General features: G+C 38.4%; 2 protein-coding genes across 3 annotated transcripts; both read left to right on the forward strand.

Moving 5' to 3' along the window:
* The first annotated feature begins 4,707 nt into the window (after positions 1 to 4,707).
* Suco (SUN domain containing ossification factor) lies at positions 4,708 to 68,035 on the forward strand. Of its 2 annotated transcripts, XM_057769667.1 has the most exons (24): positions 4,708 to 5,062; positions 16,869 to 16,980; positions 18,531 to 18,641; positions 20,737 to 20,891; positions 22,221 to 22,358; positions 22,651 to 22,801; positions 25,801 to 25,924; positions 26,689 to 26,813; positions 27,286 to 27,353; positions 33,382 to 33,489; positions 34,875 to 34,980; positions 36,586 to 36,606; positions 36,809 to 36,864; positions 37,290 to 37,381; positions 38,040 to 38,105; positions 43,257 to 43,325; positions 44,325 to 44,415; positions 47,277 to 48,434; positions 49,707 to 49,794; positions 52,309 to 52,413; positions 53,285 to 53,439; positions 53,886 to 53,977; positions 60,242 to 60,297; positions 62,108 to 68,035. In XM_057769667.1, exons 1-24 carry the CDS (start codon positions 5,001 to 5,003, stop codon positions 62,549 to 62,551), a joined length of 3,753 nt encoding a protein of 1,250 aa, XP_057625650.1. In that variant the 5' UTR covers positions 4,708 to 5,000; the 3' UTR covers positions 62,552 to 68,035. The 2 variants fall into 2 exon arrangements, with proteins under 2 accessions (XP_057625650.1, XP_057625651.1); XM_057769668.1 differs by lacking the exons at positions 60,242 to 60,297; positions 62,108 to 68,035 and adding an exon at positions 54,254 to 54,345 and having other exon boundaries at positions 4,872 to 5,062.
* Positions 68,036 to 96,119: 28,084 nt separating this feature from the next.
* On the forward strand, positions 96,120 to 102,494 carry Faslg (Fas ligand). The gene is made up of 4 exons (XM_057770775.1): positions 96,120 to 96,467; positions 97,233 to 97,278; positions 101,871 to 101,927; positions 102,100 to 102,494. The coding sequence occupies exons 1-4, from the start codon at positions 96,120 to 96,122 to the stop codon at positions 102,492 to 102,494; spliced, it is 846 nt and encodes a 281-aa protein (XP_057626758.1).
* Positions 102,495 to 144,179: the final 41,685 nt, after the last annotated feature.

Consider the following 144,179-nt stretch of genomic DNA (forward strand, 5'->3'; position numbering starts at 1 on the left):
CTCCAGCACGTACCTTAGCATCACTTTCCACTTTCATCCACTTCCTCCTAATCTTATTCTGCAAAGTTGTTGCCAGATATTTCCACAGAGCCTTAAATTTAGTACTGTGTTTGAAAACCAAAGGAATTCTCCTTACAAACAAAGTTTATATGTTGGAAACTTAATCTCTAGTGCAACAGTGTATGTGTGTAGGATTTAAAAAACAAACAAAAATCAACAAAAAACAAGAAGGAACATCAGGAAGATTGCCCTCGTGAAGGGTTTCATGCCATTACTGCAAAATCAGATTCCTGATAAAGAGCTCTCTCTCTCTCCCTCCCTCTTCTCTACTCCATTACCTTTCTGATCCCTCTCCTGCCTCTCTCCACTTTTTACTCTCTCCCTCCCTTTGTCTCTGCCAAGCTATGACACAGAGAGAAAGTCATCCTTGAGTCCTCCCTAGAGCCATCAATTGATTTTGGACTTCTCAGCTTCTAGATCTATAAAACACAAACAAAACAAACAAAAGAAAAACCCCAAATATCTTCAATTAAAAAAAACAGTTAAGCCTAAAGTATTCTATTAGAGAGGCACAAAGTTAACACAGATAACCTGGAACTCCTGATTTTTACATCAGTGCTCCACCTGGAAGCTGTATGTTGCTTTCTCCCTCTTTATCACCCACATTTCCCCCGGTTACTTCCTCTTTGAGCTTATTAAACCTTGCCATCTAAAAAGCACTCATATGTTAAACTTGGGATCTAAACTTGTGAAGTCTGAATTTGGCATTGTAAAACAAAAGTATAAGTTTGAGGCAGGGCATTGCTATGCAGTTCAGGCTGGTGGCGTGCTCACAATCCTCTGGCCTCACTTTCCTGGGTTCTTAGGATTTACAAACTAGCACCACAATTGTATGCTAAATTTTTATAATGCACAAGTGATTTTGTTCTTTGAAAGATAAAATGGACTCTACAGAATTAAAATAGAAATAGAATTTCTAACCTAGAAATAGAATTTTTTATTTTATTCCCTTCTAAATTTCACTTTTCCTCCCCAAATAGTCAAATTATACATGATACTAAGATAGATTGACAAGGTAATGTAAGGTTTTTTTTTAATTTAAAAAAGTAGCTAAATAAAAAAGGTACATAAGGAAGGAAATTAGGTGGGGACAAATAACAAATTCAGTTGTACTTATTCATACATGAAGTTTTAAGTGCTGATATCCACATTCAGCCTTTCTACTAATGGTTTGTTCTTTACACTCTGGCAGTTTTCACCTATTTCCAAGCAATTTCTGGCCTAATTGGCTTCTCACCATGGAAGCATCAAATCACACTAGGTAACAACTTTACAGAGCTTTCTTAGACACAGACCTCTCAGCATTTTGTTGGCAATAAAAGAAGCAGATAGAGTTTCAAGTCAATCCAAATACGTCAAAGCTTGCTGATCAAAAAACACCTCCTTAAATGGGACAAAACAGCTCTTTTCTTGAGCTTCTTAGGTATGACTGATATGTGAGATAAAGAACAAAGTGGCTGGCCAGAAGGTGCTGGCTTTCTTTCTGAGGTCTGCCTGTTCTTTCTTACCACCAGGGAAGACTTTCTGATCTTTATCAGGGCTGGGACCTGAACTCTACATAGTTTCTGTGTAGCTAACCTTTTAGGAATGGCTGAGCTTTTGTTCATCGTACAGCACAGCCCTTTGTAAGTTCCAGAATAATCAAGGATTGACAGGGAACATCAGTTAACATGTGTAGGTGTGTTGTTAGGGGTTCTAGACTTTATCGAATTGAGAGATTTTGTTATATCTGATTCTCTTATGAAAATAAAAAACAAAACAATAAAACAAATAATCCAGTTAAAAAATAAGTGAAGACCTAATAGGCATTTCTGAAAAGAAGGTATACAATAACTACATGAAAAAAATTCTTTCACTATTTCTTAGGGAAATGCAGATTAAAAATAATATTATAGAAACTTACTCTAGTAAGAATGACTACTATAAAAAGGACAAAAACATCTAGCTAGGGAACAGAGAATGTGAATTCTTACAAACTCTTGAAGGACATCTAAATGTATAGAGTCCATGCTGTCTTAGTAAGTCAGTAAAGTGAGACAGACTGTGGCATGATGGGAAGTTGGAATGTCTTATATTGTGATGTGGTCTTAAAATGAGATCTTAAATAAACAAGAAAAGTTATAGTTGAATAGGAATGTGTTTGCGTGTCAAATTGACAAGGAGTTAATTGTTCTCGTTGTTTTCTATTTGTTGTTCCTGTTTTGTTTTATTGTCAGCTTGGCACAAGCTAGAATTATCTGTCAAGAGGAAGCTCAGTTGAGAAAATACCACCATCAGATTGCATGTAGGCAAGTCTATAGGGCATTTTCTTAATTAACTATTGATATGGGAATTCAGGAATTCCTAGTTTACTGTAGGGGATATCCACTCTGGGAAGGTAGTTCTGAGCTGTATAAGAAAGCAGGCTGATGGACTGGAGGACTGGCTCAGTGGTTAAAAGCATCTGTTATTCTTGCAAAGAACCTGGGTTCAATTCCCAACACCCAGATAACTACTCAACACCTCTATAGGCACCAGGCACACATGTTGGTACACAGATATACACACAGGGAAAGCACTCACACATACAAAATAATAAGTACTTTTAAAACAGAAATCAGACTGAGAAAGCTGTAGAATATCAATAAGCAGTGTTCTTCCACAGTATTTGATTTAATTTCTGCCTCTGGCCAGGTTCTTGTACTGACGTTCCTGCTCTGATTTCCTTTTGTAGTGGACTGACTGTAAACCAAATAAACCCTTCCTCACCAAATTGATGTTGAATATGGTAATTTATTATAGAACTAGAAATCCTAACTAAGATACATGAAAACAAAAAACAAAAACAAAAAACAAAAAACAAAACAAGTAGGAGGCTAAGGAAGGGAGAAAGTGGAGTTCAAGACCAGTCCGCTCTACATGGCAACACCATGTCTCCAATATGTAAAAAACACTTGCATACTAATAATTTGGTTTTGTTTTTGAGGTAAATGCTGGTCTGCTGTGGGGAATAGACAAAAGGTTTTTATTGTCATATAACTAGAAATGGCATCAACTGTTAACTATTTAATTGACAGATAAAGGTAATTTAAGGAGAACTCTTCTGAGGACAATATTAGCATCTTTCATAGATTTCCTAACATATGGTTGTATTATTTCCAAGAATTACTCTGTGGGTTATTTGTCCTCTGGAATATAACAACTCATTCAACTTAGATTCTTAAGGTAAACACCATGTCTCAAAATTGGTGTTCATTAGGCATTTTCCTTGCGTTTTTCCTATGAAGGCATGAATAAGTCTCGTCACTTTAAAGCCGTCCACCCTACCTCCAATAACAGAAACAACTACATTATGTCCTGAGACAGACAATTGACAGTAACCCTGTGTCCCCTTCCTCCACTTTGTTGAACAGCTTTCTTCGGAAAGTACTTTTGTCTTGCAGTAGGAAAAGCAATAAGAGCATTAAAATTGAGTTGCACTTTTATATTTTGTATCCAATAAAAGAAATATCTATCAGTAACGACTAATTTCTATTAGTGTCAGAGTAATTATTAGTAAGCATTAGTAAGAAGTGTGCCAGCACAGACGAGGCCAAATGTCTCTTCCAACAGCTGCGTTTCAGGATCAGAAAGCTCCATAAAGCATTTTGAAGTTGCACGCCAGCGTTCCCTAAATTATGATCCCGGGTTCTCAGCTCCGTACACATTTGGGGTCTCCACACTGGGGACATCAAACACTGAATTTTCTTTTTGCCCAGTCCACGGCAAGTGTGTGAAGAAGGTGGCTTTCCCTGCTTTTGAGGTACCCCAGGATGCAGAGCGTCTGCAGTGCCTGTCTCGTTGCAGCGAACCCAAAGCCCGAAATAAAAACAACAAAAACGAATTCTACACCTCAGGAATCTGGCGGGCAGGGAGGAATTCTCACTTAGGTGCAAGAAAAAACAACAACAACAAAAAACAAACAAACAAACAAACAAACAAACAAAAAAAACCCTCAGTCTTTCAGCCCCAGCCAATCCTATGAGAGGAAACCTCGACACGCCTCTTTCTATCTTCCAATCAGCATTTACTTCAATAAGCCAGACCCAATGCCTTGGATAAACCGATTTTTAAGTTACGTTAGTAAGGCTTTCTTCTGACCGTCCCCAGTAATTCTAGACCATTCCATGACTGTGCTCAAAGGAAGAAAACCGGACGTAACAATGACGAAACTAGTAAGTCTGGAGCTGAGAAGTGATAACCCTAAAATTCTAGAATCAAACCCGCCGGTTCTAAGGATCAAGAAAAGGGGTTCGGGTAGGAGGACTACAACCCCCAGGTGGCCGTGCGAGGAGGCGGCGCGCGCAGCAAGAGGGGCGGCCCATTCAAAGGCGGAAGGCCGAGGGTCACAGGACTTCCTGTTCGAACGCCAGCAAGTGGGCGGGACCCGCGTAGGCAGGGCGGCGGTTGAGTCGCTCGGCAGCTTTGTCAGCGGCGGGGGCGTGGCCCGCGCGGAGCCTGGTGTAGCGAGCGGAGGGGGACGTGGGTGACGCGTCTCCTTCCAGCTCAGCGGCGTGCGAGGTGTCGGGGCCCGGGCGGCCATTGGCTGTTGAGAGGCGAGTACGCGGCGGCCGTTGGTCGCTGGCAGCACGGAGCGAGGGCTCGAGCGGGCGGGGCGGGGATGGGGAGGCAGTGGCGGCGACGGCCGGAGGAGGCGGGCGCGGGCGAGCGGGCGAACCCAGCGGCGGCGGCGGCAGTCCCCGGAGCGTCCCTGTGAAGCGTCCCTGTCCGCGCTGCCGTGGGTCTTTTGGGGAGGCCGGCCGGGAGGCAAGTCACTGCGGAGCCGCTCCCCTAGCGCTACAGCCCTTCGGACTCTCGGTCCCAGCCTCGCGCTCCTGCTCCGGCTCCTCCATCTTGGCCTCGGCAGTGACTGCTGCGGAGAGGATGTGCCGCCTCCTGGCAGGGGGAAGAAGGAGGAGAAGATGAAGAAGTACCGGCGGGCCTTGGCCCTGGTCTCCTGCCTTTCTCTCTGCTCGCTAGTCTGGTGAGTAGGGGCGACCTCGCGCGACTTTCCGTGGGCACCATAGGGGAGAGGGAGCAGGTCGGGTCACACCCCCAAGTCATCTTGGCTCTTGGGGGTTGCGGGTGCTCCTGCTCCCCAAGCAGGGGATACAGCGGCCACTCCGCTCCTCCTCTTGAGATGATCTAGTTGTGTTTTGGAATTTACAGAGTCCGACGTGGGGTGGGGGGAGAAGGGAACAGAGAGGGATCACTTGGTTTGGTGCCTTTGTACTCAGGTGCTCCCGCGCTGCAGATGGGGCAGTTTGGGTAGTGTTCAGAGAGCTGGCGAGCGAGTAACTCGGTTTTACTGGCAGTCATTTGCTTTCCTTATGAGGTCAGGGCATGGGCGAGTCAGGTGTGATGCGTTCCGGACCTGTGATTTTGAAAACGTGAGTTGGCATGAGGGTAAGAGTACCGTATAAACAGTTGTTCTTCTGGTCAGTTCTTGCGCAGTCTTGACCAGTGGTCCCTTTGGGGCTGCTGTTCTTGAAGCACAGGTCTTATGAAGCCCTTTTCTGGTTACCTTGATGGAGAAGGTATCACGGAGTGTCTACCGTAGTTTTCGGTCATGGCCTTTGGTACTGGGAGAGTAAACTAATGAATCTGCTACCTGTTCTGTTCTTTGTCTCTGAAACTTTAAGTTTGTTTTAAGCATATCTCTAGTTTCTGAGGAGCAGAAATAGCTTGTGAGCCAAAGGATTGCTAAAGGTGTACTTGGGAAAGCCATTCTTTCTGAAGGAATTCCTGGGAGAATTCCTTCAGCGTCGTGACGTTTGATGACCGAAAGGATGGCCTTTCTGTTGAAGTGATTTAGTTTCTTACATTAAAATCTAGATAGACTTTCTTATTTAGCTTCTTCAAAGCACTAACAATAATTCCGTTTTTATGGGTGTGTAATGGAATCCAGGAACTCTGAAGTTGTAGAGTTGTTGCTCCTATTAATAAGAGTGAAAAGAAATCTCCTGTCTGAGAAAATCTGACTGGAAGGGTCTATATTTTGGAGAACAAAATGTTTGGTCTCCTGTTTGTCATTCTGAGCCCCTTAAATACTCCTTAACAGAAACAGGTATCTGAAACGGGTGTGGGGTTGGTTAGACAGCAATTTCTTAGAGTTGATGAGCTTCTCCTTGTGGCCATTTTTTCTCCTCTCGTCCAGAAGTTGTCTCCAAGTTGTGTTACCCACTTCTGTTTTGTAGATGGAGTGTTGAATATTCATATTATAATCAGTTTCTGGAGTTTACCTCTTTACCTTCTAGTATTACTCATTTTAGTTTGATCTTACACTGTCATCATTTGATAGATTGTGATAAACCTTTCTGTTTTTGTCTTTCCTGCTTAGAGTATTTTAGATTTACCTTAACAGAAAAACAAACCCAGCCTGTCCATCTCATTCATAATGGTTGCATTTTTTCTTTTGCACACTGTTAATCATAATTCATGGATAAGTAGGACAATGTATTCTAGTTGTGATTGTAGCATAGCTACAGAACAGCGGTGGTAGCCAGTATTTGTCAGCCGTGCCAGGCATGTGGCATGTGTACATTTTAGCATCTTTGTCAGCACAGCCCACTCATGTAGGTATTGGTAACTTCATTTTGTATTTTACAGATGAGTAAGTAGAGAGGCTGAGTTAAGCTTGTAACTGAGTAACATGGTTAAGGTTAAGCAGCTGCTACATTCTGGAGCTTAGATTTGAACCTCTTTTGACTATAGGTTAAATAAAGCCTGTGTTATAGACAGATATGGTACCATCACTTACTAGATACAACCACTCCAACATGTTATATAACTTATTTGAACTTTAGTCATTGGATCTCAGTATGATAAAATTGATCCATTCGTATCCAAGTTACTAGAAGTAAATGAGGTAACACATAGGCAACTCTTTATAACAAACAGTAAGGACATGGTATTTATGTACTTTATTACAAAAGCATTCAAAGGTGTTTTCTTATGTTACTGTATAGCAAACATTGTGACTCTTAAGAGTGAACAGTCCATCTTGTTTTCAGTACTGAAGCTATAGTGACTAAGAAGCCTCCTGCTGCTGTAACAAATTACCAGGAATTCAGTGGCTTACACGTAGTTATTTTATAGTTCTAGGGTGTGTGTGCAGGAGTCCAAAATCAGTCTCGCTAAGCCAAAGTAGTTAAGGAAGAATAGCTGGTTCATCCTGGGGGGATAGGGAATTCCCATTTCTTTACTTTAACTTCTAGGGGTTGCTTGTATTCTTTCTCCTGTCTCACATCACTTCAACTTCTTTCTTCAGCCTTCAACATCTGCTTATGACTCATCTTCTTGCCTCCTCTTTCTCCTCTAAGGACTTACTATATTGGGTGTACTCTTGGTCAAATCTAAGAGACTCTTCATGTCTCAGAACTCTTAATTTGCTGAGGTCTTCAAAGTCTCTTACAATATAAAGAACAATGTTCAGATGCTGGAGATGCAGAACTGACAGTCATTGGCATGGGAAGTTGATCATCTCACTGAAGTGGAAGATGTGATCCATGCCTTTGAATAAATGTTCTAAGTAGTAAAACTGTGCATGTGCCTTTAAAATGTGTCTAATTTTTTGTAAGTTATATACGTGTGCTAATATGACATAGTATATTAGTATATATAATTACACAAGTTAGGTATTTAGGAAAGTTAAACATCGTTTTAATATTACTGTTTGTTTCCATTAAAGTTGTAATTTTCAATGAGAGCTGTATGATTGACTAGATTATTTTATATCAAATGTAGATGAGGAATGGTTTATATTGGTTAGTCTTCTTATCCTTTCTATTTTCTTAGTGGCTTATGATTGTAATACTATATTTGTTGACTGTTTTTTGAAAAAAAAATGTTGTAAGGGTTTATTTAGTTAAAACAAGATAAGATAATCCTTCAATCTTCTTAGCTGGACACTTGTGTAAGCCACAGTGAGTGAATCATGGTATGCTGGAGGTGAACCCCACTGCTTTTGAACTTCCATTCTTCCTTTGGATTTCTGGCTATAGGTCCTGTATAAATCCGTACATCAATCTTAGTAAAGGCTTGTTTTTAAATAGTAACAGATCTCTCCTGTCTGGGCCTCAAAGGATGATCTTGGAAGAGCTAATATTTAGACCAATGAGAAGAGCTTGACATTTAACCAACTCTTATATATTTGACAAAAATATAAAGGTACATAGAAAGGACATTAGAAGCATCAAATGAAGAATTTGTATTTTAGGGTATCCTTCCTGTTATTCTATCATAAATTATGCTTTTGGGTCAGTTATTTCTATGAACCTCAGTTCTTGCCTGTTTATATTTTCCAAGGTGAATAATTCAAAGAGGGAGACTTGTATTACAAGCAAAGGGAACATTTTTGTGAGGTTATCTAGAGTGTTTAGTAGGGATGTAGAAAAGTCTAAAAGGAATGTTAGAAGTAGGTTTTTGAAGAGATTTGATTACAGTGCAGGTGAACTCTGATTTTAACCAGATAATGAGCAAGTGAAGTAGGTTAAATGAGAACAAAAGAGGCAGGCCATGTTGATATTTTAATTAGATTACTAGCAAATATAAAATTGATTGGCTGACAGACTTTGGAGGTAGTAGGTCATTAATGGAGATGCAGTAGGAGAGCATTGGGAGCTGCGTAAATTAAGATGTGACCTTAGACATATGTCAGTCTAGTTTTCATGGATGGAAGAGGTATTTTTGTTTTTTAATTTTCCCCCCTTGGGTTATGATTCTATTTCTGTATTCTTAATATTTTCCTCTCATAATTTTTTCAACGTCTTATTTTTGTTAATATGTGGACAGAAAAACAAGAAACATGAGCTATGTGTTAGCTTTTCTCTTTTTTATTTGTATAAACATTGAAAATTTCTGTTCTGTCTTTTACCTGGAAATTTTTATGAGAGATTGGGGAAAAATTGGGGTTTGTTCATGTATAGTCGGAGAATAGCATGTGGTGCGTGGAAGCGGTGGTACATCTTTATGAAAATCTGTAGCATCTGTGTCCAGACACAAAAAGGCAAATGACTCTTTCTAATGTTCTTTGAATTATTTTTAGGAGCTGGAGATGTGGCTCATGTTGCCCTTTAAGGTTAGACATTTGAAGATGTTTTAGAATGTAAGTAGAAATAAGCTTGGCAGGTAATAAAAAAAGAATCAAAGATATTAACACTTTATCTTTGAGTATTATCATTTCATATTTGTTTGTGACTAGTAAATTATTTCACGTCTCAAGCTGAGCAGAGAAATGAACCCAATACATATAGTTAATGTTCTTGCACTTCTAATGAAAAGGGAGATGCTTAGAAAAGTACTAAATTGCTTTTTCCCCCTCTCAAGTCATCTTCAGATATGAATATTATACATATAAATACAATATATACACACTTATTTTGTAGCTTATTTATATATGGAAATAAATAAAACACTCTGCTTGAAACAGTGATTTACACATTTCAGATTGTTCTTTAGTGCCAGCTGCCTAATACATAGAGCAGAAAACACAGTTTTTACCTGCATTATCTATTTTGTTTTCAAGACCATATTATGAAGGGTTTTCACAAAGTATAATTCTACATGTCACAAGGGAATGGAAAATGGCTTTTGAGTATTTTCAGTATAAAAATACAATCCCTTGGGTTATACTTGTTTCATAAATGGAGTGCTTTTTTGTTGTTGTTTTGTTTGCTTTTGAAGGACCTGTCCTTTTTTGTGTGTTGGGTATAAAGCCTTGGGGTTTCCTAAGTGCTAGACAAGTACTCTACCTTGTTCTGCACCCCAACCCCATAACTTAATTTTTGTGATGAATTACTAGCTAAGGTGATTTTTGTATTTTACATACAAGTAAAAGTGACACCTAGCTTTATTTATCAATGTTTTATAATGTTGACAGGGTTCTTAGGTACTTAAACTGATTTTATATCTTGTAATAAGTACTATTATTATGTATGTTCAGATTCATTCCCTCCGGGTACTTTGGTAGCATATTAAATAAAATAGGAAAATAGGAAAGGCTATAGATTAGTTTTGTTGTTGTTGTTTTTTTGAGACAGGGTTTCTCTCTGTAACAGCACTAGCTGCCCTGGAATTAGCTCTTGTAGAAGAGACTGACCTCGAACTCACAGATATCATCCTACTTCTGCCTCCCGAGTACTGGGATTAAAGGCCTCCCCTACCTGGCTAAGGCTATATATTAGGATTTAGAATATTCCACATTTTTTCACAAATTTATTTAAAGTCATTCTTTGTTAGCTGCAATATATTTGGTACAGAGAGGGAAACAGTAAGCGTGGGACTTGAGCCTTGTGTACAAGTTGCTTGTCATAATACAGGTGGATACCTGTATTAGAGTAGTGGAAAGGGTCTGGTATTCATTTTATGATCATTGCAACTCGTGAAATATACTGCCTTTTAGTATGGACATTTTCATTTAAAGATGGAGAAGGAAGACACATGGACATTAAGCAACTTGGCCAAGTTTTCTCACAGCTAATTTGGGGTGGATCCAGAATCCAGGTAGCTATGAGTTGTGAGCCTGTGTTCTCTTAACCGTCATTTTCTGCCTCTGTGCCAGTAGAAACTTGGACTAGTTTCTTTACCTCCTTTTTTGCAGACAGATTTCTTATTGAAAAGGTGCCTGGATGAGCCAAGAGAGGATTTAAGAGCAGGAGTTAACGATCTGAAACTTTTGAAAAGCACACTTTCCAGCTGGGTGGTGGTGGTGCATGCCTTTAATCCCAGCACTCAGGACGCAGAGGCAGGAGGATCTCTGTGAGTTAGAGACTAGCCTGGCTAGAGCAAGTTTCAAAACAGCCAGAGCTGTTACACAGAGAAACCCCGTCTTAAGAAAAAGAAAGAAAAAAAGAAAAGTACATTTTCCTAGGATTCCTACCTTATGGGTACTTTTGTTTTTGTATTCAATTTAATGTTACTGGATTAAATAAACTCAGCTATTTTTATACAGCCAACATTCTAGAAATATGATTAGAATGCTAATGACTCGTTCAAAAAGCTGAGTTTCATAGTAGTTATTAAACGTAAAAAATAGGACTGGAGTTGCTAGGAAGGCTTGAATGTATGTGCTGGTTATAAACTCTCCTGTGTGAACAGGTGCTTCATGAGCTGAAATAAGATGCTCTGATGATGCTAATATGAATGATGGCTTAATCTGTATGTATGTGTTTCACTGCCTGCAGTGAGCAGGTGGTATTTAATTGTCAAGGGGAAAGAGAATGGGTAAATTGATAATGAATGGATAGAAGTGGTAATGCAGTTAAGCCTAAGGAAAAATGGCAGATATATTTGTGAAATTATGATAAATTTTATAAGTAAAGCCAAAGAGCTAGATGATCAATATCCAACAAGGGAATTTATTTTGAGAAGGTTTTTTTTTGTTTGTTTGTTTATTTTTTAACATTGTTGTGCTAGATGTGTTTCAGAAGAGAGACTTAACGAGAACAGGTACTTTGAAGCAGAGTAATTGAGTTTGCCACAGCAAGATTGAAGAAAGTAAGTGCATTAAGCACACATTTTATGGAAGTAAATGATCTGGTTATGTGGTTGTGAATTTGACCCGTAGTGCAACTGTAGAGTGAAAGTCACAGCATTAAGCTAGTATTCAAAAGAACTGTCGTAGTTTGTGTCTAGCCTGCTCTTATTGAGCACTCCTTTCTGTTACTCATCTCATCGTCAGCAGATCTACCAAGGCTCCTCTGCATTCTTTGTAGGAGTCTGCCAGACAAGAAAAGGTAGTTTATTGAAACATGTAGATGAGAACATAAACCCTTATATCTTAAATTATGAATTAATGAAATAGGTTCAAAGAGAGAGAGAAAAATGTGGTTTTTGTTGGTGGTGTAAAAAAAGAAATGGAAGAGTTAATAAAAGATTGAAAGAGGAATGATCCGTTAGTTGGAGGGGAATGGACTAAGCCCAGAATTGTGTAAGACTTAAAAATGCAGGCCTGAGAGATTGAAGACTGGAGTTGTCTTCATAAAGGAAATTATTTTTAAAGCAGAATGTTTGACTTTTGAAACAGAGAACTGAGTTTCTTAGATAATAAGAGTCAAAAAATGACAAAGAAAGCGCTTTGAAGACCTGGTATGCTGCTGCCTTCCTGTAATCCCAGCACTTGGCGGGAGGGAGGATAAGCAATTCAAGGCCAGTCTCTGTCACACTAGACAGTCAAAGGATAGAAAGGAGGAAACTGGAAACAAAGATGGAAAGACCTTTAAGATCACTTTGTCAGCAGTTAGTGTCTGATAAGGTTGAAAAGTTTGAAAACAGAAACACCTTGTTTTTTAAGAGGGAAGTGTTGATAAACTTTTGGGAATTGAAAAAGATGATGTTTGGGAAGTGGCAGACATGCATTCATACATATTTGTTTGGTAATCTGAAGGAAAAAGAATTCTTAGACTATTTATAATAAAAAAAGTTAATGGCTACAGTAGCCTTATACTTTTTAAATTTTTTTATGGTTTATTTAATTTTTTTTTTAATTTTATGTACATTGGTGAGAAGTGTCAGATCCCCTGGAACTGGATCTTCAGACAGTTGTGAGCTGCCATGTGGGTGCTGGGAATTGAACCTGGGTCCTCTGGAAGAGCAGTCAGTGCTCTTAACCACTGAGCCATCTCTCCAGCCCCAGCCTTAGACTTTTTATTTTAATTTTTAAAAAGGATTAATTAAATTTTGTATATATGTGCATGTCTCTGTGTGGGTATGTGCAGTGTGAATGCAGTTGTATATGGAGGTCAGAAGAAGACATGGGATTCCCTGGATTTAGAGACTGTTGTAGCTTTGCGACTTGAGTTTTGGGAACTGAACTCTGGTACTCATCAAGAGTAGTATGCACTCTTAACCACTGAGCCATCTCTCCAGCCCCATACTTCTGATATTTATCAGTCCCTTAATGAATTTCTTTTAAATGTTTGCCTAAGGATGAAAATTTGAAGACTTAGTCTCAAACCTACTTTTGAGGCTTAACTTTTTATTCTACGTGTAGATTTCTTTTTTGTCCAGACTATACTGTTACCCTGGCACTAATTTATTTGGGAACTTTATTTGTATTTTGAGCTGAAATTACTATAGAAAAAGCACCGTGTTTTGAATTTTATAGGATAATTAACATCTTGCACAATTTATTAAAAAATGCCATTTTAACTATGATTAGTGTCTTGATTATTTTCAGTAGCTTAAAGAAAAATTTTATTGGCAAAATTAGTAATGGTAGGTTAAGATATAAGACATTGCATACCTTGCTCAGTGCTTCTTCATGATGGATTACTGAAATTATAGATCAATCTTTAGTCATCAATCATTGAATAGATTTGATATATGGAGTATAGTGACTTGAGAAAATCCAAGATCAGTTCTTGAGTGATGGCTAGTAATTATCTGAACTTCTAGATTGAGAAGTTTGATTATCAGTAAGCAAAAGAACAGAGTTTTCTCAGCTAGACTGAAAGGAGAAGGCACACATTGTGCTCTTACCTATGAAGAGACTGAGACCAAGCAGAGCAAAGCAGTTTTTAAAGAACCCCATATACATATATACATACATATCTATATGTGTATGTATTTTAAAATTTTAAAACCAAGCATTTGAAAGAAAAAAGTTTGTGCCTATTAAGCAAAGACTCTGGAAGCCAAATGACAGTTTGGAACTATTTCATCACCAGTGTTTAACCAGAATGACTTCCGTGTCATTTACTCATTTCTCGTAAGTCTTGTATTACTTCATAGGACTTTGTAGTTTAAAAAAAAATTTAAGTAGTAATGTTAAAGAATAAAACCTGTATTTTTCACTGTTAACTTGAACCGTACTGCTCTAAATGAATGGCCAGCACTGTATTCCTGTATGAAGAATGAGGTGTGAATTTGGTATTGGAAGCATTCTTTAGCATGAGTGTTAACTACTGTTCTACATAGTGTAGATGATTAGATTCCTTTACATGCTTCAAATAGTTTAGGTATTTAGTCCTTGTATGGTTATGGCTATGTAAATGCTGTTCACAGCCAATTCATGTTGTATAATCTGATAGTTTCCTTTTTCCTATCATCTTCCCAGAAGTACTGACATGCTTTTACTAAATTTGCTTTTTTTTCTTTAAGTACAAAATCTTTCCAGTTACAGTGTATACTTGAGACTTTCAAAGACTGATCATTAGGTATGAATTTTACCTTCTGTCAGGCTCATGACCTTCTGATAACCTTCCATCTAGACTGGTTCCCCTGCGTTCCTTGTTTTTAGCTGTTGTCCTGAAGCTACTCTTTCTAGACAGTAGAGTCCCTTTGATCCTTCTATCTCAGAACCATATTGCTATAATTGTAGCTTCATAGGTTAATCAGTCTTTGTATGCATTAGAGCTGTCTTTACTAGCACTAGCCTACTTTTATTTTTTCAAAAGGTATCCATCCTTGTAGTTTCTGGATGTGGTTTTAAAATCTACCTTATATGTCAATATGTTGAATTGTGTTAAAATGACATTTTTTTCAAGTAAAGCAGTTGTCTTGATATTGGCAATCTCAAATAGTTTGATTTAATAGTTTTCATGTTAAGTTTCTATCTTTTATTTATTGTAAGTAAGGACTTATATAACATTTTATAACTAGGAATGTAATTTTTATATCTAATTTGTAATAGTTAATTCCTTTATATTTTACACTTGTGTGAACTCATCTGTATATGATAAACTTATTTTTGTAACTCATAATAATTTTATTGTTACTTTTCCACTTTGGTACTTTTTTAAAATTGAAAATAGATTTTTCCCCCCATACAGTATTTCTGATTATGGCTTTCTCTTCCCTTTTCTCTTTCCCAACTCCGAACCCACTCAATTCCACCCCTTTTCTTTCTCTTTCTCATTAGAATACAAACGGACTTCTAAATAATAATAATAATATAAAGTGAAAATAAGCAGACCAGAATAGGATGAAACATAAAATGGACTGGGTAGTGATGGCGCACACCTTTAATCCCAGGACTCAGGAGACAGACAGGCTCAAAAAAAAAAAAGATAATAGTTAAAACAAAAGGAAAAAGAACCAAAGAGAAAGCACAAGAAGCATATGCAGACACATACAGACAGAGAGAAATTCCAGCAAAATTAATACATACACAGAAGACTGTAAGAGGAAAAAAACCCCAGTAATGCCCAGACAAAGCTGCCTAAGACAAAATGCCATTGAGTTCATTTTGTGTTGGCTGTCTGCTGATGGGCTTGGAGTCTGTCTTTATTTTTTTATTTATTTTTTTTTTTTTTGGTTTTTCGAGACAGGGTTTCTCTGTGGTTTTTTGGAGCCTGTCCTGGAACTAGCTCTGTAGACCAGGCTGGTCTCGAACTCACAGAGATCCGCCTGCCTCTGCCTCCCGAGTGCTGGGATTAAAGGCGTGCGCCACCACCGCCCGGCCAAGAGTTGTTTTTATACCCAGTGAGACTCCATTGGAGAAAAGTCAGTTTTCCTTTGGAAGCGATTATCAGTTGGAGATAGCTTCTGGGTTAGTGATGGGAGCTTGTGTTGGCTTGTGTTCACTTCCCCTCTCAGTGCTGGTACCCCATCTGGCTTAGACCTGTGCAGGCCCTGTGCTTGCTGCTACAGTCTCTGAGTTCATATGAGCATCAGTCCTTCTGGTGTGTAGAAAGCCTTGTATCCTTGATGTCCTTCATCCTTTTTGGCTCTTACAATCCTTCTACCTCCTCTTCTGAAGGATTCCCTGAGCTCTGAAGGAAGAGATTTGATGGAGGTCTCTCATTTAGAGCTGAGTATTCCAAGATCTCTGACTCATTCACTGTACATTGTCCTGTTGTGGGATATTTCTCTCTTTCTTTTTTTTAAAATCCTTATAGCATGTGATACTAGTGACAGTAGATAGTGATGCTGGTCTTGTTTCATGGATTATTTTTGTTTGTTTTTTTAATACTAACTTTCTATTATATGGCATATATGTTCCTATACTGTATATGTGTGCTTTTCATTTGAAGAGTCTTTATAGCTGTGTAAGTTTATCCATTTGTTTTTTAGTGGGAATGGTGATGGTCCTAGGTATGCATTACAAATAAAATAGATTTGTATCTTAACCAGTTTTGACAGTCTGCTTTCTAATTTGTCTTAATTTAGAATGAAAGTAACTTAAATACTAGGCTAAAAATTTGGTAGAGATTTTTCTGTTTCATTGTTATGAGGAACTCCTGAGATAATTTTGACATTAAGATAGCTCAGAGATGTTTGTGTAGTTATTTTTGTTATTGTTTTGAACTAAATAATCATAAGGTATTCTATTCTTCCTTGCTAAATTGGTAGAGAATCTTTTGCTTTAGAAGAGCTGTATTTTATTTCATAATATTATCAACCTGTAGTATTTGTACTTATACAGTTTCTGTTACTTCTAGCTGTCAGAATTCTTTATGTAAAAATAATTACAAGTTTTACTTCTATGCTTTGGAATAATTGATGCAGGTTTTAGAGTTATCTTTAAATATTTGTAAATGTCTTTGACATCTGGACACTTTCTCAGGAGGCTAACTCTGATAACTTTCTGTACCTGCTGTGAGAATTATCAGATGCTGCTTTTGTGAGGTTGTTTTCATTGCACTCTCTAGAAATTTATGTATTACTTGGCAGTGATAGCAATAGAATTATTAGCTTTTTCCCTTTTAAGATATTCATACTCTAAAGTTGTGTTCTTGAGATTAGAACAAGAACTTTTTTTTTTTATTGCCTCAGGTTGTAGTCTATAACAAGTGTATGTTAATTTCCTTTCTCTGTTGTTGATTGTTGCTGGTGGTTGGTGTCTGCAGGCTTCCTAGTTGGCATGTGTGCTGTAAAGAGAGTTCTTCAGCTTCAGCATCGTATTATCCTCAAGACGACAATTGTGCATTAGAAAGTGAAGATGCACAGTCCCAGAAAAAGGTACCTTAAATGGAATTGACAGTCTTGCTTTCTAAGACTGTCTTAATTTAGAATGAAAGTAACTTGAGAAATACTAGCTACAAATTTGTTGGGGATTTTTGTTTAATTGTTATGAGGAGCTACCAAGGTAATTTTGACATTATGATAGCTCAGAGATATTTGTGTGTTAATTTTTGTTGCTGTATTTTAGATTTTGGTAACATACCATGTTCTACAGTAGGGAATAAGAATGATGTATATTCAATAAGATTGCTCTTTTATTGCTAAAGAGAAATATACTTTTATAAATTAAAAGCTACCAGCAGTAAGTGCTTGGAGAAGTTGCAGTTGGAGGCTTTGTAGTTCCTTAGAAATAATTAGGTACAGTAAATAGATTTAAAATACCTGATAGTTTTGAAATCATTTATTACCTTACTATTTTAAATGATAAAGGTGAATATTGACTTGTATTTGTCTTTTGCATCCAGTTTTGTGTATTTTGAATTATAGAAATAACTAAGGCTAACTATAAAACAATCCTCTTTGTATTCCCAAAGGAAACTTAGTTTACTGCTTGTTGTGAATGTTCAGGTGTTTTCCTGTGGGTATAGATATACATTTAAATAGGAACACAAATTAATATTTCCATTTCCATTGAGATAACAAAAATGTTCCACAGAGTGATTTCCTTCCTTTTCCAAGGTATATCCTCATGCTCTTTAATCGTTTACTGTTTCTTCAGAATGGCTACATTTTCGTTTATTATTTAAAGACATGAGAATATATTTTTTTTCATGGATTTTTGTGTTTTTCCTCAGCTTGCCTGCATGTATACCTATATAGGCATGTTAAGCATATGTATTATGACATATTTTTGTTTACATATTTGGAACTTTGAGATCTGATCATTTGGATTAGATTATTTAATTTTTTGAGTTGTATAAAATTTATTCCTGGGATGGATGATGTAAACTTTTTGAAAATTTGTCTAAATCTTTAAAAACAAAACATAAAATTTTATGCTTTTATTCACAGTCAATAAAACTTGTCTCTAACTTCTTCTTTGATAATATATTTAAATACAAAATGTTATAAAATGAATTAAGTAAACATTAAGTGGGGAAAATTATTTCAGGAAACATTTTGATATTTTGTATGTGTTAAATAAGCTCAGCTTTAAAAAGGTGAATATAACTTTCCTTTTATGAAATGTGTATCCTAGAAAACATATTTAAAGGCATAGGTGTAGAAAATTTTAATGAGCATATCAAAAGAGAGATGAAATAAAAACATGTATATTCCATGTAATTATGGAAGTTTTACTTTGTGTCTGATACATACTACTTCGTGATGTATATTAAACAACCAAATGAGGTTCTTAAATTCACATTTTATATTTTAAGTGTGATGGCAAGGATAGGGATAGAAGGAGATAGAAAATAAACATGTAAATATAGTTGAGAATCAAATGCATAGAAGACTGGTTCTGTAGCAAAGAAGGAGATAGATTTGATGGCTGATTTTTTTTTAATAAAATAATTTTCTTAAGTCATTTCTTTGTCACGATGTAGGATGAAAGAAAGGAACCTAGTAATGCTGAATTATCAGGAAAATTGAATTCATATTTACCTATCCTTCCAGAAGAAAATAAATTAAAAGATGACTACACTGTGGATGTACAAGTAAGCTTTATATTGCTTTTGCTTTTTAGAATATACCTTTGTGGTCTTTTTGTATAGGATTGGATGCCTTTGTTTGGTCTTTCTTTACTCTAAATTACCGTATAGCAGAATGTAAAGTTAGCAATAGTAACGGTAGTACTTGTAATAGTAGTACTGATTTTGAGAAGATGTAAAATTACAGATTTAATAATAAATATGATTGTTTTCTTAGAAGTAAAATTTGAGTGCAAGTATTTATTTCTTCCTTTGTTCTATTATTTGGCTCATAAATATTTTCTTATTTTTAGGTACCGTAGTTTTTTTTTTTCTGACCTGCTTTATTTTACAACAGTAGTTGTATGTAGAAGAACACAGAGCATTTTTGATGTTAGTATTTAAATTTATATAGGATGTAAAGTTAAAAGAGTAGATTAAGATAAAATGTTTTTCCCTTTTTCTTCAGATGATTGTTTTCTATTTTATGTACCAGAATTAATGGAAGATATTAAAAACCCAAATAAATATACTGTAAACCTAGTAGAATGCTGATACATCTGGAAACCATTTAATTCAACAGTAGTTGAAAGAACTAGGGATATTGGATTTGTAGACAGAAAGATTAAGAAAAAAAGCAAAACTACATATTAAAAAACATGTTCATCACAGTATGAGGGAGTTTTGTTTTATTAGCTTTTGGAAAATATTTGCCAAATATTTATTCACAGACTAAAAAACTTCCATTTGTTGCCCTTCAATTGCATGAATATTTTGAAGCATATAGAAGAGCAGTTCTCATCCTGTGGTTTGCGATCTTCACAGGGGTCACAAATCAGATATTTATATTACAATTCATAACAGTAGCAAAATTACAGTTAAAAAGTATCAACAAAATAGTTTTATGGTTTGGAATCACCACAACATGAGGAACTGTATTAAAGGATTACAGCTTTAGAAAGGTTGAGAACCATGCTCTAGAAGCTTTTATCTTTAATCCTTTGAAATTTTACTGTTAAGTACAAAATACATGTTGAATTTTAAGGACTTGGATTAAAAAATATAAAATCATTTTAGAAAATTTTGAGTATATGCTGAAATAATGTAGTATTTGATAATGTTCTTTCCTAAAGACTTCCTGCCTTAAAGAATAAACCAGTATTATTTGTGATAATTTCTATGCTACTCATTCTCCAAATGATCAGACACATTGTAACCTGTTACACTGTCTAATGTCTTTTTTTTGTTTCCATACTGGCTCACCTATTTGACAAGGCTTACATCATCTAGTCTGAAATAGTTGATAGTTTTCCTCTTTCCTTGAACTTGATATGAATTCTTCTCACTTGTTATTCTTTGTTAAACCTTTAAATGCATTGTGTGCTAGATGCTGGGGAAATTAAAGTCAAAAGAACGTTTTCCTTTTTTAATGCACTTATAATTGAAAACAGGAAGGAGACAAATAATAGCATTTGAGCTATTATAGATGTAATAAGTCTGAGTAGGGAATAATGGAAATAGAAAGGATGGGAACTAGCTAGTTCTATTGTAGCAGACTTTGTGGGGGATGATAAAGGTTTTTCAGATATGAGAAGTGTTTGATCGATTTCTGTTTGGGAGGGGTGAATGACCTAGAACATTCTAGACTGAAAGAAAAATTTATTCCATTGTAATACTTGTGCATATGCTATATTGTTATTTAACTGATAAGCATTTTTTCATAAATTTTTAGAGATATAATTACTGTATCATACCATTTTATATTTACATAGGATTCTTTAGTTACTGCTAGAATTCATTAATTTAATAGAAGTGGGATTACTTGTAGGACCTGATATAAAATAGGAAGAAAGGAGAATGGGCAAGCTGTGCCTGCCCTATGAAAAATGCACATATTCTGTATTAGAGTAACAAATTTATTAATTTATTAATAAATAATAATTTGGTAATTTTCTTTTTTTAGTTCTGGAGAATTAGACCTAGGGTTAATTAAGCACTTACCATTGGACTAAATACCCTTAGATTGTGAACATTATATAGTCATTTTTCAGCTTTCTATGAATTTTTGTCCATCAAAAAAAGTGATTAATCTTAACAGTTAATAAAACCTTTAATAAAACAGAACGTGGAAACAACAAAGTCAAGTCTACCTGTGGTTGACTCACTCCCTACGGTTGATTTACATGAAGATTCTTCCAGTGTAGTTGTGGACAGTGAAGACATTGAAAATAGCTCCAGCTCATCTACCTCAGAAACGACTCCAGTCTCAAAGCTTGAGTAAGTCTTTATGAAGAGAAGGTTGGGTTGGGAGAGAAGCCAAAACAACAAATTAGAAATATTCCATAATAGGACACCTTAATATACTCAGGGTTGATATTTGTGCTAAATAACAGATAAGATTTTATAGTATCTGTATCTAATTCGTGTGTACTGAATGTAATCTTAATAGTGAGCTTATTTACTTAGCTGAGTAAATGAATAAAATCGATTATGGCCCAGCCATGAGTCTCTACAAAGCACAAGTTCTACTCAGGAGTATGTATGAGTTTGTTTGTTTGTGTTTTTTTTTGTAATCTGTGTAGTTATTCAAAAATTAAATGTCAGTTTATTATTACTAGTTTTCAGTAGTAGTTGTGATTAGTTATCTTTTTCTCACTTAATAATACTTGGAATATTTAAGCTTAAAAGTTATCTTTAGTAAATCAATTTTGTGCTTTTGAGTTCCTTCAGCTGTAGTGCAGAGAGCAAAGCCAAACACCATCTCTTAATATTACGTTATGTATTTACTCTATCCTAAGATAGACAATAGTAGGTAAAAGAATACGCAAGAGCAAATGTTATTTATTGCCACTTTAAAAATTTTTATACTGCTGCAAGTCGGTTGTTAGTGGGCTGGTGAAGTTGTGCACAAAGATAGTGCCAGTTTGGAATAAATGTTGCTTAGTTAAGGAAAAGGGTACAGAAAGCATGTTGAGAAAAAACTAGATGCTATTTCAGAAACAGTTTAAGACCAGGATACTGTTTATGTAAACAGTAGGTTCTTAATTCTCCCATATTGTTAAAAAGGATTGTGAATTACAAGTAAGGCAGGGGAAAATACTGAAATATTATCACAGTTCTTTCAAAAGTAAAATTGTAAAAGTGCAATAAAACTTAAGCAGAATGGCCTGAGATAATTGGTAGTTTTGCTGTGTGTAACACTATTAATAGATTCAGTATGAACAGAAATTGAATGTTGGAGAAGATACACTTAGAAAAATAACTTAAGGTCTTTTATTAGACCAAATACTAATTTAATGTTGTGTTTTAAAATTCAGTAGTGTTTTAGAACTAGGTACACTCACAGATGGTTGGTTGTACATGATTTAAAATAAAAAGCCTAGGCTGGCCTTGGCCTCTCAGTCCTGTTTTAGCCTCCTAGGTACTAGGATTAAAAGCATGTGCCATTGTGTCCAATTTAAAAATAATTTTTGAAAACATTCCATAGATCCACAAAACATTCTTCTTTTGGAGGCTTAGGTTATGTTTCAGTGCCACTATTAGAATTTTAAACTTGCATTAAGTCAATTAAATTATTGGATTATCATTTTTTCTTTCCTCTTTTAGTGAAATAGAAAAATCTGGTACTTTATCTCTAGCCAAGCCTGGTGAAACGGAGCAGTCTGAAGTTGACTGTGATGCTGGTGAGGCTCCTGATGCAGATGCTTCAGTTGAACAGCCTGCTTTTGTCAGTCCGCCTGAAAGGTGAGTGTAAGCATTTTAGTACAGTTCTTTGTTGTTTTCATTTTGTTTTTTTAGCCTGACTGCATCTTGTTGTGTAGACCATTAGAACTTAATGTAACCCAGGTGGGCCTCATATACAGGATACTCCTGGCTCAGCCTTCCAGATGCTGGGACTCCAGACCTGCACCGCCACATCTGATTGTGATAGGATTCTATAATAACTACCATTACAACTGGAATTTTGATAATCATAATTGTATAAAACTTTTTATCCAGCTAAAATATGTTTAATATATCTTTTGCTTTTAAATAGCCTCGTTGGCCAGCATATAGAAAATGTGTCATCTTCACATGGCAAGGAAAAAATAACAAAATCAGAATTCGAATCAAAAGTTTCAGTGAGTGTACAAGATGGCGATGATCCAAAGTCTGTGTTGAATGCTTCAGTTACTGTAAAAAATGAGGTGAGTTATAATCTTGACTGTCTCCATCCATTATGTAATGTACTTTAGTGGAATCTTGAAAAAAATTGCTAACTATATTTGTTATAAGATTAGAGATATTATGCATAAAGCTGATATGAACTCTGCTTCTATATATAACATACAGTTACTTTATAATCTGACTAGTTTTTACATATATAAGTGTTCTGGTATAGATTCTCTTTGGTTTTATATATAATTATACATCTTTCTGCCCACCATCTCAGCTATTTGGGGCCATATAAGTAAAGTCCTCACTTAAGCAATGTTTTAGAGCTATAATAGATGCCACGACCATTAAATTGAAAATATCTTTTAACTCAATAAGTGCAAATACATGCTTCTCAGCTAGAATATTTTAAGGGCACATTTTTGTTACTTATGTGCAAGTTGCAACTAGATTTTAAACTTTAGTCTTGAAACATTATTCTTACAGTAAAGAGGGACTTTATATAACGGTGAAGCAGAGATGAGATCTTTTCCTCATCTTGAAAGCAAACTAAATTGAATGAAAGAGAAATTTAAAGTACCAGCCACTCATTTTCATTTATTCCTTTTAGTTTGAGATGTTCTATTCATTTTAGTGAATTTTCATTTAAACTTCCTAACCTATATTTCAGAGCTTTATACTATCGATAGAACCAGATGTGTCTGTCTGTGGTGCTTCCTGGAAACACAAGAACTCAGTTTTCTGTAGTCCGGGTTCTTAAAAGAACTCACTTTAATTTTTTCAGTGGAACCAGATCATCTGTTAAGATTCTTTTGTCAAATATCACGCCCCCAAAATGGGCAAACATTAAAAATGTCTCCTTTGGAGCTCTTTAGTATCAAATACGAATTGAAGCTTGGCAGCCAGCTCTGTCCTAAATTTACTTGTTTTCAACTAGTAGCCAACCCACAGTATCTAAGGCCTTAGACTGTGAGCTTGTGCTAATAAGCAAAAGAATGAAATCTTAATTAAATGTATAATTACCTCCTGAACAAATTAGTATCCCAGAAAGACTGTTAGAAATAACACGAGTATCCAATTCAGAATAATTTGCCCAGTTAAGTTCATGTGAGCCACTTGGGTTTCCAATGAAAGCAGCTCTTTGCAGCAACTGTTAATTAAGATTTGCAGGATATTGACACCATTAGACACATAGTGTTTTAGAAAGTGGTTCCATTTGTAGACAGTGCATTAGAAATTGATTTTATGGTTTTGTTAGATCTGTTATTTGGTGAGAGGAACTTTGTTACCTAGAACTCAAAGAATGTACATGCTTTTTTGTTTTTGTTTTGGGGGCTTTACTATCTCAGCCAAGTGACTTTTTATAATTAATTATTTACCAGAGCTAGTTTTCTAAATAGACTTTGTTAATAGGCACATTAAGGTTTTTGTTTTGTTTTGTTTTTGTAATACCCAAATGGTTAAAACATGACATGACTAGGGAAGTAAATTACTCTGCTTTAGGAAAAGAAAAAAAAAAAGATCGTGTGCCCTTTCTTGATTATAGCTCCTCTTCAGACCGTGCTATCATACATTTGGGGATTTTGTAATTTTTTATTTGAGGACTTTTAAACAGAGTGTTTTGATGTTCTTGCCTTTATATGGACTTTTACTCAGTTTTGACATAGGAATTTGTCTCTTGTGCTTCTTGATTATTCTGTTACAAATATTCAGGAATATTTAAGTTCTTTTTCCTTATATTAGAAGTAGTGTTGCAGTGTGCAATTACACACATTTAAAAAAATAACATTCAAGCATTTTTACTGACAGTGCACAGAAGTGTGAATTAGTGGGTATATATATTTTGCAAATACTGTTTTTAAGATTCCTTCAGCAGTCTGATAGATTCCCCATGATGCATTAGATATGTCACACTTTGCCAAGACTGTCACACTGTAACTTCCATCAGATTGGTATGATTTGTGTATCTGATTTTATTAGCTTTTTGTGGTTATTTTTATGATTGTATTTTCCTTTTGCTGAATTTGTTGCTTCTATTTCTTCTGCTTATTGATTTTCAGTCATTCTTTACATGCATTTATTTGTTGGTTGAAAATAGTATAAATCGTTCTTGAGGCTTGCTTCATGCAACTTATTGGCATAATTTTATTTTTAATTTTTATATAACCAGTGCATGGAGTTTTTAAAAGTGCATTTCATGCATCCATTTTTTTTTGTTAAACCCTTTTGCTAGCATGAGATATGATCACTTTTTTTGTGTGTGTTCTTTTAAAGTAAAATAATCTTGGGGCTTTTAAAATAACATTTTAAGCCGGGCGGTGGTGGCGCACGCCTTTAATCCCAGCACTCAGGAGGCAGAGGCAGGCGGATCTCTGTGAGTTCGAGACCAGCCTGGTCTACAAGAGCTAGTTCCAGGACAGGCTCCAAAACCACAGAGAAACCCTGTCTCGAAAAACAAACAAACAAACAAAAAAAAACAAAAAAACATTTTAAAATTACTTTAAAATTTTTGTGCCTATAATACTTGTTACTTTTTATAAAAACAATGTTACATCTAAAATTACTCCTTTAATAAGTAGGTGTGTACATCTTAGATTTATTTGAAGGTGGTTGTATTGCAAGTAAATATATATATATGTGTATATATTGAAAAAGAAATATTACTCATTCAAAATACATTTTTTCTTTTTGAATAGAAATATTTTTTGAAAAATTTTGAAAAATATATATATTTCTTTTGAATGAGTAATGAATTTGCTTAGGATATAGAATTCTGTTTATTTTTTAAGATAAGTTATGTTTATGTCACTAACATGTAAAGGAATGTATTTTTTAATGCTTGAAGTTTCATTTCTTTTATATGAACTTGAATTTTTAAGTAAATTAATATTTCATGTTAAAATAGTTTTCATTACAAAAATTAAACTTTAATTTACTGTTAGAGAAACATTTGTGCTTACACTCATTGTTTATTAATCTTTTTAAAAGATTAAAGTTTGTTGTTTTTGTTTTGTTTTGGCATTTCTTTCAGAGCTCTGATTATACAAAGTCGGGAGAAACTGACCCTGCACCTGTCACAAGTCCCAAAGATCCAGAAGATATACCAACATTTGATGAGTGGAAGAAGAAAGTTATGGAAGTAGAAAAAGAAAAAAGTAAGGAAGCACTGGGATTTGATTAACTTTTTTTCTAATTTTTTAATTATTTGAGGGAGCTCTTTAAACATACTCTTTTTTCTAAAAACTTCATCAGAGAGATCCACCACATTGCTGCTGATTACCTGCCATTTACTGGTAGTGTACAGTTTTAATCTTAATTAAATTCCATTCTTAGAGATTATCCACTGCTAGTAAAATAAGAAGGAATAATGATACCACTTCCGATTTATGGGAAAATAGCTTGAATGAGGAAAGTTTGGTCAGAAAGCTTTAAACATTTTGTATAAGAATTCAGAGTTAAGAATTGTTGATGTTGGAGTTAGAAGTAGAAAAGGTAAAGCATGAAAAGTCAGGCTTTATTCTCGTGGATGATCTTCATTTTATGCTCTCAGACATAGCTCAGGTAATGTGGATTTTTGTAGTTCATTACAAATATGTTAAAGCACTTTGAATTACTAGTTTGTTAGTTTTGAGATAAGCCCCTGTGTGACCTTGGTCAGCCTTGAGCTAACGGTGAAGTACAAGCTGGCTTCACACTCAGGCAATCCTCTTTGCATGGCATTCCAAATGCTGGGATTGCACGCATATGCCACTATACCTGGCTTGAGTTTTCTCATTTACTTTAAAACTGTATTTCTAAGAGTTAAAACCTGTTCATTTCTGGAAAGCAGCTTGTTTGCTACTTTTGAGATCATTGTGTTGCTTGGGGGATATTTTGAATCATAATCACTATGTATGTTTACATTGAGGTCTCTCTGCAGGTCAGTCGTTGCACCCATCTTCTAATGGAGGTCCACATGCTACCAAAAAGGTCCAGAAAAATAGAAATAATTATGCCTCAGTAGAATGTGGTGCCAAAATTTTGGCAGCTAATCCGGAAGCCAAGGTATTTAAAATGTATAAGTTTTTTAAAAAGAAAATACAAGAAACTAGCAACCTTATTAAAAACAGACATTTATGATAACTGTCTTTTAATGTTAGTTATTTTACAACTTTACTGATTAGTACATTATGCTTTTAAATACTTTGTAGTGTTGATTTTTGGTTATATTGGTTGATAACATTGCACCTTTAAAAGTATCATTTAATAACCTTATGTAACTTAAAATAGCTCATAAAAAGTTATTTTTCCTTTATAATAACAGACATTGTAAGTTTCAAAATGATAATTGATATAAGGCTAATTTAATGCTGTAGCCTTAATGGAAAATTTTAACCATTTAGTTAATTTTTTTTCTCCTTATGTATTCCATTATGTGCTTATTTTAAAAGCCTAAAATACAGGAATCTCGCAAAATTTTAGAATTAAAATATTTTAAATTCTTTTTCTTTAATATATATTCTTTGCCTTGAAACAGAGCACATCTGCTATTCTTATAGAAAATATGGACCTTTATATGTTGAATCCTTGCAGCACTAAAATTTGGTAAGTAATGTAAAATTTTACAAAGTGTATTTTATATGTGTGCATTTTTTATTGGGGTAAGATTGCTATATTTATGTAATTTAATGAGCATTTATGATTTATTAGTATTGATATCACTTCCAAATTGAGAACAAACTGCTTTTCCTTTTTAAGGAGGTAACAGAAGTGCTAACACTGACAGGCCTGATCAAAAGTACTGTTGGAGTTTTCTAGAAAGAGATAGAAAACTGAAGGAGAAATTCTTAAAAGAGTGTAGTTCCTTTTCTGAATCTTGAAGGACACATAGGCAATGGTAGATGACTGGATGACTATATAGAAGCAATTTAGTAGTGGCAAAAATAAGAGTAAAATTATGTATGACAAAAGATATAGGTATTATTATGATGAGGTCAGAGCATTAGTCTAGCTACAATCAGACCTTTTCGTGCTGTATGTATGTACTCAGTTTGACAATGTGCATGCCTCCCCCCCCTCGTGTGTGTGTGTGTGTGTGTGTGTGTGTTTCACTGAGAGTCTGTGTGGGCATACATGCTTGCTCTGGATGGAGGCCTGGTGTGTTTTCTTTATTCATTCTCTACTTTATATATTGAGGCAGGGTCTCTCAGTTGAACCCAGAGTTTGCTGATTCCATTAGTCTAGATAGCTAGCTTGCTCCTCGGATTTTCTGGGATTATTGGCAGTTCTTATACATACTCAGCTTTTACCTGAGTGCTGGGGATCTAAACATTGGTCCTCAAACTTGCCTAACACTTCCTCACTAAGCATTCTCCTCCAGTTTAACAGTTTGTAAGACCTGTGTAGGCTAACATCTATTTTAAAGAAGTGACATTATCTCATTAGCATTTCAAAAAAGAATAGCCTACAGGAAAATGCAGTGGAAGTAGAGAAATGAGATGGAAGACTGTTCTCATAACCTTGGTCTGAAATCATGACCTTGAGCTATATATATAATTGGCAATTTGAGTACAGAAGAGAGCACTCCATCTAAAAGACATTTGAATAGGTAAAACTGACAGCTCTTAGTAATTGGGTATGTAGAAGAAAAGACCATCTAAGAAATGCTCTATTATTTTGGCTTTACAGCTTTATAATTCTTTGATTAATGAATACTATAGACATGGGAACAGATTTATGGGGAAACAATACACTTTTATTACAATTTTATTTATTACTTATTTATTTATTTTTGGTTTCTTGATACAGGGTTTCACTGCATAGCCCTAGCTATCCTGGAACTTGCTTTGTAGATCAAACTCACAGAGATCTGCCTGCTTCTGCCTCCCTAGTGCTGGGATTAAAGGCGTGTACCACTACTACTTCACATATTGCATTATTTTATTATTTCTAAAAGCCAATTGAAGGGACAGGAGATCTGACTCACAGGTTAAGAGTGCTTACTGTTGTTTTAGAAGACTCAGATTTGGTTTCCAGCACCTACATGACAGCTCACAATCATCTGTGACTCCAGTCCCAATGTCTCTAACATCCCCTTCTGGCTTCTGGGCAGCAGGCAGTGTAGTGCACATAGACATACATATGTTACATATTGTTACAAGCACTTTGCCAACTAAGCCATCTGCCCAACCTCTTTATAGTGTCTTTTGATGAAACTTTTCACTTCTTTTTGATCTCTCTGGAATTATTTCTTACATTGTGTTTAGAAAGAATTATTTCCCTACTTCCTCATTTTCTTCTTGAGATAATTTTTTATTCAGTAATTTATTCTGTTTCTTAGCTTCAAAACCATTATCACAAAGTTTCCTTACATGCATTTTTGTTAAAATGCTTCTGTTCTTTGGTCAGTTCATCATTATTTGCATCAACACCCTGTTAAAGCCTTACAGATCTTAATATCTAATAGGGTAAATTATTGTACATTAGGACTTTTTATGTTCTTTTGCCTCTTATTGATGACTGTTGTTTTTAACTTTTCTTGTTGAACTCCTGATTTCCATATGGAGATTTTACTTGAAATTGTATTAAAACTTTAAATGATGGCTACTGAGTTTTTCTACCAGTAAATAAGCGTCCTTATTGTTTAACATATTTAACCCTTTTCCATAACTTTTCTGAATTTTGTACCTCAGCAGTTTTTTTGTTACTATTTTAAGAACCTCTGTTGATGGAAGTTTCTTTCCTTCCTGGTCCCACAGCCATTCAGTATCAACAAAATACACAGAGGCTTATATTAATTATAATCTGGTTAGCCTATTAACTCAGGCTTTTTATTAATTAGCTCTTACGACTTAACCCATAATTTTTATCTGTGTTTAGTCACATGGCTTGGTACCTTACTCAGTGAGAGATTCCCATCTTGCTTCCCCTGTGTCTGACTGATGACAGCAGACTGAGTCTTCCCTCTTCCCAGAATTCTCCCAGTCTGGTTGCCCATCTATATTTCCTGCCTGGCTACTGGCCAATCAGCATTTATTAAAACAATACAAATGACAACTCTTTACAGGGTACAAGAACATTATCCCACAGCAAACCTCTAAAAACTGTTATATGTAGAGATACAATTAATCTATTATACATAATTTATTATGTATAGAATATATTATATACTATAATGTACAATATTATATATTATTAATGTTATATATTATATTAATGCACTATACACAATCTATTATGTATAGAATATATTATATACTATAATGCACAATATTTTATACACTATATACTACATGTATATGATATATATGTGTGTATATGTATGTATGTATATGGAGAGAGAGAGCTGCCTTTTTTTCTGTTGCTTACAGAAAGTAGTCAAGGAGCTTCTATGTAGGGAATTCTATATAGTGTTACTATAAAGTAATCTTTTAAAATGTTCCAATTCTCCTTATCACGTTGACCTTTTCATCAACATGATGATTCCACCTTGAAAATTGTTGAATAGAAAGTGACAACACACATTCTCAACTCATTCTGTATTTTAAAGGCAGTGCTGCTAACTTTACACCTTTATTATTGTTTTTAAGATGTCTTAGGAGTGTTTTGCCTGCATGTATGTGTACCACATGTGTGCCAGGTATCCTCAGTAAGGCCAGGAGAGGGCATTAGAGCCCCTTGAAGTGAAGTTACAGATGTTTGTGGGTTACCCTACGCTAGCTCTGAATGTATTTTGTAGCCAAGACTGATTTCATACTAAAAAATTTTGCCTTTTCTTTTTATGCACTGGGATCATAGACATGTACTATTCTGTCTAGCTTATATTGTAAATATTTATTTTTTTGTGACTAGATTTTCTGTTCTTCTTGAGTTACCTTTTATGGTAGTTAGTTTCTCTTCTGTAATATAAAATGCCTTAAAAAAAAATCGAAGGAGGAAGAATTTAATTTCACTTCAGTTCCAGTCTAAGGATCTATTATTTTGAGCCCGTTCATGATGAGCAGGAAGCAGAGACAGGTGAAAGGTCTGTGGGAAAAGATAAATCCTCCTAAAACTCAGCCCCTACTTTCTTCAAGTAGGCCCTATGTCCTGCTAGTCCATTCAGATCTAAATTCATGATCGGATAAATTCATCCATGAAGTTAGAGTCTTTATAGCCAATCATCTTTGAAAAATGTAGTAACTGACAGCTAAGCCTTTATGTAGTAAGACATTACACTGTGGAAATTGTAGATTTAAACCTCAACAGTTTTTGATAAATTACATATTGTAGAAATAAATTCATATTTTCAGTTTTATAATAAAAATGTCAAAGTATTGTCTTTCTTGCATTAGAGATCTATGCTTTTTGAAGTAGTATCTAATGTTTATGCTTCCACCTTTATCTTCATAAAGATCTTGTCATCATTTATTTCTTCTGCCATCTCTTTTTCACTCACAGTTTTGCCTAAGTCATGAATTTTATGTATTTAGATTTGTAAGATTCCTGTACTATAGATGCTTAATAGAATATATTGAAATTGGATTTGTTAGTATAGTTTTATACAACATTCGTTCAAATTTACACATTGTTCTTTCTGAGAAAACGAAAGATATAGTGTCGTGGACCAGCCCCAACAAAAATACCTCTTGCCAGGGTATGGGTGTGGGGTTTTTGAAATATATGTAAAGAATATGAAGATGCATGAAAAATATAAGAACATAAACCACAGAAAGTACCGGGAGGGCATTCCAGTGAATTCTAAAAATTGTCCTCGTTTATTTTTCCATACGTTTTTATACTCATTACAAACGAGGGGTGGGGAGAGAGGAACAAAAGACTTTATTAACATGATACAAAGGACAACTCAAGCAATTAATCTTTAATGAAACATTGAATCATTAACACTTTGTTGTTTAGGCAGAGAAGCTGCTTTAGACCAAGTTTCCTGAAGGCAACCACTCACCAGGTGACCTCATAGTTACAAAAGAAGGAGCAAAAGTACATTTTCATATCCTGACCACCTGTCAGGATGGCATGGACCTACTCATATGGACTATCTTAATGTCAAAAGTATTAAGTAATCACTTCTTGAGTTGGGACATGCAACTACAGGAACAAGACAAGGCTGTCCACTCTCTCCATATCTCTTCAACATAGTTCTTGAAGTTTTCTCAATAGTCACAAGACAACATAAGGAGATCAAGGGGATTCAAATTGGAAAGGAAGAAGTCAAACTTTCATTATTTGCAGATGATATGATAGTGTACATAAGTGACCCCAAAAACTCTACCAGAGATCTCCTACAGCTGATAAATACCTTAAGTGATGTGGCAGGATACAAGATCAACTCAAATCAGTAGCCCTCCTATACACAAAGGATAAAGAAGCTGAGAGGGAAATCAGAGAAATATCACCCTATACACTTGCCACAAATAACATAAAATATCTTGGGATAACACTAATGAAGGGAGTGAAAGACCTGTTTGACAAGAACTTTAAGGCTTTGAAGAAAGAAATTGAAGAAGACACCAGAAAATGGAAAGATCTCCCATGCTCTTGGATAGGAAGGATCAACATAGTAAAAATGGCAATCCTACCAAAAACTGTCTATAGATTCAATGCAGTCCCCATCAAAATCTCAACACAATTCTTCACAGACCTTCAAAGAACAATAATCAACTTCATATGGAAAAACAAAAAAACCCAGGATAGCCAAAATCCTATTCAATAAAGAAACTTCCAGAAGCATTACCATCCCTGACATCAAACTCTTATTACAGAGCCACAGTAATCAAAACAACTTGGTATTGGCATAAAAACAGAGACTTTGACCAGTGGAATTGAATTGAAGACCCGGGTATTAATCCACATACCTATGAGCACTTGATTTTTGACAAAGAAGCTAAAATTATACAATGGAAAAAAGAAAGCATCTTCAACAAATGGTGCTGACCTAACTGAATGTCAACCTGTAGAAGAATGAAAATCGATCTATATCTATCACCATGCACAAAACTCAAGTGCAAATGGATTAAAGACCTCAATATAAATCCGACCACACTGAACCTGATAGAAGTGGAAACATACTTTTACGACCTTTTTTTTCCCTAAGTAGTCATAATATGACATTTTACTATATTATTAGGCCTCTCACATCCCCTCCTTTTTGGTGGGGGGAGGTGTCTAAGTGAACCATTGATCTTAATCTTAATGGACATTTGCTGCTTCATTGTCCAGGAAGACCATAAATTTTTAACCTTTTTGGCTTAATATTTATTAGGATAGACATTTTTGCTTCTTTTCAATAACCTTTGCAAAATGTTAATATAAGGGTGACATTTATGGCAGTGTTGCCTTCAGATAATTTTAAAGAATATATTGCTGAATCAAAGATTTTCATACTCTGTATATATCAGATTATTCTTGCAAGTTTATAATGTCACAGAATTTTCTTGTAAAATCATTTTATTAAAAGAAAGGTAATTTTAAGATGCTTGTCCTGATCAAGACATTTTTACTATTTGTAAGTTAGGTTACTAATGCTACTCTTTTGTTACATTTTAGTAACTTGTAGATGTCTAGTTTATACAGATGTTTAATATGAACCAGTTTGATTGGTTTATTTAAGTAATTGTCTTATTTTCTTTTAAAGGTTTGTTATTGAACTTTGTGAACCAATTCAAGTCAAACAGTTTGATATTGCAAATTATGAATTATTTTCTTCTACTCCCAAAGACTTTCTGGTTTCTATCAGTGACAGGTAAATAAATTCTTAAGCTTTTCTTAAAGAGTCCATGATAGAATTTCAGAATAAAAATTAAATGCACATGCCAGTCTGTTGTCTTATATCATTTTAGTTTTTATTTTAATATCAGTTTATAGTAATATTTTATTGTGGGCTCATGTTAATGATTTATCTTAGCTCTTGTAATATACAACTGTTTTGTTACTCCCTTATAAGCTGAAGACACAGATGGGGGTTAGTTTGCTTAAGTCACATGATTGGTTATTTGGGATAAGCAAGATTCCAATCTAGAACTCTGTAACTTTTAATCATTGTTTATTGCTTTCAGACAGTTCTTTAAAACTTACTAAAAACATGCTTCATTTTATATCACAATGTTTCAAAAACTTGTTTTACTTGCATGATTATGGAAGAAATGAAAATCTTAAAAAATTAGAGAACTATATTCTGTTCCTGGTAATGAAAATTTACTATTCTTAGCATTTTAATATATTCTTTTCAGCTTTTTATGTATACTTTTTATCCACTAAAATGTGCATCTTCATATTTCTTACATCCTGAGACTTTTGTCTTTTTTTTTTTTTTTTTTTTTTTTTTTTTTGATTTTTCGAGACAGGATTTCTCCGTAGCTCTTTTGGTTCCTGCCCTGGAACTAGCTCTTCTAGACCAGGCTGGCCTCGAACTCACAGAGATCTGCCTGCCTCTGCCTCCCGAGTGCTGGGATTAAAGGCGTGCGCCACCACCGTCCGACTGAGACTTTTGTCTTTTAAGCATAGCAGTTTTAATTAGAATTTAATTTTATCTGACAGTCAGGGTGTTTATTTGATCCACAAGTACATTAGTGTGCTAGTGATTTGCCATAAGGGTTGTTGTGACATCACTATGTGCTGCCATTGATTATCAAAGAGTTGCAGTGGTCTTTCTTTTCTTCACAGTCATTATTGTGTCTGTACAGTTTTTGAAAGCTTTCTCAATATTTCTTCAGAATTTCATTTACTGTTTTGTTATTAACCTTTTTTCAGATCACTCCCCCAATATTGTATGTGTTAGATGATCATACCTAGCTCTGAAAATTGAAGTATGCATATTTTTTAAAGATGAGAAGAGAGAACTCGCTATTTTGAGCTCTTTAAACATTACAAACAATAACAGGTGTAGAGTTTGAATGCTAGATTCCCTTTTAAAGAAATCAGCAGTGGAGGATATCAGTTTAAATACAGTAAGATGTTATTGTCCCTTGTCTTCTGTTTGTTAATATGATTGTTCAAGTAGTCCTTTTCAGTGAAGTGGAACTTGTCAGTTAAAAAAAAATTAACTTAAAGGCCTGTTCTGTTTAAATTCAGTGTGCTTAACATGAGAAGAAAAACTGTACATGATACATTTATTTTTACGTTTTCTAGATATCCCACAAATAAATGGATCAAGCTGGGCACTTTCCATGGTAGAGATGAGAGGAATGTCCAGAGTTTCCCTCTGGATGAACAGATGTATGCAAAATATGTGAAGGTAATCTTTATGCATATAGAACCATGTCTTTCCTATAATGAAAGTTACAATTATAGTTATTCCCCCTGCTCATTTAGAAATCAGAGAAACTAAGAGGAAATTTATAGCATAATACTATTTAATTAAATACTTCTTACTAGTCTGCATTTTTTTATGAGACAGATGCTATTCTGACATTTTTATATTCTTGGTAACCTAGACCAAAAAAATTTATTTCTGGCTCTAATAAAATGCCAAAATATAAGTTTTGTTTTGGAGTTTTGTTTTTGTTTTGAGGCTGAGTCTCTTGTAGCTCACCTGGCCTAACTGACCAGGTACTGTGTGAAGAACAGTAGTGCAGCACCATGCCAGCATGCTTTAGCATCTATAAGTTGTCATCAACCTGGTATTGTATTCTATTTTGAGACTTAAAACATTGCTACTATTGGAATCTTTTAAGTAGGTCTGATCTGTTTTTAATTTTTAAAATCTGATTCAATTTTATTTTCAATTTATTTATGACTCCACTTTTTATATTCAGGTGAAGCATTTTATGCCCATTTAGCAGTTTCAGATAAAAATTTAGACACATAACTATTCCCATTGCTTCCTTCACCAACTGTCTTGAGTTGAATTTAAATAATTTTTGGAAGTTTCTGTGCCTCTCTTTCTTACCCCCCTTTTTCTGTAATAGAAAGTAAGAGAGGTTTCTTAAAGTACCATAATTTTAATAATAAGGCCTTTCAGAATTGCATAACTTCTAATTTCTGTTCATTCTATTCTTCTTTAAATTGTAAGAACTTATAGCTACTTGATTTTGTCTTCTGGGATTTTACTCTCTGTTTAAAGCATGACTCAAATTGATTTCTACAAATGGGTAAACTTGTAGTATTCCTAATTTCAGTATGAAAGTGTAAGATTCAATATTGAAAATACGGTTGATAATTTCAGTATAAAAATTGCCATTTAAAACTCCCAATTTTATGGAGAAAAACTGTATAGAATGTTTTTGAATTGTTTAAGACAAGTCTAAAAACCATTTGCTTGTGATCTGTACAGTGATCAGTGCTGTCTATGCACACAAATTCTTACCTGGGTTTCTGCTCCACTAAAGGAACTAAATACAAATACACAAATTACTTTTTAAAATTTGCATTTTGTAAGTAAAGCATCTTTCACTTGTGTTAGTTATATATGAAAAACTTATGCTTTCCCTGAAACACATTGTATATAATATTTTGAAACCACCAGAAACACTTCATAGTAAACTAATTTGTCTATACGTTTATTCATAGATACATACATTTTAGATGGCATTTAACATTGGTTTTAGAATCCTTTTTTAATCTAACAGAAAGCAATAGCAATGGATATAGAAATAATTTCACTATTAACTTAAAGCTAATCTATTACATATATTTAGATTATGTTTTTCAGTCATTATAGTATTAAATGGAAATTATGACTTTCGCTTCTGCAAAGAATTAAGAGTACTACAATGTTACCTGTCACAGTGCATTGCCTTCTACACTTAATACAATATGGGTGCGGATACTTAAGTTACTTATGGCATGTTATCCAGACTTTGGAACTGATTCCTTTTTCTTTTCCTTTCTCTTGCTTCAGATGTTCATCAAGTACATAAAGGTTAGCAACCTTCTCTTTTGCAATATTGAATAACAGAGCATGGCATATTAATGCATTACAAAAGAAATTTTCCAAAGCTTTACAAGTATTGATTGGGGGAAATGACTTTACTTTTAGAAATGCTATAATGAGAAGACTGAGTATACTGCTCACCTCACAGATGCACTGCTGGTTTTCAAGTTCATGAACTTCTATTTTTCAGGTGGAGTTAGTATCACATTTTGGATCAGAGCACTTTTGTCCTTTAAGCCTAATAAGGTAATACAAAGCAAAATATTTCCTATTTTTACAAGTGATATAAAAAAAGCTAATGTTTTTAAAGTGAAGAGATATTTTTTCTTATGTGAAGTTAATACTATAGAGATATCGGGTATTGAGCCTCCATTTAAATTTATCTTAGAAAAATACCAAGATAGTCTGAAAAAATTATTTTTTACTGTTTTTCTGTTAGTTTACTTTCTGTTTTATTGCTTTGATAATACATAGAAGCACAGATTGGTCCTTATATTTCTAAATGCTTTGTTACATTTATATTTTAATGAAGTAGTGGATGAATAATTGTAAGAAATACATTATTTTGATTGCAAAAGCTAGTGTTTGTGACCTTTTTACTCATGAGTTGTGAAGTGATGAGCCTTAGTAACTTCTATTTTAATGCAAACCTTCAATGAAATTGTTATTAGGGTTTTCGGTACTAGCATGGTAGAAGAATATGAAGAAATTGCTGACTCCCAGTATCAGTCAGAACGTCAAGAACTATTTGATGAGGACTATGGTAAGTGATTTTAAGTAGGTGATTAGCGGGAATTTTCTCTTTTTCTTTTTTGTAATTCAATAGTAATGGATTACATAAATCAACATTGTGGTCACTTTATTTTATTGTTTTTAGCCCTAGTAACCAAATCTTTCTTAAATGATGTTCTACTGTGAATGCTTTTTACCTTACATTCCAAATTCATCAGTGAGTTCTTTGCAATTGGGACTCTTTTGTAACACCAGCAATATAAATTTTGAGTATTCCCAATTCTGGGCTTAAGAATCTGTTAAACTTGTGATACTGAAACAGCAGAAATCAGTATTGAGTTCTTTGCTATGCCCTGTGCTGTGGAGCAAGTACATTAAGACCACAGTCTTTTAGAAGCTCCTTTGAGTCTGGGTTTAATCCCCTGGCTACTTTGTTTACTGAAAATGGTATAAACTGTAATTTGAACAATTTAAAGTTTCTTTTGACATTTTCCTACAAAAAATACAAAGACATTTGCTAAAGGTTGGAAAAATGTTAAAAATATGTTTAATACTTTTAGTCAGCATTACATGTATTTTCCTTGATTTACAGCGGGTAAAGGCTTCTGAACTTCTTTATGTGGACATACTTTTAAATGCTTTTAGTAGAACTAGTTCTCATTAAAATTATTTTTGTCTTCTCTTAACAGATTATCCACTGGATTATAATACTGTGGAGGATAAATCTTCAAAAAATCTTCTTGGTTCTGCTACAAGTGAGTATTTGGGGTTTTCTATTTATATTATTAAAGTCTGTTTCTCTTGCTCTTCTTCTGACAGGCTGTTTGTTGCAATGTAGTTTAGAATGCTTATACTCCCACTCTTGAAGTATATTAGCTTTTGGATGGACTTTCCATGGAAATGAAATATAGTAGATGAAAAGGAGGAAAATGTAAGCATCAGATATGAAATTTGATGAGCTTAATCTCTTTGTACTGAAGAAAGGACTATAAATTTCTTGGGAGAAAATTAAGAAAGCAGCACACCAGTAAATTTTTTGTGAGTGAAGGCTTAGTAATCTATACTTATGCCTACTTTTCTGTTCAATTGCAAAAATATAAAAGCTGTTTCCAGTGTTCACCAATAATAGTAATAATATGATATGGTGTTTTCAACTATAAAGAAATGACTACTTAGTGGTTTAGTTTGTTGTTCTTCCAAACTAGTGTGAACCTAGGGCTAGGCTCGCTAAAGATACTTTTAGGTAAATCCTACCCTCTGGAAAATTATTTTTGTGGTTAATACAAAACTTAACTAAGAATTTTCTATTTATTTAGAGATTAATAACTGAATAACTAAAGTCATACCAGTGTGTGTGCAAACTTTAATAAACAGCTTATATGCCATTTATATGGAGTTGAGTCACTAATTCTTTTCATCTTCCCTTTTCTCCTATCTCTTTTCTTCTCCATGGAGGATTGAAAAATTTAGCAGTCTCCTAGGGATGAGAATAAAAATACTAAAAATACCTTGGGGAGTAGATCCCATTTATGTAATGTTCATTACATATTAGTTCATTATATTTCATTTATATTTGTTTATTTTGTTTTCTTTCATAGGTGAGGGTAAGCTCTATAGCAATGAGCTTAAACCCTAGCCTCTGTTGATAATTTTTGGCTTTTTAGGTTTGAACAACTGTTTTCACTTAGGATCCATTGTTATTTTATTGCTGATATAAAAATAGTGCTGTGATACAACATTATTCTAGGGGTGAAAAAAGATGGTATGTTATATATGAATTTTACTATGATTTTAAGTATATATTTGTGTTACATAATAGTCATTATTCTTAATGATGATAAGCTAGTTTTGAGGAAGCATCTTTTTCTTTTCTTTTTATACATGGTTAGAACTAGTCTAAATGATCTTTAGCTTTTAATGGTTACCAGAAAGGAGATGGCACAAGGGAGGTAGTTTCTTACCATAGTTTTAGGTAAGAGAAGAAAACCCTGTTAATATTCTGTGTTTTATTTTTTTTCTTCTTATGGTGTTTGCTCACAGCTACCATTAAAACATAGTTATATGCCAGTGTAGGACATTTTCCTGCATGTAGTCTGTCATATACTGTTTTAATTAATTATATATAGACTATTATTTTGGTCCAATTTTTTTGCCTTTATCTTTGATAAATGTGTTACTTGTTAACACTTTATTTTTTTTTTCCTTCATGGGTTTTGAAAGGCAATCTGTTTACCTTTGTGTGTTCTGAGTATTGAAAGAATTTACATAGTGAAATGATAGAGACAGGGAGATGTTACCTGATCTATAGTATGGAAATTAACTTTTTGAAATGACATATACCTCTTAAAGTTTCAAAACGAGTGGCCACAAGAATAGTCTTACATTGCTGTCATGAAGTTTACTGTCCTGGTCTGTATAGTCTTCTCTAAAGAAACAGGGTTGCCTTTGAACCTGACTAGTTACATCCTCTATGATAGGATAGCTAACAGTGTAAGAAGTGCACAGTGTGTAGAATTAGTCTAAAGAACCCGTGTTTAACAATAGAATATCCAAGTTTTGCAGTTCTAAATAAGCTTGAAATCGGGCTTATGTGGAGCCCAGCATTTTGGTGCTAGAAAGTGGACCTATGACTTTGCACATGTTAGGCCAGCACTCTATTATTGTATTAAGTTATCTTCCCACTCTTTAGATTTTTGAAACAAAATCAGTGTAGCCCAGGTTGCTTCAAACTTGCCATCCACCTGCCTCTACTTGTTAAATATTGAGATTAGAGATGTGGACCAACATACACAAACTTTTCCTTTTTAAAAATTGTACAGAATTTGTAACTTTGCTCTTAATAGAAAATCCTTTTTCCTTTATCTATTGGGTACATATTTAGTATCCTTTAATTGAGATACTTCAAACCAGAAGTATTTCACGGTTTAGATTTCATAATATTTGCGTTTGCATAATGAGAAATCTTGAGGCTGGGATATAAACATGAATTTCTGTTGTAGCTTATGCACATAGCTTAAGGTAATTTTATACAGTATGTGTAGTGTGTCTGACTTTTGACTATGATCCATCATATGAGGTCATATTTAAAATTTTATACTTTTGGATGTAAGAACTGTTAGTGCTCAAAAGTGTATTTTGGAGCATTTTGGCTTTCAGGCTTTAGAGTTTTGGAATAGGGATGATTACCCTATAGTTACTGTTCACAAGAAATATACATCAGCAGACATGCTTGATACTGTAGAATTTTACTATCACAGAGGAAGAAACGGCTATCATAGAGCAGCATGTGTGCATGCCCGTTTCGACAGCTCTTGTGACTCTTGTTTATCGTTCAGATCAGTAAGAATTCTCCCTAATGCTTCTGCTTCACTGGTGCTTTGTCTTGTAGATTTACTAGATGGCCATCTACTTTGAGACTCTTATAAGCTTATCTTTTCTCTTAGATACATGTTTTATTTACATTTTATTGAAATCTCTATATCTCCTAAACACATATATACAGGTTAAGGACAAAATGCAGATTTTAAGTCAATATATTTAAATTTTTATGTGGTAAAATACAATAGTTTGAACAACTTTGTTACTGAGTAAGTGGATTTTGTGTTGCGATTTTTTTGTGTTCCTATAAAGAGAAAGTAAAGTAATTATCAGGAGGGAACAGAGTACACATAGAAGGGGGTTGTATTTTGGTTAGTTTATTTTGGAATATTGAAGCATAGACAAAAACTCCCCATTTCTGCATTGTAGACTAGAAAAGAGTTTGTATTCTGTAGCCAAAATGCCATTGAAGTATTGGAGACTCAGCAATAATGTAAAAAAAGGTGGTTGGTCACTAGGAATGTTTCATTCTTAAAGGAATAATGTGGGATGTATAACTTGCCCAACTCAGAGAAATGAGGGAAATTAATCCAGTCTGGGATTGTGCTTGATGCTACTACTTCAGTAATTCTAAAGAGATCTTAGTGGCTTATGATGACAAAAGCTGCCCATATTTGGGAATGATCAGAATAGACTATTTACAAAGTTGTTTTGTCTCCAAAGACAGAGAGAGAGAGAGAGAGAGAGAGAGAGAGAGAGAGAGAGAGAGAGAGAGAGAGAGAGAGAAATGTTCTATGAACATAATAAAATTGTTTCTTTTAGTTAGATGAGCTGAGAAAATAGAAATCTCCCAGATTTTGCTTTTTTTTTTTTTTTTACTAACCAATCTCCTAAAATGATGACAGTTAGGTCTTTAAGATGGAAATACTGTGTGTCTTATTGTTAAGCTATTAATAAAATTAAGTTCAAAATAACAAAAAAAAATAAGTTCTTTATACAGATTAATGTAGGTGTTTGTTGAATTTTTTAATGATCTAAATTGGAAATCTGAGATACAAGTTTACTTTGAATACAAGAGAATATAAAATTGAAAAATTTGATTTTTGTAAATCAGACAGATGTGACTGAACTTTGGATGGCAGTGTAAAGCAGAGGATCATGTCCAAAGGGTGGTATTATTGGCATTCAGAGTAGGTTCATAAAGAAGCAGGAGTTTCCATTCCTGATGAGGTTTGTGAGGCGATGGGCATTCCTATCATACCTCAGCTTAAGTGTCGTCTTAGCGTGAGTGACAGCACAGGGCTAGGGCTGTACTTCTCTGTTCACCAGCTTGTCACATCCAAGGGCAAGACATTTAAAAGTGACAGCCTTTGTGTTATTCTGATAAATATAAATAAGTACATTTTTTGTTTCATATTCAGATGTATAGCAAAATTACTCTACTTGGGAGTCCCCTTTAAAACAGAAGTCTTTTTCCCACCCTGCACACACATATATGACTCTGACCACGCTGAGGGGGCTTGCAGGCTTCTTGATGTGCCTTCTCTTAGTACTTTTCACATCTTTGATTTTTGTTAAAAGTGTCCTGCAGACTCTATGGATCACTTTTATGATGAGTCTAAGATGGATAACCTTGGGAGGCTTAGTACAGCTTCTGCCTACTCAGTGCTTTAATAGAAATGCATGATAGCAAAGAATTGACTTCAAATGGCAGTTCTTGGTAGATTGGGGAAATTCCTCTGAAATATTGTTACATTATTAGAAGACTTCACACACTGTCACCAGATTCTTGTGGAATTCTGCCATTTTTTGCTTCTCATGTATTATATATGTCTTAATATAGAAATGGAGGTTTATACTGTCTTTGTTAGCTAAATATTCCCCACTGGGGGGTGGGGGGCAAAAAATCAGAACGACCAACTTCACAAATTGTTCTACCTATTAACTTTAGTTTTGACTTTAAAAAATTTGAACTTTCCACAGAATCAAAGATATTGGGGGCTTTATACAACTCCCAAAACATTGTTTTGCCTAATTAGTTTTAAAAGTCATCAAAGAAATTTAATTGTGTATTACAGATTTATGTAATCAATAGATAATTATATGATAATATAAAATTAATAATAGTAAATTTCTGCCTTTCTTTGGATAATTTCCCATTTTATTTTTACCTATGTAATCACTCTTTAGAAATTGCTTTGTTTATATAAGTTGTTTTTTTAACTGTAGAACCTTTATAAAAACTGAAGTATGAATTTTGAGCATCTCATTTTTTTCATGTTCCAGTCCAGGTTATATGTTGAACTGTAATTGAATTTTGTAATCTACTAAACACAGTATTTCATAAAAGATAGGAGGAAATTTTATTTTAAAAACTGCATTCAAAATTCCTTCTGAACATTAAAATTTCAACTTACTCTGGTTAAAAATCTGTGTCCTTTTTTGGACTTTGATAGGAAATACAAAGGTAACTAACCCAAAGAAAAAGGCTTAAAGACCTTTATGGACCTTTTTAAAAACTATTTTAAGATTTTAATGAGACTGTTTAGGTATATTGGTATTGTTTTTCTGATTGAATTCTGTTTTAGATGCCATTCTAAATATGGTGAATATTGCTGCTAATATTCTGGGAGCCAAAACTGAAGACTTGACCGAAGGTACCTAATCATTTTGTGCATCTTTAAAATAGCTGGTACTTCATGGATCCTTTAAGTTAGAACAAGGAAGTAATAAACCAACAAAATAGAATTTTCATTTAGAAATGGAGAAACCATTGAAAAGAACTTAGCAGTCCTCTATTAATCATCATTAATTGAACTTCACAGATTCTTTTGTTAATGAAAGATCTACAGCTGCATAAAATTCATGAATTGATCCTTGCCCCCTCTACACTCCTCTCTCACCCTGGTAGAATTGATTCAACCCAGGTCATCATATCTGCTATACAAGTACTCTTCTACTGAGCATTATACCTAGGCTTTAATTTTTTTTTAGTTTTGAGACAGGTCTTATTAAGTTGCCAGAATGGCTTTGAACTTAACAATCCTCCTACCTCAGTCTCTCTAGTGTCTGGGTGGTGGCTGGTGCTACCACCCTGCCCAAATGAACTGATACTTGATTTTTCTTAGCTATGACAGTAATAATTCCATGCCCTCATCTCTTTCCTGAGAATTTGAAGTCCTAGTGATACTTCATATTGGGCTTTCCTTTGTGTAGCAGAAATAATAATGTAGTAAGCCTTTTTTTTTTTTAGAGAATGGCAAATAATATAATTACCAAAGAATAACAAATGGTGCCTTTTATTTTTTTAAAAAACACTAAGCCAAGTGTAAGCTTAAAAATTACCCATTTTGCTTCCTCATTTTCTAATAACTTTATGGTCTAGAAGCATATTAATAATGTAAGGCTATGCAAAATTTATAATATCAAATAAGTTAAGGAATAACATTCATTCTTTATAGTTGTAATCGTGTACAGTCATGTCTTTCTAAGAGAACTTAGATTTAAAAGAAAAAAATCCTAAGTAGCAAATGTGTTTGACCTTTTTCTTCCCCTTCCCCAAGAGGCTAAAGCTCTTTTTAATTTGTTATAATAAAATATTTTATGGTACAACTTTTAAACATTGAACTCAAATGTGGGCATCTTTCTTAAAATAGGAAATAAAAGTATATCTGAGAATGCCACTGCCACAACTGCACCTAAAATGCCTGAGTCAACTCGTGTTTCAACTCCTGTTCCATCACCTGAGTAAGTTATATTGTGACATTAGTTCTATTAAAACAGAACTGAGTGTATTAATACAGCAAAGAGCTTGTAATATATATGCAGTCATCTATGAGAGTCTGAATCATAAGACAATATCCCTACAGCTACTTAGAACTTCAGTTACTTCTTTTCATTCCTGTATATGTGTATTAAAAAATAGCACTGCATTCCACACCACACATTGGTTGTTTTGGTATTATGTATTATTTTTACACATTGAATCTTTTTTTAAGAAAAATATTTCTTTACTGAAGGTGATTGTTCTAGGCTTGAGGATAGATTTCAAAGACTTGTGTTTTTAATTAAGTTTGAAAACATTGTATATATGATATCCCTAGGGTAGCCAAAATATCTAGAGCAGTAGTGGTTCTTGAATTGCATTTGTCACCCAGCAAATTAAGTTGTTCCCTTTCTCAAACTGATTTGTATGTTGGTTTTTTTTTTTTCCAGTGGAACACTTTGGGCAGTGTTGTGTATATAGTAACATAAAGTATCTTCATTTGAGGGGCTTTCTTATCAAAGACAGTATAGGTACATATTATTTGTAGGTACATATTATCTATAGTAGACAATAAATTTAGTTATTTGGCTGTTGGGTTGTGGTTATTGTGTAAAATCTGAAAATCTTTTTTTCTCAAGAACTCTAGTAGAGGGGCGTATATAAATTTGAACTATTTCACAATAGTAGAAAATCAGAATTGTAATGTGTATGCTTTGAACTGTAATACCCAAACAGCATGATAATTAAAAAATGATTTTGTGGGGCTGACAAGATGGCTCAGTGGTTAAAAGCACTGGCTGCTCTTCCAGAGGACCTGGGTTCAAACATTCCCAGCACCTACATGGCAGTTCACAACTGTCTGTAACTCAGTTCCAGGGAATCTGACACCATCACACCAATGTGCATAAAATTAAATTATTTAAAAAATGATTTTGTGCTTTGAAGAGCAGAGTGAGATATTTATATTCTGAAAGTGGCTGAAAACATTTATTAGGTGATTGGAGTGAAAAATATAGCGTATGTGTTAGTGATTCTTAAAAAGTCCTAAAATATGTATTAGTGATAGAGACATTCATAGTATTTCTTATTATCTGGGGGTATAATTGCAGTTTTTGATTTTATAAGTAGGCTTCGTCAGTTAACTTTTTGGTTTTTCAGGACAGGGTTTCTCTGTTGCTTTGGAGCCTGTCCTGGAAACTAGCTCTTGTAGACCAGACTGGTGTCGAACTCACAGAGATCTGCTTGCCTCTGTCTCCCGGGTACTGGGATTAAAGATGCGTGCCACCACCGCCCGAATTAGCTTATTGTTTTTAACAAATTAAGCAAAATATTTATATACATATATATGTGCACACATGCAATCATGAATATTTGAAAGGGGATATTGTTGAGACAAACATCATCTCCCTATGTAATTCAGCCTGGCCCCAAACTTGTGATCCTCTTTGCTCTTTCTCCCAAGTACTGGATTTATAGGTACAAGCTACCACGTTGACTTTTATTATATATCATTGCATAGTAAAATTTCTTCATTTGTTTACTCTAATTTTTAAAAATGATTTTAGAGTAGTCACTTGGTGAGATAACAAAAAAGGCAGGACTCCATACACAGTATTACTAAAAGTTATGGAAAGCTGTTATTTTCTTTTCCTATCCTTAAGTTGTTTTTTTTTAACTGTAACAGACTAGAGTATGTACAACAATATATAGCTAAACATTTTCTTCTCCCTCTCTCCAGACTGCTCCTTTTTACTGTCATAGTTTGTTCAGTAACTAATAGATGATGTACCCTTTAATATGTAAGAAATACAATTTGGTATTAAATGGATCTATATGGCTATAGATAGCTCTTTCTGTTTAGAGAAGCATAACCTAATTGTTTTATCTTAACTGGTTAGTATTTTGCTCTCAGCAAAAATGAAAGTCTCCTTAAATGCTCTTTGTCTTTGCTTTTGTAATTGTGGTGACAGAAGTCTGTACTTGGAACCATTTCCTGGTAGTAATTTTTTAAGTAGGAGATTTAGCATGTAAATATAATTTAATTTTGGTATTCATATTACCTGAGTTCTCCAGGTTTTTCATTTGTTCTCTAAGATTGTACTCAGAAATCATCTTTATCTCAGACAGAACCATGGACACTGTAACTTTCTACTATTACTCTACCCTACTAGGCCCAACCACACAGGCCTACTCTAGAGCCAATGGTGAGGCAGGCTTAATGACATTGTTGGTTTTTTATGAGCCAAGACTTTTTATTAAAGTGGTCATATATTTGTCTTTTAGTAAGAAAACTAGCTCAGATGATAAGATTGTATTTCCTTAAAAGCAGACAGTCTTCTGTGTATATGTGGGTGTGGGGGGTCAGGGGCATCCTCAAAGCCTACAGAAATGTCATTGAGAATTTGAGCTACCTTCTACAGATGATATTAAAATCCTGGATTCTAGTTCTAGCTCTTGAGCATCTTAATTTCTAGTCTATAAAGAGTGGTGATAAGGCTTGTAAAGAGTAAGTATGTTATGGAAAGGCACACTGTATATGCAGGCAAGAGAAGTATTCACTTATTTAGAGTCAAACATTAAAAGGAAGCAAATTTGATGTGGTAAAATACAGTGGTTTGAGCTACCTGGTTACATGGTAAGTGGATTTTGTGTTGCCATATCTGACTTATATATATTTTTTAAAATATAATGAAAAAATATTTTATAGGGAAAGCTCAGTACAACTTTGTACTCACCATTACTTCTGTAATCCCAGTCTTTATGTTGTGCTAAGACATTTTCTTTAAGCTTATTTTAACATTAGATTTCTAAGTGATATGTAATTATATCTGTGTGTTTCTAGATATGTAACCAATGAAGTCCATACACAGGACACAGAACCATCAACCTCAGATACTCCAAAAGAAAGTCCTATTGTACAGCTGGTTCAGGAGGAAGAAGAGGAAACAAGTCCATCCACGGTGACCCTTTTGGGCAGCGGTGAACAAGAGGATGAGTCATCATCCTGGTTTGAATCTGAGACACAAATACTTTGTAGTGAACTGACCTCAATTTGTTGCATTTCTAGTTTTTCGGAGTACATTTATAAATGGTGCTCATTTAGAATTGCTCTTTATCGACAACGGAGCAGAACTGTGATGAGTAAAGGGAAAGATTTTGTGCCAGTTCAGCCATCGTTACTACTCCCAGTTGAATCAGTAGAGGTTTCAGCATTGCAGCCTTCCAGTGGAGATGTAGACAATGAGAACATGGAAAGAGAAGCTGAAACTGTTGTTCTTGATGACTTAAGTAGTGTGCACCAAAGTGATTTGATAAATCACACAGTGGATGCAATTGAAATTGAACCAAGCCATCCTCAAACTCTTTCTCAGTCTCTTCCCTTAGATATTACTCCAGAAATCAATTCACTGTCTAAAGTAGAAGGATCTGAGCCTGTTAAATATGAGGGAGGACATACACCGTTACAAGTAATGCCCCAAGAGAGTTCTGTTGAGTCTGATGATGAAACGGAAAAAAAGCCTGAGAGCCTTAGTTCTGTAGAGAAGCCTTCTGTTATTTATGAAACAAGTAAAGTTAATGAGGTAGTGGACAATACTGTGAAAGAAGACATATCCTCCACAGAAGTTGTCATCAGGGTCTCTGAAACAATACCGCTACCTATAAGCACAGCCACTGTGCCAGACACTGAAGACGGGGAAGCCAAAATGAGTATAGCTGATACACCAAAGCAAATAGTGACTCCGGTTATGGACCCTTCATTGCCTGAAGGAAAAGAGGACGATCAGTCTCCAGAAGATGCCCTTTTAAGAGGGTTGCAAAGGACAGCTACAGATTTCTATGCTGAATTACAAAATTCTACAGATCTGGGATATGGTAATGGGAATCTTGTACATGGATCAAATCAGAAGGAGTCAGTATTTATGAGACTTAATAATCGTATTAAAGCCTTAGAAGTTAACATGTCTCTCAGTGGTCGCTATCTGGAGGAACTTAGTCAAAGGTAAGCTTTCTTATACATGAGCACAAGCCATTTCACATGGTAAGTTTGGTAGCTGAATAAGATCTACAAAGACATTTTTATGGTAATGTAATAAGGATGATTTTAACTGAAAAAAGAGGACAAGCCACTTGGATGGTGTTCAAAGCTTTTCCAGAATTGTTATCTGTTTTGTTTTTATAAGTTCTTAGTGACATGCTGCTATTATTAGGCTAAAGCATTTTCTATATCACACTTTATCCGTTATAATTTTTGTGTTCTTACTGTGTCGCTGAGATTAGTCTTGAGCTCTTAGACTTATGTGATCTTATCAACCTTTTGATTAACTGCGACTGTAGGTGTGTGCTAGCATATTCAGCATCACTTTCTCCTTCTGCTGCTTGACTTTAGCAGTTTACCAGAGAGAACATGGGAAAAGTACCTTAAAGGGCTTATAGTACGTCTGGATCAGATATTTAAGAATTTAGATGTATAAAGATAAGGAAAAATCAAACAAGATTTCAACATTCATATATGCAGACAAAATATGCAGCATTTACAATCAATACATCTTTTATGCAGATCACAAAATCAGTTCCTTTGTCATAATTTTTTTAAAGATTTATTTATTTATTATGTATACAACATTCTGCCTGATGTATGCCCGCACGCCAGAGGAGGGCCCCAGATCTCAGTACAGATGGTTGTGAGCCACCATGTGGTTGCTGGGAATTGAACTCAGGACCTCTGGAAGAGCAGCCAGTGCTCTTAACCACTGAGCCATCTCTACAGCCCCCTTTGTCATAATTTATATCCTTTATTCCTTAGTGTCAGTGCACTTACACAGTGATTAAGACTCCAGGTACAGTCTTCTTGTCTTTATACATGTGTTCTTTTTCATACTCCGTAAATGTTCAATATCTGTCCTAGAATTTCTTTCCCTTACATTTGCCATCACTTGGGCACCAAATATCTAGAGTTCTTGACATACCACTTTTTCTTATCCCTCTTAATTTGAAATGCTACTAATGAGATGTCAGTAAAATATGAGAAAAGATATTTGTTCCTGGTCTTTCCTCACTGTACTTCATCCCAAAGGAATCATACTAATTTTTTATAGCAATGAGAATAGACTTGATGTTCAGGATCTATTGGTTAATACCTTTTGTATGTGTTACTGTGTTTCACAGTCCTGAATAAGTCATTTTAAGAAAAGTGAATTGTCCAATCTCAAAATCAGAATTATTTTTCCAGTACTTAATGATAAGTAAATTTAAAGGAATTTTTACTCTATAGGTACCGAAAACAAATGGAAGAAATGCAGAAAGCTTTCAATAAAACAATAGTAAAGCTTCAGAATACTTCAAGAATAGCAGAAGAACAGGTTGGTTTCTTCGTTATTGTATATTTATTTTTTAGAATGTAATCTGATATGCATACATCTTTGAGGAGTGTATCGTAATTATTTTGCATGTACAATGTGTAATAGAAAATCAGGGTAATAGGTCACTTCAACCATTGTCATTATTCTCTAGTTTCAAATGTATCATAAATTATTTTAACCAGTAGTTTTCCACTGTGCTATAGAAGAAATTCTCCTACTCTATTGTGCCCTTTATTGAACATCTTTTCATCTTTTCACCTTCCTGCCTATGTAGATTTACTTAATAGTTTGTACAGATGAGTAAGAATATATGGCACATGTCTTTCTGTGTGTGGTTTATTTCACTTGAAGTAATAGCCTCCATATTGATCCTCATTTCTACAAGCAATGATATTTTATAGCTGAATAGTATTCCATTGTGTAAATATACCACTGTTTTTTTGTTTTTGTCTTTTTATTCACAGAAAGTCAACTTGAGTTAATGACATATTTTATCTGTTATAAATACTGCCATAAATGCTGGAAATTGTTTTATCTCCTTTGGCTACATACCCAGCAGTGCATTACTAGGTGATAGGGAAAGTCTGTTTTAACATTTTGAGTAATTTCATACTATTCTCCATAATGGTTCTTCTGATTTACATGTTGCTTTTGAGTAGGATGTAAGTAGCAAAAGTAACTTATTCACATTTTCCTCGTAGCTGGATATGATGTCATGCTTTTGGAAAGTATCTAGCTATTCATCTAGGAAAACATTTTTTTGAACATTGAATTCATTTTGTGTATACAACCTTTCTGCAACTTTCTAAAAACTGCAGAAATGTTTTTGTGGTTGTTCTCTGTAGTGCTCTTGTTCATTACAGAAAAGAACAGCTTTATGTATTTTTTTGACTCTTCCATCTTTTTTATGTATTTATCTCTTGGCCCAATGTAGATAGTGATAACAGTATGACTGGTGATAACTTTGCACCTCTGTCTTAGGGAGAAAAATTTCAGTATTATGTGTATATCACAACCAACAAATATTATATTGAGTTTTAATCTGATAACGCCTTTATTTTCTCTTTCTTTATAAATAGTAGCTGTATCATATGTCTCAAAGACCTGTATAAGTACTTCTAGCAAGTATGTTGATTAGAAGTGTTAACCAGTTTAGACTTGTCTTTAGGCATTTGTAACTATCTCAGGCTAATCTGTGTATGTTGAGTTTCAAAAGAAGTGCTTTAATAAATCACTAATAGTATTTTAAGAAGGTAAATTATACTGGAAAGAGTCAAAGGTTTGCAGAAACGAATCCTTTTGATAGTTTTATATACCCCTCTTTCCTCACACACAGTAACACTTAAAAACTTTTTTAATCAAATTGAAAATCATAGGTCTAGAATAAAAAATGGTTTTGTAGTTTCTATGAGGTCTTATGTTTGAGTTTTCAATTTCCCGGACTGACTGACTGACTGACTGACTGACTGACTGACTGACTGACTGACTTCCTTCCTTCCTTCCTTCCTTCCTTCCTTCCTTCCTTCCTTCCTTCCTTCCTTCCTTCCTTCCTTCCTTCCTTCCTTCCTTCCTTCATAGGTTTGAAATTCTAGTACCATTTGTCTAGTATACAGTATGCATGAGAATGATAATTTAAATAAAGACATACTGATTGTAAAAGCTTCTGAAATGAATACAGAGAGGACCTTATTTTCATCTGTAGGAGTATAGCATCAATTAAATGACCACTCATAGGTAAGACATCCTTGGTTGATTGTATTTTGCTGCAAAAGGAACAATTTTTTTTTTTTAAAAAAAGTTAGTTTGAGCATTTTTTTTTTCCTGACTGTTTTACTTTTAAAAACACTTAGTAAGAGTAGCAGGTGTGAGACTGGTGATCCATTAGTTTATACCTATGGAAACAACATTAGTTTGGACAGTAGTTAATTAGCTTCTGTTAGATGGTATTTTACATCCTGAGAGCAACAAAGTAATTCTTTTTGAAGGGAAGCTAGAACACAACCTAAGATTCTTTTTTTGTTTTGGTTTGTTTTGTTTTGGTTTTTCTTTTAATTGATTTTTATTGAGCTCTATATTTTTCTTTGCTCCCCTCCTTGCCTCTGCCCTCCCCCCTTCAATCCTCCCCCAAGGTCCCCATACTCTCAATTTACTCAGGAGATCTTGTCTTTTCCTACTTCCCATGTAGATTAGATCTATGTAAGTCTCTTAGTGTCCTCATTGTTGTCTAAGTTCTCTGGGATTGTGATTTGTAGGCTGGTTTTCTTTGCTTTATGTTTAAAAACCACCTATAAGTGAGTACATATGATAATTGTCTTTCTGAGTCTGGGTTACCTAAGATTCTTAAGGGTTTTATATTTTTTTTAAACTTTTCATCAAAGTTTGTGTTTACCCATTAAGATCTTTGTAAAACTACATTTTAAAAGAACTTAGTGGTTTTTCCAAATTATACATTTTACTATAATGTGGTTAATGTACAGATGAAATATAAAGAAAAATGATAATCTTTTGTTACAGGATCAGCGACAAACTGAAGCCATCCAATTGCTACAGGCACAACTGACCAACATGACACAGCTTGTTTCAAACTTATCAGCAACTGTAGCAGAATTAAAACGGGAGGTAATTAATTGTTCAACTGCCTCTCTTGTAAGACACTGTGCTCCTAGGAAGGTTGTCAGAAGCTTATAAACATGAACATGATAGTTCAAAGCTTGAACCAAACAAAACTGTCACTTACATAGAACTTTTTCAAAATTTTACTGTCTGGGAACTATATTATGATAGTCTTTTGTAAAACATGACTTTCATTATTTGGTTTTAATTATAAGGCAGGTATGTTAATTCTGTTAGGTCTATTGAAAAAAAACAATTTAGTTAATTTTTATTCTGGGCATTGGAAATCATTGCAAATCAATTATTAAGTAAAGAAATTATCTATGTCTTCTCAGTAATGCTTAACGTGTTGAAAAATTCTCATTTGGTGCCCTGTTGAAAATGGTCTGTTTACGGACAAGAACAGAAACAGGAAAGGAGCTTATTAGAAGGCAATTGCAGTAACTTAGGTGAAGTTAACTTGGACCAGGATTTTAGAAGTACAAAGTAGTATAAGGTTAGTTGAATTAAGTATATATTTAAAAGATAGAAAAGTGAGCCTTAATGAAGTATTAAGTATGTAAAGTTAAGGAATTGAGGTTGAGTCTGAGGGGTTTAATAACTGAGTTATAGTGGGAAAGGCTACGTGTTAGCATGCTTATCCCTGATGAAGGGAATACAAATGGAAAGACAAACTACATGTTAGCAAAGTGTTGTGTTCATTAGATGGGAAGAAACAGCAAGAACGTTTGACCAATGGTTTGTTCTTAGGCAGCATGCTCTGTATTATGGCTTAGGAGCAAATTGACTATTTAAAATTACTCATTCTCTGAATTTTAGATTCCATTGTATATCCTTTAAAGTACTTTATTATAATTGTTGTTGTTTATCTTTTTAGGTTTCAGATCGACAGAGTTACCTTGTTATGTCTTTGATTTTATGTGTTGTCTTGGGACTGATGCTCTGTATGCAACGTTGTCGAAACACTTCTCATTTTGATGGAGATTACATTTCAAAACTCCCAAAAAGTAATCAGTATCCAAGCCCTAAAAGGTAAGGTTAGCATCATAGATCACAGTTTTCTTCTTTCATCCCTTTTTCCTTTTCCCCAAAGAAATGCTGAGAAGATAAAAGGACATGAAGTAATTCCTTCTTGAAATCAGAATATTAAAAACATCCTGGTAGCAAGAGGATCACTATAATTATACTTGGAGATAACTTCATCGAATAATCGAGAGAAACTAATAATAAGTGCATGAAACCTTTGAGTCATTTTGGTTGAGAAGGGTATTCGGATGTGGGCTTCAGAGATGGAAGAGAATCCACATTGTAAGATACGACCTTATAGATATGTTCTACTCATATTAGCAGTGTCTGGTGTGTTGATTTAGGCTTGTTCCATGTGTTATGCAGTTCTCAGAATCCTCCATTTAAATGAGCTATACAGTAAGTTAGAGATCATATACTCATTGTATGCAATGTTTTCTTTAATGTATTAGGTGTTTCTCTTCCTATGATGACATGAATTTGAAAAGAAGAACTTCGTTTCCCCTCATCAGATCGAAATCTCTGCAGTTTACTAGCAAAGAAGGTAGATTTCTGTGACTATGATATATGTGTTTATTATGTGTATATCTATGTAGTATGAAACTGGCTTCTGGCATGTATATAATATACATGCTGTGTTTGTGACCATCTACAATCAAAAACTGAATCAGAGTTATCTAGTCAAAGCCACTCTATCATTTTCATACTTTAAACCTCTTTGTTCCTTTGCAAGCCCAAAAGGTGGGAGGGGGACTTAGTTTTAAGTAGCAATGAGTAGTTTTATTTGCACATGCTCCTGTTTAGAAGTATTTCTTTTTAGAAAGGGATGTTTGAGAAAGTTCAGCAGCTATGGAAAACCTGAATGCTCAATGTGCTCCCATAGCATCCTGTGCTTTTCTGCCTCCTCTTCTTGTGCAGGTAGGACCTTTTTTGTCTCTAGTTTAGGACTTTTGAGGCACTTTCATTGTCCCAGAGTTTATAATTGGGTTTCATTCAAGACATGCTAACATTTGGGTGAACAGATGAATACTGAATAATTATTTTCCTGTTTTATTTTCTTTGTAATTAGTACTTAAGAAACTTAACAATTTATCCATATAGAAAAGATAAAATAACCAGTTATTCATATATTTCATTTAGGGGTGCTTTCTGAATAACAGCTGTTCTCCTTTTCCTTAGGATTTTAGTTATTGATCAGAATGTTTCCATTGTTATGTCTTGCAAATAATCACTCCTGAGCCTGACTAGTGTAAGCTTTCTATACTTAATCCACTCCATGTGCAAGCTTAGATAATTTTTACAAACTCAGTATGCCTGTGTAATCCATATCCTAATTAAAAAATGGAGTGTATTTTTAACACCTCTAAAATACTTTGTGCATTTTCCCCTCCCAGTATAGCCAGTATTTTAACACCTAATTGTTGTGAGTCACCATACTGTCTAATATAGTTCATTCATTCTAATTCTAGTACAGCATTCCACTGTACAGATGCTTCCCATTAACACGTTACCTTTGGACTGTTTTCATTTTGAGATTATTACATGTCTTTAAGTCAACACATACATGCATCTGCCAACAGAAATGGAAATAGGAGTGCTGGATCATAGCATATGTGTCAGCTTTAGTAAATATCAACACATGGGTTTCTGAGTGTTCTATGGATGATATCCCATCAGCTTTGGATGATTTCTTCCCAGCTTTTTCAGTTGTTCCACATTCTAGTAATCACTTAATAATTTGGGTCTTGTAGTCATTCTGATTGGTGTGCATGCATTTTGTAATTGAGCTAGATTCATGCAGTTGGGAGATAAATTTGTTTTCATCAGTTCTAGTCCTATTTCAGATTAAGTGAACTAATGTATTTTATTATTTAAAGGTGAATAGAATATGCTTTGTTCTTGATAACAGAATTGCTTCTGTTTTAAACAGTGATGTAATCTTGACATATCCTTGCTTCTAAATAAAGTTGAGGACAATAGGCAGGAAGGAACTGACTTTAGTCCTGATTCTGTTATTCATTTCTTTATTTTTCTTCAGTTAAAACTCTTGGGGCATTTATTTAGTCTGCCTTGAATTTTCCCATTTTGTATGTATTTTCACTTCTTAGCTTAGAAGGGAGGAGCCATGTCAAATTGTTTTTTTTTAAAGCAACAACATAAAATGTATCATTTTAACCATGTTTTAAGTATGAAATCTAGTAATAAGTTCACATTTTTGTGAAACAGATCTTCAGAATATTTTTATCTTAGAAATCTGAAAATTGTGTCTGTTGTCTATAAATAACTCAGTGTCCCCTCTACCTGACCTAAATACTATTGTAGTTTATGTTCCTTTTCATTTAAATAGTTAAATACTCCACATTCATGGTGCTGTCTTAGTTTTTCTGCACTTGGTTTATTTTATATAGCATACCTTCAGGGTACATCCATGTTGTAGTATTAATAAGATCTCTTTTTTAAAGCTGAATAATTGTCTGCTTTGTGTATATACCACATTTTCTTTCCATTTTTTTTTCCATTTGCACTCATGAATGCATACATGTGAAGGGCAGAGGACAACTTTGTGTCAGTTCTCTCCTCTGCCGTGGACTTGTGGATCCTAGAAATCAAGCTCAGGTTGTCAGCCTTGGTTTGGGTGCCTTTCTTTACCCAGTAAGCCATCTCATCAGCCTTTTGTCTTCTGATGAGTATTACTGTAGTTTTCTGTTTTTGTTGATTTAAGTAATGCTCCTTGCTATGAGCATGCCTGTACAAATACCGCTTTGACAATCCTACTGTCAGTTTGTCTGGATATATAACTACAATGGGATAGCTAGATCATGTGACAGTATTTTTCATTTCTTTTTGGGTAATCTCCATACTTTCCATAGTTACTATACTCTACCCAAGCAATATTGTTCCATTGTTTCCATATTCTCATACAAGTTATTTTTTTTTGTTTTTTTCTAATAATAGCTTTCTAATATATGTGGGATATATTACTGTTCTTTGATTAGCATTTCTCTAATTCATTATATGTGCTTGTATATATATATATATATACACACACACACACACACACACACACATAAACACAAACACTTGCATATAAATGTAAATGTCATATTATTTAAAAATATTTTCTCCCTTTCTGCACATAGCTTTTATCCTATCCATTTTGTTTTTATTGTCAGTGTCCTAACCAGGAAATCTTTATGAAGACCTAAACCCTAAAACTTTTATGTTTTTTTTCCCTTAGGTTTATAGGCTTAGGTCTTTATTCCACTTGGTGTTGATTTTTGTGTATGACATAAGGGTCCTTTTCCCTCTGCTCAATTTACTGACAGTAGTCTAAGAACCCTTCTCAAAAATCACTAGACTATATGCCTCCGTACTGTGATGCCCTGTTCTTAAATGTGTATGCACTTATGACCAGTATGTCTTCTTGGAATCATTATGTAATTTTTATTTCAAGGTCAAAAGTCTGCTTTGTCTCAAATGAATGTAGCTGCTCTTTATTTTGTATTTAAATTATATTTTTTAGTGGTAATAGTTGGATCTCATTACCCGATTGACTGGCAGTCTCCGTTAATCAGTTTATTTAGACCATTGATTTTAAAGATGGTTTTGACTTAGTTAGAACATTACCATATTTTTGTTTTCCGTTTAAGTTTGTTTGTATTTTTGTCCTCTATATTATTTCTACTCTTTTTGGTTATAATTGAGCATTGTGCCTGATTCTTTTTGTTAGCAGATCCAGCATAATTCTTCATAGAGTTACTTTAATGATTGCTTGTTTACAGTATACATTTACAACTAACCCACCTCCACTTTTCAAATAAAGCCATACCCTTTCACAGGTATGGTTATAGCACCAAAGTAATACTAAATCCTGCCTCCCATCACTTGCATTATTATCATTCATTCCATTTATGCATATACATACATATACACACACAATCATATTGGTATTAATTTTAACATAATTATCTGTTAACCAGCTAAAGATGATAAAAAAATGAATTTTTCTTATTATTTAATTCTAAACCTACTATTTCTTGCAAAGCAGGTCTGTGGGTTCCTTCAATTTTGCTTATGAAGGTCTGTTTTTTCTCTTTTGAAGAATGCATAAGCAAGATAAGAACCACATCTGATTTTTTTCCTCAAAAAACAGAATTTCATTATTTCACATCTTACTGTTTCAGGTGTTGCCTTTCTTTCTTTCTTTCTTTCTTTCTTTCTTTCTTTCTTTCTTTCTTTCTTTCTTTCTTTCTTTCTTATCTTCTTAATAAGCTTCTCTTTCATCCTGTTGAGATAATGCCATAGTTAGAGACCACAGGCTTCCTTTTTAATTAGTAGAGTTACATGGGTATGCAATTTTCTTTGTAAGAGTAGTTTAGGGTGTTTAGCTTAAGTTGTGGTGATGAAGTTTTTTGGTACTGTTAAATCACAATTCCAAGAATGTGACCATTTTCTAAGTATGCATCAGCACACATTTAGAACATTAGGTGTTGTGGTGGCTTAGTGTACTTTCCATCATCATCATTGTAAGGAGGCTTTTTCTTAGGATGCAGTGGATATTTAGTTCCCTATTATTATAACACTTATGTTGAAAATTGTTCACAGTCATTGTTCTTTATAGGTCATTTCAGAAAGGTACAAGTATTTCCTGTCGAACATTTCTACCTCTTTCTGAACCAATATAATGATCTTATTAACAAACAAGTCCCTGTTTATTTATTATGCTCAGTTTTGTTTTACATTAGTTCTAGTTTTTCTGCTTAATTCTAACTCATGACATTAAATTTCGTATTTTGCCTGCATATTTCATTTCATTTGTCATTAGATCTCTAACCCTTTGAAATACCTTTTTCTTTTCTTTTTTCTTTTTTTTTTAAAGACTGGATGTCTCTATGTAGTTCTGGCTATAAGGTCTGCCTGCTACCACACCCCTTAAACTACTATTTTAATTTTTCTTTAATCCTATGTTAGATTTGTTGAGCTCTTTAGATCTCTACGTAGATATTTTTTGAGTAATGGAAAATTATCAGCTATGGTTTTTCCCCGTACATAATTACTTATTCCTCAGTGTCTTAAGTCTCCAATTTCATTAATGTATTAATCCATCCCTCTGTATTCTTTTTATTTTGTAAATTTTGTCTTTTTATTTTTAAGATTTATTTTACAATGAAGTATGTGTGGCTGTATGACTGCAAATGCAGTGCCCTTGGAGGCCAGTTGATTCCCCAGAGCTGTGAGCTTCTGACATGGGTGCTTAACCAAACTCAGGTCCTCTACAAGACTAGTACATGCTCATAATTCAACCCCTTTTTGCTTCCTTATGATACATTTTTCATGATTTTTTTCCTAATCCATTTTCTAAGTTACACAGTCTACAGCTATATCTAATCTGTTACTAAATTCATCCATTGAGTTTTAAATTTTATTTACCACATTGTCTATCCCAAGAAATCTTTGTGTTTTGTTAAAAAGCCTTGTTTGAGTTTCTTGGTGTGTGTGTATGTGTTTCTTGAGATACTTTCCAGCATTTTAATATTTAGATACATTTAAGTACAATGTCTTTATAGCCCACATTTGAGATCAGGCACATTTACGGTGGTATGGGCTTTAGATGATACTAGTCTGTGGTCATCCTGGTATCCTAAATATTTGCAAATCTTCATTTATTTGTGTTTATAGGCCCTTGCTTACAGTGTGCTATGTCTTTGTGTGCTTGTTCATTTTTTTGTGCTTTTCCACTTTGAAAATTATTTGTAGGTCTAATCTAAGAATTAGGTTGTGGTGTCCTTGACAGGTATTCTGTGGTGTTAGCTTTGCTTTTTTTCCTTTTTTTTTCATTTGTTTACAGTGTGGAAGTCACTCTAACAACAGGATTCCTAGAGGAAGGCATCGTGATGTTTTTAAAAAGTAATGGAGATTAATGGCTTGATAGGGATGGCTATTTAGAGGAATATTTGTATGCTTTTATGTTTTTAATGGCTTTTTTAAGAGTCTTTGAGGAATAATAATAAAGCAAGTTGTCACTGATTGGATCATGTTATTAATATGTTTCTAGTATGTGTAACTTAATGATAAATTTGCTGTTTACTAAATTAGTCTGTGTCAGACTGTGAGTTGTTGAATAGGGCTAAAGTTCCATAGCTCTGATGAGAGGTTTGTTGTAGGGAGGGATAGGAGTGTTCCAAGTAACAGAATTGTTTAAACAAAGAGATAAGTCATCTAATGTACTCATCATGTCAGAATGTTTTTTCATGAGTAGTGGTCACATATACTACATGTTCAAACTGTTACTGTATTTTAGAGTTAATAATTTTAATCAAAACTATAAAAGGTTAGAAAAAAGCATTCCCGAATCTCTCTTTATATTCTTCTAATTGGCATCTATATGTGATTCCAAATGCTTGACGTACATCATTAATGCATCTTTCTGACTCCATCTTTTAGGAATTACCTGTAGGCTTTGTATTGGCTTGCCCAGTAATGTTATTGTTTTCATCATGTGGGGAATGGATCTCGTTCAAGAAAGGGACCCTTCCTGTATCAATTGATGACTGTTAATTTGGAATATAAAATGGAAAATTCTTGAATGTTGGTTGTCTTCAGGGTTGATGACCAGCCTTCAAATAACTGACCAAATTCAGAGCCCACCTTGCCTATTCTGGCTTACTAATTTTCAACATAGAAATATGGTTATCCTGTCCTGATACCTGTCATCCATTTCATTAATAAAATAATCACTAATGTTGTTTTGGGTGTTTAGTCATAGCATAATACACTTTTCATTTTACACCCCCTTTCTTACTTACAGTAGACCCAAATGATTTGTACATCGTAGAACCCCTCAAGTTCTCTCCAGAGAAAAAGGTAATACTCGTTTTCTTTTGAAGTCTTTTGTAAGCTGTGCGTTAGTAAATAAAAGACAGATACTGAAAATGTTAATATTTATTCCTTGGCATAATGTTTATTTTAATTTTTATTTTCCTTGTTTTGGGCGATTTTGTTGTTTTTACATTTATTTAGGGTGTGAAGGCCAGATGATGATAACTTGGAGAAGTCAGTTCTCCACCCTGTGATTTATCAGCAACCAGTGACTTTACCTGCTAAGCCATCTTGCTGGCCCTGCTTTTTGTTTTGTTTTGGTTTTTTTTTGAGACAAGTTCTCACTCACACTGTAGCTCAGCTTTTCTTGGACTATAATATGTATCCCTGGCTGGCATCAACCTCACTGCAGTCCTCCTGCCTCTATCCCTCCTGCAGGGGCTGAATAATTGATGTGAGTGAGACATCATACCCAACCATAATGTTAATTTTCTTTCTTTTTTTTTCCTTGGTTTTGTTTGTTTAAGATAAAGTTTTATGTATCACAGGATGGCCTCAAACTTGCTACGTGCCTGAGAATGACTGATTCTCTGTCTGCACCTTTGACACTTAGAGTTCAGATGCTAAGTTACAGACATGCATCACCATATTTTATGCAGTTTTCGGGATCAAACCTGGAGTTTCATTCCTACTGTACAAACATTTTACTAACCAAAGTGTCTTCTCAGTTCCCATACATTCGTTTTCAATTGTGATAATGGTATAAATAATATCTAGAGACATCATCAAACTGTACCCTATTTTCTACATTGTAGGAGCCAATAAGTATTTTCTCATTGTTAAAAGATTACAAAGTAAAAATCAAGAATACATTAATGTGACATTTAAGAGGCCTGTGATGCCTAAATTATTATTATCCAACCATTTAGAGAAGAAAAGTGCTGATCCTTAGGTGAAAGTCATTATTTACTGAGCTTCTGATGCATGCCAGGCACAGTGCAAGCACTGTTCTGTAATCCTCTCAACAGCCCATCGGTGCTAACAACCCCATCTTAAAAGTTTCAGACTGGTTTACTTAGATGTCTCATTAGATAGTAGGCAATGTTTACGGTCTTGAGATTTTTCCACCTTGGCTATATATAAAGCCTGATTTTTTTCTTAACCTCTCAAATAACATAACATTTGATTAGCAATAATTGACTGTAGATAATAGAATTTCTAATTAGTGTGAAGTAGGTTACAGTTTGATTCTGCCTTTGATACTCTGTTTTGTAACTTAGGCAGGGAGCCACATCTCTAAAGCTTGATTTTTTTCATGTAGGAGCCCAAAACAAATCTTTCAAGGTTAACATATAAAATATACAAGGAGCCGGGCGATGGTGGCGCACGCCTTTAATCCCAGCACTCGGGAGGCAGAGGCAGGCGGATCTCTGTGAGTTCGAGACCAGCCTGGTCTACAGAGCTAGTTCCAGGACAGGCTCCAAAGCCACAGAGAAACCCTGTCTCGAAAAACCAAAAAAAAAAAAATATATATATATATATATATATATATATATATATATATATATACACAAGGGAGTAACTTGTGTACCATCTGACACATAGAGGTATTCAGATGTCAGTTGTCTCTAAGTCTGTATGCATAAGTGACTATAAGCTGTTGGAACTTTGAATTGAAGTAGCATTTACAAACTGGAATGTCAGTGATTCCATCTGTTCACAACAGAAGAGTGGTGTGTGTGTGTGTGTGTGTGTAAAACACTGCTTTACTTCTCATAGGCAGTAGTACTTTCCTCTTTTATATCTCATATCTAATAAGGAGTAATTTCTGTGCTTTCTTTTATTTCTATTATAGAAGAAACGTTGCAAGTACAAAACGGAAAAAATTGAGACGATAAAGCCTGCAGATCCATTGCACTCTATAGCCAATGGAGACATAAAAGGACGAAAGCCCTTTACGAACCAGAGAGATTTTTCTAATATGGGAGAAGTTTATCACTCTTCTTACAAGGGCCCTCCATCTGAGGGAAGCTCAGAAACTTCATCACAGTCAGAAGAGTCCTATTTTTGTGGCATTTCAGCTTGTACAAGTCTGTGCAATGGACAGACCCAAAAGACAAAAACTGAGAAGAGGGCTTTAAAACGAAGGCGGTCTAAAGTCCAAGACCAAGGAAAATTAATAAAAGCTCTTATACAGACTAAGTCGGGATCATTGCCGAGCCTGCATGACATAATCAAAGGAAACAAGGAGATCACCGTAGGAGCGTTTGGTGTTACTGCAGTTTCGGGACATATCTAAAAGGAACTGGACATTTGTACTGAAGACTTTTTTTGTTGTTCTTTGGAGAACAGCCTGTGGTATTTGAAGGGTTTAGGGGAGAGGTAAAATATTGGGGAAAGTATTCAAAAATTATGTTTTTTTGCCTTTTTAGAAAGGAAAAAGGAGTGTGTCAATCTTGGCTGATGAACTGCAGTTTTACAAGACTGATCTCTCCCTTTAAAGATGATAGACATTTTATAAAGATGTTTTTTCACAGATAATTACTGGGACAAAAGTAATTTGGAAGCCCAGTTCTTTGGGTGGGATAGGAATGAAAGCCTAAACCTCTTCCTTCAGCTTGGTTCCTGTTTCTTGCACCTTCCCATATTTATGTGCCTTTGTCTATTTATAATGCCACTGGAAGAGGAGGGAGGATTTTTTTTGTCATTTGATTTGTTTTGTAACTTTATTAGGTTTTTGAAGCTGCAAACACTACAAGGCTTTAAGGTGGTCCGTGCCTGAAGCTCAGCAGTGTGGGTCATTTGCGTAAAGATCCTAAAGACTTGCCAACTTAGAGTTGCTCAGCAGTCTCACTGGAAATAAACACCTTCTGAAATTTTCTTAAATCCTTTTCCATAAAAGGTGATGATTCATCCTTGCTTTCATTGAATTTAGTTGGATTGGGTTGTTTTCCTGAGTTATTAACTCAGTGAAATGGTAAAATATTTTCTTGCAAATGACAGATACCAGAAAACAAATTTATTATAAATTCACCTTTCAACACACTTAACTACTTGTGATGATTTTTTTTTACATTGCATTCTGAATGTTCACAGCAAACACTAATCCTCCAGATGTTCCCATCACCAAGACCAGGTTTCCCATGGCCCAGTCACTGCCATTGTACATAGTCACAGAAGCAGCCAGTGAGTGTGTCAGGCCTTACTCAGTTAAATTGGTTAAGTCTAACAGGATTATGATTCCTTGATGTTTGCTTTTGTTGGCTACAATGTGCAGATATATATGTCAGCGTCTGTCTCTGTTGGTCCCTTTTTCCCTTAAGAAATTGGCAGTGTCTGAGTAAATTGGTTTCTTGATGTGCGATTGTACAGAGATGAATGAAAGTGAAATGTGTTTCTTTCTGAGAGAATTGACCATTTTGTGTTGTAAAATTAAGTTATAACTTATTGAGCACTTTCGTTAATAATTGTTTTTAAATTTGTCTAGTACCTTTCTTGGTATTGTTTGTAATGTGATTTATTTAAAGCCTTTTTTTTTTTTTTTGTTTAAGTTGCTGCTTTAGGTTAACAGTATGTTTTAGGAGATGAACTTTTCCCCCTTCCCGTCTGCACAATTAGCTATTCAAAGCAACAGGACCTGAAGGTACAGCAGGTCCTTGAAAAGAAATCCAGATGAGAGCCAAGCTAGAGTGGTAAGTCACACTGTTGTTTGTTGTGAAGAGGGTTTTAAATATGTAACTACAAAGCTGTAGTACCACTAGAAACTGTGAATTTCCAAATAAATCTGAACACTCGTCTTTATTAATTATTGACTCTTCTGTCCTTTAAAAGATTGCACACATTTATTACTCATAGATTTAAGCTGGTCTTTGTTTTCGTTTGCCATCTTTCAGGCTCACATTTCAGGCAACCATAATGTACACTTTCACTTAAACATTATGTTCCCTATAATCATAGTTCACCTTTTCAAACACTAAAATTATGGTTCTAATGATAAGATGCATTATCTACCCAGAGAATTAAAATCTTAGTCTGCATTTTCTCTCTTTCAGAGTATTACTACACATGAGAGGGAAAACAATAACCCAAATCTTTAATAAGTGGAGATTATTGCCAGCAGCAGATTTGTGTCTGCCAAAAAGCAGCAATCAAAATCCAAGGGTTGTACAATCCTAACATCTTGAATTACTGCTCGATTTTTGAAGTATTTGTAGCACTTTTGGATTTTAAATTTTGGAACTGAGGATACCTACCCAGCATATATAATTAACAGAATCTAAAAATCTTCAAAATTAGGACACATCTCCCGAGTGGTTTAGACAAGGCATACTCAAACCCTTATGTAAATCTAAAAGATTTTCAACATTCCCTAGTAACCAACCTTATTTTATTTGTGGTGCTAAGTAAGGTATTAAACCCAAATGAAATTTACTGAACTCAAACAAAGTCAGTTCTTTGGGTTCTTAAAATATCTGTTGAGGGTTTTTGTGCATATGATTTGAGAAATTATATAGTATTTACAAAGCTTGTGCAGAGGTACAACATTTTCTCTCTCGTGCTGTCTCACCTACCTCTCCCCCCAGCACGTCTTCTCCCCAGCAGCATCCAAGTCCCAGTGCCTACCTTGTGTCAGTCATATGCACACAGGAGCAGGCATAAGACAGATGTAAACCTGTATTTATTTACCTAGTCTAATGATCCAGTTTTAAACCCACAGTAAATAATATAACTTAGAAATAGTTCTTTTTAAACTATATTTTATAAAATAGGTATTAAGACCCTGACATGTTTTTATTCTACTATAATCTGAGAAAAATTTGAAACTATGGAAAAGTGCCATAACCCATATTTACCAGTTGTTATTTTCCGTTTTCTTTATGTTTATATATGTATGTCTGTGCATATATATACATATATGGACATAGATGTAATGTATATTATGGGTATATGGTATGTGTGTATATGTAAGATATCTGGTACATGTGCTGGGACATATTGGTACATCATAACCCTTCATGTTGGATAACTTCTTGTGTTTTCTAGAATAAAGATATTCACCTTATATGACTATATTATTCAGGATTCTCTAGAGTAACAGAATTTATCAGATGAGTCTTTATATTTAAAAAGGGATTTCTTAGAATGATTGACAGGTTGTGGTCCAGCTAATCCAACAATGGTTGTCTATGAACAGAAGAAGTTCAAGAATACAATAGTTCTTCAGTCCATGAAGCTGAATGTCTCAGCTGGTTTTCAGTATATGCTGGAATCCTGAAGAGGATTCTCTAATGCCAGTGAAGGAATGGACTTGTTAGCAAGGCAAACAAAAACAAAACAAAAAAAAAGGCAAAGCAAAAGATTCCTTATATTCCAGAAGAAGGCATGACCTAGGTTAGAGGTGAGTCTTCCTACCTCCGAAGATTTAAGATATGTCTGCCCACTTCATATCAAGTAGAGTTCTCTCACATGTATGCTCCTCCATTTTTGGGTTTTAGTTAATTCCAGATGTAGTCAAGTTGACAAACAAAAATAGCCATCACAAGTCAATCCTTTGACAGTTTGGCATACAATCTTATATCCTTGTGATTAATTTCCAAATGAAAATAATAACAAGTCATAATTACACCTGAATTGATATAACTATTCCACATATCATTGCATACGAATTATATATTTAACCAAGTCATGGTTACACCTAACATGATATAACTGTCCCTCACATAACCACAAATGCATTATAAATTTAAACTAGGTGTCAGTGTCCCTTGAGGGAACATAATTTTAGTATATAAAATATAACCATTGATATTCTTGTAATTGACGTTACATCACATGATAAGGAAAGAAAACACAAGTATCTGTACCAATGCATTCTTAATACACCAGAAACACTCAATTATAATCCTTGTTTCTGCAACTGATCATGTGGGCTTAGCTGATACTTATAACTACCTTTCTCTACTACTTGGGTTTATGCAGTTTATACCATATTTCTCTAGCTTTCATGGCACCTGTGAATGTAATTTCATAGTAGCTACAGCTAATCACGACTTCATGTGACCAGTGTGGTGTGGCTCATGTAGCAGATGGGTTCTTTGCAAAGAAAAATTCTGCTTAGAATTCTGTTTTGATCATTCCCTTAGAGCAGTGATGTAGTGATGTTTCATTTGTATTTTAATAAACAAAGCTTGCCTGAAGATCAGAAAAGTAAAGCAGCCAAGCCACTAGAGAGCTCTTACCTCTATAAAATCTTCAGACTGAAGAGAGAGAGTTCTTGTCTTACCCCGCCTTATATTCCTCTCTAGTGCTAGGATTAAAGGCGTGCACCACCACTGCCTGGCCTCTATGGCTAACTAGTGTGGCTGCTGGGATATAGGGCACCACCACAGCCAAATCCAAGCACAAGCTGATGCCCTCAGTCAGGGTGGTGACTGTTCAGTGATGTCTGACCACCAGTTGTCTGTGAAAGCCTTCCTGTCCTTTTCACTTCACTCTCCACTTGGGAAAACATCTCACTCTTCATCCTTTAGCAGAAAAGACTAGTCGTGCCGCACAGTGGTTCTCAGCCTTCCTAATGCTGTGATCCCTTAGTACAATTTCTTTATGTTGTGGTGACCCCGACCATGAAATTATTTTCGTTGCTACTTCATAACTAATTTTGCTACTGTTACGAATTTAATATAAATATCTGTGTTTTCCCAAGGTCTTAGGTGACTCCTGTGAAGGGGTCTCTTGATCTCTTCATAGTGCCATGACCCACAAGTTGAGAACCACTGTCTTAGAGGCTCTGTCAGGTTTAGTTTTGATTTTAAGATTTATTTTCATTTGTGTGTGTGTGTGTGTGTTTGTGTGTAGGAGAGAGTATGCAGAGGCCAGAAGTGGCATTTGGATCATCTGGTGCTGGAATTACAGGTAATTGTGAGACATGCAGTGTGTGAACTAAGGACCAATTCTTGGTCCTTTTGAGCTGTAGGTGCTCTTAATTGCTGAACCATCTCTTCAGCCTCTGCCTGATCCAGAATTCATTCTCCCGTGTTCACTGTTTTAATGACTGATGTGTAATTATATAACTCTAAAATGTTTGTGGTAGTCTATATCCAAATGAATATATTTATATTAAGAATTACTTTGTCAAATTCTCAAGACTTTCTTTTGAAATTTTGTTTTAATTAAAATATAAAAATCAATATGTAGAGAAATGTTTATTTCAAAATGTTTGTCTTTTTGAAGCTATGTAATTATCAGGGATGCTGTAATATGTAATTCTCATATTATTGTTGCCTTTATGAATGAGGTGCTTTAAATATATTTTCCAATATTTTTTTGATATTATGAAAAAAGACAGGTGTTATTTAAACATTTTATTACTTTACTGGATTAGGTTTTTTTCTTCTGTTGATTCTTTTCCATGTAGTCTACCCACATCACATTTCTCTCATTTCTATACCTTTACCTATTTTCCTTTGGCTTTTGCTTCACATTTTCTGGGACTTGATAAAACAATGCTTAGCAATAGGGATGCTGGTAGGCATCATTTTTCTATGTATAAATTAGAAATTTTACAATGGTTTGTAATTAGTATTAGTGGTTAGTTTCAGATACACGCTCTGATACTTGGGTGCAGTGGCTCACGATATAATAGTAATGCCTAGGTAAGCTTATGGAGGAAAATCACTGGGTTTGAGGTGAGCCTGGACTACACAGAGAGAGACCCTGCCAAAAAGCAAAACAACAACAAAAATTACTTTATTATTTTGTTGAAAATTCTTTCTTAGTTTGGAATACATGGTAGATTTTATTAAAAATGTTTTGAGCATCAAGCAAGTTAGCACTTTTCTCGTGATCTCTCTTGTGAGATGAATTATTTACTGAGAGGTTATCCAGTACCAAGTCATCCTTCATATTAGTTAGAGAAATCAACTTGGATTTTGAATCTTCTATTGTATATTGGCTCTGTATTAGTTAACTAGGGTAAGCTATATTTTTATAACAAATTAAATCTGAAACCTCAATGAATTAACACACATGAAATCTGTTTGTCATTTATGTAATGTCTGATAGAGCCTGGTGGCCTTTCTCTGTTGTCTTAAGACTTCGGAACACTCAGTCTCAAAAACTTGGGCAAAAATGGAAGAGTGGACACAGGGACAGCACACCTGTTTGAGAACCTCAAATGTGGAAGGAAATGTTGTTTATATTCATATTTCAGTGCTGAAGCCAGTGACATTGCCCCAAATTAAGCAAACCTAGGAGATCTCCTGTTTCTCTGCCCCAATATGTTTTGCAGTAATTTTGAATAGTATAAGGGAAAGGTAGAGGATTGATTTAATCATTTTAAACAATTTGCTGAGTTCTATTCAGTGGGAGGCAGTGTGGTAAGTAGGCTCTGAAGCATTTCCAGTTATCCCTCTTCTGATTTCTGTGGAAAGCTTTGATGCTGGTACCCATGCCACAGTCTGCTCAGGTGCTGCTCTGGGCATATTTTCCCAGTTAAAGTTTGCGTTGCATCTTCACCATGTTCTTTCCTTACTTTTTTCTCCATGGGTTATTAGACACTTTCCTTATCCCTGCCTTTTAAGAGAAAGGGCACATTCAGAACTGGTTCTTGTGCCTGTTTACATTCTGTTTGGTGTAATAGGAGACTGTGCATTGGTTTCCCAGCTGCCCAAACCCAAATAATCACACAGAAACTATAAAAATTGAACACTTATTTTTCACTAGCTTTTATATCTTAACCCATTTCTTGAGGTTGTGGCCTACTGGTAAGATTTCTGGCTTCTTTCTCTTTTGGCAGCTACAGGGTGTCTCCCTGACTCCACCTTCTTTCTCCCTGCATTCAGTTTAGTTCCATCCCATCCCTGTCCCTCTCCCTCCCCACCTAGCTCTATTTGGCCTGCCATAGGCCAGAGCAGCTTCTTTATTAACCAAACATACGGAGGGGAATCCATAAGTTTGGCATTTCACTTTACCTTTTAGGATATGTTTATCTTAAGATTATGACTCAGTTTATCTCCCAAGCCCTTACCCTTTAGCTGGTATTATGGCCTAGTGTTTTCCTTTGAACTAGTAATTATTTTACTGCCTATACTGATTATTCTGAACTAGTGGAATATATAATTGTTTTTAATTCCATTATTCAGGAATTACTGTGGGCTTACTTTCTCTTTTTATCTATATTAGTTTTAGGGGCTATATTTTCGAGAACGCAGTTTCATGTACTTCATGGTCACTATCTCCTGGGACAGGCTCTGTCTAATGGATGTAGTAATAAATTTGGAAATCTCAAAAAGTAGCCTTTTTGACAAAGATGAACATCCTTCCTTCTGATTAGTATTCTGTCTGAGCCCTGGGGCATATAATGCGTGAGTTATATGGTACATTTTAGTATATATCTTTTCTTTACATATGCCTGTTTCTTGATTTACCTTATCTCTCCTCCCCTCACATGTATGGTGGGTCTTCACACATCAAATAATCAAATCAAGAAATGAGGAGCCTGGTGGTGGAGGTGCACGCCTTTAATTTCAGCCCTCAGGAATCACAGTCAGGCAGAATCTCTGTGAGTTTGAGGCCCAGCTGGTCTACAAAATAAGTTCCAGGATAGCCAGAGCTATTATGCAGAGAAACCCTGTATTGAAATAAAAATCAATTAAGAAAAAAATAAATGAGGAATCAGGGAAATCCCCAGTGGCTCTCCTTTTAGTTTTTTCCAGATCCAATAACAGCCAAATATAACCAGCACAACTGTCTCTAGCCTTTCTCTGCTCCTTCAGGCAGCCCAATGGAGAGAGCCCAGCTCAACCCCTGCCAGAAAGCTTTTGTGTGGGATTGGTGTTTCGTCTCCAGAAAATGTTCATTCTTGGCACACAGACTCTGGGAATGCTGCCCAACGCAGTAGTGAACCCTACATTCATATAATGGGGGTAGTTAGCAGCAAGCCTTTAAACTTTCTAGTGTTCTGGGCAGTATTAAGATTTTAGCTTGTACTGCTGAGTTCCTCACAGGGACAAGGACAGTGTCACTGTAAGTACAGTTCCTGGCATGAGGCCAGCAAAGCTTTCCCCATAACATTTTATAGACAGAGCCAGTAAGGCTTAGACTCAGAAATGCACTAACTTTATACCCAATAGCTACTTAAAATGTTACCTCATTTTCTATTTGTCTTGTTTCCTCGTTGGCTGGCTAGCCTTTGCCTGGCTCCGCCTTCTTTCTCCCTGCATTCAGTTTAGTTTTCCTGCCTATACTCTGCCCTGCCATAGGCCAAAGCAACTTCTTTATTAACCAATAGTGATAAAACATATTCATAGCATCCAGAGGGGAATTCCAGCCTAGCATGATAGCTCAGCTCTGTAATCCTAGCAAATGATCATGAGTTTGAGGCAAACTTAGGCTGTATAGTGAGACCTTGTCTCAAAAAAGAAAACAGAAGAGTTTCAGAGTCTGGGGATGCAGTTCAGTGGTAAGTACTCATCCAAGAGGTGTGAACCCTGAGATCCATCCCAGCACTGAAAAAAGCATTCTTTAAAATGATATTTTCCAATAGTGTTTAGAAGAAAAAAGCATAATTTTCTTTGAGTTGGTTGTGGGCAACAAAAAATTTCCTGAGATGATTGCTTTGCACACACATGAACATTGATTTAGTGTAGTGGATTAGAATTATGAAAATGTTCCTTAAAACATTCAATTTATGGGGAAAACATGTTCAAGAATATGTCTAATATTTACTTGTGACAAGTCCATTGAAAGAAACATTTTAGTTCAATGAGGTAAAACATTTTTGAGCATAATGTGCCCATCCATGTCTGATCTCCCACCAAAATCCCTGAACACTAGTGGCATGTGTCACATGTGCCCCACCTCAGCTTCAGTAGACATGGTTTGCGTATCTCTGTTCTGGAGTAACTGGACTGAACAAGCTGAAATACACAGTTGTACTGCCCATTCAGACTGGCTCTCAACAGTGTTGTCTCCATAGTTGAAGTTATAGAAGGTAAATAAAGCTAGGTGTTTTGCAGTCTCAGTCTCTTCCCTATGAGATGTTAATTTAAAGGCATCTCTTGCCATTTACTTACAGTTTAGTGGATCCCTGTATGTTACCAGGAGTGGAGCTGGTGCTAGCTCTCATATGGTAACTCTTTTAAACTGATTCATACACTATTTTCACTAAGAAATGAATAATTCTATGTTTGAAAAGTCCTGGGGGTCTGCATCAACATTTTATTAATGTTTATGGAAGAGGCACTAGTATAATTAAAAGGTTGCCCATTATGCTGAATGTGAAGAAATGAATTCTCTTCTGCATTGTCACTGAGGGGTATGATCACTTTATATCCACTTCTCTAAGACCAATAAAGACACACACACACACTTCGACAGGTAATTAAGTGTGATAATGTTCCTCGAGTTTGTAATCTGCACAATTTTATAGATCTCAGGGCTCCTTCTCTATGGAGTATAACAGCCAAGTATTAGTGATATTTTATTGTTTGGACCATATCCAAATATTTCTTCTATAGGTCAGCTTAATCTTCACAATCCAGTAATTCAGCTGTAATATACAGAGCTCTGTGAAGGATCCAGAAGGTTCAGGCTGTGCTGGATAATATGTTAATCCATGGTGGAGCCACACAAAAGAAACCGAGGCTTAATTGTTCCCCAGTCTTGGTCTGGGCCTGCTCCTATCCCACAGGAGAATTTCTCAGGCAAGTCCTTAAAGACATATATGCTTATGCATATGATATATGACTTTCAAGAAAAACAATTGCATAGCTTTCAAATGAGAAATACGTGCACATTTAGAGAAAAAAAAAGTTCTAACCCCGTCTCTGCGAACATGACTGTGTTCTGTTTAGTTGTATGTTTCATGACAGTTTGCTTATATGTCAGTATAGTTTTCCTGGTTACAGCAGTGAGGTGGAAGCCCAGAACAATATGAAGATTGGTATAATTCAGTCAAATTCCTGACTCCTAGTTAAAATGTGTTTGAAATCCCTGCATTTGCATTTAAGAGGCTTCCTCAAGACTAGTGAAGATACTTTAGGGTGGCAGAGTGGTTTTAAGCATCTATTATATGCTCTAGACAGTTTTTAACTTTAGGAATTTCATAGTCCGGAGAGGAGGCTAGATAAAAATAATGTGAGCAAATACCCATTAATATACTATATTTATATTAATATAATGTTCAACACGCGTTATAATTGAAATTAGAGGAACAAGGAGAATAATTCTCCATGGGAACAATGATCTTTGCATAAAAATTGCTCTTAGCTGAGTCTTGAAGGATGGAGTTTACGAGCAATAAACTCAGTACTGATAGACATTGCCAGAAGAGGGTAGGTGTTGAGAGTGCACATCTGGAGTATGTATGCCATGCAGAAGGAGTTCAAGGAAGCCCCGCCCTAGATAGCTTCTACTCTCAACTTTATAAAACCTAGAGTCCTCTGAGGGATTCTCAGTTAAGGGATTGCCCACATCAGATGGGTGAGTCTGTGTAAAGCTGTGGATAAGGAAGTCGTGATTTTTTTTAGATATTAGAGTCATTAAAAATAAGCCAAGTAGTTTTCATTTGGACAATAGGAAAGACACCTTGAAGGTTTTGATGTGGTGAGACTTCATAAACTTAAGGGTCATGTAAATTCATTTAAAACACTATGCTTTGAGAAGAAGGGACTGCTAGTGTGGTCTGCTCACAAAAGGCCACTTAGGGAAGCATTTCTTTGTGTTTAGCCATCCACACTCACAAGTCACTGTAACTACTGTCCAAGGGATTCCTGGATACTGCTTGAGCTGGCAACAGATTGGTGTCATCTGTGCTGGTTTTGCAGGCATAAACATGCTTGAGTTACGGAATCCTGGAGATTTCCACTTAGGTTTCAAAGAAAGGCCTGGGAGGCACAACAGTCTAGCAGGTTAGAGACACCCTGAGAAGGCAAGGGGTGATACTGTGACAGAGCCAAAGACGCAGTGGAGTTTCTGGGATGTTGATGTGAGGAAACGGAGACGGGTATCTGCTGAGGAAAGCTTAGGCAGCGAGTCAAGCACTGCTTACCAAGAGCGGCGACATGGGCTGCAGATGGCAATGCCACAGCAGAGAGGCCGTCCGCACCCTTCAGAGCTCACATCCTGTCAACATCTGTCCCAACCTTGAATATGGAGCTGTGCATTTAATGTTCTCCTGCTGAGTTCTGATCTTTCCTTGCTGCTCTGTTCATCCCTCTAGAGATGGAGATCTGTATTTGAGCCTTTGAACATTGCCAATAAAAAATGTTCTTTTGGAAACTCTAAGGACTCATAGCTAAAAGTCTTCCTGGAATCTCAGAAACTTTTAAAAAGTATTTATTTTTTGGATGTTGGAACTCTAAAAAATATACCTTTACTTTCTAAAATTAAATTACAATCATATTTTCCCCTTCTCTTTTCTCCAAACCCTTCCATATACCTCACTCATCACTCCCTTGCAAATTTATGGTATCATTTTCTTTGTTGTTGTTACATATATGTATAAATACAAACTGTTGAGTCTGTTTAATGTTGCTTATATGTATATAGTGTAAGGCCTGACCAGTTGTGGGCCCTGTGAGACTCCCCTCTGTGGTGATAACAGCCATATTGTTGAGATATATGGGTATGGCTCCCCTGTCATTCCTCAGAGAGAGGTTCTCACTGCAGATCCCCAGCTCTGCCAGCTCTTACATTCATTCTGCCCGCTCTTGGGTGATGCTCCCTGAGCCTGGGTCCCCAGGAGCAGGTCTCTGCATTTGACCAGTTGTGGTACTCTGTGATGGTCTCTGTCTGCTGCAAGGAGAAACTTCTTTGACAAAGAATAAGAGCCATGCTTGTCTCTGGGTACAGAGGTAACATTTAGAATGCAGTTAGGAATTGTTCTGGTTTAGTAAAGCGATGCTATAAGGTTTCCTCTAGAAGCGTATTTCAAGGAGTAGGACAATGGCTCTCAGGCTGTGAAATAGCAGAAAGTTTTGTGAGCAGGAAAGATGATGTCCTAGGTCACACTTTCTGACTCACGCCACACAGTCCCGAGAGCTTCAATGCTTTTCTTTTAGAAAGGCTGTGAAAAGAACAACAAAAACAGAGATAAAAATAATACTGAGAGAGCTTTTCAAAATGAAACTAGAGGACCATGGCAGCAGGCCTTATGCATATCTCCCCCTGCTGCCCGGAGCGCGAACTTTGCTTGCCTTAAACTTTTGACCATAGACAACTGGAATGGCTGATTACAAGTTGCCCAGAAATTCAAGATTCCTATCAAGAGGTCACTGGACACTGTTTTATGATATTTCCATGTTTTACAGTGTTGGTTTTAAACCTTTTGTCAGTTGCTTTTCCCTGTTCTTAAGTTTCACTGTGCTTCCTACAAAGAAATCACTTACCTCCATAGGTTGCTTTCTTTGGAACAACAAGTCAAAGATGCCCTGAAGTGTAATTCCTCGAAGGAGGAAGTCAGATAGGAGCAGATGTCAATGGCACTGTGGCCAGATCCTTTCCTCATAGCCCATAGCCTGAAAAGCAAACAAACTTTAAAAATAAGGTGCTAATTACTAGTCAGGGGAAGGGGACCCGGATCATATTTGGTCCTGGGAGAAGATGTGACATCCTGTAAGTCATTAGTGGATGACTAAGTTCAGCTCTGAGAGCCCTAAATCTTCTCTAACTACTGTCAGCAGGAAGCTTTCTGAAACGAATCCATACGTGCCATTGCCCCCTTCGGTAACAGTCAATCCAAACAGGCCTGCCCATAACCCAGACAGGACACGGTCACTTGGGAAGGTTGCTAGTTCTAGTGATTTTAAAGACAGAATAAATTAGCTTGCCTTGTGTAGTTCAAAACAGTGGTCCCTTTGGTCACATGTTTACTCCCACTTCTTGACAACAGGTGAGCTTTATGATAATGTCTGCCTATTTTTCTATACCATTACTTTGTGTATCTCAGCTGAATTCTGCTAATGGAGACCACAGGGGCTGAGGAGCTGAAGGGAGTCCAGATTTTGATCTTGGTGACACTAAAACTTCAAATAAAGTTTTTACTTTGACACTTTCTGAGTTTAGATCGATCAACAATGATTTCTTAGCTAAGACTGCCAAGATAAAATACCATTAAATGGATGGCTTAGGCAAATCTATTTCTTACCATTCTAGCAGTAGAGCGTCTAGGATAAGTGCTGCCAACGTTCTTTCTGGTTTTTGAAAATCTTGACAGAAAGCAAGCTAACGAATGGACACCTTCTGAAGAAAGGCTAATCCCATTCATAAGACTGCAACTCTCATGATCTAAGAGGGGGTTGCAAATTAGGAATTCTGAGGAACACTGAGATGTTCAATTAATCATAAGTAACATATATTTTATATATTACTGGTTCACCTCAATCTCATCAAACTAACTCATTTGGACATTTCATATAAATATTTACAGCGGTGGGGGAATATTCTAAACACTACTACTAGCGCTTCTAAGATAAAAGCTAGGGCTTCAGCAGCTCTTCCCCAACCTGTCAATTAAAGTGACGAGTAATAGTAAAAGACGAAGAATAACTCAATGTGGCCACCTTGGGAAGAGCAACAAATAAAGGGGTTCAATGACCCCAAGTCTTTAGGGACTACTCCACGAAGTTTAGGCTTAAAGAGCAGGAGGTATATATAATGAAGCACTCTGGTCAGGGTGTAGTCCTACCAATTGTAGGCTCATATTAGTCATGCAAAGTGACCCATAAATTATTAAGCTATCAATCTGTTGATCTAAGACTGTAGGGAATGATCTCTCCTGGGAGATTTTTGCTCCTTTTGGAATTCAAAGCGATGCAAGAGGAAAGGTTAAAGATAGTAATTTATCTCTGTGCCGTCACCCAAAGTACAGGTACAAAGTAGAGATAGAGATGCCAGACTTTCATCTTGTTCTTAGTTGCTGAGTGATAAGCCAGTGCCTTTTTGCCAAAGCAGCTTCTCATTGCCTGTTTCAGTACCCACTGGAAGCTCAATTCAGGAATCAAATTAATTTAATATATGTTTTGCTGTTAAATGAGTTATGGAGAAAAGGTTCTCTAATCTTTAGGGAAGAGGGATTGTAAGTTTTGTGTGTGTGTGTGTGTGTGTGTGTGTGTGTGTGTGTTATACAGTAGATCTCTACAGCTCAACAAGTAAAACACTGCATCGAGACCATCCATACATAGCCTATTAAAAATCAGTCGGGTATTGCTCTCCAGTTTCCCTAATGTCAAGAATTAGTCTGAGCATGGTGAGGTGATGTGTTTAAAAAAAATTAATCTTTGATCTTTCCTTGATCAATAACACATAACTCCTCAACTTCCTAGACCCTCAGGAATGATAGACATGTTCTTTGTATGCAGAAAGGATTCTGGATGCTATAGACCCATAGAGAGCTTCGAGGTGGGAACTGGCAGCAGAAAAACCAAAGTGTGTTAGAGCATTTCCATCATGACCCCTACTCCATGAACTTGAAGAGTAGGACTCAGAGATTGAGCTAATCACTGTGCACCAATGATATAATCAGTCATGTCTAATTAGTGAAGCATCTATGAAATTCCTTAGGATGACTCAAGAGTTTCTGGGTTTTTGACAGGACCAGAAGGAACTGGTCCTCACCAGAGCAGCGGCTTTTCATTAGGGATTCTTCAAAGGATACTGAACCTGTATCCTTTATAATATCCTGATATATAAATGAGTAAATATGAGTAATTATCCCTAAACATATGAACAGAGCTGCTTCAGAATTCTCATATCTTAAACACTCATATAAGATAGCATGTTGTTTGCATGTAGCCTATATCTCCTGCACACTTTCAGTCTTGTCTGTATCACCTGTAATATCTATAGTACAATGCAAAAGCTGTGTGAATTAAACTCTATTGTTTGGAGATAACATTATGAAAAAATGTCTGTACATGTTCAGCACACCATATTTTTTTCAAATATTTTTAAGATGTGGTCAGTTGAATGGTAAATTGCTGTTTCTATAGCCATGTTTCCTATATACATCTGTCTGCTGTTATGCCCAAATCCGCACAGACCCCCGAAACCCAACAAGGAGAAAGAGTCCCATATGTAAAAACAAAGAGCCTTTATTTCATGCATTGATTGGCTGACATTTGTCTAGGGGTGTCCTGGTGAGTGTGTGCTGGCAGGTGGTCCTATCTACAGCAGTTGGAACGTTAGGCATTTCCTTTGGATGACCTGTTCTTGGGTGGTGTTCAGGTAATCTCAATTGTGGTTCTTCCTGCAACCAGGTATTGCTTCAGGGTAAACTACTGAGACCCAGGCCTCCATTAAACTTATCGATGGCTGAGTCCTACACTGGCAGGTGATAATGGTTGGAAGTAAAGAACTTCCTTTGGGTGATCTCTTTATATTTAGCTTCTCATGGCTGGCTCCTACATTTGCCTGTCTGTACATCCATACATCTGTCCGCCCATCTATCTATCCATCCATCCATCCACCTACCTACCTACCTACCCATTGCTTTACTGATCAATTATCAAATACCTGTCACCTCTATTTATCAATATGTTTACCTGTGGCCCATGTTAAAAATTTATCAACATCTATTTTATTTTAATTCTAAGCACATAGGTTGCTCACACTTGCACTTACCCTTAACTTGCTAGTGAATCATGAGAAGAAGGGATGACTTGTGGGCTTGTAGAAGAAACATTTAAAAGCAAATTACCTATACTTCCACCTCTTCTTCTCTCTACGGTGACTAGCGATGCAAATGATAGAGCCTCGGCTGTTGAGGGTTCCTTGACACTGCAGAGTACCAACTGTAGACTTTCTAGAAACAAAAATACACAATCACTGTGGCAAGCCAATAGGGCTTTGGAATTGTTTCTCACTTAACCTAATTAAAACTTATTAACACACTGTCTTGCCTGTTCCAAAAGTATTTTAAACAAGTTATCACACAATAGAAAAAAAAAATGAACCAATGCCAGACAGGGTTATATAAACCTGTTATCTCAGCACTGGCAAGGTGGAAGCCAGGGAATCAAGAGTTTGATGTCAGCTTGGGTTACAATAGTAAAGTCGAGGCCAGCCTGGGCTATAATAGACCTGGTTTCAGAAGACGACGATAAAAATTGATAAGGATAATGGATAGCGACATTTGCCTTAGTGAACCATTGGGGAAAAACATACCAATTGTGTGACTGGTAACCAGCATATATAACAGTATAAAAAACAACCTTTTGTATTTTGGTTCTTCAGTATGTAGAGTTGATGATTTGTCTCTACTCAGGTACCTTTCCCCCTTTGTATTATAACAGAAGAAACCTTCCTCAGCTTACCTACTTACTATCACAGTCTGGTTCCCTCTACTCATACTCGTGTCCGCCATTATTTCCTCTCCTCGTCACATGGATCACCGTACACCAGACTCTATGTTTTATTTCATTTTAGGTCTGTTCCCTAAGACTAGACTGGAAACTTCATGGAAGATGAGTATTTTTATTTACTGTTACATCTACAGCATATAGAATACTGTATTATGTGTCATCTTGGATTGCATACATAGTTTTAAATATATTATGAGCTAATAATTATTTTGTAGAGGAGTCTTAGTACTGACTACCAATGGGGTGAGTAGCCACTTGCCTGAAACCTGAGTTTGAGATATGGAGACATACACACCATTTGAAGAACACTTTCCTTGAGCCTAATCTTCCTGAATCTTCTATCTTTGTCTCCTCTTTCTGAATTCTGGATTTAGACGGCTTCCCACTAGATAAGCTTCAACAACCATAATGAGAATCAAGTAAAAGGATGGTAATTATGGAACACTTGTGATTTATTGACTATGTAGTCTAACTTCAAGGCTAAGTATTTTTCCATTCATGATCTAAAGTGAATTTTAATAATCCCTATAGTCAGTGCCATTATGATTGATCCTCATTTGTATGAAAAAAGTGCATAGAGGCACACAGCTAATGAGTGGCGATATGAGTGTAGATAGGTATGTTGCCATGTGACAAGACACAATATACAGTGGTTCAAAGCAATTATTTCTCATGGTTCTGTAAGCCAAATGGACACAGCCTAATCATTCTCTTAAGATCTCTCATGTGCTTGTATATATTGTAGTTAGGTGGAAGATTTCTGTCTTGGAAGCTAATAATTGACCCCACAGTAAACCAAGCTTTCACACATCTGGTGTCAGATGGCATGGGAGACCACTTAGGGATTCCAGGGCATCTCACTCTCCTCCCTGTGGCATCTTCAGTGTCAGAGTGGGCCTCCTCACAGCATGGTGGCCACAGGGTAGGCAGCCTCTGCTGCAATGGCTGGGTTCTTCACAGCTGGTCTCACTTCCTTTGCAGTCTGTTAGTCACACCGGAACACTTCAGATTCTGTGAATACCCTACTGGAGGCATGGCTCCTTGGGAGATAATAACAAAGACTAGTAATTAGAGTGGAATTTTCAAACCTCATACGCTAAATCCAGGCCTGAAGTTGCAAGTTCTCTTTGTCCACCAGGAAGGAGAAAGCGATGTGTGTGAGGAGCACACGAGGCAAGACAATCCAGACGAGGGCAGACTATGGTGACCTGGACAGCACAGGCCATATTAAAGAGACACTTGTTACTCATCACAGGCCTTTGCCTTCAAAGTTATCAGCTTCATGGTACTGCATCCTCTGAATCTATCAATTCTATAGAAAATATTCTAGTGGAAATAAGTTATTTGTCAAGCAAAACACTTCTGTGACTGACCCACAGGTTTCCAGCTTGGAAACACTGCTTTCTACGTCCAAGGTGATGCCGACACTCAGCACAGCACACAAGGTCCTGTGGCAACTCCGTCACCTGTTTGTTTAGGTTCATTTCCAGTCCTCTCCATGTGCATGCATGCTGCAAGTGATTACTGACTCTTCCTATGTGACCAGCCATGTTCCAGGTGTGTAAATACAGCCTAGAATAAAGCCGTCCCTGCCTCCAGGGAGCTCATATTCTAGTTAGGGAGACAGTCAGCAAAGAGAATTGCAATGTCAGATAACACCAAGTACCATGGGGAATAATAGACTTGGCTGGGTTCCAGTGTGGGAAATAGCAGGACATTCCTTTCAACTGTGTCATGCTTTGTCTACCTCAACCGACCCTCCTTTCCCCATGACTTAGCTGCCTCCAATGCCTCGCTTGCACTGTGGCTTGACTGTCCCATCCACTGAAATGTATTCTGTCTTCTGCTTCCATCTTGCCAGCGTAGAATTGGTGACCTCCTCTTCTTTCTTCCAAGTGCCTGTTCCCACTCATTCCGCATGGATATCACTTTTTAAAGTTCACTCCCGCATCCTCCCTAAGTAGAGTAATTTGACGGCTTCTGCATGTCCCTTTCTGCTTGTGTTGATCAAAAGGACTTCTTTCTGAAGATGTTCGGGGAGGGAGCCCCTTCCTTAGAGCCTTCCAGAACTGTTTTCTGCTTTCATCTCTTCCTAAAGAAAAGTACGTTCTTTCCTGTGCTGTCTCAAGGCAGAACTGTACATTTGGTGTTTTGGAAAGCCAACTTGAGAGCCACTGTGTATGTCCCTCATTTTAGGGTAGGTTCTCCCTGAGAGTGTTGTCTATTTCCAGTGTCTCAGTGGAGCCCATGTTACCATCACCAGGTGGGGAGATATCAGATGCACGTTCATATATATCCCATGCACATAAACACGTTAAGCATGTGGCCATGACATCTAAACACAGGGACTTAACTATATGCACAGACACTCCTCCACTTAGACAAACAGGATGCATTTTGACCACAGCAGGCAAACATAGAAGCTTCTCCCAGCACAGCTCTCTCTTCGCTCAGTGTCCGACCTGTGCACTGTGGTTCGGTCTGACCCTGGCTGCCTGTGTTTCCACTAGTTAAGCCTCCCTAACAGTCTGAGGTGCCTGGAGACCAGCTGGGGTTTCTAGAAGACTGGAGGCTGAGGCCCTGTGGCCTCATGTGGTGCTGCTCCATGGAACAAGATGAAGCCGAATTTCTGTTGTTCTGGGGAGGACACACATGTTCCACCGAACGCCGGAACACTTGAGCTTTTGAGCTAGACCACAGAGTGCTGTGGGCAGATCTATCTGCCTCTGATCTTGCTCACCTCTGGAAACCTTGACTTTCAGCTGCTTTGAGCCTCTCTAAAAGAAAGTGGTCAGAGTTGAACTCTGCTCAAGGACAGCTAGTTGCCGTGCAAGTCCGTGGTCTGAAAAGGTGGCTGAGAAAGAAATGGTGGCCAAGAGGTGTCTTTATGTATCTTCTCTTGGAAGAGGATTGCTGCAGGTAGGATAGAACAGTCAAGTGAGGAGGCCAAGCAACCTTAGCAGTGGGGCGGGATTCAAACCACATATCAGATTAACTTCTGTTGAACTTTTTTCTTCATATGATCTTTTTAATGTACCAAGTCAAAGTGTTTACTTTGTTTAAACAATTAAATGAAGATTATGCAGGTTTGTTTTTTTTTTTTTTTAAAAAAAATAGGGTCTATCTGTGATCCTAGCTGTCCTAGAACTTGCTATGTAGACCAGACTGGCCTCGAGCTCACAGAGATCCTCCTGCCTCTGTTTTCCACATGTGGGATAAAAAGACATGTACCACCACACCAAGTAAGATTAGGGACATAACATCAGACACGGAGGCAATCCAGATAATCCTCAGGTCATACTGTGATCTTTTAAAAGCACCATTTCACACGTGACCTCCTCCATGAATATTTTCCTTAGGTCCCAACTTTGTCCACTCCTCCGGCATCCTGTTCCAGGATGCTCTTTTCTCTTTAAATCAATAAAAGCTTATTGGTTTCTTAGAGTGTTTTTTTGCAATTAGTCATAATAATAGTTACTGTCACGTGGGTACTTCCCAGGTTTAATGCTATGGAGGGCCAGAACACAAGGGTTTGGTTCTCTGCCTCCTGTGGTGATTGATGTAGAGTCTTTCTTCGATGGTCAATGATAGAGCCATGGGACTCATCACCTGGCCGCCTGTTTGTCTCCTCAATGGACTTGTGTCCTGTGATTGTCACATGCTTTCATAGGGAAGTCAGACAATTCTAGTCACACTTCAGACCTGAGGGGGTTTCACAGAGCATACAGTATAAAACAAACTTCAGAAACATGTGATATCTTGTCCGCCCATCTTCATAACTACTTTATGATCAAAGAGCTTCTGGTAAGACTCCAGTAATACTTTTCTGCCTAAATTCCTGAAGGATAGGATATTTTGCATTCTATCGTATTTCCTCAGTGGGACATGATGCTCTGAAGAAGTTAGCGAGACAAGTAGGTGAGCAACCTGACTTTGCAGAGGCTCATCTATCTGTAATTTGTACCACTTGCCCTCAGCCGTGGTTGGAGAGGATAGACTAATGGTTAGCACAGATCCCCCAGAAAATGGGACACAGCATAAAAGTATGTACTCCTAATAAGACAGGTTCAGTACTGTGCCGCTGTTGAGTCTCCCTGCTTGTGGGTGGGTGAACCCTAAAGGGAGACAGTCATGAGGCAAGAAGGGCTTTCAGACCTGGATTCCCTCATAAATGGTGGAAACTTGGTTTCAGTGATCCTGAAAATATATCTGGTGATGAGCTACGATTTCAGGCATTTTGAAATGCCTTTAAATTAAGAGCTGTATTCTGGGGACCCAGAAAGCCTTGTGGGAGCCAAGCAAGCAAAACCTCATCAAGAGCAGTTTCATATTCTCCCACTAGAACTCAGTGAAACGTTAGGTGGGTGTAGGACGAGGTGTCAGCTGAGACGAGCCTTCTTCTCCTGGGGAGCTCTGCTTTGCAATGGGGTCTCCTGGTTAGGATCAAGTACCCCCAGTTGGGTGGGGCCAACTTTCTGAAGAACTTACCAGAGATCCTGCCAGCCGCTCCAGAAACTGTCACCCCCGCCCTTTCACTGAAATCTGTTCAAGCATCCCCAGTGTCTTTGTTGTGGGTGTGTATTGAATCTCTCATTCGAAAATCACAGGAACCCAGCACAAATTGGCTTATGCTAAAAAAACTAAAAAGATAAAAAACAAAAATATATGACTTTCACAATTTATAGAATTGAGGGCTTCTCAAATTGGAATCTGATACCCCAAGGAGATTCATAAGTCTCTCTGTCCATTTCTCTACAGTCTTTAGATTCCCCCATATATGTGGTTAAAAGAAGCAGCCCAAGATTCTACATCTACATTATCAACAATTCCAGTAGCACAAGATCTTGTTTTATATGCTACTCCCACTCTAGGTACCAAAATAGCTCCATAATGAACCATCTTAGAGTACCTGATGTTATTAGGGTTCTGGACAGTATTGGGACACAAGGGGTCCTAGAGTTGAATGGAGTTCATCTTGGGTCCTTAGCAACTAGACCACAAAAATGGATAGGACAAGTGGTTCTTCAAAGAAAATTGAACTGTTGTTACCAAAGATGGGGTGGTGGTTATAGGACAAATTTATATTGCAATGAACACGTTTAACCACTTGATAAGGACCCCAGGTATAGCAGTATAACAGTGTTGTCTGTAGAAACATTCATTTCACCTCAGCTGATCTTTAAAAGATGGCTTCTTAAAGTTGGGTCTTACCTTCTCTCTGCCATATAGAAGCAGGTTTAATCACCAACAGGACAAACCATTTAGTTCTTTTTCAGGCCAGAGAAATAAGAAGTATAATCTTTGCTCGTTGACCAAGGAAAATGTGTAAGCTTCTAAAACCAGTTGTCTGAACAGAATTACTTCATATATTTTCTGAATGGAAGCAAAACTGCATGTAGTTCGAGGCCCATCTCCAGGCCTGGCAAGGCTCTTGGAAGTCCTGTGGGCAGAATATGTTGGGAGACTGGAGGTTTGAGTTCTCTGAGGGTCTTCACCTGGATTTGCCTGAATAATTAATGCCCCCCCATTCAGCTTTCTCACCTACAATATTTTTTGAACTCACTGTAGTCCATTTCCATTGTAGTCCATTTCATTTCTAAATAGTTTTATTTTGTGTTGTTATTGATCCTCAAACACTGTGTTGATCTGGGCTATAAGCATTCTTGCTTCCTCTATATTCTGAGACAGGAAAGCTAGGTAGAAGGAATAAGCAAAAATGTGAAAGGAGAACATGTCTAGATGACACAGAGAGGTGGGAGTGAGTCTGTGAGGGGCAAACAACCCTTCCTCCACGGTAAGAGGTTTCTCTAGAACATTGTGATCCAGGGAAGATCACACTTGGTCTTGGAGACACTAAACCGTCAGTGTCTGCTGACCTTATGAAGTGGAACCACTGTGGTGGTTTGAATGATAATGGCTGCCATAGGCCCACAGAGTTGAACACTTGGTCACCAAGGAGTTGTGCTAGTTGAAAGGATTAGGAGTTTGTTGGAGGAGGTGTGCCACTGGGGGTGGGCCCTGAGGTTTCAAAACCCCATGATATGTTCAGTCTACCCCCTTCTGCACCCCTCACCAGGAGATCAGAATGTAGCTAGCTCTCCCCTACTTCCCTAGCACCATGCCTGCTATGCATGCTGCCATGCTCCCTGCCCTGATGCTAATGAACTGAGCCTCTGAAACTGTAAGCAAGTCCTCGGTTAAATCCTCTCCTTATAAGAATTGCCTTGGTCACAGTATCTTTTCACAGCAATAGAACAGTAACCAAGACAAGTGTTCACCAAAAATGATCCAATAGCCCTTGAAGTCTGGAATTTTGGAGGGCAGGAAGTAAAGGAGAGATCCACACACAGAGACCCTAAGACCTGATAAGCTTAATGTTTTAAATTTTCTTGTTTGCACGGAGATATTTCACTGTTGGGGACAATACGGTACCAGCCGTAATGCTAGATACAGTTTGGGAAGGCTGTTCCATTTCAGATTTTCACCTAGACAATGAGCAGCTGAGCTTACTGTTGGGATCTAGAAGCAGGTCCTACATTTAGTGCTGTGATACATTATATTCTCACAGCAAATGAATGAATGAATGAATGAATGAATGAATGAACGAACCTATAACTGAATTCTGTGAACTGGAAAGAATATAATGCAGAAGAGATTTTTTTCACAGAGAGGTCATGCCACTTAGCTTCTGCCCCCGAAAACCTTCTGTCACAGGAAATGCCTGCTGCCACCTCTTTGACTACTTCCTCAGTAACCCACCAACCTGTTGGCTACTCCTGCATTACTCTGTTGAGGTGGAACCCAAAGAAACATCCAAAAGAGCTAGGGGGGAGTGAAACTGGTTCCTTAAGTAGTTTTACTCTCTGCCTCCTGCTCTTCTTCAGCCCTTCTGTGTGAGTGCTGTTGGTGAGGAGGTTTTGAAGCAGGGCAGGTCACATGCTGTGTGCAAGGAAACAGGGTAGGGCAGGGGGAGAAAAGAGATAGAGGAGACAGACAAACTGACAGACAGACAGACACACAGAGAGAGAGAGAGAAACAGACAGACAGAGACAGAGAGAGAGGGAGGGAGGGAGGGAGGGAGGGAGGGAGGGAGGGAGGGAGGGAGAGAATGTTGTAAGAACAAAGAGTGTGTAGCACTATGAGAGAGCTAATTCAGAGGAAATGAAAGCCCCAGTACTGCTGTTCCTTCTGCTGAATCCCCATGGGTGATAAATGTCAGAGGAGTGACAGGGGTCCAGAGCCAAATTCACCTCCTCTTTATGATCAACTACCCTTGATATGTGAGAAGTTCGAGGGCAAAGGAGGAAATGCGTTGTTGGATTGGTGGTTTTCAAAAGTTCCTTATCTTTGATGAAGCAGCTGACTCATCCTGCTGGCTCTCATCTTGGAAATAAATTCAGGTGGCTCAGGGTATGTTACAAAAGATTCCATCTGGGAAAGGTGGACCAGACGTAGGCAGTGAGTTGTTAACATTTTCCTCTGTAGCAACAATGCAGATGGATTTCTGATGCTGGCAAAGAAAGTCCAGCAGGCTGACCTCCACACGGCCACAGAAGGGAGGAACTCTGAGGCCGTGCGTGTCAAGGCATGTCTTAGAGTGTTGCATCAGCAAACCTCAGGCGGTAGGTGACAGAGACTCGGTACACATAGGAGACTCTAGGGCAGAAGACCAGCATTTGGAAGACTGAAGAAGTAGGAAGGGCCCTGACTCGGAGCAAAGCACAGGTGAGCAGGGCTCCAGAGAAACAGGGAGCAGAATTCTGTTCCTGCAAAGCAGTGGTATGGACACCGAAGCCTTTCACTTTTAGCCTGTTTTGTGTTCTGGTTAGGGTTTTTTTGTTTTTGTTTTGTTTTGTCAATTTGACACAAGCTGGGGTCGGAGGAGAAGAAGGAACCTCATTTGGGAAAATGCATGCATCAGATTGGTCCATAGGGCATTTTCTTGATTAGTGAGTGATGCAGCAGGGCTCAGCCATCTGTGGGTGCTACCATCCCTGAGCAGGTGGTCATGGGTTGCATAAGAAATCAGTCTGAGCAGGCCAAGGCACAAGCCAATAAGCATAAACTCCTTCAAAGTCTCCATTTGCCTCGAGTGCCTAATTCCAGCTTCCTGCCCTGAACTCCTTCTCTGGCTTCCCCTCTTGGATGGACGCTGAACGGTAAGGTGCAACAAACCGTTTCGTCCCCACATTGCTTACAATCGGGGTGTTTATGAAATAATAACAAGCAAACTGTGACACCAGGAATTGAATCATCAAAAAGATTTTCATTTTATTTTGTGTGTATGTTTATGTGTATGGGAGGTGGACACATGTACCATGGTGTTACATGTGGAGGTCAGAGGACAGCTTGAGGGAGCTGGTTCTTTCCTTTTACCATGTGGGCCCCAGGGGTTTAATTTAAACCCTCAGAATTGGCATTAAGGACCTCCACCCCTTTAGCTATCCCTTCAGTCTGGGTTTGAACCAAGACACTGCCATTTGATAGCTGCCTACCGAACTTTGTAAAAGCTCCTGTATCTTTTGGAACCTGCCCCCCTCTTCTGCCAAGCAGGGCATTTGCAGTATGTGCCACACTGTTTCATTCTGAGAAATGTGATAGTTCATTCAGAGGATGCAACTCAGTATCCCACTCACAAGAACCCTGTAACCATGCCTGGAGACATCAATGGAGACTGGTAAGCACCTGAGGATGAAGCATAAACAATGAAGGCAATCTTCTTCCAGGTTCCTTTTTCTCTGCCTAGGAGTTTGATTGGTTCCCAGGCATGGGATGGCCCGAGACTACAGTAGGACCACATCATCCAGCTGTCGGTTGTCCCAGCGATTACTCAGGTGGGTCAGAGTATGTTTTAAAAGGCGCTGATAAGAAAGATAGACTAGGTGTGCGTGGTTAGCTGCAAGCTCACCTTTGTAGTGACAATCTAGGTAGATTTCCAATGCTGGCAGTGAAGTACAGCAAGCTGGCCTCCACAGCACCTACAGGAGACAGCGTGGAGGCTCCTGGTGACAGTGACAGAATGTGCCGGTAAGTTCTGAGAAAAGAGAGAGCTAGAGTATGCAGCCCATGGGTCACAGCTTGCGGGAGGGTGGTGTGGTGGTTATGCCATCCCATTATGCTTGTAGATGGTTAACTTAGGGTTGGCGAGGGTATACCAGACAGGAGGAGGCTAGGAAGGGATTTTGTGGTTTTCCTGTGGAGCTTGCTTTCCTCGCACTTTGGGTACGGTGGGCATTAAATCTCTTTAGGACTGACATGGGGTAGCAGCATCTTGCAGACTCCAGCTTCACTGCTGTGACTTCTGCTATGGGCTAGAGAGACCTGGGAATCTAATCACGCCCCGTAAGCATCTATATGGGGAAGGAGACAGGAATGCCCACTCGCTGTTCCGCCATGTTCTCCTCTCCAATCACCTTCCAGTCCCCAGTTTTCACTTTCCCTTTCCTCAGGGACTCATTTCTTTTCCTTCTTATAACTCTTTTCCTTCTACCCACCCCATCTTCTACTCACCCTTTACTCAACCTCAGCCTGGAACCATAGTCTTTGGAGAGATAGAAGGGATCTCAGAGACCTTTGTTACAGGTCTGTGCCCTGAACTTTGGCACAGCTTATCTGGTAGTTGGAATGTCTGGGACAGTGACTGCTCAGGGCAGCTCATTCTCCGTGTGGCATTCCTTGGTGATTATGATAGTGGGACTAAGGGTCAGAAGCTGTATTTCTTCCAGCCCTCTAATAGCTCAGTCTAATGGAACTAACTGCCCTTGCAGTCGGGCTCCAGCTCTACCCATAGAGTCAGAACAGGACAGCCAGTGACCTCAGCCAAAGGCTGAGAAGTGATATTAGTAAGATCTTGTTGAGAATTTCCTATGAACCAGCCTCTAAGAGATGACAGATTCTAAACTTCACACCTTGAAACATTCCCCACAAAGAGGCTTGAGTTTAGAAAATAGAGACTTCCAGTTACTTGAAGTGGAATATGCTGGAGCAGGTGGTCCGGTGGGGGCGGAGCTTTCAGAGCCTTGTCCTACCTTCTGTCTAGTCTGGGTTTTTCTGACTGTATTGTAATGTGACCAACCGCTGCTATGCCATTTCCGCCAGGACAGACTGTATCTAACTGTAAGCCAAAGCCCAACAAAACCGAAAGCCTTCTTCCCTGAAGTGACGCCTGGTCGAGTGTTTGGTAACAGTAAGGAAAGTAAGCGACCTTTGGGGAACTTTGCTTTGGAAGGGCATCCTGTGAGGGTGTGAGAAGCTGCAGGTGAGAGGAGACAGGTGTTAGAAGATGAAGTTAATGGGTGTGATGAGGTCTGCTAGACAGACTTGAATTCACATCCAAGTTCAACTGTTTCATGAGTTCTTTAATGTCTCTGAAACGTTTGTAAAGTGGAGATAAAGAATACTTATCTAAGACAGCTCCTTGAAAGTCAAATAAAGTTGGTGTGTATTGTTCCTAGAACCCTGCCTGCTGTGTAGTAGACAATAAATACATCTTTCTTTCGACTCTTCCTCTCAATCTACCTCAAAAGAACATTGAGTTCATATTTGATCATGAAAACCACGAATGTCCACAAGTCGAGAGGGTGAGGAGAACCATAGGAACATGAGCTACCGTGAGTGTCTTGGAGTGCTGGAGCTATGGCCTCTGTCCTGTGCTTACATCCTCCACGATGCCTCGAGTATACTAGATGCTGAACACATGTGAGATGGGCCGAAACAGAGACCAACTGTTGTGTGTTTTCATTTGCAGACATCTCTGATTTAGTGGGAAGTACCAGGAAACAGACCATGTTTTCTTCCCGATTCTTTGTGGCTGTGAGACCTTGGAATCTTGAGGAATCCTCTAAAGTCTCTGAAGCTCAGTGTCCATCTTTGTGAAATAAAGGACAAGGTGAGAAGAGGGGGCCTCAGAACCCAATGGCTGTGGTCAATCTGACCTTGGACTTCTGACCTTCTGAACTGGGAGGAAATGTGTTTCTGTTATGCCCCCCAAGTCTCTGTTATGTCTAAAGCAGCAGTAGTGAGATCATTTTCAAATTGGGCTCTGGGGAGGCTTATAAAATAGTCACTACAAGAGGCTCTAATTTCCCTCTTCCTCCAATGTCCCTGAAACACAGAAAGTAAATCTATGACAAACAGATTAAGTGTGTACTTAACAGTGATTTCTCATGAGATTTCCCTAAGGTTGGGACGCTCTCAAAGCACCCAGCTGCATACACTACCCAGTGTCTGCAAAGCACTGAGAGGAAACAGTGGGTGACAAAAGCAACGACCTTGACATTTAAGTCAGCCTTCGGTGAGTCTGCTTTCCCACAAACCCACCGTGACATGTGTTTTTGTCATGAAGAAGTTCAGACATCAAAAAGAGTCCCATAAAAGATCCCTCGAGATAGTTAAGTGTGGTGGTGCAGTTATGCCGTCCAGGCACTTAGGGTGTGGATATAGGAAGACTGGAGTTCAGAGTTATTGTTGGCTACATATGTAGTGAGTTTGAAGCCAGCCTGGACTACATGAGGCACTGTCTCAAAAATAGATGCCCATAAGACCCCCACATTTCCATTTTTAATAGATATTTGTGAGGTGCTCCACCCCCATCTCATTTCCTTACCACCCTATAGGCACCAGACTCTTCGTCCTTAGCCACTTGAATATTTTTATGGTCGTTCTCACATTAGATCCTCTCTGGGCTATAATTTCAGCTAACATGTCAACTTGTGACTACAGAGCCTAGATACTTCAAGGCCTTGGAAGTAAAGAAGTTCAAATAAGTGTAGAGTTCAAATTTTACCTAAGATCAACGGGACGTCACTGATGTGCTATTTGAAATGGCACAGGGACAAGATCACATTCAAATTTTCAGAAGTGGTAACCTCAAGAATCGTATGACTCACCTTCAGGGAAGAAAGGGAGATGCAGGGTCATCAGGCTCCAAGAGTAAAGTCACCTGCTGACTGATGCCTAACACCTACAGTGCCCTTGGCTCCTGGAACAAAGTATTCCTGGCTGAGCTGGCAGAAGAATCTCAGTTCTTATCAAGGGATCCTGTTCCTGACCCAGGACTCTCTTGCCTGCATCCATCAGCCAGGATCTACTTATGAATTCACTGATTATGAATGTGAATATGGTTATAAATTATGAATAAGGAGACACAAAGCAGGACATATCATTTGTTAATGTTCAGTGCCATCTCCATCCTTCTACCCCCCCATGCCCCGCCTCCAGGAATTTAAGCCTAGAGATTATAATGATCATTCTTATTCTCCATTACAGGTAGGAGCCCCTAATTAGAATTCACTGACAAGTGACAACTGAGTGAGGGGGAGGATGGGAAGGAGAAGCACGTGCTCTTCACGGTAGCTCCTGAAGGACCAGTGAATATAACAGAGGCCAGAGGGTGCTTCCTGTGGTCTTTGGTGGCTGCCTAACACCCACCAATCTCAGTGCTGTTAGGAACTGGAATTTTTGGTTGTAACAAGACCTCTGTCCCTTAAAGGTTTTAAAAATTGATCTTAATAACTTTAAAAAACAGCCTTTCACTATATTAAATCTTTCATTGTTACTCTTCCTTAGAGTAACTTCCATTTCCTTGACTGATATCCACGGGCTGCAGAAGGAAAGCAAATAGTTCTCAGATCACAATACAGTTGCATGTGGTATAAAGGCTGAAGCATAGGGTCCACTTATTGCTACTGTCATCACAGACTGTTGACAGCCCCCTTCGGTCTGGTGTAATAAGAAACAAATTACCCTTGATAACTTTTCCTTTCACATTAGAAAAAGACCTATCAAACTCCTTCCTCTTGAAGACTAAACCTATCAAATTTAAGGTACAGGCAAGGGCTAGACATTTACCTATTAAGTTGAATAAACAGTACTCTTTCTCTGGTAAATTTTCTTTAACCAATTGGACCATGAATGAGGGGAATAAAGAGGGTTCCACACGTCAAACAGTAACAGAAAGATTGCATATCACTGAGAAATGATACACTTGGCATGAATAAATCCTGTTATCATCACCAGGATTATCTTGTTTCTCTGGCTCATCTACAAAGAAAATATGCTAATGTCTGTAGGATCACCACACATACTTTCAATGTTGGTAATGATACTAAGTACAGCACTTCTCTTGGGTTATTTCAATTACAATTACTAGTCTGCAGGATATTTTTAAAAATAGGACAGTTTCTCTGCCAACATGTGGAAGATTAATACACAAGTAGTTGTGTATTTAAAAAAAAAGAGCAAAGGGTAAGGAGAGTTTTGCCTAACTAGGTGTCAATAAATTAAAGATGTTTGCGAAATTGGTAGGCATGGTGGTGAACCTCTGTAATTCCATAATTCAAGGAAAGGTGATGGGGGTTGTTAGTAGGAGGCCAGGCTGGGTGCGTACTGAGTTAGAAATCAGCTTGTCTCTATAAAGTAAAAAAACAAAGCAAACAAAACAAAAAACAAAAATATATCTACAATGCCGTGACTTACCAGGATAGTAGGACAGGCCAAACAAAACTAAGAGCTGTTAAGATGAATCAGTCATCAGTGAGAACTATGATTCAGCAGAAGAGATGCTTTGAGTTGAAGGAACTGGTTCACACACAGTACAAGGTTTGTATTTTTAAACTTGCATTATTTTTAATTATGTGTATGCATGTATTATGTCTCATGTGTGGGTGTGTGCACATGAGTGCAGGTACCTGTGGAGGCCAGAAGGGGGTGCTGGATTCTGTGCTGGATCCTGCAAGTAGTTGTAGGGTACCTGACATACGCGCTGGGAAGTGCTCTTAACTGCAGAATCATCTTTCCAGCCCCTGCTTTGAATTTTAAACATCTCCTCAGGGCTCATGTACTGGAGGTTTGATCTCCAATGCAATGGGGCCTCTAGGGGCTGAGTAATGTGATCGTTACAATTCTGATCTCATGAATTGAATAACTGTGGGGAGGAAAATTGTAATAAATGCAAGTCCTGTGCTGGCTGACCACCATGAAGCGATCAGCTTTGCTTTACAATAAGCTCCCTGCCATGGTGCTTCCCATGCCTCCCATGCACTGACATGACTCCCATTGACAAAAATGAACCCTCTGAAGTCACGAGCAGCCACGACCCAGCTGCAGCCTGGGTTCAGGTCCTGAGATGGGGAAGGGGTGTTGGCATGAAGAAATGAAGTGTCTGACCACCAGATGAATTTCACACAAGTGGCTGGCCCCCAAAATAGCTCCAGCCATCTTTATGTATACATAAAAAATAAGCATGTTTTTTTCTCATACTAACAAACTAGTTTTTTCCATCCTCCAACGTGAAGCTCCAGCAAAACCAAATAAATTTTCTCCCAACTTTTACATCAAAACATCTTTAAACCAAAAACAATACCTAATGTTAGCCCAAATATCCAGCCAGGTACATCCCGTCTTTACAAAAACTATAAAGTGATTGATATAGGTATGCGTTTTCAAGACCAACAATTTCATTCAAAACATATTTACAGAATAGGGGTAATCTGCTTCTGATCCTGTCAGCACTGAATTAGAGCAGCTCCAGGGGCACCCCAAACCTGAGAAGCATCACCTCCCAAAGAATTTTAGGGGAAGATGTTTGAGGAAAAAAAAAAGGGTTTTCCAGGAATGATCACATCTGTCCAAAGCATTATTGACAAAAACGATGCTAAAACCGCCAAGAGATCATCAATCATAAGACAGAAGAGAGCGTGCAGGCTGTGTGGTCCCAGCAGTATTCTGCACTGTCCCCAAAGTCCACTGATCCTTGCTGAGTGAGACTGTCCCCGTGGGCTTTTTCCTCATCTGGAGACCCATTAGATAAGCACTCATATACTGTCTGAACCCAGGTTGCACAACTCTCAACCATGAGCGAAATCAATCTTTCTGTCTTCTAAATAGATTTCTCTCAGTTCTTTTTGTCATGCACACAGACAAAACTATGGAGAATCCTCCTGACTCATAAGCAAAAGTGAGGTTGGGGTGTATTAAGACCCAAGTGTGCATCTGCATTGGTATGGGAGAAGACATTGGCAGTGTCTGAAAGCAGCCATGGTTTGACATCTAAAATATATATGAAGTATAAGAAGATCCTGCAAATCAGTAGGGAGGATACAAACAACTTTTAAGAGGCAAACAGAATATACATATAAGGAAAATAGATCGCCCAACAAATGCATAACTGATGTTCAAATTCATAAGAAAGCAGAGAGGAGGCAATTAGTAGACGGTGAGATTCCTTCATAGGCACAATGCTTAGCAAAAATCAGAAAGGTGGATACTGCAAAGCAGAGGCTGGGATGGTCCTTTTGTAACTGCTAGTGATGTCAAGGGACTGAGCTGCTAAGTGGGCGTCTTGGAAGTACTTAGAGAAGTACTAGGCTCATGCTCATAAATAAACTCAAACTTGGGGGGTACTGTGGTCTTTGCTCACATTTGCAATCTTCCTGTCTACTTGACAGAGGGCTTGTCTAGGGTAGTTACGGTAATCAGCAGGTTCTCTGCATCCCCCTCTGCTGAGTCATCTCCAGAGCTCTGGCCTGCAGTCTACTGAGTCAACTCTCCTGCTCATTCCCAGGTATCATAGGAGACGGAGAGAACTCAGCTTGAGGTTCCAGCACCCACATGGGGTTCATCAGCCTGGTGGCTTTTCATTAGTTTCTCCTTCGGCAGCTGCGGTGCTAAGATCTACTTTGAATAACAATTTCTTTTCTTTAGTAATATATTGGTACCAATACAATGGGTCCCCATGACTGTTCTATAGGGATGTTTCTTCTTTCTTTATCTTGTCAGGGTGTAATGCTGGATAGCCCTACCAAACTCCAAAGCAGTTTCCAGAAGTTTCTCTCTTGTCTCTTTCAGCGAGGTACTCCTCTCCCTGAGATTGGAGGGTGGTAGGGTAGGCATGGGCTTCTGATTCCTCTATCAAAAAAATGAATCAAAAGAAGGGCAAAGAGAGACATGGAAGGACAGAGTGATTATTGAAGAATGTTAGGAGTCTGAGGTAGGAAAGCAAAGAGAGACCAACCAGGGCCAAGAGTCATGGGAATAATGATTGAGAGGAAGTTAAGAGCTGTCTCAGGTGAAAAAAAAGAGAGAAAAAAAGGAAGAAAGAAAAAACACACCTGGATAATCAGAAGTGTGAATTGCCAGCAGACCTCATGAGGAAGAGGTTGGATTCACAGCTGGGGTGAGCAGAGCGCTAGCAACAGGAAAATGATACTTATCAGTAGGGTTAGCAGGTGAGAGATGGAAGGATGATTATCTCAGAAATCCCAAAACATGAGATAAAAATTAAGAATATCTAAAAAGTAGAGCTTCCTCCAAAAGGCAGAATATAGAACTTTATTGGGATTTATATGGCTTATATGGGAAAATGAAGGGAACTGGGGCTGAGTTCTTAGAGGTTATTAGACATAAATGCTGTGTGTGTGTCTCTATGTGTGTGTGTGGCCAGAGAGTGAAGTCAATCCAGGCAGAGTGGGCATTTTTAGAAAGACATAAGACATATATTTGATTTTGCTGTAGATGTTGAGTAAAGTTTTAGTATGTTCTATGTGTTGCCATAAAAACTATTTGTGGCTTATCCCAAACTCGTCTGAGTTGGGCCCCTCAAGTTTCATCTGGTAACCATCGCAGGGACTGCAACAACAAATGTTTACAGAGACGTGGAAGGCTACTTCTCAGGGAAGTGGGATAGGAGGCACAGTGGGGCCAGGGTAGCCTGGAACACCTGCGACGCATTCCTGGTGGAAGTTGATTGACGTTCAGAGATGGCCAGGGATGTCTAATGTTTTACTATTTTCAATGAGAACAGAAGTGTGTATTCTTAATGTGTGAGATCCCAGTTTTGAGAGTGGGCAGTAATGGAAGAAAACACTGTTGATAGTAAAGCAGTCCTGTGGTACCACAAGACATATAGGCCCCTAGTTTGCAACCTCTGATCTAATCTGTGGGGTGGGTGGGGCAGGTTTTACCTTCTCAACTAGGAATGATGGCGAGCTTCAAGGCTATGGTAAGTAGTAGTCAGTTGAGGGAAGGGACAGCAACAGGGGATAAAATTCCCCATGCAAAAGCTAAGAAGTGGAGATAGCTTCTCTGGTCAAACTCCACAGTCTTCTCCCAGAGCATCAGCACCAAAACGCCATACAGGACATTTCCTTGCAGCTGGGGAACAACTAATGTCCTCAAGGTGAATCTGGTGCTGGCTGAAAGGGACCTCAGGCACGCCCTTCTCAGCACAAAAACGCCAATTGGAATTTCGAAGACTTTCGTCAGAAATTTGTGGGCGGAAACTTCCTGGGGTTGCTGAGAGCCTTTTGAGGCTTCTCAGCCTCGGATGCAAAGTGAGTGGGTGTCTCACAAAGTAAAGAGAGAAAGAGGTGTTTCCCTTGACAGTGGAAACTTTATAAAGAGAACTCACCCGACTTCTCTGGAACAGTCAGCGTCAGGAGCCTTGTTCTCCACACTTCAAGAGTCTCCGCAAGATTGAGAGAAGAAAATCCTTTCCCGGGGCTGGGTGCCATGCAACAGCCCTTGGATTATCCATGTCCCCAAATTTATTGGGTGGACAACAGTGCCACCTCTGCTTGGGCTCCTCCAGGGTCAGTTTTTCCCTGTCCATCTTCTGTGCCTGAAAAGCCGGACGAAAGAAGACTACCACCACCTCCACCACCGCTACCACCTCCATCACAACCACCACCACCACCACCACCACTGCCTCCACCGCCCCCTCTAAAGAAGATGAAGGACCACAACATAGACCTTTGGCTACCGGTGGTGTTTCTGATGGTGCTGGTGGCTTTGGTTGGATTGGGGTTAGGAATGTATCAGCTCTTCCATCTGCAGAAGGAGCTGGCAGAACTCCGTGAGGTAAGCCTGGAACGGGCATTAATAAGGTCCCCAAGTCCCTGGGTGCAGCACGACTTTGCTGTATGTGGGCCATTGCGTTGCTTGCAATGATTTGGATGTATGTTTGCTTGTTTGTTTGTTTTAATGGTAAAGATCATTTAATCCCCTCCTTTTAGGAAAGGGTTGTTATTTTATTTCTATTCCATAGTTGGAGAAACAGGCTCATTCTCCAAAGATATGTGGGTCGCGACCCCTCAGGATGGTTGAATGACTTTTGCATGGATTGCACATCAGATATCCTGGATATCAGATATTTACACTGTGGTTCATAACCGTAGCAAAATTACAGTTCTGAAGTAACAATTAAAATAATTTTGTGTTTGGGGATCACCACAACATGAGGAACTATATTAAAGGTTTGAACCATTAGGAAGGTTGAGAACCACTGGTCAAAGGGAATAGTTTCCATCTTTTAGAGAATCTGAGGCAAATAGTTAATTCTTTCTCAGTTGTTAAGAGGATGTTGAGCTTTTTACAGCTTCACATTTAGCGATTCAAGGGTAAAAAAAAATTAATTTTGAATTTTTCTTCAAAGTGTAGACTAAATCTGTTTGGAAAGACTTGGAAGTCTTAGTACTGCTCCGAACACCATTGTGTGGCCCAAGTCTAAGTCAAGCCAAGATCCGAAGTATCTGAATTCTCTTTCTAGGGACTGGTGAGATTTTTTCTGCCTGCTTGGCTTAAATAACTCCATTATTTATTGTATGAATCTTTCTCTTTCACCAGTTCACCAACCAAAGCCTTAAAGTATCAACTTTCGAAAAGCAAACACGTAAGTACTTTTATGTGTGTCTTTCGGGTTCCCCGAAGTGGTCCTCAAAACTGAACAAAGTTGGGAGGATGCCTAGGAGTCTGCTCCAGTCTTGGGATTGTGATTCCTAGGCAAAAAATCCTGGGGACCTTAGACTCTGCGATCAGCCTGGTTCTGTGAAACACAGGAAATGTTGGATGCTGTTTATTGTTCAATAGTCATGTATCTCAATGAACACCACACATAACTCAAAGGAACTTGGACTTGGCTTTGGAAAGAGACCTTTTCCCCTGGCTCCTTCTTTGGGCATATTGGTCCCATCTCTCTTGGTGGTAGCTGTGATTCCTCAGGACAGTAGAGAAGTAGAGACAGACACAAATGTTTCTGAGGATGTCCTTTCCTCTTTTCAAACTAAAAGTAATTACTCATGAATCAAGCTGTATGTTTTAATTATTTTCTATGACGCAACAATTTTAATAAGTAAACTCATTCATTTCATTAGTGTGCTTCTTCTGAAATCATAAGAAGCTTGGGGAAGACATTAGACGTTGTTCACAGGACTGTACACTTTCCCACAAAGGACTTAAGATGTTTTGATGAGTTTGAGGATAAAGCACCACCACCCCCACCACCACCCACAGATGTATTAGATCCAGGCTAAGGGGAAAATGACAGGTTTGAACATAAAATCTCAGAGCATGGTTCCAGAGTTCAGAATTTGCATTGTTTGTCTTGAAGTCAAGTTAATGAAGCTTTAAATTTGAATTAGAAAGGAGCTTATAGAGAAAGTGGTCTATTTTCTGTTTTCAAAGAGATACAAAATATTAGATCAGTTAGGTGCAATGCCCAAGCCTGTTGGTATAAAACTGGCTCTAGGAGAACAGTCTCCTCCATGCCTCATTATCCATAGGGCTTTCTGAGTCATAGAGAAACTCCTACCTCTCAATAATGGCCCCGAAATGATTAAAAAAAAATAAGCAGTTGCCTTTGCAAAGGCAATAGAGCAGCTTTATCCTAATAACTTTGAAGAAAGCTGAACGGCAGCAGACAACGGTGGCCATGCATTAAGGAGAGCTGGCTCCGTATTCAGAAAGTGATCATTCAGCTCCTGCCTGAGAACACATGCTCTTGCAGGGGCCACCCTGGTGTGCTCTGGCTTTTAGCTCCACATTCAAGTCTCTAAGTACCAGAAAGCCCAGATTACGCAGGCACAGTGGAAATAACTTGTTAGAAAAATGAAACCTCTCAGGATTTCTAAAGTGAAATCACTTTGAAAATTAGTGGAATGTGGCTTGTGTACTGGTATTAATCATTCCCCGTCACCCACTCCATGGAGTCATTTTAGTGAACAAAGGTCAAATGGACAGATGAGTCAGGTCTACCTACCCTAGTAGTTATTTTCTTTATATCATTGTAGATGGCCAGAAAGTGATAAACTGTCACAAGGAAGTCAGAATAGTAACTTTACTTAAAGAAAGGGATATTTATTTCTTCCATCAAATTCACAAAAACAAGAAAACAAAGATTTTCAAATAAACGAGAGAACAAAAGGCCATATCTGGTACAATTTTCATCCAGCATGCACGGGAATTGCTCTAAGTATCCTGAAGAACACTAGGAAAGTTCATTCCAAGGGTTTGAATTGTTGGTTTGCTTTGCAATCTTAAAAGATTTTCTTTGGAAAATAGTTGGAGGTATAGATAAAATCCTTCCTTCCTTCCTTCCTTCCTTCCTTCCTTCCTTCCTTCCTCCCTCCCTCCCTCCCTCCCTCCCTCCCTCCCTCCCTCCCTCTCTCTCTCTCTCTCTTTCTTTCTTTCTTTCTTTCTTTCTTTCTTTCTCATCTTGAAGGTATGCACCACTACCACTTGGCTTTTTCTTTTTTATAAGATTTATTAATTTTGTTCTATGTGCATTGGTGTTTTGCAAGCATGTTTGTATGAGGGTGCCAGGTCCCCTGGAACTGGAGTTGAAGACAGTTGTGAGCTGCCATGTGGTTGCTGGGAATGGAACTCAGGACTTCTGGAGGAGCAGTCAGTGCTCTTAACCTCTGAGTCATTTCTCCAGCCCTATTTATCAGTTTCTTATAAAACAACAGTTTGAAAGAAACCTAGCTCTCAGAATGGGGAGATGTGTTGAATACATCGTGGCACATTAATAGGAAACCATCCTGAATGGCACTAAAACATCTAGTAGGACCAGTTAGTAGGACTTTTAATGCCATGAATATTGTGCACTTTGTATTGTTAGGTAAACAGACAAGTTATCAAAGGCAGTTTTTAGTTCAGTACTCACTATGAAGTACATATGCATGTTTTTAACTTCGAAGAATCACAAACAGTATAGGAAGTGATTTTTCTAGGAGATACTATAGCTATTATAGATTTTTCTTCCATTTAAAATGCTTTTCAGACATTTATTTATTTTATTGTATGTTTGCATACACGTGTGCATATGTATGTGCCACAGCTTGTTTGTGGAGGTCAGAGGACAACGTATAGGGTTGGTTCTCTCCTTTCACCTGTGGGTTCCAGGGATCAAACTCAGTTCTCAGGCTTGGAAGCAAGTGCCTCAGCTATCTAGCCAGCACTATTTATTTTTATGCTGCTACCTTCCCCATGGTTATGTAATTGATATTTTATTTATATACAAGGATTTTAGAAAACCGCCTATGACTGAGGCTGAGTCTTAGTTGGTGTTTGAGATTGAGAGAAAGATGGATGTCTGTTCTCATGGATCTTATAGTGCAGTGGAGAAGATGAACAAAAACGAGTCAACAATACAATTTCCAACAGAATTAAGGGTGATCCAAAGGAGAGTGGTCTGGACCTTTATAAGGTTGCATGTATGGGTCATGAAGCAGAGAGAACATTCCACACTGCACATGCAAAGAGCCTGGGGCAGGAAAGAGTCTTTTTTTGTATTTCTAGACATTTCTAGTGCCTATCCAGCAGATAATTATAGGAGTGTATTTTATGAGAGTAGCATTATACTTGTCTCTGTGAGAAATATAAAGATAAGCAACATGTGGTTCTCTGCTCCATTTCCTGTTAGTGCATGGCAGAATGCCAGGTCATCTGTTCAGGTGGTTTGTGGTATATATGAGGTCCAGTCTTGCCTATCCTAGTCACTCACACTTCCTTCAAGATCTGTTCTTCTAGGTGCCAGAGAGGTCATGATTGTTTACATAATGTTTTCAGTAGACTGGAATATTTTCATACCATATATATATATATATTTTTTTTTTTTTTTTGATTTTCGAGACAGGGTTCTCTGTAGCTTTTGGTTCCTGTCCTGGAACTAGCTCTGTAGACCAGGCTGGTCTTGAACTCACAGAGATCTGCCTGCCTCTGCCTCCCGAGTGCTGGGATTAAAGGCGCGCGCCACCACTGCCTGGCCCCATGTATATTTTATAGTCTAGTCCCAAATCTGAGGTGGACAAGTACCTTTCTATAAATATTTTTTGAATGTATTCATTAGCTGAAATATTTGAACTTAGAGAAACAATGTTTATTTGAAAAGATATGTCAGTTTTCATGGCTCTGATTTTATTTACTGATCCTATGCTAAACAAGGCTAAAGGCTCTTGTGACTTTACTATATAGTAAAATAACGTTAGAGAAAGACTTGGTAGCCAGGATCCCAAAGTCCAGCAGTGTTAATACTAGTTTAGACTGTAAATGGTTTATTCCAGAGAACTGCTATTTTCCTGGACAATAAGGAAATAAAGACATTTTGATAGTTGCCCCAGCAAAGAGGAGGCACACTACAAGAGAGGCAGACAAAGGGATCTTAGGCTTCAAAAGTTGAGAGGTCATATTTGACAAATGGTGTGGAAGGGTTTCCCAGAGTAAGGTGGTCATTAGAGAACTTATGGGAACTTAGCACAGAGATCTCGTCTGAAGGGTGTTCCAGACAGAATGAGCAAAAGCCCAGAGGAAGGGAAGAAGGGGGCATAATCAGGTCATAGGATTCATGCTGTGTGTGAGTATCTGATGGGATGGAGTAGGGAGAGTAAGCTGATGCCATGAACAGAGAACATCAGGCTACAGAGACAAGATGGAATAAAATTGTGGACAGCCTCTTGGTCCATAAGGAGGTCTTAATATAATCAATTTGGGAATAGACTGTAGAATAGCAGCCAAGAGATGAATGAGTCCTCTTTTCTAGACTCCATCAGTCAGCAGATCGGGGTGTACAGAACCCTGGATTCACAGTAAGCCTGAGGTGTCCCTTGCATTCACGGTTATAGTCAATCAGCTTCTAGTATCTTTTGCCAATTATAATTAGGACAATAATCTTAATCTAAGAGGTCAAGGCAAGTCCTAAATGAAGTAAATGAAATGGATGCTTTGTGCAGCAAAGTTTGAATTCACTATGTTTTATCATAATATAAGTTATGTATATATATAAGTCTTTCCCTATCTTGTCTTTTTAAACTATTTTTGAATTACAGACTCCCATAAGTCCTACAGTTTAGATTTTCTTAATAATGAGTATTTCTTCCTATGCTCTGAACATCTTATATTTAAATGGGATTTTATAGTTTCAGCCAAGATGGTAATTGGCATCTATCAAAATAATTTTCATATACCTTTTATCTCTCTGTCATGCAGAACACCAGAGTCTACCCTCTGAAAAACAAGAGCCGAGGTGTGTGGCCCACTTAACAGGTTTGTGTCTGGAAGGACTGGGTGGGGACAGAAAGTCTTCGGGAAAATGTCAGCTGCCATTCTGTACATTCTGACCTTTTGTTAAGGAGGGGTCCGCAGTTTTGCCTTGGAAGTTTAGCTTGTCAAATCTGTGAGACTCTCTGGCTGAAAGTTCCTCTCTGGTTTATTACAGGCAACCCCAGCTCAAGGTCCGTCCTTCTGGAGTGGGAAGACACATACGGAATTGCTCTGATCTCCGGAGTGAAGTATAAGAATGGTGGCCTTGTGATCAATGACTCTGGGTTGTACTTTGTTTATTCCAAAGTATACTTCCGGGGTCAGTCTTGCAACAACCAGGCCCTAAACCACAAGGTCTACATGAGAAACTCTAAGTATCCTGGGGATCTGGTGCTAATGGAGGAGAAGAAGTTGAACTATTGCACTACTGGCAAGATGTGGGCCCACAGCAGCTATCTGGGGGCAGTATTCAATCTTACCAGTGCTGACCATTTATATGTCAACATATCTCAACTCTCTCTTATTAATTTTGAGGAATCTAAGACCTTTTTTGGCTTATATAAGCTTTAAAAGAAAAAGCACTTTAGAATTATCTATTATTCCTTGTCATAGGTACTAGGAATATTGTCTTGAATGAGAGTCTTCTTAAGACCAATTGAGATTAACTGAAACTAACTGAGCCACAAAGATGTCGTGATCACAAGGTTCAACAGGTCAGCTATCCTTCATTTCCCAGAGGTCCATGGAGTGGTCCCTACCACTCCCATCATGAGCCAGATGGAAGGAGAACTGTGACCAAGGAACATAGAACTTTGGGCTGCCACGTGCTGATACAGAGGCACGGAGAAGGAACTGTCTGATGCTAAATGGCCAAGAAAATTTTAGCCATTGAACAGGACACTTTTATACTCACCTTTCAGGGTGGGTCTGCTTACTACCTCAGAAAAGGCCATCTTTTAGACACATAGTTGTGATCTGAAAATACAAGGGATGGGAAAGGGGACCGGGTTTGAATGATAAGCTACAGACTGAAAGAGGCCAATGTCCCATTGGCAGCATCTTTCCTTTTAACTGGTGTTTTTCTGAGCCAACCTTTGATGGCAACAGAGAAATAAGAGGAATGTTTGAGGCACAATTCATTCTTTACACAGCATGTGTACCTCCAGTGCAATGGTGTCTGTGTGTGTTTGTATGTACGAGAGAGCAGACAGACTCATATAAATAGAATGTGTACATTACAAAGTACATATTAGAAGCATATGTGTCACATTTGATGGTAGATATCTAAATGTTTCTTGGCAATAAACTCTAATAGTCTTCAAAAATCTTTTATTATCAGCTGCTGATGCTGTTTTCCTTGAATATAACGAGTATTTATATATTTTGCGCATCTTAGTGAAGGAAAGACAAATAAAAATTGCATTGTAGATCATAAAAAATATAGTGTTTGGAAACCAGTGAGATGTGCTTGTTGTTTCTCTTCTCCATGGTTTCTTCATCCACAATGACTTTGGAGCATTCTGAGAAGAAGTTGTAAAGGTGAGTGGAGCTGTGTGACAAATTCTCCCCTCGTTGTCAGTTTGTTTGTTTCTTCCCCTTCTCTCTAGTTACTTTCCTCTGGACCTCACATTACTCTGAGGTTTGATTACCAACATTATGGCCAATGTTAAGCTGACCCAAATTTCCACATATTTGATGGCAACTCATCTTCTCTGGGGGCAAAGCCATGGCAAAGTAGAAAGGATACATGCTTTGTACTAAAACGCCTGGAGCTGAGCTTTGTTCTTCTTAGCTTACTTTGCAGTCTGGTAGATCACATGCCCTCTGATGTGCAGAAGAGTTGATGTGTGTGTGTAATACCAGTGCAGCCTCTTTATAATGTGTGTGTTTAATAGAACTTTGTGCAGATTATCCAAAGGGGATTGGAAGCCACAGATGGGAGAGAAAGTTAAAAAGAAAACTAAAACTTACCTCAATCCCTAACACTAGATACAAGAAAGATATTATTAGGTAGCAGACATTTCCAGGAATTAACTAGGGGAGGAAGAAGGGCAAGTGCTTAGTCAACAGAGGCCAAACTGCCATTCAAAAGAGTCAACAAATGTTTCCTGAAATTTGAGGGACAAAACCAAAAGCTTCAGGTTAGAAAGTATCAGCATCTCATCTTCAGACTCTTCTGTCAGACATCTGTTTTTGGGTGGGTTGGTTCCTTTATGGAGAATGTCTAAGAGGTATTTGGTCTTTAGTTGTAGATTTAATTTTCCAGCTATTATGATGAAATTCCCTTCATCTTTTCCCTTATATTTTGACCTCAATCATCAAAGATGGCTATTCCAAGGGTCATGGGATGTTTTCTGGACATTTTTATGTTCTTTGTCAAAGGGCATTTCTAGACAATCGTACTAGAGCAAAGAAGAGGTAAGAATGGGGCAGAGGTATCTTGAGATTGGTGAATGTTATAACCTGCCAAATTACCCTCATATTCATCTCTTAAAGGTACCTTTGGGGTGTATTAATAGCTCACTACACTTGAAGTATTCTGGCACTTGGCCTTTTGGCGAAGATCAAGTATAGTATTAATTATTAATTCCAGTGAGGAGATGCTACCAATGCCTTTAGAAACCTTAAGTTGTTTTCTTTAATTTAAAACACAAGGAATGTTAAAACCAAAATGCGTTTGAATGTATTCGTTGAAAACGGGACCTCCCCATTGTTTCTTAGCGAAAGATGATTAAACACGAAGTTCAACACAGACATACACAGAAAAGTCGCTTCGAGTTCAACAGTTTGAGGTTTTCTTTTCTAACATCTAACAGCACACAACACCCCTTCTTTTCTTAGCCCCTCAGACTGGTGGCTTTGTGTTCTCTGAAGTAGGTTTTGTCTGACCGCAGCTTAACAGGAAAGAGGTCTCCTGTGGCCATCATCAGAAGGGTGTCTGTTCTGAGCCTCTTTCAGAAGAGGGAAATGGAGGGGAATGCCTGGCCCCCTTAAACCAAACTAGATGCTTGCCTTTATGGGTTAAGCCTTAGACATGCCCCGGCCTTTATTGAAAAAAGTGCAGAGGCCATGTGTTAAATTATATATATTTATAGGTGCCTGGGTAGAAGTTCTACTTTATGGGCTCCTTTACCTAATGTGATCTAGAAACGAGAGGCAGAACACATCACTTACGGTGTTTGTACTCAGCAGTGAGCCCAGCTGAGAGGTGATGAAGCCTTTGGTAGTGCCAGGGACCTTTAGGATTCAACTGGAAACCCATCAGACTTGGCCACGTAGGTGGTTAAGCAGGCATCTTGTTCCTTGCAGTTCACTTAGAAGGTAGCAGAGTGTCATCTCAATGGTGACCTGCTCACCTCTGCCCCCAGATCTGCCAAACTGTGACACAGTTCTCCATACTCCTGAAAATGCATCTTCAGAATAAGGCAATGCAACTTCCATCCTGTTCCACTCAGAGGTTTCCTCAAAGCTGTGGGGTCACCCTTTCTTCTAATTCTATAGAAGGACAGACATGAACCTCATGCTCACATTCTATAGGAGCTCTAATCTTCACATTTTCTAAGACTGTCAAGGGAGATCCCCATTGTAGCAGGTTTCCGGGCTCCCATGAGTTCTAGCTATGGATGCTCTCCTGGGACACTTGCCACTCCCACAGTAAAGTACTTTATAGCTTTCAAGGCATCCCTACAACAACGAATGTAGACAAAGCTTAGAGAAGATTTACAGTAATGCAGGAAGATAGAGTTATGTATGATACACATAGTATAAGCTACATGTAAAATTGAGTATTAGATGTCACCATTTCCAAACTCACAAATACCTCCTCAAGCAGACACTCAAAATTCTGGTATTTAAAGTAAGTATATGACATTTTTGCTTGTTTTTATTGACTGATTTTATCCTTTGACAATTTCATGCCTGTATATAATGTAAGCTGATTACTTTCTCCCTATACTCTTTATTAATTCCTTTCAATCTCCCTTACCCCTTATCAGTCCCATTCTAAGATTTTCAGTTTTGTTTTGTGATTCATTTAGTTTAACCCAGGCCAGCTACGTGAACAATTAGAGTTGATCTATTTGAGTTTGGTGGGGTCATCAGTGAAAATACAACTGAAGGCAATTACTACCTCTCTCCATGCATCTATCAGTAGTGAACAGTTCATCAGGGAGGGACAGGGACGTATGAAACACTCCTTTATCTGTGTTTGACTTTTGTTGATAAGCCTAGTCTTGTGCAGTTCCAACGCAAACATATGCAGGTATCGTGAGTCTATGGTACAATTGCTATGTCTTACCCAGATGATAGCATTCTGCAGCCCCTCTCTCGATCTTCTGGCCCTGACACTCTTTCTAGCCCTCTTTCATAATATTCTCTGAGTCTTATGAGTATGGTATAAATGTCCTGTTTAGAATTGAGCAGTCATTCATCACTTGTTCCCAGCACTTCGTATACAGTGAGCCTCTTCACTCACTACCATTCACTGAGAAAAGAAGCTTCTCTGATTAAGGATAAAAGCCACATTTGTCTATGGGTATGTTATAAATATTTATAAGACAGATTTCTGCTATGAAAGTTTAGTTTAAACCATAATATCCAACTTCCCCTGCTAGGGTCTATAAAACCCCCAGTAAGGTTTTTTGTCTGCTTATTTGTTTTTTAACCAGATTTATATTACTAGAATGGCTTCCCTCCTATAGAGCAAGTCTCAAATCCAGTTGAAGAGTTGTTTGTTACATCTGTAATGAAAGTGCCACTATAGTACAAGTGGATGCATCTTGCCTGGAAGTTAGCAAGAGTCCTTTTTTTGTTTTTTGAATGCCAACCATATAGGAGAAAATTTCCTAGAGGATGCAATAATCAAACCCTTTATGGGGTTTATTTTAATGACAAAGTGGAAAACAGGCAAGAAAAAAAAACAATAAAAAATGTATAGCTACATACCTGTTATTCATATACTTAGGAGACCGAGGTAGGAGGATTGCAGGATGAGGTTAGTTTGGGTTATATGAGTTCCTGTTTTCAAGGAGAAAGCACACAAATATTTAATGTCATGTGATGGTAAGTGTTGTGAAGAAAATTGGGTAAGGTGGCAGAGTGATAGAAAAATGGTTATTGGAAATAGGGTAAACAAGGCACACGGATATCTAGGGCAGAGCACCACAAGCAGAAAAGTTGCATGTGCAGAACATTAAGATAGAAAGTTTTTAGGTTTTATCCTAGTGTAATATAGACTCATATGTTGATTCTTGAAGTGGTGGCTTGGGGATGTAGGACTTACCTACTAAGAGGTTGCTAGGCTATGAAAGCAGAGCCCTCATGAATGGATTTATTTATTTTACTTTTTGCAGCACTAGACTGATAATCGGTCCACTATGTTTTCGTTTCCCTTTTTTAAATAATGTGCTCTTGTCCTTTTACTTTCTGCCAGGTTACAGAAGAGCACAGAGACTGTCGTCAGATGCCACCACTATGTCCTGCTCATAGTTATGCCCAACTTATGCCCATGGCCTTCCCAGCCTTTACAACCACATTCTTCATCTTATAAACTACTCGACCTGTGACACTATATTGTAGCATTAGAAAACAGAGTTAGAGTAACCCTATAGATAGAGATCACAGGGTCTTAGAGTTGTTCTTAGTTTTTCTCTAGCTTCTTCCTAAGAGTTATGTATTCCCTGCTTCCATCTGAACTCTCAGAACAGCCACTCTGCTGTCAGTAGCAATTCGTTTGTCTCAAGGTAAGAAAGGAAGAGATTGAACTCAGGGTGAGAAGGCATGGGTTGTGTCCAGACTCTGCTACTTGACTATGTGTGTGACTTTAAGTAAATCCCATGAACACTGTGAGATTCCTGTTCTTGTGTGTGTGTGTGTGCTTCAGCCAAGACTATTTTTTATTTGAAAAGACTTTTTCATACAATATATTTTGATTATGTTTTTCTTCCTGAATTCTTCCCAGATCCTCAATATCTCCTTACCCACCCAACTTTATGTTACCCCTCTCTAAAACAAATAAGCAAACAAATACAAAACCGATGCTCTCTCTCTCTCTCTCTCTCTCTCTCTCTCTCTCTCTCTCTCTCTCTCACACACACACACACACACACACCGCCCCATCAAAGCAGACATCAAAATAAATGAGTAAATGACTAATAAGACCAAAAATGCTCACACAAAGAAATAGGAATAAAAAGCCCACACCAATACCATTGAGTCTGTTTGATGTCCGACTGCTCCTGGGCATGGGGCCTGCCCTGACATGTGTTTTATGTAAGACTCCATTGGAGAAAGTCGATTTTTCTTTTGTCTGTGGGTATCAGTTACAGTTAGCTTCTAGGTTAGAGGTGGGTGTCCATGTCCACTCCCCTCCCTCAGTGCTAGAACTCCTGCTTCACCCCGTGCAGGTCTGTGCATTCCACCACTTTCTTAGTCCTCCATAGAAACACTGTTGATGCCCAACAAGAGGAAATCACTTCATGACTTGGAAAGACTACTGGTGGGAGACCAGTGTCACCGCCGTAGTCCTTAATAGCTTTCTTCATGAGTAGATAACTTTCTGGGCAGGTGAGAAGGTTCTGCAGGCAAAGGTACTTCCCTTATACAGCTAGTGACCTGAGGTTAATCCCCCGAAATTGTGCAAAGGTGTGAAGAGAAAACTGGCTCCACAAAGTTCTCTTCTGACCTCCACACGTGTACTGTGACATATGTGCCTACACACGTCACATACACACACCATGTATTTATACACACATACACAAAGAAACTTTAGATTTCTTTCTCTTTGATTTTTTCAAAAGACCCATATAGAAATACCTCATCAGCTGTAAAAATTACCTGGATGAGCAGCAGATAGGAAAATATCATTTTCTGAGGTATGAAAGTAAAAGAATACAATTTTATATTAACCATAGTCTTTAAAAATTATTTTATAACTCTTGCTTAGTACTATCCTTGATGGTAGCTGCCCTCTTCATTAAGCCTGGGATCACATCAGGAGATGAGAGCTGCCAAGGAAATCCCCCTCCTACAGTACAGCTCGTCATAAAGGGACCAGAACCTCTTCATTCTTATGTTATGGCCCCACTTTCTGTGGGTGAACCACTTCAAAGCCCATGTGAAGTTTTGGTAAGAGACACCCTCGATGCTATCACCTTTTAAAGTGTTCGAATATGTAAGGCAGGCAAGACAAGAACCATCGCAAATGAGACAACAGTCATTTGTTGGAGTTGCCAAGGCTCCTATGAGCATGGATGGATCTTTTGTGTTCATTTCTTTTTGATTTCACACACCATCCTGTTCCAACCCAACACTGTTCTTACTCTACTTCTAATCTGTAGCAAAAAAATATGTATACATTTTTTTTGGAAGGGAAAGTTCTAGAAGTTGTCAATCATTGAAAGAGAAGGTTCATGAAAATTTCATGGAGCTACAAACAGACTTTTTGTGGCCTTAAATAAATGAATTAAGATTCCTAGACCTTCACCAAAAATATTAAAGTCTAGACTGAAGAGACTTTAGATTCATTGAGAAGAGACAACACCCTTTAACTAGCTGGTGAGAAAGAGACACAGAGGTGTTAAACAGAACTCTGAAGTGTGAGCTCTAATGGAAGAATTATCTCAACCTCAGCATCCTCTTTGCATCATTTAGGTGGCTGTATTCTGGTTTCTAAGAAATTCGGAAGGCTTCTGCAGGGGTCTGGGAAGGGTGATGACGAGAAGAAACCAACAAGGATGGAGTCTGCTCAGAGTTCCTTTAGAGTTGTGTTTGGGGGTCCTGTTGTTGCTGATTAGGCTGGCCAGCCAGCTTTTCCAACCTGTCCAGTGAATGTGAAGATTGCTTCTTCTCTAGCAGGGAATGTAGCAGGAGTGGAGGTGAGCGCATACTGGATTCGCATTTGCTTAGGAATGCCCTCTCTGCCTTATAGTCAAGTTTATTTGTGGTTCACTGAATGGGTAAATATGACCTTTAACTGAAAAGTGATAGAACATTTACTATAAGACTTTTGTTGCTCTCAAAGCAAGGATTTTGCACATGGTAAGAATGCATTGCCTCTCTTTGAATGAGAGTTATATAAAATGCCTATATTTAGGTTAGGTCGTCCTCATAACAGCCACCTTAGCCAGGCATTACTGACTGCAGCTTGTGAGAAAGCCGCTAGACATTTGCAGAAATTAAGTAACTTGTCATAGGTCACAGAGCAGCAGAGTTGGAACTCAAAAATAGGCTTTTCAAATTTAAAGACTTACCCATGTATCAGTTTGCCATATAGCCTCATTATAATTAACAATATTCAATTATTTAACAACCACTTGTTAAGTACATGCTAGGAATCAAGCATGTTTGTTTGCAGGGTAGAATGGTGAACAAAAAAGTGATGTTGATTATTCTTGTATTAATTTTTATTTTGGGTCCTCGAGAGCAAACCCAGGACTGTGCACTTGCTAGACAAACCCTATTATTACTAAGTACACCCACAAATTTTGGTTCATTCTTATTAAACTTAATCCTAAATGTGGTAAGAGAGAGAGAGAGAAACAAGAAAATAAGCACACAAACTTAGAAATTACCAGGCAATGATAAATTCCATTTTGATTAAAATAAATAAGAGACTAGATAATGACACTAAAGAGAGGAGTCTCTGAGGAAGAAAGTAGTAAGCCTGTATGTGAATACAGTCAAAATATGTTATATGAATGTATGGAAATGCCTTCATGAAACCCCTTACTTTATATATTCAATATATGCTAGTGATTATAGTAAATAGAGTATCAATGAAAAAGAACAATGCAGAGATGAAGTTGTAGTTTAGGACTATAATACCTGTGAGAGTCACTGGGTTTCATCCCTAGCACTATCATAATAATAATATTATAAGATAGCATACATGAAATAAAATGATAATACAACCACTGGGTAGAGAGCATCATATAGAGCAGAAATAGTCTTCTGTAGGCTGGCTTTGGGCATTTTGGATCAAACAACCCACGACGGCAGGGGATTGTACAGTACATGGCAGTGTGCTTTCGGGAGCTTTCTTAATGACAGGTTTAATCTACCTGTCATTGTGCTATCAAACATCTGGGCTGATTTCCAGATTCCCCACTGGATGGGTCTTTCTCCTCTCTTCTTACTGAAAGCCGCTAGGTGATGGATCTAAAACAGGAGTGTACTTCATATGTAGGATGGATAGAACGAAGAACCATGTGGCTGGACTCCTGGGGATGGCAAGATATGGATGCTGGAGAAGTAAGCAGGGTGACAACCGGGCAGTGCTTTGGAAGCTGGGATCAATAGTTCCAGCTTTATCGACAGGACTGAGGGAAGCTGCAGGAAAGAGTCAGCGAACGGGAATGGAGAAGTGGAAAAGGTTGCTACATATTTTGATAGCAGAGCTTTCAGGTCTGATGATTTGGTATTGAGTGCATTGGAAAGAGATGAATCAAGGATCACGCCCACCCGTTCTCTGTTTCCTTTATAGCACTTACCATAATTATTTCCTAGACTTATTTTTCTATTTGTCTGTTTCTCCAATTAGATCCACAGCTGTTTTTATTCTGGTGCTAAGATTAAGTGCCTCAATAAAAAATAAAAACAATAAGAATATCTTCTCTGCACATAAGCAGAGCTTCCTTCATCTTAGTGCACACAGTCCGCCTAAAGGTACTTAGGTTGCTCTCAAATTTTTATTCTTTCAAAAAGGTTTACAGTGACTATGTTTATGTGTCAATATTTCTGCTACTCTTCCCTTAGGAAAGAAAGAATTAAAAGATCTAAACACATACTGTTACTACAACGTCTGATGAGTTAGTCAAACTGTTACTTAAAATGTATCACTTCATACTGTTTCCTTATTACAATTTACATTTAAAAAATACTTGGGATGTTGGTATTTTGCCAGTGAATTATCCAATATAATTTTTTTTTTTTTTGGTTTTTCGAGACAGGGTTTCTCTGTGGCTTTGGAGCCTGTCCTGGAACTAGCTCTTGTAGACCAGGCTGGCCTCGAACTCCCAGAGATCCGCCTGCCTCTGCCTCCCGAGTGCTGGGATTAAAGGCGTGTGCCACCACCGCCCGGCTATCCAATATAATTTTATCCTTTAAAATTAGGCTGTTGTGTTTTCTTCAATGGTGCATGATTTTTTGTGTGTGTTAATATAGCATATAACATCAGTTGTGTGTGACAGATATTTCCTCCAAATATGTCATCTGCCTGTTAATTTTTTCCATGTAGAAATGTATAAGTCTTGAAAGCACACCTCTTTCTGCCTTCTATAGCTTACCTCATTTTATAATTATAACTTTTTTTTCTTCTGTGTTTTGGCTCCACAATGCCTTTAAAATCCGTGTTGGTGCAGTGTGGTGGAGGGAGAGAATGGGATTTTCAGAAGCCAGAACTGAACACAGCAGCACCATCTTGGTGCTTTTGCTGCTTTGACATGATAGCATTGTCTTAGTCTTGGCTCCCCTTGACGCTGATGTCTGGTCTGTCTGGCCTCTGGACCTCCTGAAGACTGTACTACTGGCTCTAACAGCTCTGGTAACTTTTGTTTGGAGAAAATTGATTCTTCCTTTCCCAGAGGGTGTAAGTGACAGTCCAGTTGTCAACCTTAACCTTTGCTCTAGTGGTTAAGTTTTTATTCATTTATTCATTTAAAAATACAACAAGATAAAATATAAGATAAAACCAAAATTGTCACATCGAAGTTGGGCAAGACAAACCAGCAGAAAAAAAAAAGATCAAGAGAAGGTATTAGAATCAGACTCACTTATCCACACACCCAGGGAACCCATAAAAAATGTACAATTTTATATACGGTCACTTTACAGGAACCTTTTATTAAAAATATTCAAGCCTTAAATGACTGAATTTTCTTATTTTCTTGGGCATGACTTTCATATCTGTGACCTCAAACCATTTAAGCCTGCTTCTTCAGGAGCTCGGACTTTTGGATAGCCGAGGTTAGAAATGTGTAACAAAACGTTAACTCTTAGGTAAGGTGTTGGGCCCAGTAGGAGGGGCTCAGCAATCCTTATTTCTTACTCCCTTTTGTCTTCAAATCAGTCCTTTAACTTTTCCACTCTGCTGAGCAGCTGTGCTGGGCTTGCCAGATCCCCAGAGGCTTTGGTGTGGGTGGTGGGAGGTCAGGGGAGAGCAGGCAGGACTTCCGGTCCTTTCCTTCTTCCCTTCTTCCCTTACACCATCGCACCAAAGCAGCTGCTGCAAGCTAGCCTGGCTTCATATAATCCCTGAGATCGCACGCTAATGGTAGACTGGTGATATCAAACACATCCAAAATTCCAAGGGACAAATGCTATGGGTGGAAAAAACACAAAATATCATAGGAAGACCAAGAAGAGGCCCTTAAGTCAGCCTTAGTGAGCAAGGAGGAAGGTCTCTCAGGGAAAACCAGTCAGGCAGGGAAAACTAGTCTGGCAAAAGCAAGAGGCCCTTCTTCAAGGTAGAAAAGTCAAGAAGGGATGCCTAAAAGTTGCTCTTTGACCTCTAAAAACTCTCCGTGTCATGTGGTGGCCATCCCCCCCGCCACCACCACCACCACACATTTCTTGATACAAGATACACGCAGCTAGAGCACAGGGTATTTGTGGAAGAGCTGCAAGCACTGTAGCAACAGGACGACTCATGAAGGGTTTTGCACAGGCCCCAGTGATGTAACATTTACTTAAAACATCTTCCTTTCCCTTCTATTCACCCGTATATTCCCTTGCCCTGGCACAATGAACTGAGATGGTTCCACCTTAGGGAAGGGCTATTCTAGAAACATTTTCCAACGTGTGATTCTATTAGACTATGAACAGCTAGGATGAAACTCTTTCTTTTCAGGTCTGTATCCTGAACCTCCAACACCTGGTCTATAGTAGTATTCAATGCACTTTTACTTCCTCAATGATGAAGAGAATCATATTCTTAGTGACCATGTGGCAACATATTAATTTTGAATTAAGAACTTGTGTTTCTGGACTATCAGTAGTCTAAGTCTCAATGGAGTCCAATAATCAAGCTAAGCACAAGTATGATTGATTTGGAAAGGTTGATGATCGGATTTTCTTATCCAATATGGGAAAATGTCTACTTCTAGAGAAGAAAGACAATAAAATCTCAAGAGTAAGAAATATCAGTAGTACCAAGGCTGAGAACCTCTGAACTAATGGTTCCAACCATTGATGAGCTTTACTTGACACAAATATTCTGCAAATTTGTTATTTATTCTGCTTATTGTTTCAAATTTGGTCAAGATCCCTTTATCATCATCTAGCCATACTCGATTACTCTAAGATTCTCATTTTAGAATGATGTAATGGCTAGCAGTAGACTGGGATGGTAGGAAGAAGAGGCAGAAAAATATGTTTCTTTCCATCACTGAAGTCCGGGTAGTTGAAAATTTAGGACTGACATTTGGTAATATTTAGCAATTAAGTAGTTGCTACAGGTAAGCCGATGTCTGAAGCTGAAACTTTCTTACTGAATGGGCGATTGTGCCAGTCATTAAATAAAAGAAAAAATGAGAGGAGAAGAGATTTAAGAGGCCGAGTTTGAGACAAAACTATCACTCAGCAAGTATTTTCTTCCATTAGAATCATTTTCTTGAGCCTTTGATGTGTTTGAATGACTCTGCTTGCCTACTGGGAAGTAATGGAAATTTGGTTAGGTTTTCTTTCTTTCCCTCTTTCTTTCTTTCTTTCTTTCTTTCTTTCTTTCTTTCTTTCTTTCTTTCTTTCCTTCCTTCCTTCCCTCCTTCCTTCTTTCTTTCCTTCTTTCTTTCTTTCTTTCTTTCCTTTAAAGAGGCACTGCATATTTCTTCTTGGGGAACTTCCACCACAAGAAGAATACATCCCTTCAATCTGGGCTCCATAACCCATGTGCACACAGAGATCTGAACTTCTCTCACAGCCTAGAACAGAGCTTCCCAAGCAAGTCCAACCCAGATGAACTGCAGTCAGCCTGCTGTTCGTGAGCTGGAGAATCAATGTTTTTCATCACTGCTTTTTGAGAAGTTTGTGAAACATTAATAGGGTGGCAACTTTTAAAGCTGAAGGATATACACATGAAATCATATAGTAGAGAATTGTATATACAGATCTCAAAATCAGATGATGATGATGATGAAGTAAAGATGGATAACGTACTGGAGACAGAACCACAGGTGATATTGACATATCAACCATCTTTCTGTTGAACATGTTTGACTATCAGCAGCGGTGGTGGCTTCTATTGGACATGCCCAATTCTTAGTAGTTTGGTGACTTCTGTTTGACATGCTTGACTCTCAGTAGTGATGGTAGATATTCAGTGATGGGTATTACCAGCTTTAAAATGTAAATCAGGATGTAGACACAATAAGAACCCTCTGCCTGTACTACTGAATTATTTAAAACTAAGTTAGTCACACAGACTGTGGATTGTCTAAACCTAGTTAAAAAAAATTACATCATTTCTGATTCAGAGTAAAATTTGCTATTCTGGATTTGAAGGAAAGTAGTTCCCACTTCTCTTGACTTTCTACTCTAGCTTTTGACTGAATTCTATCTCTACAACAAAAGCTCTGTAGACTCATAAATCAGTCATTATTAGAAACCACTTAATATCTCCCCTGGAGATTAATTTGTCCATTTTTATTAATCTTTTCTCAATATTAAATCAAAATAATATGTCCTGACCAGCAGGACACGAATCAGGAGCCGGACACTGAAGGAGAGGAATGGGGGGGACAAGAGACACGAGACATGGACAGCAAGTCTGTATTTTGATCAAGCTGCAAATTTTATTTTTCTCTGGAGCATTATTTAGCAAAAATGGCAGGGGTGTGGGTAGAAAGCTGGAATGGCAGGTCTGGAGACATCCTGAGCTGATAGGAAGAGATAAGGAAATGCTGAGGTCTGTAAATGTTTATTAACAGGGGAAATGCGAATTACTTCTGGAGCCTGCAGGTCCGCAGGCCTACTTGACTCACAGGGGAAGATAAGGGTTATTTCCTGGGCCCGGAACTTGCCCTACAGAGGTGAATATCTTAATTTGTGAAATAAAATGGCTTGACTATAACCAAATATAGGTCTTTGCTTCCAGCAATAATGTATTTTTTTTAATATTGAAAAGCTCATTTTATTTCACAAGATTGGAGGTTCTTGTTTTATGTTAATGTTCCAGAACTGTAAAGGTTTTCCTCTCTCCCTTTCCTTCCTTCCTCTTTCCCTCCCTGTCTTCCTTTCCCCTGTATTTCTCTTCCTTTCTTTTATTTCTTTCTCTCTCTCTCTCTCTCTCTCTCTCTCTCTCTCTCTCTCTCTCTGTATATACACGTGTCAGAGTGTGAATGCTTGTTTACACACCTGCACAGGCCAGACGTTTGACACTGGTCATCTCCCTTATTTGTTATCCATCTTGTATTTTGAGACAGAGTCTCTTATTGAATCTGGAGCTTGCCAATGTGGAGTACAATGTGCACTGCTACACTCGGCAGTGCTGTGGGATGAACTTAGGTCCTCATGATTATATAGCAAACACTTTGTTGACAAAGTCATGTCCTCAGTCTCTGCCTTCTTCCTTCCTTCCTTCCTTCCTTCCTTCCTTCCTTCCTTCCTTCCTTCCCTCCCCTCCCCCTCCATCTCTCCCTCCCTTCCTTCCTTCCTCTCTTCTTTCCTTCCTTCCCTCTTTCCTGTCTTTCTTCCTCACAAAGTCATAAATGTTTACTTTCCATTTTAATTGCCACAGTTTTTATGTGCCAGAACTACAGTCATACCATGGATCACAAATATACTTTATCTTGATGGGGCCTGGACCCTCTGCTTCCTGTCTAGATGGGACAGAACAACTTAATTTAAATTAAACCTCATTCCATGGGTTGATCTAGGTAACCTTTAGAGAAGCATCTTTTCTAGAGGAACAAACTGAAATGAATTGTTTAATGCAGGGAAGGAAGACAGAATAAAGGCAATGCTATTTCTTACTCTGAGGCTGTGACTTGGCTGAAACCTGCAACAGAACAGGGGAGCCCTAGTAGACAGAGGATTATGAGGAAGCAGACACCTTTGGCTTTAGAAATAGCATCTTCCAGTTTGGAAATTGATGCAGTTAGTCTGGCTTTGAGCACTCTGGAGTTGAAGTCAAGGTGTTTTCATATGGTGTCCACTTGGCACGACTGACACATGAGGGAGATGTAAGATACATGATTATGGTATGTATTATACACGGTTAGGGCTTACCTGAGATTTTGAAGTTTTGAGAGATGATGGGGAATATGGACTGGAAAATTTTGGAGGCTGAGGACTGAACCTTGGCTTGTGTCAGCCCTGCCAGATGATGGAGTTTTAAAGCCAGTGAAAGAGAAAGATTAGCTTATAGAGCTAGAGAATTGTGGCAATATAGCCCCTTTCATGCAAATGATTGGCAGAATTCTGTGAAGGAACGTGTGGTTATTAATGTCTGGGACTAATGAGAGATCAGGAGGCTGAGAAGTGAGTAGAAACCACTGGGTCGATAGGAGACAGTTTCAGTAAGAGGATGCAGATGGAGACTAAACACTTATGATTAGAAAGTGATTCTGTGGCAAGGAAATGGGAGATGAGGACAGGTAAGGTTTCCAAAAACATAGACAGGAAATGAAGAGAGAGGAAGTCTAGAATGCAGTCACTGTGAGCTGGGAAAGAAACTCTGGAGTTCTTTACTTCTGGTTCTGCATTTAGTGGCGTTTGTACGACAGTCAGCTTTGTTTTAAAAGCATAATTTGGAATCATTTCTGTTCTGACTCTAATGCATGCTTTGATATGTAATTTTTACTTTTGTAAAATTACTTTTGTGTTCATTGTTTTCTGAAAGTTGCTGCCTGGGTTGTTTAAGCTTTAGGTACCCAAATCCGGATAACCCCCAGCAAGGAATTGTGTTCATGTCTTCTGTCCCATCTTCTGAGGTTGAAGACAAGTTTGTGTAGAGATGAGAACTGATTTTCCAATGACCACACCAGCATGGTGGGCCCAGCCAAGCAGATACACTTGTCTGGTGACTGAATACTGAAGGGGTATTTGAAACCCCCTTTTCTTTTCTAAACTTTTCATCAAAACAATCACTAGATCAGATGTTATTAATAGTGTGGAAGATTACTTTAATGCGCAAGATTAAATAACTGCTTTTTGTTTGTTTTGTTTTTGTTCCAAAGAACATGGGTGAGGGACTTCATGGGGATGGGGCGGGGGGGGGGGGCAGAAGGAGAAAGTGGCAATAGTGAGGCGAATGGATCTGAGAGGACCCTGAAGTAGACAGGATGAGAGGTTTTGTCCTGTTAGTGTTCTAGGATAAAATGGCGTGGTTTCCTGCAGGTGGCAGGACATGGGATCATCTGACAAGAAAAGGGAAGAAATCAAGTTGAACCCTGGAGGGTTTGCAGAGGCAAGTGTGGGAAGGTAAGGGTGATGTCAAGTGTGGGTGTGGCCACCTCAGAGTCGCAGAGACCTCACTCACAGGAAGCCTGCTGATCACTGACTCATTGTGTGGCCAGCTCTTCCTGTATGTTAGTTTCCTCTCTCTAAGTAAGATAAAAAGAACTACATAGGGCTGTGGGAACCCAAACTAAGCAAAATAACCTCCAAAACACTGGTGCTGTATAAAAGTCATCCGTGGTTTCTATGGTAATAAGCTTGGGCTAAAGTAAAATAACAAAGTAATTAAAATGCTATCAAGTAAGAACCCCCCCCCCACACACACACACATTGATTAGCAAAATGCTTCCTGTGTTCCTTCCCTCTTTCCTTCCTTCTTTATTATTCTGAGGACTATCACTAAAAGAAATAATATCTTGAAGAAAAATAAGAAGCAAGCCTCAGGGTTGCTCACTGCCATGAGAATATGGAATTAGGTACACCCTCTTTGCAGTAGGAAAAGAAATGATGAGTAAACATTGGTTCTGCCATTCAAGATAAGATCTGCTGAGTGCGTACCGTGAGCTGGTCTTTTGGTAGTGCTTAGGTTGCAGACATGTAAAGGGTAGATTTAGCTGCAAAGAAGTGAGAAGAAAGCTGCACAGCCAGTAGTGATTGCATGAAGCAGAGGCTCTCTATCACAGAGGGAGATAACCAGTGCTCTGTGAGGTCAGGCAAACCAGGCACGAAAGCTCCGAAGCCGGTGAGAAGCTGGCATACAACAGCTTCTAGCAGAGTAGAATGGGGAGGTTCTTAGGAGCCGACGCAGGGTAGCAGGATATGGAGAATTGCTCCACTCTGGCAATATGCCTCAAGTCAGACTATTCATATGACAGTTTTGATGATAGATTTATCTTTATGTGTCCCAGGGGTTTTCCCCAGACTTTTCCCCGCTGGGAGCCCTAACAAAGATTTCTGCTTAATCCATTTTGTTGTCTAAAAGAATTCAGTGGCTTGCAATTGATTATGAATATGCAAAATATTCACCAACTTCTGGACTATGAAGATTTGCATGGTCCTCACTCACCTGGAGTTTCCATTCATACACTTGACCCTATCAATTGTCCTGTGACCCCTACTCTCTAGGTGTCTGTGGAAAGCCCTCCTTTCTAAGGGTCTGTATTGGCCAGCTCATCTAGGTAGGTTCTTCATATTCCATTAAAATGTTCTTCGCCATTTACATGCTGTCACTAAATATTATTTCAACATTAGCTGAAGCAGTGACATTTATTGTTTACTGTGACACTATGCTCTTTTCTTAATAAGTATTGCCTTATTTGGTCTTACACGTAAGATCTGTTGTCATTATTATTATGTCTGTTGCATGGAAGAGGACATTGAAACACAACAGAAACCAAGCAAACTGGCCCAGGAAACACGTCTAACACCATAAAGACAAGCTTAGAAGTCAGGATCTTAGATTCTGTGCCGTTAAATATACTCTTCTGCGGAATCTTAAGTTGACTTACGCTGGAGTTGTCTGAAAGGAAGAAACTACAACTGAGACAATGCCTCAATGAGATCCAGCTGCAGGGCGTTTTCTTAATCAGTGATTGATGGGTGAGGGGCCCAGCCTATTGTGGGTGGTGTCATCCTTTGGTTGTTGGTCCTGGGTTCTATGAGAAAACAGGCTGAACAAGCCATGGTTAGCAAATCAGTAAGAAGCAGCCCTCAGTGGCCTCTAAATCAGTTCCTCCCTCTGGGTTCTCGCCCTGCTTGAGTTCCTGTCCTGACTTTCTTCAGTGATGAACAGTGATGTGGAAGTGTAAGCAAAACAACCCTTTTCCTTTCTAACTTGCTTTTGGTCATTGTGTTTCATGGCAGCATTAGAACACATGTCCAGATAATTTTAAATGCTGCCCTTTGAATGTTTACAATTTCATACAGTATCAGGAAGTGACCATTCGTTTCTTTCAGACCAGAGTTGTGTTTCTGCATTTTTAAGTAATCTGGTACATTAAACTAAAACTTTCTTGATCACATTTCTTTTTGTCACTCATGATATCAGATCCTTGGTCTTTAGGAAAGGGGAAGTCTAAAGGGGCTTTCTTGCTTATCTACTCACCACTTTTTTCTTGTACACAATGTGATAGCAATGAACTTGTGTTCTAGGTGTGGGGGGTGTTCCAAGGCAATGACCCTCAGACATTTCACCTGGGGATGTCACTGAAAAGCATCTTCAGACTCAGGAGAACGTTGATGGGGCCTGAGACTCTGCATTTCTAGTAAGCTTCCAGGTGATGCAGATCCTATTTGTTGACGATCAAACTCTGAATAGTAAGATCTTAGAGACAGTGTAATACAGTCCACTCAATTCCCCAGAACCTCATCCTTCCCGAATTTATTCAGAATTCATGGCAAACAACGTCTGTCTTTTATAAACCCAGGATTCTAACTGGATTGAATAATTTCTTCCTTTATATCAATATTATTGAATTTTTTCTCTTTGTACTGGGTTACTAGAATAGAAAGTGATATTTATTTACTAAATGGTTTAAAGATATGTGCTGATATGGGGACCATTCAAGGGTAGGTTCTGATTGACACTGTGACCTTGGGTAAACCACATCCATTTAGAACCAAGGTAGTCCTGACCTTGCTAAGTACCACATAATCTTCCCAATCATCTCTAGTCTGAACTATAGGAGGGAGAGTCTCTGGGGTAGAAGGTGGTCCATGTGTTTCTGAGGTGGGGTTGTGGATTAAGACCTTGCACTTGATAAGATGGACTTGGCAGAGATTTTAAAGAAGGCAGAGAACAGTAACGCCCTTGGATTGTGTAAGCACCAATATACTGGCCCTTTTGTCCCCAGAGTTGAGCAACTGTGACAGAGAAGCTTCGGAACAAATTGTAAGTAGACAAATCATTTTGAAATCTCATGTCGGTCAATGTTGTGACTTCTCAACTCAAGGAACCTTTAATATTAAGTCTAAGAAGAAACAAGAAATTATTAGTCATCTTAACACTAGGTACCCTCATCTCTTTGATCCTGTGAGTGGTTCTTACAAGGAAGACACACCCATTATTAGCAGAGGAGCAGGGGTATGGCGATTGTTCAGATAGACGGTCAGAGTTGGCAGACTAGCTGCCTTTGATTTCAAGAGAGTGCTCTCCAACCATAAGCACGGTCTTCCTGGCTTAACCTGGATGCAGAAGAAAGAAATGCTTTTGTAGGTGAGAATATAGAAATGTAGAAACACTTTTACATGTTAACATCTATGCACCATCTTTCTAGTTCTGTAGCCTTTAAACTTTACATAAGGAGAAAGAAACAAGAGGAGCTTGGTGGATTTCCCAGCTCAGAACCACTCAGGCTACTCGTAGGTGAGATGCTTATTCTCATGTGTGTGTGTGTGTCCAAAGAAGAGAAATGTGGTCATAGTGTGCAGAATATAACAGACAAAGAGAGGCCCCAGACTTCACCCTTCCACAGTCGCTGTCCCAGGCTCCATGGCATACCTAGCACTGTCTTAGTGACCACTTCTGGACCACTTACAAGATGTCACTACAGGCAATCAGGTACGGTTTGCCCAAAATGATGAGCTGTCATTTATCAAAATCATCTGAAGGCCTTGAACCCCACTTCAGTCTGTCTTTCAGAGCTCATTCTATACTAGAAGTCAATCTCTCTTTTGCTCCCTGAACAAAAGCAGACTCTGTGGTGGTTTTCATGTGAGCCCTTCTTAAGAAGAGACATTTCCTGGCAGGGTGTACTGTGGTCTTGTCTGAAAGTGGGCTTTGGTTGAGGTTTAAAGACTTTTTCATAACGACCAAAGGTGTTAAATTGGTCAGACGCAGAGCAACTTGATAAACAGACATGGGCTTTGGGATGATTCATCTCATCACGTCGTACTGCCATTTTAGAATAATTAGGATAAATTATGCAAAGCAGGAAGGCATCAAGGGATTATTGGAGAAGTCAAATAGAAAGGCCATCACCATCTTACTAGGCATTGAATAGAAAACATGGTTATTTAGCCATTCTACGATGAACATGTATTTAAAACACCAAATTCTACACAGTAGCTATATATGTATTTTGTCCATTACAAACATCTACATGTATTTATTAGTTCCTTTGAGAATTTTGTACAGTGTATTTTGATTGTATTCACCACCTTTCCCCCAGTTCTTCCAGATCCCCACCTCCTTCCGGGATTTCTTTTAGGCCACCAACCAGGTCCCAAATCATGGCATGGAGACTTAATTAGTTATGTATGCTCAGCCTTATCTTGTTCTTGTTCCACTAGCACTTACAATTTATTTATTTTTTTAATAATACATTTTTAAGTTTTTTAAAAATATTTATTTATTTATTTTTTATGTATACAGTATTCTGTTTGTGTGTATGCCTGTAGGCCAGAAGAGGGCACCAGACCTCATTACAGATGGGTGTGAGGCACCATGTGGTTGCTGGGAATTGAACTCAGGACCTTTGGAAGAGCAGGCAATGCTCTTCCAACAGCAGGTGGGGGAGGCTTCAGGATTGGTTCCCACCTGGTGAACCAAGAGATCCTTACAGAAGTAATCACGTTGCTTCCTTCCACACTGGCTTTTTCTGGAGACAGTTTTCATGGGTGGCCTCTAAATACATCCACAGTCTGTCTTGCTGCTCAGCAAACACAGGTAGGAAGCATCTATGGCCACACAAACCTTATTAGGAACCCAGGCGGTGGGCCCCCTGCAACTCCCAAGGCCCTCTGTACCAATCCTGTATTTCTTTCATGCTGTAATTGCTCATGCCTTAGTGTTCTAGTAGTCTCAGAGATTCCATAAAAACCAACACTCTGGCCATGCTCTTTATTTAAGACTTCTTGATTAAAGTGGTAATCATGGTGTTCTCGTTCCTTCTGAGGCATCTCTAGTGAAAGACACCGAGGAAGAATGATGGCAAGAGAAGATTTCCTCTTCAGCTTATCCTGTGTTTCCTTGTGCTTTCCAGGGATTCTAAATCAAACCTTGTGAGAGGGATTTACCTTCAAGGAGAGCTGAAACAGGCTTTTATCACCTTTTCTGAAGCAGTGATAATGTACTAACTCTTTGCTGCCTTCCTGGTGAGGTGGTTAGCTTTTGTCAACTTGACACAAACTAGCCACTGGGGAAGAAGAAACCTCAGTTGAAGAGTTGAGACGTGCCTCCATGAGACTGCCCTGTGGACATGCCTATGGCAGCATTTTCTTGATTAATGATTGACATGGGAGGGACCAGCCCACTGTGCATAGTGCCATTCTATGAGCAGTTGGATCCAGGTTGTCTAAGAAAGCAAGCTGAGTAAGTCGAGGCAAGCAAGTCAGCGAGCAGTGTTTGCCGTGGGCTCTGCTTTAGCTCCTTCCTCCAGGTTCCTTTCGAGTTCCTGCTCTGGCTTCCCTTGATTCCGGTAAACCAAACCAAACCGAAACCAAAACAAATAAGCACACAACCAACAAACAAAAAATGAAAACAAAAAACCCTTTCTTCCTCCAAGGTTCTTTTGACCATAATGCTTATCACAGCAAACAACAGGGTTTTCAAAAGTCTCATTTTAGCTGGGCTTGGCACAGCAAGGCCGAGGCAGGAGGATCACTGCAACTTTGAGGCAGACCTGGTCTACACAGTGAGCAGTAGGATAGCTTGTTCTGTCTCAGAAAAGTCAAAAAAAAAAATCAAATTCCCACATTCCATCTTGAAACAGTGCGAATTTGGGGTTGATCATCTACAATCGATACCTAGTATTTATTTCCACCATAATCCAGTCTGGGCCTAAACTTAAACACTGGATCTGAAACTTGTGGCTTAATGAAGAGACAAAACTTTTTCTATTTTCTGTATTCTGTGGGAATCAATAATAAAGCTTCAGGTTATTTTATTTGACAAAATATTTAAATTAAAAGGTATCTATGTATATATGAAGGGGACAGAGAGCGACAGAGACAGAGAGGGGAAGATGACATTAGTGGTAAAAGCAATGGCTGATAATGTGGCTGGGCCTTCATTCACACTGGACTGAGAGTGTCTGGACAAGAACAGATTCAAATGAGGAAGACCCTGGCTCTGCAGATTCTGAGAAAAGCACTTTCTCTGCAGAGGCGTGGGACTTGGGTTCCACTGTGGCCATATTGAAGCTTCTGTCTGACTGATCCTTCTCCCCTGCTTCATTAGACTCCGTGGTTGTTGTTTCTTAGTTTTCTTCATTATTGTTCTTAAGCGAGTCGATGCTGTGAAGCCTGGCGGGAACCCTCCGTTTCTCGCCAAGCCTGTGTGGGAGGTGGGCATTCCCTCCCTGAGCCAGCGGACAACACCTGCTTCAGCTGACTGGGCTGGAGCGACCTGCACAAGCTGGCGCTTTCTTTTTATCTCCCGTGGAGTGGTGCTTCCCCGCCTCAGGTCTGCTGAGCACCGATTTCCACTGTCACCATTTCCCCCTAGTCGTCAACTTTTACTTTTTGTTTAATCAGGCAACCCCGTGGGGGTGGAATCCACACATTGTTCCTACGAACACACAATCAAACAAACTGGAGGTTTGATGTCTTTGGTGCATAAAACAGTCGGGTATCTGCGTCCCTCAGCTGCAGTCATGATGGGTGTTTTCCAGGTGCACCCCAGGAGACTGAGCTACCTCCCCTTTGTGAGGTAAAGCAAATGAGATGTGGGGGAGGATGGATGAGAAAAGGACGTTTCCTCTGCTTACCTCTGAGCTGAAGATACGTGTGAAATGCCTACGCAGGTATTCTGACTGTGTGTCTGTACCTTGTCCTCCGCTCACCCTCCGATTCTGGATGGACCAATGCAAGAGAGGGGGAGGTTAGGCTGATCTCTTTTTCACCCTGCTTCTTTAAAAGGCCCTCTAGAAGTTGTTTGTTTCTTTGCTTTTGTTTTGCTTTCCAGACAGGGTTTCTCTGTGTAGCTTTGGAGCCAGTCCTGGAACTAGCTCTTGTAGATCAGGCTGACCTCGAACTCACAGAGATCCACCTGCCTCTGCCTCCCGAGTGCTGGGATTAAATGTGTGTGCCACCCCGCCCGGTAAGAAGTAATTTTAGTCTCAACAGTAAAGGCTGTATATTGTTATTATCTAAGTCCCATTTTGCACTTGAGAGTTGCTGAATAATTCTCTCTTCTTATTAAGGAATAAAATTAAATGACTGGTAAAAGCCCCGCCCATTTCAATGAGAAGAGAACCACGCTACCCTTGCTTTCCATTTGCCACTCAAGATTGTAAGATTGATGTGGTAGAGTAAGATTGACATGGTAGGATAAAATTGTTCTATGCCATTGAAAAACGAATTCCAATTTTATATAGACTAAAAATTATTAAGAGAGAAACCAGGTCACAAAGCACTTGGGTTCATTTTATCCCAGCATCAGAATGAATCTCTTCAAGACATCTGTGCAATTTTACCATTCTACTTTTCCTTCATTCCAAGGCTAAGAGCATCCTCTGGACCCCATGGACCAGCTTGCTCTGTGACCTTTCATCTTGCCTGCCTCCCCCACCTCATCGTGTGCCAGCCGCCCCCCCCTCCCCCCCCCAGTGCACAGTCCCAAGAGAACCGCTGTATGACTGCACATGCTGCCCCTGTTCCTTGGAGTGTCTCCTCAGCCCTATCCTTCTCACTTGGCGTGTTTCTCTCACTGTTTTGTCCTCAGGCCATCTCTACGAAAGGTCTTCCAGTGCACTAATCAGAGTCTCCCTTATGCTCGCATGTCCTTATTCTAGAACACCGTGCACTTACCAACAATGCTCAGTGCTCGTTATCAATTTATTCGTGTGCTCACTGTCAGCCTTGCCCTGTTGGGAAAGCCTGTCTGTCTCTAGTATTGTCTGTCTCTCTCTAGTGGTACAATTTACTTACAATAAAAAAAGGAAGGCATGATTTTACATGTTTAGGAGCCACTGATGTTAAGAAGGGAGTTTTTCCAACACTCTCATGAAAGTCCTCCCACTCCCCACTCCCCCATCCCCGTCTCCAGCTGGTTAATCACACAGGCCACCCTCGACTGACTGAGAACAGGACACACTACTTTTGCCTGAGCTTGTTTTTTTTCTGCTAACACATCAGTCATGTTGGTCTCCATGCCTGAACTCCACTCCTATCCTTTCCAGTGTGTGAACACGCCCAAATCATCACCCCTCTGTTCTATGTTTACAGCATGTGGGTTGTTTCTGGTTTTGATAATTATGGGAAGGGTGTTATCAATGCTTGTATATAAGCATTTATGAATATAGGCATTTATTTTTCTTGGGCAAGTATCTAAAACTTCTGGATTACAGGGCAGATGTATATTTAGGTATATTTTTTAAAGTGACTAAAACCATGTTCAGTTTGATTTAGTCACAAACATTCTCAGTTTCTATTTCAGGGTCTGATACATAATTGTTGGCTGTCTTTCTGATGAGTGAGCGGTTGCCACTGATTTTAGTGTTCTGATTTCTAAGAGGCACCTGCCAATTTTTATTCCTGAATTTTCTACCTTTTTTGAAGAAAACATAACTTTAAAGTAAAACTCAAGCATTTTCTGTTGCTGTATTTTGGGTTTCTTTTTTTTTTTTTTTTTTGCCATTTTCCTCTTCTTTTTCTTCTTTCTCCCCCTTTCACTATTCTGCAGGTAGAAAACTTTGTTTTTGTGTATGCATATATGTGCATGTGTGTCTGAATGTGTCTGAAAGGTGCTTGTGGGCCTGAATGTGTATGTCTGCATGTGCATGTAGAGCTGAGTGTGTCTACATGTGTGTCTGAGTATGTACATGTGTGAGGAAGCCAGAGAACCGTCTTTTTTTTTTTTTTTTTTTTTTTTTTTTTTTTTTTTTTTGTAAGGCTTTCTCACTGGCCACGAGTTCACCAAGTAGGCTAGGCTGGCTGTCTAATGAGCCCCAGAGGTGTACCACCCTCTGCCTGATCAGTACTGAGATTTCAAACACAAGCACCTGACTCTTCTGTGGGTTCTGGGGATCAACCTCGGGTCCTTTCAGGCCAAACACTTTATCAACTGAGCTATCTCCTCAGCCTCCACAAAGCCTTTTCTTCTTAAACGAGTGAGTGTGTGTGTGTGTGTGTGTGTGTGTGTGCAGATGCCCAAAGAGGCCCAAGAAGGTAACTGGAGCTGGAGTTACAGGCAGTTATAAGCCACCACTAGAGGAGTAAGTGCCATCGCTGCAGACCCACCAGGGAGACTCTCCTAGCCTCTTATCTCTGCCTCTGTAGGTTGAGCTTCATGTTGACTGTGGGTATAGCTTTAGTTCCCCCAAAGTCAGAGATCTTTGTGGGAACTCATTGAGCACCCTTCAGGAAACTGCTTAGTAAAACATTCTGTAGCTCTTCCAGAAGGTCAAGGACAGGGCTGAAGTTACAGCACTCAGCAATCCTCATTCTCACTGGGAACTCTGAAAACTCATCACTCCCCCTCAGTACCAGTGAGTCAAGTCCCAAATTAAGTCTTGGTGGGTGGAGACCGTGGGCACTTTCTGAGGGTAAAGACTCTACAGGTTCATCCCTGTTTTGGTGCTATCCATAGGGACTCTCAACTTCCTCTTGCACTCTTCGGTCCTTTGATTTTCTTTGGAAATCTTCATGAGGTTTCTGGCGGCTCCAGTAGGTGAGCTAACATGGATGATGGAGAGACGGAAACGAGTATGGCTGTGGGAGGGTGAGGGTTGAGTGTGGTTAACAATTGCATTTATTTTAAATATCAGGCGTTGGTTTCATGAGTAACTCCCTAAAAGGCAAAGTCCTTCTGTGGCTCAGGAATATTTGCATAACTGTTAATTAATGCTTGGGAGAACTGAATCATCGGAATGCCATGGGGGCTTGTTATTTCTATTAAGCTTGGTGGAATCCTGTGGTGGGCATGGCTTGTGATATCTGGGTGCAAAAGCCCTTTTCACTTGTAGTTGATTAGGACTATAGTATTTACGAATACTAATGACCTACAAGCTTCCAGCAGTTATATGGCGGAAGTGGAGACTCTTTTATTTCCTTTTATGTCCCAGAATGTGAGAAAGAGCTTGGGCAGTATGGAAACAGGACAACTTTAATATGGCCTAAATCCATTAAAATGATATTTTTTTCAAAATTCTCACCTTTCCTATTTTTAAAAAGATTTAAAAGCTGTGATTTTTCAAGAGATAAAAATATAACTCAAGCTGTAGGGAAGGGAGAGTTTTACAGTCAAACTGAGATGCTGGTGTTAACCCCAGCATCAGGACCACACACTGATTTTACTGGTCAGCTTTAGACAAGCAACAAGAGGAACAAAAATCAAAGCAAAACAAGCTATAAAGGATGACATCCTTCTTGTTATTTGGTAAAGGGGGCTATAAAAATGCAAGTGGAATACACACACATATGTATATTTGGTATTGACTTTGTGAGAGAATGTAACTTAGTGAATTTCCTTGTAAGAGAGGAATAAAGAAGTGGAAAATATCTGAAAAGATGCCCTATGATCCTGTGGTAGATACTGCTTTCATTATGATAGTTTTAAATCCAAAAGGTCTATCTGGTGCCTGCATGGAGCCTTCATCCTACATTCTAGTCTCTTTGATGTGAGAAGGTACTCTCCAGGCTTTTGAAAGACAAAATTGAACATCAGCACAGCCACAAAATCTTCCACCTACAATCTGTCCTGTCTGCAAGATGTACTAGGGCAATGGCGGCGCAGAACTTGTCCAACTAATGTTTGGTTTAACTTGAGGCCTGTCCCAGGAGAGAGAGCCCATGCCCTACACTGCCTGGATGGCCAGGAGCTGGAGACTGAATAGCCCAGAGACCTGGGATAGATCTAAACACCCACTGGCACACGTGCACGCACACACACGTGTGTGAACACACATCAATGAAATGATTCATAATGATATTCTGATATGCTCAATAAATTGGTACTTTATCCAGTGGTCATCAGAGAGGCTTCCCCTGGCAGCAAATGGGAGCAGGTGCAGAGACTCACAGCCAGACACGTGGAAAGAATCTAAATTGTAGGTCTCCACTGAGTCCCTCCCCCTGGAGATCGGGGAACCCCTGCAGAAGAGGGGGCTTTTAGATTGTAGACCTCATAGAGGATGGAGGACACCAGGAGATTATGGCCCTCTGAATCAACTCAACAGGGCTCACATGGGCTCACAGAGATTGAAGGGGAAAGCATGGGGCCTGCTTAGGTTGCCTAGGGACTTTGTGTATATACTGTGACTGTTAGCTTGGTGTTTTTATGGGACTGACTCCTAACAGTGGCGGTGGCTGTATCTTTGACTCTTTCCCTCATATTGGGTTGTCTTGTCCAGTCTGGATATGAGGGCTTTTGCCAGTTTTTTTTTTTTTTTTTATCTTGTTTTGTCCTGTTTGACTGTCATCTCTTAGAGGCTTGCACTTTACTGAAGTGGAAACAGAGGGGGAGTGGACTGGGGGTAGAAGGGAGGTGGTGAGGAACTAGGAGGATGGAGGCAGAGGAAACTGTGGTCAGGGTGTATTGTATGAGAGAAGAATCTATTTTCAATAAAAAGATAATAAAAGAAATAAAAAAAACAAATCCAAGAGCATAATGTTAAGTTGTTCTCATCGGAGAATTCTGACATATGTTGTTAGTAGATTTTTGTTTAGACAATATCTGATTTGATGCTTTACTAGAATTTTGTGAATTTTTTGCTAGAATTCTTTCTCATGCTATAGCCCTTCCTTTAAAAATGGCATTTCTACATTGAGATGAAAAAATGCAATATATTAGCGAAGATGCATTGCTGATATCTAACAATAAGTTCTTGGGATCTATGGGTAACACTTAATGAGTGAAGCTTCGGGTAGGTAGAAGTGTGTAAGATAATTTTTTGTTAAGAGCTTGTAGGAGTCAACCCAGTGTAGCAGCACTGGACACTGTAGTGTAGTGTACTCTGCACAGTGTGCTGTGTTATGATCCTGTGGTTGGCTGGAAGCTGCGGTTTATTACATCAATGCTCACTCAGCATTTTGAGAAAGTATTGGATCATACTGCTATCCTGAAAAGGAACAGCTTCAAAGTTTGAAGAAGGATGACCACTGAACGCTGCTTTTGCAACATCTTTGAGTAGAAGAGCCTTCGGTGAAGCTGTTTTAGGGCATGGTCATGGGTTGACATGGGCCATTGATTGACCTAAGACTTTCTTATGACTAGAGAGCTATCAGCCTTAGATAACAGGAAAACACAGTTGCTACCATGTGGGAATTCACTTTAGTTGTCAACTTCCTTTTATCTCTTTTCTTGCTTTTTAATTGTTTCTCAAACAATTGTTTGTGATTGTGTAGGTGCACATGTGTGTGTACATACATGTTCTTAAGCATAAACAAGGCCAGAGAAAGACATTGAGGGTGTTTCTCTGTTACTCTCCATCTTACTCCCTTGAGACAGAGTCTTTCAATCTTCATTAAGGAGAGTTCGATACTTTAAACAATGATAATGGGGGGGAAATCATGAATGTGTATAATGAGGTTTTTGCACCATCAACACCAGACTCCTGGAGGAATTCTTAAACAAAAAGCAACAGCGTCAGATGGTTTCCTGGTGCTAAAACAGTCAAGACAAGCCACACCTTTCCCCCTGTTCTCATTTACCTTTTTTATGAACCATAGCTGACAATGAAAAGAGGAAAAGAAACAGTGGAAAAAGGAAGAAAGGGAGTGAGGTGAGAAAAACATACTGGAGAGACAAGGAGTGGGTGGAAGAAAAAGGGCAGAGAGCCCTCGTTTGTGTTGATGAGACACTGTTGCTCTTCACCCTTAGGGACTTTCTAGAACTGATTCATGTTGACTGCAGGGAACATTTTTTTTTTTTTTTTTTTTTTTTTTTGTTTCTAGAATCATGTACGTTAAAGCATGGACTGAGGACAACCTGTGGTACTTGTTCTAAATTAGATTTCTACTTCTCTTACCCAGTGTCCACTATATTCCCGTGGGACTGAATATGTGCATTTGAATTAACATTGGAAGTTGAATTAACTTAACTCTGATGCTTACAAGAGGGAAAACTCCAGCTAAGACAGAGTGTAACTCTAGTCCTTTTTATGTGCAAGAAAAAGAAAATAATTTCCTTGACCCACACATACCCAACTGTACAGGAGTTGGGGATTTTGATAGTTCGCTAAACATCAGATAGTATTCATGTTAGCCCATTTTCAGTTAGCAGAGATGGCAGACAGCACGCTTAACTCATAGGGCTCTGTGTTCTCCTTCCCAGCTTCTACAAAAAAGGAAGGGCTCGGTCAAATGTAGTGGCACAGACCTGTAACCCAATACTTGGGAAGCTGAGACAGGAGGATCATGGCATGAATTAGAACATGTAGTCAGCCTGGACTATATATCAAGTTTTAGGCAACTCTGGACTACAGCATGAGATCACATTGAAAAATAAATAAAAATAAGGTAAAAGAAGCAAGTTCTCTTACTGGTATTGAATCTGTGACTGTCATTATTTTTGCCTGTCATTCTCAGACGAAAGGCTTCATAAGTAGAAATCTATATACTGAAATATACTTATCCTCTAGGCAAAACCAGACTAATGACAGTTCAAATGTTGCACTGGGTTTCCAAAGCATGGCTTCTATTCATCACCTTTTGTTTTACTGTTAGCAGTGAGGACATTTTGTGCCACTTGGACCAAGTGGTCTAAAGCAGCCTCGTCTCCTGTAGATATTAACCAGGGCATGTCTTTCTGTAATTTTTAGCCCCCACTTTTCTTTAGATCTCAGAAAATAACCACATAACACTGAAAGGATCTCTTCTTATTCTTTTTCTTTCTCTAGTCACATTCTACATCCCAGATCACAACCAAATCTTCCTTAGACATAAGGTAAAACAAAATGAGATAAGAATTGTACTGGTCAAATTGACACAGGACAGAGTTACCCGGGAAGAGGGATCATTAATTGAAGAATCGACTCCCTAAGATTGGCCTATAGGCAAACCTATGAGGGTATTTTCTTGATGACTGATTGGTGTGTGTGTGTGTGTGTGTGTGTGTGTGTGTCAGGGGGTGTACCTCAGTCCATTGTAGGTACTATGTTATATAAGAAAGCAAGCTGAGTAAGCCATGGAAAACAAGTCAGTAAGCAGTGTTCTTCCATGGTGCCTGCTTCCAGGTTTTGCCTAGAATTATTGCCCTGGTTTCCTTCAGCGATGAGCTGTGAAGTATGAGCTGAAATAAATGCTTTCCTATTTTGAGTTATTTTTGGCCATGGTGTTTCATTGCATTAACAGAAAATCAGACTAGGTAAGAAACGATATCAGCTAAATATGCAAAATTCAAAGAGAAGATCTAAATGACCAATCTCTTTCTAATAAAAAAATAATTAAAGCCAGGCGGTGGTGGTGCACGCTTTTAATCCCAGCACTTGGGAGGCAGAGGCAGGTGGATTTCTGTGAGTTTGGGGCCAGCCTGGTTTACAAGAGCTAGTTCCAGGACAGGAACCAAAAAGCTATGGAGAAACCCTGTCTTGAAAATCCAAAAAGAAAAAAAAAAAGAAAAAAGAAAAAAAATAATTATAAAGATAAGCTTAGTCTTTAGATATTTTTTTTTCTGTTCTTTTGAAGCAAAAAAGGGTGACTTTTGTAGAATTTCTCTTTCGTCTTCCTTTCACCTACAAAGGGAGCTCTTGAAATGACTCAGGGCTGGATTTCTCCAGCTGTAATTTATGATCTTCCATGGGTCCTCTCCGCAAAAGAGTGCTCACTGATGGAAGTTCAAAGATGGCTAGAGAACATGACGCTCAGGCCCTCACCACTTTCTGAGTTCTCTCAGGACTGCTGTGATTTAAAGAGGCCCGACTCTGGGAGAATCTTCTGTTTCAGAATGACAATGTCTTTGTTTCTATCACCCCAGTGACCTTCATGCTTTTACAGAACAGACTGTGTGTTGAGAACAAGCTTGTCCCCACTGTTGGCTGACTTACGCTCTGCTGTAGGCTTCCTGACATGGCATCACTCCCAAGAAGAGGATATCTTAGAACTTGGCTTCTGCCTTCATTGTTTGCAACAGCTTGAAAGAGGCTTTGAGAAGACAACAAACATCCATCCTTCTATGTACCCAGGGTCTAAATGGTCCTGCCAAGAATTGTATTTGCTCATGTTTTAGTAATTCCCCAGAAGTTGGTAACATCAGTCAGGTTGTTTTGTTTCCGTTGTGTGTTCAAAGTTTCATGGAAAAAAAATGCTACATTTACCAATCGCCTGTTACCAGTCGCTTTCAGCCAGACAGGGTTGATGTGCCTTCCCCAGTCACTGACTGCCTTTTTCTTTGATCTCCTCAGCTCCTTAATGTCTGTTGTGGCTGGATTTGGCTGGTTTGGAAGGACAACTGGCTACTTGCACTGTGGGACTGTGTTGAATATGAATTTTAACTTTCCCAGGGAGACTAGGCTATGGAGAAAAGAGAGGACAGCAGTTACACGTGGCAGATCTGAATGAGGTCTGAGAGTCTCTGTGATCTTCCCTTCTCTGCACTTGTTTCACTAGACGTGGGGTTCTGTGTCTCCTATATGTATTCCAGGCAGGAATACACTGGGCAAGCTGACATGCTACTGGTGGGCAACTGGGATGCAAGAGGGTATTGGATTCTTAGGTATATAAGGTTTGTTTTGTGTGGGATATGTGGCACGTGTGTATGTGTGTGTGTGTGTGTGTGTGTGTGTGAAAGAGAGAGAGACACACACACAGAGAAGGGTAGAGAGATACATGCATGGAGCTAGAGAGGATGTCAGGTGTCCTCCTTCTCACTCTTGACCATACATTTTGAAACAGGGTCTTTTGCTGCAGTTTTGGCTAGCCTGGGCCATCAGTGAATGTCCATGGCCTACCTCTCCCCAGCCCCTCAGTGCTGGGATTACAGGCATGTCTGACCATGCCCTACTTTTACATTAGGCTTTGAACAGGTCTTCTTGCTTTCGCAGCAAGGATTCTTAATCACTGAGCCATCTTTCCAGCCTCAGTTAGAGTATTTGGGGAGCTAGGGTGGGGTACCCTGCAATAGATGAGAATATGAGAAACTATAGACATCCACCAGTGACTTAAGGACCCTGACATAAGAGGGTCTAGTTTTGCATCCGTATGACCCAGGAGCCAATCTAGGGCCTCTGGGTGCAAGTTGCAGATGGTCAGATTTAACTCAAGTATAAGGGAGAGATATTTTTAATAAAAAAAATGGATTTTTATATATAGGTGTGTTTTACCTGCATGCATGTCTGTGTACTATATATGTGCCTAGTACCCACCAAAAGAGGCCATCAGATTCCCTAGAACTGAAGTTATAGACAGTTGTGAGCTGCCACATGGGCTCGGGGAATCAAACCTGGGTTGCCTGGAAGAGCAGCAAGAGTTCTTAACAGCTGAGCATCTCACCAGCTCAAGAAATAATTTTAACCAAGTACAATTCTTTATGTACAGGTTATTTTGCTTTGGAAGGCAGCGGGGCCTATTGACAGCAGTGAAGATTTATGTTGTAGGAGCCATTCTATCAAGAGACATTTGATTAGTTTACCTTTAAATTCCTATTCCAACCCTTGAGATCTGCCCGAGGAAATTTAATCTTGGATTTGTGGAAAATTTCCCGCATTATTTAAAGGAAGCAAGCTATGGCATAAAATGGTTGGTTTAAGTTTCGTTCCTCGATGCCTGAGCCCCAGGTCTTATGCATAACCAGCTACAACTTCAGCAGAGGAGGGCTCTGGACAACCATGAGACAAGGACAGCATGGAAGGTCCCCTGGAAGACACAGGCTATTGTGATGTTTGCCCCAAATTCATCATGGTTCAGATGGGCTGGCTTGCTTATAGTCCAAGACATAAAGTTCTTTCTTTTGCTTGAGAATTTCATACAGGCATAAAATGAGTTGTGATTAAGTCCACTCTTCTCTCCCCCCTCCTTCTCTTCCCTCTCATCACCTTTTCTTCCCAGTTTCATAGGCTAGAACAACAACCCACAGAGTCCACCTGTATGTTTACGGATGACCTACAGGAGCACAGGTTTCATTGCTGGGACCACATCTCCTCCAGGGGCCAGTAGCTCCTCAGCTAGGGGTGGGACCTCAGGGGACAGCCACTTTTCAAGAATGTCACTGATCTGAGGATTAAATTGCTACTAACACTTTAGGACTTTACCTTCAGAGCCACAGGCAAAGCCCAGAGAAGTCTTTCTCTCTTAGCATAAGCTTGATGGCACTTAGGGTATTATCTTCCATCCTTAGCATAAGCTTGATGGCACTTAGGGTGTTATCTTCCATCCTTAGCATAAGCTTGATGGCACTTAGGGTATTATCTTCCATCCTCCTCCACTAATGCCTCCCTCCTAGCCTCACCTCCTCCTCTCCATCAGAGATTTTCTGTCACGTGATGGAAGAATGCAGCAGAGACTTAGGTTTCGCCGTTCTCCTGGGAGACTCAAAAAACAAACAGAAAACCAGTTAGACTGATTCAAAAACGTAGTTGAAGTTAGCTTGAAAGGCACTAAGAAAGCCTAGCAGCCCAGCCCACATCAAAAGCCCAGCTGTTGGGGTATACCCTTCAAATTCCATTGCTGCAGAGGCCACATGCAGGGAAGGGGCCCCTATGGTGGAGGTGGCTTTAAAGAAAGACAAAAGGTTAAGGTGATAATGAAAAAAAAAAAGCTTGAATAACAAGCTCGGGGGAGTAAGCATATTGCTGAAACAGGGGCTATGCAATTCAGTGTTCCAGGAGTAAAGTTTTCTTTGGTAATCTGACTTTGTGAGAAGACATTTTCAATGGGAAGATGTTTTGGATGACTCTGCCCATTTCAGATCTATTTTCTTCCTTCTTTCCCTTCTTCCCTTCCTCCCCATTCTCACTAAATCACATCAGTAGTTCAGCTTAGGGGGCAGTTGTTCCATTGATTTGGCTAAGTGAGCAATGACCATTTGGGGTATACTGTGTGGGGGAGGGGTGGAGATCTGTTTTGATCTTTTCTTCGTGTACTTTGGAGAGGAAAGGGAGTAATTCTGAACTGGCACCATGCAGGTGTTTTGATGGCGCTGTGGTCCCTGGGTGATCAACCTCTCACCCTCTTGGCAAGCCTGTCTTTACAAGGACATTGCCACACTGTTTGCTTTGACTGCTGGGCAATGTCAATGACTAGACAACATTTTCTGTGGTGTCACCAAAGTTCCAGGAATGACTACTGCTAAGCACAGCAGACAAACACTGAAGTCACCTGAGCAGACCCAGGTTCTGAATTATCGCAGTAGTTCACATTTAAGATCCAATATGGGCAGCTTATTCTCATGAGTCCAAATCATTAATTCGGTATCACCCTGCAGTCCTGTGGACCTGTGACAAGCCAAGGGATGACTAGGGAGTTTCCATAGGAAGCATGAGGGGCCCGAGGTGGCAATGGCTGAGCCTCAACTAGCTAAAGCTAGAGGGAATAAGAAGCTTCCCTTTTTTGAAAGATGTTTGAATATGAAAGTAATCATTTGTGGTTTATAATTCAAGTTTGAACCTGGCCAGAGTTTATGAAGTAGAGGTAGGAGAGATCCTTGCTGAAAAACAAACAAGCAAGCAGCAGCAACAACAAAATATTTTGGGCCAGATTGTTCTGGGACATATGTTGTTCTTACAAATGGTCTGAATTAAGAACTTTTCTAAGTCTTGATCTTCCCCATGCTGGTACTTACATATAGCAGCCAAGATGCCTCTGGCTGTCAGTAATGGAAGTTTCAACTCCAGTTAACTTAAGTAAAACATCACCCGTAGAGTTCTGAAGTACACTGCGTGAGCTTCAAGTCTTGTCTGATCCGGAAACTCCAAGGCCTCTAGTTTTTGTTGTGGTTGTTTGTTTGTTGTTTTCCTGAATTTCTGTGCCATCCTTGTTTTAGCCCTGCTGTGGGGCTCCCTGGATTTTTTTTTTATCATTACAGGTAGGGGACTTTCTCTTCTGGTAGGGAGAGAGAAGTGTCCTGTGATGGTTAATATTGTCATCTCAGCAGGATCTAGAATGTCCCACGGGTATCTTGTTTGGGTCAGTTGAGACAGGAGACCCCTAAATGTTGAATCACCATCTGGTGGACTGGGGACCAGGACTGAATAAGAAGACTGAGCATAAACATTCACCTTTGTTTTGTTCTGTGAGTAAGACATTACCAGTTGCCTCGTGCTCCTGCTTCCCGACTTCTATTCCATGATGGACTGGACCCTCACACCATGAGCTCAGCAAGCCCCCTTACTGTTTAGCTGCCATTGACAGCTCTTTCAACACAACAGTGCCTAAAGCAACCAATGCACATGTTCCCTCTAAGTAGCCCTTAGCAAACTTATCCTTAGGTCTCAGGTTCTATTCGCCATGAATCCAACTCATTCAGCTCCTAGATCTGAGGATGAGGCAGATTCACACAGACCTCCTCATTAAGGGGTTAGGAAAGGCAGTTCTTCAAAAACAAAATCATCATTGCAGGACAAAGGGTGAGAATGATGCCATCCACAAACAGCACTGGTACCCACAGAGGTGCTACTACCAGGGGCTTAGCGGAGTGCCTGACTAGATAAACAGAATCTCCTTGTCCTGAAGTCACCATTTCTGCCTCCGTGGACCTCATGGCTTACCTTCTCTCAGCCTTTTACCTGTCATGCCTCTACCACACCTGTAACCTTCTGGGTGTATCTAGACACACCTGCAGAACTGGGCTCTAGCCCAGCCCTGTGCTGGAAGATATAAATCAAGTCTTTTATCAGGTAAGAAATTTGAGTGAAATGGGAACTGAGGCACCTCTTTTTTGAGATAAAGTGGTTCCTGTCTTTTTAGGCTCCCTGGGAAGCTTCACATAAAATAGGTCATTTAATAGCAGAAGGATTTGAAGTCGGGCAGATTCAGATTTAAATTCCAGATCTACTTGTGCTATGATTGTGGGGAAGTTGAGCTGAATCTGGGCACCTCTGCATCACAAAGAACGAAGTGGAGTATCATACGTCTATTTCCAGGGCGACTTAAATGAACGTGGCAGAGCAGGAGTGACGCACAGACTGATATACATAAGTGGAAGAAAAAGATGGAATAGGGACTTGTATTAGACACGTATGTGGGTCATTTCATCTCCCATGTTCAATGTCTTATGATTTGATGGCTTATTTTCCTCATTTTAATAAGGAGGATATGTGTGGATACCTTATGATGGGAAATCTCAGGGAACCTTCTCCCTCCCCCAAGCTGGTGATGCTCAATACATATTTGGCTTTTGTGAGGAGTAGGTAAAATTGCAACCAATATTGCTTCATCCATCTAACCATCTACCCACCCATCTAACAATCCACCCACTCACCAACCATCCACCCACTCATCCATCTACCCATCTAACCACTCATTCTCCCACCTAACTATCCTCCCATCCATCCCTTTTCTATTTTCTTTTCCTCTCCATCACTGCATATACCTCTGACTCACTAATGCTACCTAGTGGCAATTATAGGCATTACTTAGTTCAATCTTGGCATCGGTCTTTAAAGGATACTCCAACAGTGGCACAAACTGAGCTCCCTTTAGCAGGAATAGAGTCTCAGAGCTGGAGGAATTCAAGAGAAGCCTGTACTGAGAGCCAGTGGTTCGTTTTCCTGACACTAGGAAGCTTGGTGATTTAATTCCTGGGGTTGGAAATCCTGTAAATTTTATATATATATATATATATATATATATATATATATATATATATATATATATATATTCAGTCTTATTGTAACATGCCAAGTTGACCAAAATGGGTCTGATAAACTGAGAAGCGAAAAGATAGAGAACAGAGACTGATGAGAAGGTAGACGTGACATAAGCCGATGAGCAACCCACCATGTCTTTAGGAAAAGCAGATAGTACCAAAGCATGACTCATGTAGCAAACGTCCACTGACTCTGAAATAATACTTATTCATGGCATCCCTGTCACAGTAGATACAGCGACAAATCCAAGCACTTCAGCAATGTGACTGTCAGGAGGTAAGGCAGCTCCGGGTTTGGAGACACTTCCTTGCTTTCTAGGTGGTAACCGTTCTGCAGGGCTAGTGCTCCTGGGCCTTGAGTTAATCACTGCATTGATGTCATTCACCTGGTAGAGCCTGAAACCAGCTGACAATTAGAGTACCGAAACTAAAGACGGGACAGTCTTAACCTTCTTTTTGTCTTTGATATTAGAGAGGTTGCTGATTGGTGTGATTTGATGTCAGGGAGAACTCCAGAGGGCTCTGGTCTCAAAGCAGGGCTATGCCTGTGCAATAAGAAAACTACAAAGAGCTACAAAACTACAAAGTTGAAACTTCACATTGGCATCTCTGGTTCTAGGGCGTTCCATGTCCTTGTCATTGGAGGAAGTGCGACCAGTCACAGTCCTTATGGGGAAGGCCCTGGGGTTCTGAATCCTATATCCCTGTACACTCTTCCTGTTGTCATGGAAACCTATGGTGACATTGCTCACAGACTGCTAGAAACCCCAGGAGGCAGAAGTTAGAGGGAGATGAGATTTTCTTCACAGCTGGACCTAGGAAACATAGAAGCGACATTTGTGTCTCAAATCTCCATCTTGGGGGATTCAGGAGGACAAAGGGAATTTATGAGACACAGACTGGGTAAGAACAGGCAGATTACAGAGAAGCCACAGGGAGAAGATTCCCAAACGGGGTGTACTCCATCTTCCCAGTGCGTAGTCTCCTCTTTTGTAATCAAAACTGGAACTTCCAAGTCTGTAACCAGCACCTGCATTTTCTTCCCAGACTTTTCTGAAAATAATTTCAGATGAACTGAGAACAAGAGGAAGCATTACAGTAGGCTGGTTTTGGAGTTTAGAGTGGTTCATCAAAGACGGGAGTTGCTTAGAAAGTTTACAGAAGTGTAGAGACAAAAGACCCCAGATAAAAGCAGAAATTCCCAATTTTTAAGAATCAGACCTGACTTGGACATCGACCTGGAGGACTTGTGATGTCTCATACAAACATATAGAACTTCATTACTAACGACCCACGGCCCTTACCTTCAATGGTAAATCTGAAGAAAGACAGTTGATGTAGTAACATTTGCTCTGTAAGGAATGAGCTGTCTGTGAGGTATCTGCTTATTTATTGCTATGGCCCCTGCAAGAATGGCACAAGAGATAAGACTGAGCAATGACTCTTAACCATCACAAAAGACCTGATTGCTTCTCAGGGAGCAAGTCCTCTCTGTGACTCTGTGTCTGTTGATCTCTGTCTCTATCCCTGAGCTTACCAGGTATATCTCTGTTTCTCTTTACACTGTTGTCTGTTAATAAACCTTTATACATCTGCTCTGGCAAATGCTTCTACATCTGCACCTTTAGCTTGTCTCCTCCATTTCTGGGTCAAGGGGAAGGCCAGCAAAGGTAACCTTTCCACATGCCCTGTTACACCCAGACAGCCTTTGGCTGAGATGTAGACCCTTAGTGCTAACCAGACACTGTATCCTTTGTGGGACATTGTCTTTTTGGTTCCGGGGTCCTTGGCAACTCACTATGCTTAATAATGATAAAATAACATTTTTTTCTGCTTTATAGAAAAAAAAACCACTTAATGGAAGGCCCTTTCTCTCTTCCACATGTACTAGGCTGTCATCAGGACCCTTAGTCCTCTCTTCCTTTCTCCCAGTATTCTTGGTTAGGAAGTTGAGAATGGGATGTGCGTCTATTCATAGAAAAATGGCTGAGTAAACTAGGAGATCTAGAAATTCTAAACTAAACATAGTCTTGGGGGATGAGCCTCATTGGTAGAATGCTTGTATAGCCCGCACAAGACCTGGGTGTGATCACCAGGTGTGGCAGTTAACAAACAATAACATAATAAACTGAAAATAATTAATAAACTGAAAAATAATTAATTAAGGAATACTGATCTGGAAACAGGATTATGACATATTATTAAAAAACCCAATTTAAGTCCCAAAGATATAAAACACTCTCATTTTAAGTGGGGACATGTAAGTATACAAGATTTAAAAAACCATGGATATATTTATGTGTAAGCATAAAATAAATCTCTAAGACTATATGATGAAATGTTGGCTGTGTTTCCTAGGAGGAAGATATTAAGGTGAACATGGGGAGACTAAGAAGGTGCTGGCAGTGGGGGGGGGGCTCACACCGAGTTACTTCTGTAATAATGTTTGTGTGGTGAAATTGTGAGTGGCTTTCACAATGTTGTGTGTGTTTCCCCTTCATCTCATCTTGTTTTATAGATCTTTTGTAACTTCTGTAACCATGAGGTGACGGCAGAGATTTAGGGATGAGTCATTCGCTGCTAACCCCATTTTCATTGGAGTCTTTCCCTTGAAGACTCTGGCATGCCACATGGTACGGTGCTCTGTCTGTCAGTCCTGCCAGTGGCCCAGGGTCAGGCATGTCTACTCTTTCTGCTTTTGAGTAACTTCCTCTGCATTTGAGGTTACGTGGTGGATTCTCTAGATGTATTCCCACAGGGCTGACTTTTCTGTATTCACAACTTGGGCTATTGCTATGACCTCAGAAGAGAGCACTTACCTTCCCTGGTGATGGGTGAGGCACTTCAAAGGAAATGAGGAGATTGCTCCAGGCACTAGAGAAAGAAATGGAAAGGAAAGCAGTCAGAAGCCCTAGTTGTCCTCTGGCATTGTGTGTTATGCTTATTGGACCCTTGTCTTGTGTTTTTATACCGGTGAGGCTTTGTTACTTAGTAGCAAAGGTCTATTACCTTAAGTGGTAAGCAGAGAAGACTTTCTTGTTGACACCACTGCTGATGGAAGGAGTTGCCATGCCATAGGAAGAGTCTGAATCCTTGGGGCCTGAATGGGAGGTTCTAAAAAGACTGGGGGCTCGGCACTTAAGCTATCTGAATCCACAACTAATTCTTTTGTCTGCTATTGATTTTTGATCAGTACCCAGAAAAGTTCAATAATTGCTTCTACATAAAAATTTTGATTTTGGATCTCTGTGAGTTCGAGGCCAGCCTGGTGTACAAGAGCTAGTTCCAGGACAGGAACCAAAAAGCTACAGAGAAACCCTGTCTCGAAAAAAAAAAAAATTGATAGATTACTTTTTCAGATATATTTTGATCATCTAGAAAATGTGTTAAATATCCTTTTGTAAAAGCAAATTTCTTTTGCCTTCAGTTATATTACATGGGACCCTTATGGCAACTACATGAAAATCTGTAGCCCTGCACCAACCTCGATTTGAGTTAAACCCAAACACAACTGGTATAAAATGGACAAGGAGATCCATGTGTATGTCTTCCAACTAAACGAGAAGTACAGATCAGGCATCTCTTTCTTCCACATGCTATTCTAGATGTGTGAGCAACAGTAAATTAAAATGGGAGAAGATAGACAATACAATATCTAACTTTTGGTCAACTTGTTCATTCATGCTCTGAGAGTGTTTTGCATGATTTATATTTATGATAAAGAGTAGAATGTGTTAAACATTATTGCTGAATGGACCTGAAACTAAATATTAAGACTCTTCTAAACATCTTGATTAATTTTCTTGAAGCTGTCCTGGGATTTCAGTTTGAGCCTTTAATGCTCAAAACTGCTTCTCAGCTGACTTGAATCCTAAAGCTCTGTCTTGTCCCATGTCAACTTAGTCATCTTCCTTCTTGGGACTTCGGGTTTTAAACCTGTACTTGAACGTGGTGATCATTGTGGTTGGTGTCAGCTCTGTTTGCCTGAATGGTTTGACGTTCACAGCTCATTTACATAGCTAGTGAAATCTGTTTCTGGGAATCCCTTCTCAGGTCTGCTGAGCAAAGCTAAATAAATATGCTGTTTTTATTTTGCATATGTGTGGTGTGTCTGTGACACATGAAAGCTTAAAATGTAAAGCTATGAGCTTTCTAAGTTGAGTGAAGGAATTAATGAATACTCAAAGAAAAATAATAAAAAAACTTAAAAAAAAAACAGGAAAGAATTTATAATTTGAACGATAGGTTTAGAATGGGCTCTAGGCGTAATTTTACTTTTTGTCAGTAGATGGCAGTAGAAGACAATACCCATTTAGTAACCCTTAAAGTCAGCATTTTTAGATAACTTACGTACTATAGGTAAGGCTCTTTATGGGGCCTATCAAAGTGGGGGTGAGGAAGGTGATAGACTCTGAAGATAAATGAGAGGAACTTTCTGAATTTCAGCAGTTCCCAAGTCAGTAAGAGTAAACAGACTGCACAAAATATAAGTCACAGTGGAGCAACGGTACTCTAGGTTTAGTCTCTAAGGTCAAAACCGCAAAAGATTTGGAGTTCTAAAGGGATTGTCACAGGTTAGGTGAGCATCTTTTCAGCATGGCCTATTTGGAGGACCTGGATGAGCTTAGTGTGTTATGAGGGCCCCTCGGGACATAGGCCAGCATGATCCCATCTTCCCATCTTTCAAGAGAAGCCAGAAACACAAATTTTAGTAAAGTTTACCGAGCTTTGGAAATGTTTTCATAAGCCAGCCTATTGTAAAGGACTTGTAAACAAGCAAAAAGTAAGTCACAAAGTTAGATTAACATAGCCACTCAAACAAGTTCTTCGCAATCCCAGAAACTGGACATCTCAGTGGATTTTCTATGTAGTGACAACAGAAATTTGGAAGCCCCACAGCTCCGTTTTGCACTTTACACTTTCCCTGATTATTTATTTATTATTTATTCTTTGCGTTTTTCACATCTCTTTCCCAAACCTACCCATCCAATGGGGGATGTCTTTGACTCTTATCCTGCTCTTAGGACCCTTTTCCTCCTACTGGGTTGCCTCGTCCAGGCATGAAAAGAAGGTTTGTGCCTGGTCTTAGCATCTTGGTAGGCCATGATAGTGGGTATCTTTGGAAGGTCTGCTTTAGGTTGTAATTACAGTATGATTATTTTACTTACGTATCTATACACTGATAA

The sequence above is a fragment of the Chionomys nivalis genome, chromosome 5 (genome assembly GCF_950005125.1).
Source record: "Chionomys nivalis chromosome 5, mChiNiv1.1, whole genome shotgun sequence".
Taxonomy (NCBI): Eukaryota; Metazoa; Chordata; class Mammalia; order Rodentia; family Cricetidae; genus Chionomys; species Chionomys nivalis.

Coding starts and splice junctions, on each gene's coding strand:
- Suco (XM_057769667.1), top strand. CDS start 5,001: ATGAAGAAGTACCGGCGGGCCTTGGCCCTGGTCTCCTGCCTTTCTCTC. Junction 36,607..36,808: donor TGTTCATCAAGTACATAAAG/GTTAGCAACCTT, acceptor TCTATTTTTCAG/GTGGAGTTAGTATCACATTT. Junction 36,865..37,289: donor TGTCCTTTAAGCCTAATAAG/GTAATACAAAGC, acceptor AATTGTTATTAG/GGTTTTCGGTACTAGCATGG.
- Faslg (XM_057770775.1), top strand. CDS start 96,120: ATGCAACAGCCCTTGGATTATCCATGTCCCCAAATTTATTGGGTGGAC. Junction 96,468..97,232: donor AGCTGGCAGAACTCCGTGAG/GTAAGCCTGGAA, acceptor CTCTTTCACCAG/TTCACCAACCAAAGCCTTAA. Junction 97,279..101,870: donor AACTTTCGAAAAGCAAACAC/GTAAGTACTTTT, acceptor TCTGTCATGCAG/AACACCAGAGTCTACCCTCT.